Source organism: Cnephaeus nilssonii (genome assembly GCF_951640355.1).
Source record: "Cnephaeus nilssonii genome assembly, chromosome: 14".
Lineage (NCBI taxonomy): Eukaryota > Metazoa > Chordata > Mammalia > Chiroptera > Vespertilionidae > Cnephaeus > Cnephaeus nilssonii.
In genome coordinates, this window is record NC_137085.1 from 18,349,705 (window position 1) to 18,493,883 (window position 144,179).

The 144,179-nt window shown below is 39.4% G+C and overlaps 1 protein-coding gene across 1 annotated transcript; it reads right to left on the minus strand.

The window, feature by feature from the left end:
• Nucleotides 1-25,459: 25,459 nt before the first annotated feature.
• MUSK (muscle associated receptor tyrosine kinase) lies at nt 25,460-103,603 on the minus strand. The gene is made up of 14 exons (XM_079790747.1): nt 103,168-103,603; nt 90,600-90,726; nt 89,697-89,848; nt 84,631-84,758; nt 83,238-83,379; nt 63,539-63,663; nt 53,919-54,078; nt 43,129-43,135; nt 37,505-37,768; nt 35,974-36,149; nt 30,261-30,462; nt 29,557-29,748; nt 28,282-28,430; nt 25,460-27,155 (listed from the first exon to the last, which is right to left on the minus strand). Exons 1-14 carry the CDS (start codon nt 103,244-103,246, stop codon nt 26,473-26,475), a joined length of 2,586 nt encoding a protein of 861 aa, XP_079646873.1. The 5' UTR covers nt 103,247-103,603; the 3' UTR covers nt 25,460-26,472.
• Nucleotides 103,604-144,179: the final 40,576 nt, after the last annotated feature.

A 144,179-nucleotide genomic window follows, 5' to 3' on the forward strand; every position in this document is an offset into this window, starting at 1 on the left:
TAGGGTAATAAAAATACTCCAAAACTAATTGTGGCAATGGATGCACACTTCCATGAATATACTAATATCCATCGAATTTTACACTTTAAATGGCTGAATTGCGTTGTATGTTGATGCCCGGGAAATGTTAGCTAACAATATTAATATGGATAACACTATTTAGTGTTGTAATTGAGAGCTTGGGTTCTGTAATTGGATTGCCTAGCTCAGTTCCACCCTTTCCTGGTTGTGTCACCTCTGGCAATTTACTTAGCAGTGTAAAATGAAAATAATAATAGTATGTACATCTTGGGTTGTTATAAAGAATAAATATGTTAGTACATTTAAAGCACTAAGAATAGCCTGGCCTGTATGGCTCAGTGGTTGAGTGTTGACCTATGAACCAGGAGGTCACGGTTTGATTCTCTCTCATCATTGATGTTTCTCTCTCTCTCTTCTTCTCCCTTCCTTTCTGAAAGCAATAAAAATATATTTAAAGCACTAAGAATAGTGTCTGCCAAATAGTAAATTCCCAGTAAATATTAACTTTATATAAAATTATTAGCTAATATTTTACTTAGGATTTAAAGATCTTTATTCTAAATTATATTGATTCATTACCTCCCTCCCCCTTTTTAGAACAACTTTCTCTGGTAATAAAGGAGATATTTTATTATATATCCATTTAAGAAATTATAAGTAAGAAAAGAGAAAGGAAATGAATCCACAAACCTATTGTTCTGAGATAGTCATTCTTATCATTTTGGCATGTAGCCTTCTCATTCTCATTCTTTCTCTTTCCAGATAGATATGTGTGCACATGTGTTTTATTATATACTAGAGGCCCGGTGCACGAAGTTCATACACGAGGGGAGGAGGGGGGGGTCCTTTCAGCCCAGCCTGCACCCTGTCCAATCTGGGACCCCTTGGGGGATGTCCGACTGCCGGTTTAGGCCCGATCCTGAGGATCGGGCCTAAACCGGCAGTCGGACATCCCTCTCACAATTCTGGACCATTGTCTCCTAACCGCTCACCTGCCTGCCTGCCTGATTGCCCCTAACTGCCCCTCTGCCGGCCTGATCACCCCTAACTGCCTCTGCCTGCCAGCCTGATCACTTCCAACTGCCTCCCCCCGCCAGCCTGGTTGCCCCCAACTGCCCCCCCTGCCGGCCTGGTCGCCCACGAAGCCTGCTGCTCAGTTGTTTGGTTGCCTGTCACTAATCCCCCTGCTAGCCTGGTCGCCCACACAGCCTGTTCGGTCATCTGGTTGCGATGGTCGCTTAGGCTTTTATATAGATAGATTATAAATTGAACATGTATATTACTTGTAATATATTTAATACATCTAATGCAAATAACATCATTAATAGGAATAATTCACAAAATGAGGTTATACTCTTACTGTTTTATTACCTAACTAGAGGCCCAGTGCACGAAATTCGTGCACTCGGGGTTGGGAGTTCCTCAGCCCGGCCTGCGCCCTTTTGCAGTCCGGGAGCCCTTGGGGGATTTCCGACTGCTGCGGAGGTGGGAGAGGCTTCTGCCACCGCCACTGCACTCGCCAGCCGTGAGCCCTGCTTCTGGCTGAGTGGCTCTCTCCCTGTGGAAGCACACTGATCACCAAGGGGCAGCTCTTGCATTGAGCATCTTCCCCGTGGTGGTCAGTGCGTATCATAGCAACCGGTCATTCTGCTGTTCGGTCGATTTGCATATTAGCCTTTTATTATATAGGATTTTAAAATTCAGTGATACATTATAAACATCTTTTCATATTATAAAGTATCTTCTAATTCTTTTAATAGATGCATGACAGTCCATATAATGTACCACAGTTTATTTAAGCAATTTCATACTGATAATTTTAGGATGTTTCCAATTTATATAATTGTATAACACATTGTAATATATAGCATATTCCTACTTAGATTATTAAAAATTAGTTTAACTACTTAAAATTAATATCTCTACATTTTGTTCTACTCTGTAATTTGGTTCTTCATATGTAAATCATCTGAGAGTTATTTTGGTTTGTGTGAATTAGTCTAAAGCACCTCCTTGCATTGCACATGTTGGAAAGCTAAAACCAGCCGTTCTCGTGCATCTGTGCAAGTATGTTTCTGATGTGATTTAGGTTTTGTGAATTGAACATACTTGTGTGAGACTTGATTTGCAAATGAGTTGAATGGGAATAAAGGGGGTGAACAGGACACCTATTTCAACGATACAGAAACTAGCAAAGGCAGCATGGTTTCAGATCCCACAGCTGTAGAAGCAACTTAGCAATTTGGCAACAACTCTCTGAACCCAGATTTGCTATGTGGCTTTGGGAGTCATTCCTGGAAGTATAACCTATAGTCTGGTTTTGTTTTCTTTTACATTCCTTTAAATGATCTTGTAAGCCACTTAGAACCATGTAATAAATTCCTTTCTGCTTAAATGACTTAGAGAAGATACGGGGTTTTTGCAACTGAATGTGATAGAGGTATTAGGGTTTGAACTTTATTTTTCTCAAATATAATTTATTAACACATCCATTCTCTTTCCACTGATTTGAAATGTAATCTTTATTATATGTCAAATACTTACATATATTTTTGTCTGTGTTCCCACCCACTTTCCCTCTTTATTGATCTCTGGCTATAGCAGGGTTCTAGGAGACCAAGGGCTGGGGCAAGCCACATGAGTCTTTGCCCTCCATTGTTCTTTCAATTGAATTGAATTTTTGGTATTGTTTATTCTACTGTCAATACCATACTTTTTTAATTATGGCTTTACAGTAATCTTTAATATGTATTTGGATAAGTGCCCCCTATTAGTTCAAAGTTTTATAAACCTCATGGGCTTTTCTTCCAGATGAATATTTCATCAAGTTCTAAATATATCTTCATTGAATTTTAATTGGTGAAAGGAGGAGATAACTTACATCTGATAACATTAAATAGTTCCATCTCAAAACGCATCTCTCAATTTAAGCAGTCTTTTATTTTCTCCACATACCGTTTAGTTTCTTGTTGTTGCTGTTTCAGATCTTACAGATTTATTTTCATGCCAGTTCCAGGATATTTTATATTTTTGTGATTGAGAGTGAAAGAATCTGTATTGCATATTTTAACCAGTTTTATCTAAAATATGTTTATTTGTGCATGTTTATTTTTAGCTATCAACCTCCTTGAACTCTTTCATAAATTCTTACACTTTTCAGTCTTCAGTTTTATCTGTAAAATCACAGTGTTTTCTCCTTTCTAATACTTACACCTCCTCTTACCTTATTGTGTAAAGCTAGAATTAATGCAGTATGTTGAAGTAGGTATCCTTTTGATGAATTAGCTTTGAACTTAAGTGGTATCTGAGAATAAAAAATCCTTATGGGTTGGGCAGTTTCCTTGAGACTCAAGAGGTGTCTACTGTGTCCCATTCTTCTAGGTTATGATGTATTACACACTCATCCTGTGTCCATTCATTCCAAGATTCCCTCACTTAGCTTGATCTTACTATCCTGTATTTAGCCACAAATGATGTCATCGTTTTCCCAATGGAAGATAACACACATTTATATCAATAGGAGTGTTTGTTCTCTGTGTCCAGAACCTCTTCCTGATATTCATTCCTTCTGTGTTTCTGTGGCAAAGCCATAGTGTGCAAAAGCTATTTCTGAGTATGCCAGCCATTAGAATATAAAGGAGAATTTGTAAAGATGTGAATGAATGGAGATATCCAGAATTAATAAGAGTGGAGAAAAACAGGACCCTGTTGTTGGGCAAATGAATCCCTATGAACTTTCTGGAGAACATCTTGGTAATATGCTTCAAGATCTTTATAATGTGCACATGCTATGTTAATTAAAATTCTTTGGTTGCAAGTAACAGGAAGCAACTTGTCTTGATATAAAGAAAAGGGGTCAGGGATTTATAAAAATTCAGAAGTATCACAGGCAATTCAAAGGCAGAGTTGCAGTTGGGCCTTAAAACAAGTGTTAGAACAAGGATCTGAGAGGTGTTAAGAGCTCAGCTCTGGAGTCTCATGATCTGTGCATCTGTTTCTTTTATCTGTACTTGTCTGTTATTCATGCTTGTTCTTGCTATGGAGTTTGGTTTTCAGACGCACTGTGGCTTGGGGCATACATCCCTCTTTGAGTTCTGTGTCCTTGACCTTTAATGTGCCCCTTTGACCATAATATTTAGGCTTTCCTATATGACCACTTGGTGTTCTGAGCTCTTAATTTTTTACTTCAGCCTGTCCTCAGTTTTTGCTCACTATTTATATTTTGCTATCCTACCTTCTTCCAGTTGTCTGACCTTGATTTCAAGCTTTGTTCCAACTGGCTTAGCATTAAGCCAAATCTGGCACTTTATCACTAAAGTAGCTAAAACTACTACTTCAACGTGGAGATAGTGATTTTTATAACTTTTTTTTCTATTGCACATTGATTCTCAAAATAAACTACTGACCCTCTCTGTAATTAGGGTAAGTGTCAGAACAGACATTTTATACCGGTTTTGATGTGGGGTCTACTTGAAAGAGAAACAGGACCTATTCAGGCATCATTCTGGTTTGGGAATGCTAGTCTCTGCCCTAGGATAGTAAGGACACAAGCCAGCTGGGTCTCTCATTTCATCTTTCTTGGCTTATAATAAAGTGACTCAGCTTGGGATTTTATAAAACGATGAGTCATCCCAAACTATGGGATAAAGTATAGCGCTCTTGTTTAGCAACAGCCTACACCCATCCTCCTTTCTCTGCATATGCTTATGTATATCTACAATATGTCTCTACTGTTAGCCTCTAATTTTTATTAGGTTACTGGTTAAACTCTGAGCCTGGAGTGATCACTACTAGACTGGTCTTCCTTGGACACCAGGTCACATGGATATACCACATTAGTGACTTCTTGATTTTAGATGAGGAAAATATGATTTCACAGACCAAAGTTTGTAGCAGATCAACAGACCAAGTTTAGTCTTTAAGGTAATTTCTGCTGTGACTATGTGATTTCTTCCATTTTTGGTTTCATTACTTTGGCTCTTTCTACTTCTTTTTGCTATCTATGACATGTAGGAATGCTTGAATTGTGTCTGTTGTACGATGTTAATGGTTGGGGGCGGGGGGAGGGGGGATAACATCTAAAAATTCCTGAAGCTATTGTGGAAGAGCATCTAGAAACTTCTCTGGCTTTATCTTTCAAATTGGGTGTTTCCTGAAAGGCTTGCTCCATTAATCAGACAGCCTTCCTTCTGTGGTTGATTTCTATTTACAAATATTTATCAGCCCCTTGGCAGCAGGAGGAAGGGTTAAGAGCTGCGTACTTGCAGCCTTTCTGGGATAATGCTGCTATTTTTCTAAAAGTGGAAAAAATAATTTATTAACGTCCAACCTATTTATGGCTTTACTCATTGTATCACTGCACGGACTACTGTCTTACATGCTAACACGTATAAGGAAATAAAATTCTAAGAAACAAGACAGGATACTTAATACAGTGATAATAATATATTTTATGCCTCAAGAAGCAACTGGATGTAACAATTTGAAGTCATTAAAATGTTTCTCATTCATTCTTGATAGGTTTTCCAAAGAGCTGTTAGTAGCTCCTCTTGTTTGTTCACTAAAAGGGCATTTAGAGAAATAAATCATCCCTCTCTCTAAAAATTGGCTCAAATTACCAGGCATTCTTCTTTTTTTAACCAAACAAGTGAAGTTTTATAATGTTGATTATTTTGGTTAGCAGTTAACTTGCCATTTGCAGTTAACAGATATTTTGTATGGAAAATTAATTGCTTTATTCTTTCAACTAGCATTATTCTTCGCAGCCTAAAAATTGTTATGTTTCATTTTTTGGTATTGTTGAACTATTCAATACACACTCTCTCCTAATCTTCTCATATGTGTGTCAGCTGCTGGTTGCTATCCAAATGTGGGATTCATTTAAGGAAGCACTGCCAGGGCCTTTTCTGTGGGATTCCCCCCACCTCCCTCCAATTTCTGGAGACTTCTCTTTCTCCTGAACGCCCCTGTCTGGGAAAGATTATCTTGGCAAAGAAGAGGGGCATGGGGAAATGAGAGAGGGCAGCTTTTGGTTGCCAAGCAGAAGCAGTGCCTCACTGACTTAAGAGAAATGTGAGTGGGAGAAGTGGGAAGCTCAGAGAGTCCCGCAGTTTTTGAGAAGTGTAAGTGATCTCATTCTTTTTTTCAAAAATGACTTCAATCCCATAAAGCGAGAGGGGGCCCTGAGAGCTTGATGTTCAAGCTCATCAGTCATGTTTTTTACGTAGCCATGGAAACACTGATAAGGGATCCAACAATAGCGATATATGACTTGGGGATGCTAAGATGATACCCCTGAGCACTTAAAAATGAGTCATTGGATGCATTTGTCAAGATATGGGACGTTATTACTATCACACATCATGTAACCACCAGAGTGGTCTTCACCTGGTATACGCTGGCAACCTAGTAGTTAACATTTTGAAATACTTAGGGATCCTCTGCACCTTCCCTAGATCCTAAAACGGAAGTGTTATTCATCTGGCAGGAGGGACCTTCAGGCCTCCCATGGCTGGTGACCTTTCATATCTGTCCATGTCTGGGTCATGTTAGTTGGTAAATATGACTGTCACTCCTAATAACCAATCTTCTTTTCAGTTATTCCCTCTGCCAACCCATTTGTTCATTTTTTGTTTATTCAACAAATAGTTACTGATGATCTGCTCAATGCAAGGCATTGTTGTTGATGCTAAAGAAACACTGGTGAATAAGATGGACAAGGTCCCTAATCCCGTGGAATTTTTATTTGAGTAGAGAGAACAAACAATAAACATGAATATAAAGATATGAGAAGGTCATTTCCGTAGTGATGGGTGGTATGAGGTGGTATAAAGCTAATGAGACAGTTGCCAAGGAGGTGTTTGTTAGGCGGAGAGACCATTGAAAGCCTTCCTGAGGGCTAGTGTTAGCTGAGATTGAGTGGGCAGTTAGCTGAGACTTGCTGGCTCCACAGCTGCCTGCTGGAGCTCCACTCCACAGGTCTCTCGCATATGTCCAGAAGCCTTGCTTAGGCATTTCTATGGCAACGGCAGAAATGAAAGAGAGGGAGCACATTTTCCTGGATTCTACCTTTAGCACATTTGCTAGCTTCATTGGCTAAAAGAAGTCACCTGGACAAACCCAGCAACATATAGGGAGGGGACCACAACGTTAAATCGAGAGGGGTGTGGATAAAGTGAGGGGGGAAGAAATGGATCGTTAATGAAATCAAGTTGACTACTCTTTCAGCTAAAATATTAAAAATTGTAAAACCTTATGGTTTTTCTCTTTTTCTGTAACCAATGGTTGTTATAGTTTTGGATGCAGTATCTCAATATCTTCTCAAATTTCTCTGAGAATACTAATTAGAATATTTTTCTTTTTTAGCGCTTCTCCATCTGTGAGAAATTGCCTTTTCCTCAGGCATCATCATCACTTTTTGTAATTGCTCCTCTTGGTCCCTGCCACTGGTCCTGTGCTTTGTCTCAGATATCTGCGGGTGCTTGCGACTCTGTTCCCTTTTGTGGAAGGCTGGGTTGATCAACATAAGGACTGAATTTTTCTGTAGATCTTTTCTCCAGGTCAAGACTTTCCTGAATGAGAGGGCTGGCTGCAAGGGTGATATACTTAGGCTTTAATTTGGAGAGTAAAAGTCACGAGCAAGCAGGCAAATGACCAAAATGAGGATCATTTTACTCTGAGGCACCAGTATCCACATGGGCAACCTTGCTTCCATCTATATTTTGATATGGATATTTTAGAGAATAGCCTGTAGTTTTTCTTGATTAAATGCTGGTATCACCCATCACTCTGCATGGTCAGGGGCTGGGGAAGGAGCGAATGGCCGAGCGGGCAGCTGTCCCATTGGCAGAAAGGGGTTTCTAAATCCCTCCCTGTTCCCTCTCTGTACCTGCCTCTGCCAATCGAGAGCTTCTCAAGGGCTTAGCAGAGAAGAATGGCTTCTACCTTCACTGAACTGTTCTCTTGTTTCCTGTGTTCTGTTATGTGTCAGTATGACCTCATCTGCTTTCCAGCTTCCAGACATTTATCAAATCTGTAGTCTACTGAGGCCCCAGATGGTGAGACAAACCCATGTGTTTCCTCTTCCATCTTGAACTGGAAGCTCATCTGAAGATTTAAAACCCCCCAATAAACACCTCTCAAATTAAGATAGTCAAACCTTAAATCCTCAAATTAAGGAATATAAAATAAATTGATTTATATTAACATTGTCCATTTTATATCATGTATAGAATATTTTCATTCAATTTTTGGTAACAAAAAAGGATATTAATTTTAAAGATTTCCTGTCAAAAGGCACACACCCATAAAATCCAGTCTTGGTTGCCTTTTGGTGCTAGTTATTTCAGGAGCAAATTGCCCATAGCAATTACAAGTGTAGCCTAACAGTCTTTTCCTTTAAAACTGTTGTGACACCTCCTAGAAGCTTCTTTAATCTATCTGGAAAGACACGTTTAGACATGAATAAGGATTGTTTTGAAATATCTCTGCTGGGGAAAAAGAATCAAGTAAAGTAGATTTTTCTGCCCACCCACCCCCAGCCTGACCCCAGCAAAGACATTTCCTGGAGATAAACTGTTCTCAAACCAATGATTCTGCCCAAGAGATTCCAGCCTCACAAGTGCTTTGGGCAAATTGCCCACCCTGCTCTGCTGGTCAGCAGCCAGGGGCTGTCCAACAGCACAAAGCCCTGGCTTACTTGCCCCAGCTTTGAGGTTTTAAGTTTTAGGGAGGGTGAGCAATTCTTTCATCCCTTGGCCTTGAAGTTTCAGTGGGAGGCTTCTCCCTTTAGCCTGATTTGGAGAAATAAAAAGAAAATCTTGACTATATATATACAATGTCATCATAAATGGTTCTAAGCATGCTCATAATAGCATGCCCTTTTTTTCAGAACACTGGAAAACTTATCTCTGACTGGAATTTTCTGTGACCATTGAATCATGAAAGGCGTGTAATTATAATCCCTAGATCTTAAACAGAAAATGTCTTGGCTTGTTTTGGAATGAGGAAGACAAGAACCTATATATTAAACCAATTTGACCCTTATATGCAATGTTGTTGTGGATACTTTTGTACCCTAAATATCTCCCAACATTTGAACTATTTCCAATTAAAGAATTTTAGTTTTTACTTTTATTTATTTATTTTTGGTCTATGATAGGTATGAGGTAGAAACTTTGGGATGGGGCCAAATGACTTGGGAAGCTGCCCCCTCCCCCCCTTGAGAGTGTCTTGCTGTGATTTGCTCATAGGTAGAAAGCCCTATTTTCTACCTTTGCTTATTCTTCAATGGGTGGCCAGAAGAGATTATCCTGCTCTCATCTCATTTGCTTGCCTATCTTGGACCTATCCTTTAATTGTTTCAGGAATCATCTTCCTCAGGAAACCCTCCCTAACCCTGATATTATCATTAAGCAAGTTATATTCAGTAAAATCTGATTTTTTAAAATTCCACAGAAGATTCTGATACATGTCAAATTTACTCAGGCTGGAAACTCACAGAAGGATAAAACACTGTGCTGGAATGGTGAAATGATTAGGAGAATAGATTATGGAAACAAGTTGCATGGGTTCAGATCTTGGGCCCACTGCTTACTGTGTGACCTGCTACAGGTTATTGAATCTCCCTGTAAGCATGTATCCCATAGGGTCAGTGTGAGGGTTAAGTGAATAAATATGTATTAATATATATCTATATATATAAAAGCCTAAGTGATCAGCCGATTGGCCGACCATTCGACCGGCCAACCGACAGCTATGACGCACACTGACCACCAGGGGGCAGATGCTTAACACAGGAGTGGAAACCACAGGCATGGAAACATGGAACAGACTGATGAATCTCAGAGGGAAGGCGGGGGGGGGGGGGGGGGGGGGGAGGAAGGAGGGTGGGAAGAGAGTAACCAAAGATCTTATATGCATACTAGAGGCCCAGTGCATGGATTTGTGCATCGGTGGGGTTCCTTGGCCTGGCCTGTGCCCTCTCGCAATCTGTGACCCCTCGAGGGATGTCGCAGAGCCAGTTTCGGCCCGATCCCCACAGGCCAGGCAGTGCCTGCCACATAGTAGCTCTCCTATTGTCTGAGTTAAATACTATTATATATAGTTTTCAGAGCCTTCAGCTGGAATGTGCTGGCATGGGAAGAGCTGGGCCCTGGACTGTCGTCCTTGTTCTATTCCTGGGTCTGCCCAGTACATGAAGAATCTTTTATTAACATTTGTGTTAATTCTTCTCATAACAACTTTCCTCGGCTAGCCCCCCAGCAAGGAGGTGTGCACACCAGAAGAACTGTCCACTCTGAGGTGGAGGGACTCAGGAAAGGGCCTGTGCCATCACTGGAATTCTGGGGTTCTGATACCTAGAAAATAGTGTGAAATGAGGGATATAGGCTCGAGGTAAGTATGTCTCCTTGGTTCCTTTTACCCCATGAGGAAGGTCACGGCTGGAGAAGGACCAGAGTGATGCCCTCTAAATTGTGGGACCCAAGTCAGGGCCCCCTCTTGCTTAAATCTGAGGTTGGTACTGGGCTGTGCTGTGGATTATTCATTCTGAGTGAGGCTCACTGGTGCCGAGGGATGGATTACATTGTTTGGTGCCAAACTTGGAATTTTCCTTGCTGAGCATGTCCTTTTGTGGTCTTTGTGAAACATTGTCAAGTCTGCTTTGAGAGCTTTCTCAAGGGTGAGAAAAGATGTGAAATCCTTGACAACAGGAAGAGTTATGGTTTACCAAACTTTAACTGGGACACATCCCCTTTTGCATTTTTGTCACGTAGAGGCATAGACCTCCAGGAATATTCTTCATCAAATCAATAGAAAAACCTCCATTTCTTCTAAAATACGGAGAGCCAAGATTGCATCCATGACAGAAGGCAGGGATGTGCTATAGTTTGTAAATAATAAAGAGGATAGAAGTTGTTTCTCTGCTTCTTCTCCTTCTTCTCTCCTTGCTTCTTCCTGGCATCTGTGACACTGTGAGGACTCCAGAAGCCTGGGAGAAGGCACATTTCCCATGACTGGTCATCAGTAGTAGCTTTCCTGTAGAGAAGAAGACAACTAATGGGCTGAAAGTGTGTTGTTCGTACTGTGTAGAGAAATGGTGGATGAGGCCATTTCCGTCTCATTCTTTTTGTAGCCAGTGACGGTTGAATTTGGAGAATTTACCCTCAACACCCCTCCTCCCCCCCAAAAAAAATTAAAAAGTTCAGCTGCTGCTTCAATAAGAACAGAAGACAGGATATCCTGGACCAACGTAAAAGATTGATTTTGTTACCATGATTTATTCCATATTTGCTAGCAGTATGAAGGGAGGCATTCAACATAAAACACTGTGTCATGACTCTTTAACAAGATGATTGTATACATAAAAATAAACTTGGTAATAAGGAATAGTTCCAAATTGACAATTCAGAAAGTCAAGAAAAATAGACGTTGAATTTCAGATAGTGATTTTAATGCCTTCCTCATTCTAAATTTTGATTGAGTCAAACAAAAAATATCCACGTGATAGACTATTGTACTAGCATTAGCAATGGAAACTAGGGAAGGACCCAGCCTGTGTGGCTCAGTGGTTGAACATTGACCTATGAACCAGGAGGTCACAGTTTGATTCCCTGTCCAGGCACATGCCCGGTTTGCGGGCTCGGCCCCCAGTAGGGGGCGTGCAGGAGGCAGCCAATCAGTGATGCTCTCTCATTATTGATGTTTCTATCTCTCCCTCTCCCTTCCTCTCTGAAATCAATAAAATATATATGTAAACAAACAAACAAAAAAAGAAACTAGGGAAGGGTGTTATCTATAAGTCAGAAACTTTAAAATAATTTTTTTTGCAAGTAGGTGAATATGGTTGACGATCCATGAAGGAAGACTGTCTAGGAAGTACATGGAAAAGACCTTCCTCCAGCAGAATTTTCTTTAATTCTGTAACCTAGAATGGCAGTGCTGAAAACAACAGTGGTATAGCTGGTGCTTTAGTGCCCCACCCAGATCCCCTTCCCCTGGAAACTCATCCCCAGTTACTATACCAACTTCTTTCTCTAGAGAATTGCCCTCCAATGACAGGAGCTGTCTCATGTGGCAATGCCTGAGTGGTTGGTTACCTGCCACCATCACCACCCACTCTCCAGGGATAGTTGCTAGCACAAAGGTGACCAAAGTACAGGCATAACAGTTCAGTCTCCCTTACCTCCGGTAGGACAACCTCTGTGGTACAATTTATGCTCCAGAGCTCCCTGTGAGGTCAAGATGAGCCATACTTCAGCTGAAATCACCCCTTTGCACATCTTGTTTGCTGCTCAATTCTGCTTCCCTCCCTCCCTAAGGATTTTCCCTGAGAACACTCCCTCAGTAAGTCACTGGCACAGGAATCATCATTTTAGGCTTCACTTCTAGGGAACCTGGCCTAAAACAGTGACTCAGGAGTGGTTCCAGGAAGCATGCTGTAAGGACAGATTCTGGATTCACATAAATCAGACAATAGTAGAGCTACTATGTGGCAGGCACTATCACATGGGGTAGGTAGAATATTGATAGCCCTTGGCATGCTGTAGCAAAGCAGTTGCTGATACATTTATTTGTGGTGAGCGTGAGGAAGGAAATAAACTAGTTTGTGCAATGTCTCTGCCTTTATAGTGCTCACTGTATATGTAATTATCTTGCTTATATCCTTGTTTTCACATTTATTGTTTGTTCTCTACTAGAATGGAAACACCACACCCAAGACCCTTTCCATCTTATTCAGTCATGTTTCCCCAGTACCTACAACAGTGCCTAGCACTTAACAGCTATTCAGTAATGATTTGTAAAATGAATGTATAAAAAAAATAATGGATGGTTTGGAGGAAGGAATGACTAAAGAGATTTGTTATTAGGTGTGATAATCAAAATATTTACTAATATGGCCCAGGCACTGAAAACAGAAAGATCACCACCCGTGGGCCCGAGTTTCCCCTTTTACCAGGGATAAGACTTTAGTTAGTAAAACTAGTCTCTAGTTAGCCTCTCTAAGGTTTAGGCAAGAAGAATGATTTCTGCCTCTCATCTTTTTGTTTTCTGTGCTCTGTCTTCTGCCAGCATGGCTTCATCTGCTTTCTATCTTCTAGAAATGTATCAAAATCTATAGCCCACTGAGACCCCAGGTGATCAGACAAACACATGTGCATCCTCTCCCATCTGGAACTGGAAGCCCATCCAAACATTACAATCCCACAACTAATGTAATGATTAATTTGCTAGAGCTTACTTAAGTCTGCTATTTTATTTGTTGCTTTCTGTTTGGTTTCCCTATTTTCTTTTTCCTGACTTCCTATGGGTTACTTAAACATTTTTTAAAAATACGTTTTTTTCTTTTTTTCTTTATTAAGGTATTACATATGTATCCTTATCCCCCCATTGCCCGCCTATCACCCCCCACTCAGGCCCTCACCCTCCTGGTGACTGTGTCCATTGGTTAGGCTTAAAAACATATTTTTATTGATTTCAGAGAGGAAGGGAGAGGGAGAGATGGAAACATCAATGATGAGAGAGAATCATTGATTGGCTGCCTCCTGCATGCCCCCTACTGGGGGCCGAGCCTGCAACCCTGGCATGTGCCCTTGACCAGGACCCTTCAGTCCACAGGCTGACATTCTATCCACTGAGCCAAACCAGCTAGGGCTACTTAAACATTTTTTTTTATAATTTCATTTTATCAAGTGTTTTTAAGTATATCTCTTGGTATAATTTTGTTATGCTTACTGTAGGTATTATCTTATATATGTGTAATTTATGGTCTATTGGCGTCAACATCCTAGGAGTTCAAATGAAGTGTAGAAACTTTTATATAATTGCTTTAAATTCTCCCTCTACACACATTTAGAACCCAGTGGGCGTGAAAGTCTTAGCTCCTGACTCAACTTGGTCTTTTCTGATACACTCCTGAAGGAGTTTGAACACCTTTTATAAATGGGTGTGGGTGGAAATCTAGGCCCCCATTTGGCCATTGCTGGCCTGGGTGGGGTGGAGGTCAGTTTTTTTCTGTGGTGTTTGGCTAGAGAAAGTAATTATTGTCTAAAAGTTTTCTGTGTTGCTAAGCTGCCCTTTTCCTAGTCCTTTGGCTAAAGAGAGCAGGCTTTAGTTAGAGCTTTTTTTGGGCATATATCCATTGGTGTTTCTGAATTGCCAGCTCCTTCAGTGCCAAGTCTGAGATATTTGAGGCAAAAGGAAAATCCAGGGAATTCACCACTGTGTCATTCCTTGGGTATGTCTTCTTCCTAGCTGATCTCCCTCTTCTCTCCACCCTTCACAGTCTCCTTATATTGGATTTATATGTGGTGTTCAGGGGGTTTGATTGTATTTAGTGGTAGAATAGGGAAAAGTGCTTCATCTTCATGGAAAGAGAAGTCTGCAGTATAGATTTCTATTACCTTTAGGTGTTAACTCAAGTGAATATATTACCTATTAAAAATAATTAAATAAAAATTAAAATAAAACAATGCAATAGAAACAGTAAAACTTGGATTGGAGCCTTTAGATAAAAGATGTAATGAATTAGAAAATCAGATTAAGACATATACCCTATCACAGAGAAAAATGATCTGAAGTTGATACAATGAAAGTACAGATAATGATTATTAAAGGGAGTCTAGCTCCAAAAAACTAGAAATAAACAGATGAAGGACAATCAGTAGGAAAGAAGTAGAACACACTTGACAATTCAAGAAAAGAACAGTCCTAGCCGGTTTGACTCAGTGGATAGAGCATCGGCCTGAGGACCGAAGAGTCCCAGGTTCAAGGGCACATACCTGGGTTGCAGGTTTTCCCCCGGCCCGGGGCCCTGGTCGGGGCTCGTGCAGGAGGCAACCAATCAATATGTTTCTCTTACATCAATATTTCTCTCTGTCTTTCCCTCTCTCCACTCTGTCTAAAAATCAATGGGAAAATATCCTCGGATGAGGATTTAAAAACAAAAACAGAACAAAATAAGTTGATAAAAATATGTGAAGAAAATCCACAATGTCTCCAGGAATAAAAATCAATTAAAACAAGAGATAAAGTTCCTCCCTTATCAAACCAGCTAAAAATAAAAATTTGATGGCATTCTAAGTTAACCAGAATATGAGAAACATGTACTTTCATAAATTGCTATTGGTTGTGTAAAGTGTTGCAAGATTTCTGGAATGTAATTTTGCAACATACATTAAAAGTCCTAAAATTTTTTATTGAGTCTGACCCAATTATTTTAGTTCTGTTACTACTAGTATATTCTTGCATGTATCTTTTTACTATTTTCTAAGGATAGAGGTGGCATCTTTCTGTATCATAGCAAAAATTAGATGCAATTATATTAGCAAAGTCCTTTGTAGTATTTACTGTATATCAGGCAGTTTCCTAAACATTGTCCACATATTAACCTATTTAATCCTTCCAACAACCTATGAACTAGGTGTTATTACTATCTATAATAATAAAAGCATAATATGCTAATTAGACTGGACAGCCAGATGACCTTCCGGACGAAGCAGGGGCTGCGAGGGCCGAGCCCCTTGCATGAATTTCATGCATTGGGCCTCTAGTTATTTTATAAATGAGGAAAATTGAGGCATAGAGGCATTAAGTAAATTACTGGGACTCATCCTGAGTCCATGCCTTTCACCACTCTACCTGCTGAGTGTCTAGATAACACTTATGCAACATATAATGGTTTAGTATAGAACCATTAAAATAATGTTGTAAGTGTTTATATTTAAAATATAAAAACTATCTTCCAAATTTATTGTTAATGCAAAACTGGCAGATTACTAAGTAATACAAGGCAATCTTGGGGGCGGGTGGCGGGGGGGAAATCCAAGTGTAGATTTTTAAAGTATAGGATCTAACTATAAAAGGTTCATATCAAAAGATTAATGGTTTTTCCTTTAGAGCTATGATATCTTAGAAACATCTTGCTGATTGTGCTGTAGATATAATGATTTACCCTGGAATGGTAAATTCTAGGCAAGTGCCAGAAAAATCCACATTTACTGCAATAAGGAAAGAAATCTTTCATTAAAAAAAAACCCCTGAATTTTCTCCAAATTTCTCTAAAATTGGATGAGTAGATGCATATTTCCTCCCAAAATTTTCATGTTTAAAAATTAAAAACTGTTCTCATAAAAACCTTGCAAAACTGATCTCATAATTGGAAACTGGGTTTGTCCGCAAAAAAACAAACAAACCCCACAACGGTGATTAATATGTTTTTTCGAAAAAAACCAAATCCAAAACAAAGGAAAGAGGCTTATTATTAAAAGTTATGTTAAAAATTATGACTCCTCAAACATTTCCTGGTCTTCTTTTCTGCCTTCCTAGAAATTAAATTTACCTGTGTTTTTTTTTTTTTTTCCTCGCTCTCAGTAACACTATTCTGTAAGTTTTTCTCTTGCTCATTGTATTGCTCATTGCCTGTCACTTCTGAGAGTACTTTGGGGAATGACTGAAATCAGAGTGGCTCTTTGTTCAGACTGCCATAAATAATGTGGCCTGAGCAGAGTGATGTGGGCCAAGGTGGTTTTGACAGTTTCCTGAGAAGGTGAACTCTGAGTGGGAAGGTGACTTAAATGAGTGAAGATAAAATGAGTGAAGCCCTGGCACTCAATGGGCTTTCCTTAATTCCTTAAATAGAATACGTTCCAATAAGTAAAAGAACAAGATAGCAAAACTGGAGTTGACATAAAATCATATGTTTAGTCCATGCTGAGTAAAGCATCAATTGAAATAACAAGGAACATTATACTAACGACCATGGTGCAGTGTCAGGCCAACACTTCTAATTTTAATCACAGCTCTAAATAGTTAAGCGCACACCCAGCAAATGATAGTGTATATCTAAGTCTGGTGTTTTTTGTGGTTACCATCTTTCTGACATAACCTTAGTGCAGGTGGTTTCTCCTCTTATGGGCAAAATTCTAAATATGGTGTATACTTTCCAGAGGCTGTGGTTTGAAAAGAGAGTCATGATGGCTACTTGTGTAATTACAGGTATGATGACAAAGCTTATAAGAAAAAAAACATCCCTTTTGAATCTCTTAAAAGTTTTTAATTAAGAGGGACCAGGAAGGAAGACACGGCTTACAAGTCGTGTAATTATTTTCCTTCACCTTTATTATGCTTTATGCGCAGATGACATGATCTTTTAGAAGGCAAAGCAAATATCTAGTCACGTGTAGCTTTGTTTGTAATTATAAAAACTGCACTGGCCAAGACTTCTGTTGTTTAATCAGACCCTCATGCCTGTGACTCTTTGCTGCTGATGTAGTTTCTGACCCTTCAGCATATGGAATGACCCACAGCACTGAAAGTCACTGGGAGAATGAGAGGTGCCATTGTTTTTATGGCGATCTGGACCACAATACAGACTTATAAGTGTTTGTATCTCGGTGACTGTGCTACTTAAATAGACATGAAGCAAGTAAGAGTGGTGACCTGAAACAGGTCTGTTGTAAAGATTTGAATCCACAAGGACAGGGCAACATCCTCCCCACAATAAGGAATGAGCACAGCACTGATTCTCCCCTCCCAGATTCTCCTGGAGTAACACATAGGTCATGTTAAAGAGGAAACATCCATATCAGTACCACCAATCAGGAATGGATAGAAGGCACATGAGAAAAGCTGGTGAATATCGGCCAGCTGTAATCAGAACGGGAGAGGCTATAGCTGTTAAAATGGACACAAAATGCACGCTTGAGAATCATATCTGAGCCATCAGCACTAGTGCACGAAGTGGGCACTCATCCTGGTGAGGCTCTGGGACTCCTCCCTGACATGAAAGGCAACACAATGCTGTAAGGCATCTTTTCAGCTTTGCTCCTAGATCACACATAGAAATACGTAGAGCAGAGAACCAGGCTCTGGGGAGGAGAATTTGAAGCTTTGTCTATAATAGGTAGTTTGAAATGTGAGTATGAAGCTGGGAAGAGAGGTTTGATCTAAAAATAAACACATAGGTAGTACTTACAGCCCTACAACCGGATGAGATGACTAAAGGCGTGTATAGATAAAAGAGAGATGCTGCCCAAGGACTAAGTTGTGTGTGGTATGTTCCAATATTAAGAGGCTGGCAGGAAGAGGGAGGAAACAAAGAACGAAGAAGATTAAGGATGAATGAGCAGATAATTCCCAAGCTATCTCAGCTATTCTTGATCAAAATGGTAGACCGAACCCTTTCCTTTTATTTAAGAATTCTCTGATGTGACAGGACTGTATATGAACAAGGAAGAATAAATCTATGTACCTGCTGGAGCCAATCTAAGTGCCAGGAGTTTGACAAATATTTGGAAAGCAGAAAGTCTCTTAGTGTTCTTATTCATGAACTAGAGGCCTGGTGCACAAAATCCGTGCATAGGTAAGGTCCCTAGGCCTGGCCGGCAATCAGAGCCAATTGGGGCCTTCCGGCTGCAGGCTGGGGCCTCCCTTCCCCGGCTGCCTGCTGCCAGCTGGGGCCTTCCTTCGTTCTGCGCCACCCCTGGTGGTCAGCACATGCCATAGCGAGCGGTCGGTCTCCCGGTCAAACTCATGTGGGGACAATTTGCATATTAGGCTTTTATATAGAGAGATAATGCAGGGCACAGAAAATGTAAACTGCTTCCTGCAGTACACATGAGCCAGCTGTCAGAGGAGGTAAGAAGTGGTTTCACATGAATAAAGACACCAGGCTGTGAATCAACAGAGAGCAGGGATGGCCTGTGAGTGGTCAGTCAGAGTGGCCAGTGAGACATTTGTATATAGAACACGTGGACCACAAGGTTTCACCACCAGCTGTGGCACCCAAATGCTTTCTGAGTAGATTGGAAGATTTGCCTGGGAAGGGCCCTTGAGGTGAGCCATGAACCTAAGTAGGGAGGTCAAGTAGAATATGGGGAGAATGTTAAGACTCTCACAGGGGATGAAAAGGATGAAGGAATAACAGTTCTCTCCAGGAGTGAAATATATTGAAGTACTGTGTCCTTAGAGTCTTTCATTATCTTGGCAATTTGGGGGGTTCTAAGTCAGTCTTGCCTGTACCCTTCCTACAAACCACATGTGCAAAGCTCCCAGGGAGCCATCCCACTGAAGAGAAAAGCCCTGATGCATAAACATGCAAAAAAACTGCGAAGGAACCCCACTCCTGCCACCAATATGAATCCATACAACTCTAATTTGTAATCACATATGGTAAATCAAAGATCAACAAGTATTTATGCAAAACAAAAGCAGGAAAGAGGAGAGGCAGAAAGAGGAGAGAGAAAAAAATGTAAAAATCAGAACAGAGCATTAAAATATCTCTGATATTTTAAGTGATACTTCATCCATGAAATAAGGGAAATAAAGAATTAAGGGAGATTCAACAATATTACCATATTAAGATAACTGAAGTTCATTATTTACTTGGCAATATATAAATATTTACATAATTACACAATTGTAGCTATTCTGCATCCTTTTTTCATAATTAGGATCAACCTATAGTTAATACCCAAGTCTTAAATTTTTGAATAACAAAATGCAAATGTTGTAGATACTGACAGCACTGAAATAGGTATATTGCTGACTGATGTAGAGTGTAGGGAAAGGGAAAAAGTGGTGAAAGGAAGTGTGAGAGCTCTAACTGTATCTTACCTAGTCAGAATAAATGTGTAACCTTTAAGTAAAATCTTTTAAAGTTATGACAAACAATATAAGTGATAATAAGAATTTAACAAATCTCAGGAAGTAGAGAGGGGGGTTGAGTAAAAGTGTTGTAAAATGCCCACCTGTTAGGAAGGGAGATATTACATACCCTTTTAAATTGATCAGTTAAGAAGAAGACTCAAGCCTGTTCATTAGAATTGCAGTAATAATCATCAAAGAACTGAAACCAGAAATGGATGAAGTAGGACCAGAAATGAATAGGAAGAGAACTTTTATTTTTTATTTGTACCCTTCTTCCAAATTTGTTTTTTATAAACGATATGTATGTATTGCTTTTACAAATAAATAACAATTATTTAAAAACTAGCGACCCAGTGCATGAATCTGTGCACATTGAAAGGAAATTAATTAGAAGGTGGCTGGCAGGGCAGGACTGTGTGAGATAGGCCAGACATGCCCTGGAGCCAACCGCCCGCAGTCCTTCCCCATCCAGCTGCACCTGGAGCAGCACCGGGGCTCAAAGGGCATCTGCAGAGTGAGTGGGTTCCCTCTGGCAGGTGGGGTCCCTCGGCCTGGCCTGTGGGGATTAGGCCGAAACTGGCAGTCCGACATCCCCCGAGGGGTCCCGGAGTTCGAGAGGGCACCCTGCAAAGTTGCTGTCGCTCGGCAGCTCCTGCGTTGAGTGTCTGCTCCCTGGTGGTCAGTGTGCATCATACCTACTGGCCAGTCAGCCGGTCAGCCGGTCTCTTAGCCTTTTATATATATATATAGATAAAGTAATCAAGTATAGAGAAACTCCTAAGTTTTGAAACTATCATAATGCCGACACCAAACTCTAATAGAGAAGAAATAATAAACTTTTAATTTTATAAATTCATAAATATTGGTGCAAATAAATTTTAACAAATCAGATTTGGTATCAAATTAAAATATTGATACGACACACCCAAAAAGAGATTATTCCCACAAAGCTATTTCTTAGGAAATCAATTCATACATTTCTGCATATTAACAGATTAATTAAGGAAAAAGCCACAATCATCTCAACAGACTGAAAATTTAGCATTCTTTCCTGATTAACAAAATCATATAATGAAAGACAAGTAGAAGTATATATTTTTAACATGATAAAAGTAGGTGAAACATATATGACAAAATTTTGCTCCTTAATATATAAAGTGCTTTCCTAAGGCAACAAGAAAAAAATACATCTAATAGAAAGAAAAACATCAGTAGGAGGCAAATCAAAAAGTAAATAAATTGTCTCCAAAACATTGAAAAAATATGCAACCTTATCTTATTTAAAGAAATAAAGCATATACCACAAAATAAAAATTTTAAGCTACATTGGCAATGATTAAAATGCTAATGCTCAATTTTGGTGACTTTGAAAGACTTACTAGTATTTGACTGAAAGATGTATAATATTGATAAAATAATGCAAGGTAATTTCTCAGTATGTTAAAAAGCTTTAACATTGTATAGACCTTTTGGTCTAGAAATTCCATTTCTAGGAATTACATATAAAAAAATCACAATTTAAGATAGATGCTCACAAAATTTAGCAACAGGATTAATTACCAAAACATTATATTTTATAATGAAAGATAGAAATAAAACAAATGTCCAACAATAAAATAATAGTTATATTAAGTCCATATAATAGAATACTCATTAGCCATTTAATACTTGTTGACATGGAAGATATTAATGATATATTTAGTGATTAAAACAAAGCTTGAAATAATACAATGTTGTGATCTCGCTTTTGTTTAAAAATTATCATCTATCTACCTACCGATCTATTTACCTATCTGAAAAAGGCTGAAAGAATACTTGTCTTGATATTAATGTTAGTTACCACTGATTGCTATTTTTCTCTATTATTATACATTGTGTATATTATTATTATATATTATTGCTTATTATTTTTTCTTTTAAAAAGTAAACAATTACCGCTTTTATATTAAAAATGTACAGTTGAACCTTGAACAATGAGCAGGTTAGGGGCATTGACACCTCCCTTCCCTTATACACGCACCAGTTAAAAATCTATGTATAACTTCTGACTTCCCCAATACCTAAGTTGTTCCTCAGTATCCATGAGGCTACTGGGTGTGGGACCCCCTGCAGAACCTAAACTCTGTGGATGCTCAGATACCTATAGGAAACTGTATAGATCAATGCATACAGCCGGCCATCTACATAGAAAACAGTATAGGTACTTTTTGAAAAAAATACGTGTATAAGTGGACTTGTGCAGCTCAATCCCGTGTTGTTCAAAGGTCTTCTATAAACATTATTTTAAGGTGAAAGTATAAATACTTTTTTCTCCTTGTTAGAAAATGAGTAACACAATAGAAAAATGGGGAATCATAGATGATTCCCCAAATAAAAACTATAAATGACCTAGGAACAAAAAAAAATTCAACCTCACTAGTAATTAAAACAAAATTAAAATGAGATATCCTATATAATAAAGAGGCAATATGCAAATTGACCATCACTTCAACACACAAGATGGCCGCTCCCATGTGGACACAAGATGGCCGCCACAAGATGGCCAGCAGGGGAGGGCAGTTGTGGGTGATCAGGCCAGCAGGGGAGGGCAGTTGGGAGGGACCAGGCCTGCAAGGGAGGGCAGTTGGGGGGGGGGGGACCAGGCCTGCAGGGGAGGGCAGTTGGGGGCAACCAGGCTGGCAATGGAGGGCAGTTAGGGGTGACCGGGCCAGCAGGGGAGGCAGTTGGGGGCACCAGGCCTGCAGGGGAGGACAGTTAGGGACGACCAGGCTGGTAGGAGAGGATAGTTAGGGGCAACCAAGCCTGCAGGGGAGGGCAGTTAGGGGCAATCGGGCTGGCAGGGGAGCAGTTAGGTGCCGATCAGGCTGGCAGGGGAGCGGTTAGGGGGTGATCAGGCTGGCAGGCAGAAGTGGTTATGGGCAATCAGGCAGGCAGGCAGGTGAGCAGTTGGGAGCCAGCAGTCCTGGATTGTGAGAGGGATCCCAGATTGGAGAGGGTGCAGGCTGGGCTGAGGGATCCCTCCTCCCCCCGCACTGGGGCCTCTAGTTTTTCTATAACCAGATAGACTAAATATTTCTTAAAAATAGAGAATTAATTCTCTGAAAGCAAGTGATTAGGGCTATGAGATCTCTTGTGCAGTGCAGAGATGAGAATCCTATTTCTAGGGAATGTGACAATACATAACAAAATTATGTATTGTGCATGCCATTAGCCCAAACATTATCTTTCTCAGAATTACATAAAGAGGTAATTATGGCCATGTCCAAATAAGGATGGTTATTACAATTTATAATAGTGAAAATTAGAAAAACTCAAATGTTAAAGAATAAGAAAAAAATGAATTATGGTATAGCCATAAAATGGAATATCAGAAATCAAATTGGACATTTTAAAGATTATTTTGTGACATGGAATAAGTTCATAATACACTACAACGTGAGAAAAAGTGTTCTTTTTCTGCTCCATCACAATCCCAAAAATATTGTCTTTTTTTTTGTGTGTGTGTGTGTATGTGTGTTACGTGGTATACTCTGGTACTCTTGCCATGCTTGATAGTTGACCACTTAAGATGACTTGGTGTCTCACACTGTTCTGACACTTGTTAACAATGGCATGAAGCGTGTCTCTCTCTCTCTCTCATCTCTCTTTTTGAGTTTATACAATGATTTTACAATGGGAAATTTATTTAAAAGAGAAAACAATACTGGTAAGTAATGGATCCATGTTCCTCAATACAGAACCTTGGGATAAGCATTAAGGAAGTAACAGTGATCTTAACCTAAATTGGAAATAGATTTAGAAGTAACAAAAAGAAATGTGCCATCTACTTGACTTTCTGGTTAAATTGACAATGCAACAATATACTTTTTTGCTATTCAATAAAAAGACTTGGATATGAAGTTAATAATAAAAGGGGTAGAGTATGTGCTCTGAAACCACATGCAAATTACAAATCACCTCTTTATAGTCACAGAGGTTCCCTCTCTAGTAAACTGAAGCACCACAGTATGGCGGTTGAGAGCTCAGCCTCTTTTGGTCAGACACTAGGCTCTGTTGCTCTGTGTGCTTGGGCCAGTTACACAGGCTCTCTGTGCCTGTTTGCTCACCTAAAATGTGGGCATGATGATAGTACCAATGACACAGGGATGCTGTGCGGTTTAAATTAATATATTTAGAGTCCTTAGAATATACATGGTAAGCATTCAATAAATGCTGTCAGTGCTATTTTCATTATAACTGTTACTATAGTGGGAGTTGTACTTGTTATTTTTAGATGTTAATCATTTTAAATTTTTAATGAAGCTGAATGGTTACATAATATTTACTTGCTTGCCCCCTCACTGTATTTACCTATATTTCTATAACATTTTTGGCTTTGGTTTCTTGAATATCAGAGCCTAAAACACACACAGACCGAGAACCTGGGAGGCTGTGGAAGCCAGGAGAAAGAGACCGGGAAGTCGGGGCACTCATTGAGCAGTGGGGAGGGCAGCAGAGACTAGCTCAAAGTGGCAGACAGTAGAACCAAGGCTGTGGAAACCTGGCTCTGAGGGCCAACATGACACCCACAGTACAGGCCACATGGTGGGTACTCTGGGAACTGTGCTAACCTGCTTTTCTGTGGGTAGCTTTTCTGATTGGCTTGACTTCCATGTCTTTCTTTTATGATAAAACTTTCTCAGCTGATGAAACCAGAAGACACCTTTGAAGTTTGCAGAGCATATGTGACATACATATGTGAACCATTTAAAATATGACTTGGGTATCTACATGAAAGCTCTCGACTTGTAGTGGCCCTCTCCAGTTTCTCTGCTTTGTTGGCCTCTTGGCTTTCTGTTTTGAACTCATGCTGTAACCTTATTCTTTATCGAGCCCTTTGGGTATCTAACTCAATTTGAACTTATAATCAGGACTTTTATGTAAAGCACCTCCCTACTTAGGTCTCCATCCTAACTTCCTACTTCTCTATTTATGAATCAGAACTAGGAATAGGCAGGTCCTTACATTGTTATAGCCCATGGAATCTGCTCTGGCCTAAAATGGGAGGAAGATTAGATAATAGGCTGGTAGGCAGTGATAGAGCTTGAGTATCGTGCAGTCAAATTGAAGAGGAGGGAATGTGAGCAGGAGGATTTTAGAAAGTAATACTGGTAGAATCTCAGGGGTGAAGGATAGGACAAAGTCTCAGGTAATTTCTATGTGTTTGTCTTGGTTGCCTGGAGTGACTATGAATAAGAAATGGGAAGTTTTCCAGCAAAGATGACAAGTTGTTGCATGAAGGTGGATTTGGAGATTGCAGGTGGAGCCTTCCGGCCTACGTGGAAAATCTGCTTTCAAGAATTCAGACCATTTCTCCATTGCCTAACTACCAATTAGTTTAAATGAAAGTAAGCAGGTTTAGTGTAGACTGCTATTTCCTCTTCTCTGTTTATTTGCTTCTTAGGAGAATATGGGTTCATGCTCAGATCATTCATGTTGGTCTTAAATAAAGATATATTGTGTGGCGCTCCACTGAAAAATCTAGCGCCACAGGAATCTGAGTCCCAGAGTATTTTTAAAAGAATCATAAAATGTAAAAAGATAGGTTATCATGCAGAAAGTTGGTAAGCAACACTATATTAATTCTACTGCCTATTAAGTTGGTTTCTAAAAGGAAAAAATGTCAAAAGGCACAAAAACATCAGGTCTAAAATAACTCAAAGCCATAAGATCATTTTTGTGAAATCCCATATTATTTAAGAGCTTTAATAGACTGTGGCAATAAAATTAATGAATGACAGATTTGAAATATGTGGCTTCAAAAGTAAACACAAAGTCAAATGGTAATATTTTGCAAAAGGTATATAATATCAGTCCACAATGTTATTTAGAAAGTTATTTCGGCCAGAGTGCTTATCTTTATATAAGAAATAAAAGGAAAAAAATAGCTAAATAACTGAAAAGGACAGAAAGTCCTCGAAAGAGGAAGAAATAAAGATGAAAGCAAATGAAAAGATACCAATAAAAATTTCAAAGAAAAAGATAAACTTATAAAACTCAAAAACATTTTTTTTTCCAGAAAAATGTTAGGAACAAAATAAGTAGATTAAATTCATGACAAGTGCATACAAAGGAAAAACATCTGAAGGAGGAGAAGCACAAAGACAGAAAAAGGAACTAAAAGTTACAGTAAGAATGAAGACTTGCCGACTGCTCATTTTATTCCTTACAAACCCCCTATTGATAAAGTAAACCATAGCCCTGTAGATCACAGACAAATATAAAAGTATGCATAAAATGCAAGAAGGAAATTCAATAAAAAACCAAACATCCATCTTTGAGGGGGAGACAATGAATGTGTTTTTCTTCTTTTAGTTTTCTGTGTTTTATTTAAATATCGTACATGAAGCTACACCACTCCCAGAAAGGATAGGAATTAGTTCTACTGAAAATGAAGCTCTCTACCGCATTTCATATTAAAATGTAATACAGCAGAGTGTTCCTCTGCTGCCAGCTAATTCAGGAACAGAGCAGATGACATTCTTTCCTGTACAATATGTAATGCAGACTTCCCCCATGAGGAAGAGTAGTTATCTCTGGTTATCTGACCTGTTCCTAGCCTGTGTTTCCAATCATTAACTTTCAATAGATTGATCTCCTATCTGAGTTCTGTGCGGTCTTTGTTTTCCCCCAGAAACAAATGGCATGCTACTCATGTCTACTATTGTTCTTTCTACTTAGGTTTTGTTGGGCCTCGGCACTGTGTTCCTCTGGCTCCCAGAGTCTGAGAGGAAATGGTAGTGTTTTATTTGCACATCTTCCACCTTAGACACTCACAGTTCCTTCTGCCCTCTCACACATGCGTTCCAGAATTCGGTGAATACTGGCGAAGCTGGGTCTGTCGGCAGGCAGCTTGCTCCAACACAGACGCATTAGATTGTACAGCTCCAGAGGGCAATTCTCAGGGCAGGAGAGGATGTTGCCATCTCGCACGTAGTAAATGACCTCCTCGTGGGCCATCCCATAGTAGGGCTGCAGGCCATAGGAGAAGATCTCCCACAGGACCACACCGTAGGCCCACACGTCAGACTCTGTGGTGTAGCGGTTGTAGAAAATGGACTCAGGTGGCATCCAACGGATAGGGATTGCATCGTTCTCATTAGCTTTGTAGTAGTCTGCTGAATAGATGTTTCTGGAGAGGCCAAAATCGGCAATTTTCACCACCATGTTCTCACCCACCAGGCAGTTTCTGGTGGCTAAATCCCGGTGGACAAACTTGCGCTCTGAGAGGTAAGCCATGCCAGCTGCTACCTGCCTGGCTATGCAAAGCTGCTCAGCACAGGAGAGGGGCGGGGGCCCAGGGCTGGAGACCTGAGCCCTCGGGGACAGGTCACTGTGACTGAGGCTGTGCGCTGTGTGAGGCGACATGCTGCGGAGGAACTCGTTGAGGTCGCCATAGGCCATGTATTCAAAGAGCAGGCACATGGGTTTCCCCACGGCACACACACCTGGAACAAATAGCATCCTTTGTTAGGTTGGGTTTCCAAAGCGACACACTTGGAAGAGCACTAAAAGCAAGCGACCAGATCAGAAATATGGGGCCCTGGCTTTTTGTTGACAGCTTCATAGTTGAATACGGACCCCATCTCTTTGTGTAAATATCTATTTACCTAATAAGATGCAGGTATCTATCATTCCCCCTAGGGTGCCTTCGTTCCTGACCCTTCCAGTGTCAGGTTTTTCTTCTATCATCCTTTAACATAGTACTTACTATCCTATGTCATAAACATCCATTTATTTGAAAATTTCCTCCCCAACATTTTAAAATTAGAGATTACGTCTTCTTTAAATTCTGCAAACCAACCACATGTCTGGTAGACCAGGTACTCAGGGTTTGGTGAAGGAGTTTATGAATGGGTGTTTGAATATGTAAGTAATCCCTCTGTGTTTCTGCTTCTCTGAAGAAGGATAGTAAGGAAGGTGTCGCATGAAATTTGGAAAGAATAGCAAAAACAATCCCAAGATCTTAGATGAAGTTTTCAGGTTGCTGCCATACAACATTCTGAAATTTAGGTTTTACAATATTCACGCTAGAAAGGAAAAATGTTAACATGAAGAGTCTTAGAATTAGTATCAGGAGGACATTTTCATATCTTAAAATATTGCTACATTTGAGAGGGAAAACTGGGCAACTTGGAATATTAGATCATTTGGGCACAATTTTACATCACCATAAAAATAGATTATTAGATCTATTTATTTTAGGCAATAATCAGAAGTCTCCATTCAATAAGGAAGAGAAATAAAAACACTATTATCTTGGCTTATTTATTGTAGGGTTGCTTTTTAATTCCAGGGACATTAGCAAACAGTATATTTCTATGTACTAGAAAGAAAATAAAAGAAATGACAACATTGTACTCTGTGAAATATTAAAAAGCCAATTTTTAAAAACTGAGGTGAATTAATGAGATGTTCCACTCGTTGATACAGAATCTAGTATATGGGAAGGAACAGAGACATTTCTCTGGTCAAGGCATGAAGCAAAAAAGCACAAATGAGGTATGAAGGAGGAAAAACTGGCAAAGCCTCTGTTTTCTGATACAATAAATTTCTTCACTTATATACTCATACCTAACAGTTTCACAATGTTAGGATTGTCAAATTCTGCCATGAGGGCCGCCTCCCGCTGAAAGTCGGCTTGCATGTCAGCTGAAGCCTCTTCTTTTAGCATCTTCACTGCCACCATAGTGGACGGTTCATGGGGGAGTAAGCCTGGAGCCCTGGGAGGTTCATTTATTTAGAAAGAAATCAAAGTTCATTTATTTAGAAAGAAATCAAAGATAGTCGCATATTTATTTACATCCCCCCATTTATACAGCCTTTTCCAGAGCCTCAGAATCAAAGAGGATGTCAATAAGTAGATTGTATTTAAAATTCCTTGACTTCAATTGATAAAAATTACTGGGGCTATTTTTAATATAGATTAAGTTTGAAAAGTGCAGTATTCATAAATTATAGGAATTTTTACAACACCACAGACCCAATGGGATTATCATTACCATCGTAACCCCTTAATCTCTGGTTAGAACCTATATTCTGGGAAGGTAGGGACCATGACTTATTCATCTTTATGTCCCCAAAGCCCCTACAATGATACATTGCATATTTTTGTTTTTTAGTAAGTATTTGTGTGAGATTTTCATTAAACGTGTAAACTTCCCCCCAAGGCCACCTTGAGTGGATGTAAAGTTGTGCCCCGCCCAAGAGCACCAGGTCAAAGTGATAATTGGTGTCCCCATTCTCTGGCCCAGCAGTTTTGTGGAGCTGCATCATGCAGAGAGGATATTTTATTCCAGTTCACACAAAGGGCTGGCATTGAGCCTAATGCATACTTGTTTCTCAAGCTTGTTGTTTTCTGACATTTTTGCATTATGTTTTTTTTTCCTTTTCTGTTTTGCTATTCTAAGAACATCTATTTAATGCCTATACAGGTCAGGCCCTGAGTGCTTAAACAGAAAAACTAGTTCAAAGTAAACTTTAAACAAAGTGGAGACTATAGCAATAGAAAATGGAAGAGAAGTATATTTGAGAATTATTTACTAAGAACATTACAAGAAATTATTTAAAATGTATTTAAAATTATTTTCTAAAAAGGAAAGATAATTAAACTTGGCTGATTACTTGTAATTTGAACACTATACAAATGAAGATTCTCCCTATATATTCACACCCTTCTTTCCAGTAGAGAGGGAAATTACTTAGATTAAAAGTACAGTTCTCAATTCAAGTAAGGTTGATGGCATGAAGAATTAACTCCTTTGGTAATAACTATTATACATACTGGCCTGGTAACTTTTCAGACACAACATATTTCAGTGAAGAGATTTTTTTAACATTTTTTTTTACCTTGCTTGAAAGACCCTTCCAAATGCTCCTTCTCCAATATCCCTCACATATTCAATATTATTCCTTGGATACTCCAGGCTGAGCAATTTGGGATTCAGAAGGAGTGGCATCCTCTGGTACATGGGGTTAGGATGCAGTCTGTCCAGCAGGAGCTCAGACGGAAGAGTAGTAAGGGTCACTGCTGCTGATTCTCTGCAGGTTAAGACAGGTAAGATCAGTAAGGAGCTCAGGCTCAGGTGAGATCTTTATACACAGACTTATGTTCTAAAGAGATTTGGCATTTAGTAGGAAACAAAAGAAATTATACTAAGACAGCCAAAGATTGTTCAGTTTTAGAGCAATGAAGTATTTTGTTTGGTCTAGAGTCAAATGTCACATTTTTCAGGAGTTTTGTTACTGTCCAGTCTAGCAGTGGCAATGGAGATGAGGGGGAAGATGGGAGCAGGAATAGCCATATTCTTCCAAATTATTGTTTAGCTTCTATGTGCTGAAACTGTCAACCTGAGGACATGTGATCCTATGCAAAAAGTTACTGATATTTTTAAAGATCATGGTGGGGTGCTTAATTTTAAAGCAATGCCATGGATGTCATCAAAAGATTGGCATGGCAGTAATATGTATTCCATCTCCCACCCCTATTCCAATATTAAATATCTGGGTTTTAAAGCATTACTACATGTGGTTAGATTAAACTAGAACCTCACCTTTTCTTATTTTTCCATTGTTTTCGCCTTCGGCAGCAATAAAGAGTAGTTATGGTAAGAAGCGCAAATACTGCAAAGCTGGACATGATAGAGATGATTACAGTCATGGAGTATGCAGGTGAGACAGAGAAGGTGGAGGAGGAGGAGGAAGGCAAATTTGGAATGTCCACACTCGGCTTTGAGGACGTCATTGATGGGAATGCTGAAAGTAAATAATAATGCTTGTCATTCAACCTTAAACTTTTAAGATGCAATTTTTGTATTTAAGTAATCAGTAAACTAAATTTAATTTTAAGAATGAGTTTTTATGTATCAGATTCTCCCAGGTTATCCTACATAATAAAAGGGTACTATGCAAATTGACCGCACCTTCGCTACGCCAAGCCACGCCCACCAGCCAATCAGGGCGAGTATGCAAATTACCCAACAAAGATGGCGGTTAATTTGCATATGCTGAGGGAGGGAGGAGTGAAGACTGAAGACAACTTAGAAGGAAGAGGGAGGAAAAGCGGAAAGCAAGGTGGCTGCCAGAGGGAAAGTGCGGGCGGGGCGGGGTGGGGTGGGGCGCAAGGGTGCAGGCGCTACAGCCGCAACGGTGGTGGCGATGGTGGTGGTGGCAATGCGTGTGGCAGCGGCAGCGCGCACGGCCGCAGCGGCCGCTTGCAGGATTCTTCTTGCAAATGGGCTCCTAGTATATCTATAAAGTCTAATTGTAAGTATCCAGTGAGGTCCAGTTGAAAGTAAATCCAGCTTATAAGAGCGTAGAATTTAAAAAATGAGACTTAGAGAAAAAACTTTTTGGTCACGACCAAAAAATACAGACCTGGGGAAATAGGTAGGAGCTAGGATGAGGGGAGTGAAGGGGGTAGGGAGTTATCTGTAATACTATCAATAATATGAAAAATAATAACAAATAAAAGCAAAACAAATTGTTGTTCATAAAAAAAAAAAAAACTACAACAGATCCTGGCCTAGTGCTCTTTCCAATGCATCATATTGTTTGTGACCTGACAGCAATTGTGGAATTTGTTATTAAATAAAATCTTTTAATGAAATTATACTTGAAGTCAGGGTTGTCGAAAGGTGAGCTTTTATACTGTTGTTTTACAAACAGAATAAAATTAATGGAAGAAGATGAAAACTTGGGACACAAATGAGCAAAAGTTAGTTCATCTAAAAATTGACCACTGTCAAACTCCCATTAAAAAGGTCTATGCAATATAAAAACGAGGCGAAATCTGCATTACTGCTGGAAACCAAAAGATGCCATATGCATATCACTCAGTAGAGTGCAAAGTCCATTAGATATCTATAAAACAATCATATTAATTATACTTTAAATCCTTTTAATTGATTAAGTAAAGACAAGAATGTGGATACAGAGTATTTTAATGATATAATCAACAGGAAAGTTTTACTAGTAAAGAATGAAGTTTGTAACCTAAAAAGAGAGAATAAACCTTATTTTGAAATATTTGTGGAAAAGTGACAGATATGATCTTTTTGTCAGGCCACCAAGGAAAATCTCAATAAAATTAAAAAGCAGAAATTATACAGTTCTATTATTTGACCAAAATGCAATTAAATAAATAAAATCCAATAGGACATCTAAGAAAAGAAAATATATTCAGTATCTTTTCCATCAGAGAGTAAAAAGTAGCCATAGATACAGATTAGAAAATGACTTCCTAATAGGGGGTATGGAATTTGGCCAAAACTGTGCTAAATGATAAACTCATAGCATTATCTCTTTCCATTAGATTAAAAAAAGAAAGAACGAAACATTTATCCCCAGACTTTGGAAAGGAAACAAAAACTACAGAAAACAAAGGAAAATAGAAGATAAAGTAACAGTCATATACAAGCAGAAATTAATAAGTTAGAATACATATACCACAAATGATAGAATTTAAAATAGGTGAATAGTTGGCCTTATAAATATTATTTAGTAGCCTAATCAATGGAATTTTAATTTAAAAACATAGGAAAGGCACAAACATACAAATTAGGAATGATGAAGGAATTAGACAATAGATTCAAAGGTCAATGAAAATAAAATAATTACATTTTTTAAATCTTAAGGAAAATGATATTAATTATTAAATTTGAAGAATTAGAAAATCTGAAAATAGCTATAACTAGGAAATGTAACCAGTTAACTACCACGATATTTTGAATTTAATTGAAAAAAGAGGGGGTCCTAAACTGGAGAGTGAAACCTGCTGCTAATAATAAAGAAGGGGCAATCATTAAAAGACAGGGAGAAGTGACTATTTTTATATCTGTATTTTACTGAGCAGTTCAAACTATATTTAACAGGCAAGGGAATGTAATGTAATTCATAAAATTTGTAGTGTAATTTCATTAGTAAATATAAGGGTAGCTTTTCCTAAAAAATATCAGAAAATAGAATTCAGTGGCATATTAAGAGGATAATCCATGATAATTTAGGATGACTTATTTTTAAATGCAAGAATTGACATAGTTTAAACAATAGTTTTGTTTTATGCATTTAATTACTTCTTCCTTTAGGGATAGTTTTGTTTTGCTTTTCCTTGATTATTGTTTCTGATCTATTTGCTCTGGTCTTCCCTAGAGTGACATTAATTATATCTTTGGATTGAAATAATCAATTTGGAACTCCAGTTTCTTTCCTTTTAAAGTTTCTTTCCTCAACATGACTTTAAAAAATGTTTTTAATTATTTCAGAGAGAGTGAGAGAAGGATAGTAGCATCAATGATGAGAGAGAATCATTGATCAGCTGTCTCCTGCATTCTTCTCCTGGGGATCGAGCCCACAACCTGGGCATGTACCCTGACTGGGAATTGAACTATGACCCCTTCAGAGTCGACGCGCAACCACAGAACCACACTATCGGGCATCTTCTCATCATCATTTTATCTCTTTATCCTTTTCCTCTGGACATCAGGGGTATTTTATTAACTCATTCATCCAAACATTAATGTATCCTCTAAATTAATATTGATTGTTAGGTATCAAGAATACTGTAGTGAACATGACACATCTTGGTGTTATTTTAACTTGGCCCTAGCTGGTTTGGCTCAGTGGATAGAGCGTTGGCCTGTGGACTAGCAGCGGTCACCAACCAGTGGTCCGTGGTTCGAAAGGTTGGCAACCGCTGGACTAAAGGGTCCCAGTTCTATTCCGGTCAAGGGCACATGCCCATGTTGTGGGCTCAATCCCCAGTAGGGGGCATGCAGGAGGCATCCGATCAATGATTCTCTTATGATTGATGTTTCTATCTCTCCCTTCTCTGAAATCAATAAAAAAATATTTTAAAAGTATTTAACTTGGAAAAATTAGTAAACAGGTAATTATAATAAAGTGTAAAAAGTGTTTTAAGAATGTTAAGAACAGGATGCTTGTGAACATCCAGGGGCAGCCCATTCCTGGCCTAGGCATACAGGATACATTTTCTAGGTAAGTAACAAAGTTAAATATAAAGGGTGAACAGGCAATACCAGTTGAAGGTGTATGTGTGTGTATGGCGATGGAGAGATAGTATTCTCTAAAAAAAGAATAACATGTACAGGGCCCAAACCAAACAGTTGTGATGCCTTTCTAAAAGTACATCTACTAATAAAAGTTTCATTATTGAGTTGGGGAGTGTCTATAGGTAAGGTTAGATATAGGTTTCAAATGTAAAATTCTATAGTAAATCACCTGTATATTGCATTGTGTTTTTACCACCCAAAGGCAAATCTCTCTGTCCCCATATATTGGACCCCCTTTACCCTTTATGACCTCACCCCAACCCCCTTTTCTTCCAGTAGCCACCACTGTTGTCTGTTTTTGTGTGTGTGTTTTTTGTCTTGTTCATTTGTAAAATTGATTTTTTAAGAATAGAAAATGAGTTTTTGTAGGTAATTCATACTTATATCTTTATAATTGACTTAAAAGGCAGAAATATGGGTGCTTTTTGTGCATGTTATTCCTATCTAATCTAGGATTAAAGGTCAGCCCCTTCCACACAGTAAACCCTCAGTGAACTACTGGAATGGATAAATGAGTAAACAGTTGAAGGATAACATAGACCTCAGTCAACAATTAAAAGTCCAATCAAAGTAAACATTGACTACTTAGGACAAAGACTAGAAACATTTCTTTTTCATCCTTCAATTTGGGAATAACAATTTGACAGGCTTTCAGAATAGATTTTTTTGTTTTTGGTTTTCCCTAACTGCTCTTGTTTAAAAACTCTGAGGCATTCGGTTGCAGCTAGTAGCATTCTTTTTTCTTTCTTTCTTTTTTTAAAAAATACTTTAAGTCTTAGTCCTTTAAGTAAGCCAATAAAATCAAGTGCTGGCTCTTAGCCAAGTGCAGAGGTGATTAGGTTTGGAATATGTATCACAGGAACTAAATATGATTTAAGTCTCAAACCACTCAAATCAGAGGAAGCTGACTGACATGAAAAACTTTTCTAGTATCATTCTGAAGATTTCTGCATTTTTGTAGGTTAAAGCACTCTGATATAAGTTAGTTTCTAGGACATCCCTTTTCAAGCAAACTTTTTGAATTCTTTTCCAGGAATTTTGAGACAACCATTTTAAAATAATTTGATTTGTCCCTGTAAACCTTTTATTGGAAATTAGCTGTCTTAAAAAAACACACCTATCTTCCAAAAGAGGGATCTGTTGTCACAAGTAAAGATTGTGAATTGGCTCAATGAATAAAAAGATATTTGTTTTCACTCTAGATAATTAGCTGATACAAAAATCATGAATGCAAAGTCAAAAGTGACATTTTCAATTTGGTGTATTTTATAGCCATATAAGGGATCAAGCAAGCTAATAATCTTGAGGTAGGAGATATCATTTGTATCATTCACTAAATATGCTGCTCTCCATGGCCTAATTAGAAGCTACAAGCTGAGACCAATGATTTTTCTTCACGCTTTACCCTGGGTGGCTGCCTTCGGGAGGATCTGTATATTCTGTTCTGGACATTATGAAGTATGAGTGTAAATACACATGCACAACTCCACTTACGTACACAGAAGGTTTCAATGGCACAACAAAATTACTTACTTGTTAGGTTTTCTTTTTTAAAATCTGAGGGGGAAAGGATAAAAATCTGTTTTAAGTGAGCATCCAGATATTTCATATAGTCTGTGAGAGTGCTAAGAACAGCAAGTTCTCTTTCAGCTCTTTGATATGCAACTAGAAAACATTCTTTGTGTTAAATGTGAAAAGATTGCGTCTTGAAAATTAAGCCAGCTGTTAGAGTTCCTTACAAAGTTCATTAAAGCAGCATGCAGGGATCCAGCTTTGTTTTGGGAGGTCAGCATTTTCAAACATGTGGCTTATTTTTGCATGCTTAAAAATTTGCTTCACTGGCTAAGAAAGAAAACTTTATTCCTTTATCCCATTCCTCTAGAAAGTCTGAGAAGTTTCTTAGCCATTTCTCTGCACATTCCAGAAAATATTACAAGCTCTCCTAAGATCCCCTTCTGAAATAAGGTAAGCTCTCAAGCAGCAGTTAGAAGTGCTCTTTAATTTCTCTGAGAACAAATGAAGTAAATCCTTATACTAGCCTGTGCAATTAGGATTCTGTTATTGGGTATCCACGGGAGGCAGAACTCAAAAAAAATTGAAATGTCTAGAAATATTAGGAGATTGAAGTGCACACCTTAGTTTCTACAAAACCAGTAACTGTCTCTTAACCTCCAAAGTCTTGCGAGGACTCTGTTACCTAAATATGGCAGTCTGGTGCAGGCCCGCGGGTCCCAGTGCATGCTGGGGAGCTTGCTGCAGTCGAGCACCGAGAGCAGATACAGCCCAGGTCTGTGGAGTCCCCTGTGGGTCTTCTCTTCCAGCGCCAGCCATTCTTTTGCACAGAAGAGCTCCTTCACCGCCAGGCAGTATTCTCTAAAACAGTTGATGAAGAGCAACACTTGATGAGTCATGGCATGTTAGCGCCAAATTTGTGGCAGTGCCTAAATTCTTTATTTTCAAAACATCATCCTAGCACATTGTTCTCACAAGAGAGTTTTTGAAAGGACTGTTTTATTGTAAATAATGTGAGGCTTTATGGAATATATTATCCTGTCAGATGAAATGGTGTCTCGTTTTGTTTGTAAGACATAATTAATGCTACTTTTAAAAGTAAGATGACATGTGAAGTACGTTTTTCTTGGAAAAAATACAAACTTTCAATTTCAAAAGGTATTAGATTAGGAATCTGTAATCTGTCTCCTCTCAACTTTATAGTATAATAACTACAAAGGTGCCGAAACAAGGTACACAGAGTTTCAAAAACACATTGTTAGTCAACTTCCATCCTGGGAGATTTTCCTCTAATCTTGGGGCTAATGGGCAGGGCCTGAGAAACACAGTCCTCACCTCTACATGCTTGTCTTTCAAAACAGAACCACACAACTTTCCTGGCAGGCTACAGGAGGGCATGGGAGTCCTTACCCAGCCCCCGCTCTGGAGAAGCTGAGGCCTGTCCCATGGCTATGTGCTTCCCTGCTTCTCCCCCTCCCCCCCCCAACCCCCCATGAGACAAGAGTGTCAGTACTGAAATTAAAATAGTGGGTGGAATGTATTTTAAAATATATACAGCCGGCCAGTGTGGCTCAGTGGTTGAGCATCAATCTATGAAACAGGAGGTCAAGGTTCAATTTCCATTCAGGGCACATGCCTGGGTTGTGGGCTCGAACCGCAGTGTGGGGCATGCAGGAGGCAGCCTATCAATGATCCTCTTCTCTCATCATTGAAGTTTCTATCTTTCTCTCCCTTCCTCTTTAAAATCATTAAAAATATATTTTAAAATATATATATATATTTACACATAATATAAAGTAATATTCTGAAATGCTCATCTTGATCTCATATTTATTAGCAAATAATGCTGAAACACTTGAAATGTAGTTTTATTTTCCTTTCTCTCTCTTGGCTTACTAATATGATCCATATTAGTTTAGGATTTTTTTTTATTTCATAGAAAGCAGGATATTTAAGAATATGATAATGTGAACAATAACAAGGGCAACAGAATATTATACCTTTACGACATTTTCTAGAAGCTCAGAACCCTTGTATTTAAGGTATCATCAGTGATTTACATGATAGGAGTTTTGTCCAATTAATTGCCTTCTATTTTGGACAAAAGCCAGTTTTTGCCTTTACTAATGCACAAGACAACAACTTCCACTTTTGAAAACTCTTCCTGTTTGGAGACAGCCAAATACATTCACCCACTTATTTACTTTTAATTTTACCTGCAAATGGGTATAGGAGTAGGTACCACCCCAGTGTTGCATTCTTGAAAAATGTGGTTACACAGCAAAGCCTCCGCTGCTGGCCGGCAGAACGGGCTCACTGCTTTCAGTTCACTCCAGGCGGTGTGCACGAGTAGTTCTTGGGCCTCCTCAGGGTCCGCGTAGGAGTTGTTGAAGAAAACAAAAGCACTGTTTGCCAGGACAGCGTTACACACCTCCCCTCTGTACTGGGCGCAGTAGCCTTTGTTATCTTTCTGTGGTTTACTGAAAGAAGCAGTGAACAGTGTTCCCAATCACATGCTATTTCTTAGCATTCAGTCTGTTTTTTTTTTCTCCAGTTTCCACATCTACATTACAGAAATAGGAGAAAATTGCACTAGCAAATTGGTTGAAGTGCTCCATGTGAATACTGTGTTCACATTTCTACCTGCAATTATATCACCTCTGGCTTACTCCTGAGGGCTATAATGAGGATCAGATGTGATAATGGATGTGAGAAGCTTTGGAAACTATGGGTATCTTTATACATAGAATTTGAATGCTCTTAGTTAAGCAGTCTGAGATTCTTCTTACAAATAAGCTGACATAGGTAAACAAATACATAAAAATCATAGTCATCATGATGATTAAAATATAATCTAGCATAATAAATACTCTGATCCAAAGCTTTACAGTTTATCTATGTGTTAGGATAGTTAAATACTTGGATTTTGTAGCATACATATATCTTTGAGACACTGTCCATACTTAGATTCTCTCACTCACCCATCCTCCCAGCATTCCATCTACATATCCTATATAATAAAGAGTTAATATGCAAATTGACCATCACACCCTCACACAAGATGGCCACCCCCATGTGGTCACAAGATGGCCGCCCCCATATGGTCACAAGATAGCTGCCACAAGATGGCCGGCAGGGGAGGGCAGTTGGGGGCGACCGGGCCTGCAGGGGAAGGAGGGCAGTTGGGGGTGACCAGACCTGCAGGGGAGGGCAGTTGGGGGCGACCAGGCCTGCAGGGTAGGGAGGGCAGTTGCGGGCGACTGGGCCTGCAGGGGAGGGCAGTTAGGGGCGACCAAGCCAGCAGGGGAGGGCAGTTGGGGGTGACCGGGCCGGCAGGGGAGGGCATTTGGGGGTGATTGGCCAGCAGGGGAGCAGTTAGGCGTCGATCAGGTTGGCAGGGGAGTGGTTAGGGAATGATCAGGCTGGCAGGCAGAAGCGGTTAGGGGCAATCAGCAGGCAGGCAGGCGAGCAGTTGGGAGCCAGCAGTCCCAGATTGTGAGAGGGATCGGGCCTAAACCGGCAGTCAGACATCCCCTGAGGAGTCCCAAACTGGAGAGGGTGCAGGCTTGGCTAAGGGACACCCCCCCCCAGTGCACGAATTTCGTGCACCAGGCCTCTAGTACTAGTATAAAACCCTAAACTACCGGAATGATGGAATGACTGGTCACTATGATATGCACTGCGGGGGGCGAGGCCAGCCAGCCAACCTCCTGTGGCCCCTTCCCCCCCGGCCAGCCCTGGCCCCAATTGGCACCCCCCCACACCCCTATCGGGGGTAGGGCCGACCAGCCAACCTCCCGTGGCCCCTCACCCCTGGCTGGCCTGAATTTGTGCACCAGGCCTCTAGTTAAAGAATATAAAGAAAGCCACGTAAGTGGAGAGAAAGCATAGGATATGGCTCTCAGAGGAGTGAAGAGCATCTTTAGCTTTGCTACTTTCTCATCATCTGTCTTGGGAAGTCATACAATCACTCAGAGTCCCAATGCCCTAATCCAGTGGTTGGCAAACCGCGGCTCACGAGCCACATGCGGCTTGCGAGCCGTGGTTTGCCACTCTGTTGACTAATGAGTTTGCCGACCACTGCCCTAATCTGTAGAGTGATGTAAGTAATTATTCTGAACTTAGATTATTGTGCATTAATGGATAATGTATGTGAAGAAAAACTAAATTCTATAGTGCTAGCACAAAAATAAGATTAAAAGCTTATCCGCTATAGCAATTTAAGAGAATAATAGGGCAGATAGACAATGCTGCTGGTATTTCCTTCACATATTCACTGCTGCCTTAATGGAATGTTGGGAATTATATTAATTCCTATACACACCTGACAAATATTTATTGAGCACTTATGTGTAGGCACTGTGTTGATTTCAATACATCCTTATGCCTTTCATCAGATTTCTATCTACATTATAAAACACCAGGGGCCATCATGACCTAAATGACCAGATGGACGACCGGTCACCAGGAAGTGCATGAAGCACCTCTCAGTCCCTCCCCCATGGACCACAAGCTCCTATCACAGCAAGGCTGGTGGCCAGTGGGTAGGAGGGGCAGTGGGGGGTGGGCAGGGCAAGGCAGGTGCGGTGAGGTCCTTAGCCTCCGGCCTGGGGCCGAGCTGGAGGCTTACCGACCTTGCCACTGCGGCTGCGGCTGCGGATCAGGCCTGGAGAGAGGCCCAGAGAGAGAGGCAGGGCCTGATCCACAGTCGCCGAGGCTGCTGGCGAAGCCTAGAGAGAGAGAGAGGCGGGGCCTGATCAGCAGCTGCCGCAGCTGCTGGCAAGGCCCAGAGAGAGACAGGTGGGGCCTGATCAGCAGCTGCCGAAGCTGCTGGCAAGGCCCAGAGAGAGAGAGAGGCAAGGCCTGATCAGCAGCTGCTGTAGAGGCTGTGGATCAGGCCCGGAGATAGGCCTGGAGACACTGACTGGCATAGAAACTGACCAATCAGAACCAAATCTGGGTGAACTGCGAGAAGCCAATGGCTGCCTAGGAGGCAGAGCTTCTGACGCTGACTGGCATAGAAACCGATCAGTCAGAACCTAAACTGGATGAACTGCGAAGGCAGAACCTAAGGTGGGGGCTGAGGAGGGGTTTTAAGGGCAACAGCTGTTTGGTGTAAGGTGTAAGAAAGTGGTTCAATTTTTTAATGACCGGTTTGGCACTATAGTACATATGGTTGGCTATCAGTCCAGATATAGGGATTATGTATTTTTGTCTGCCAAGAGCATCTCCTCCTGCTAAAAAAGGCTCCCCCTCCCCGCATTTAAGCAATAATATCCTATATAATCTATCCATACTAATAAAAGGGTAATATGCTAATTAGACCGTGTTGACTGGCCATCTTCCGGATGTCCGACTTACTTCTGGACAAAGCCATGGTGGTGGGGGCCGAGGCACAGGCAGTTAGGGGTGATCAGGCCGGCAGGGGAGGGCAGTTGGAGGTGATCAGGCCAGCAGGGGAGGGCATTTGGGGGCGATTGGGCCAGCAGGCAGGTGAGCGGTTAGGAGCCAGCAGTCCTGGATTGTGAGAGGGATGTCCGACTGCCGGCAGTCAGACATCCTCCGAGGGGTCCCAGATTGGAGAGGGTGCAGGCCGGGCTGAGGGACACTCTTCCCCCCTCCCTTCCCCCCCCCACGTGCATGAATTTTGTGCACCAGGCCACTAGTCTTTATATAAAGGATTCTAAGACCAGAAAATTAAGCAAATTAGAATTTGTGCCAAATTTTTAAAGTGTTAAGAAAACCCGTTTGAAAAATTGATACTTTAATTAGAAACCAACCATTGGCTTTTTTAAAGCAAATCTATTAAATGAAACACAACTCAATCAGGTAAAACAATGAACTTCCAAGAAACAATATACTTATGTTTTGTAATATAAAATTTTCCTCTAATCCATACTTGCCTTTTCCTAATTAGTATACCTGAATTTGACTGTGTTACTTCTAGCATGTTACAGGTTTTTAGAACAAAGGCCTTGAATAAGAAAACACAAAACTCCCATGAAAACTTGGGCCAGGTAAGGTTGGGAAGACACCCAAAGAAACAGCGATGACCCCACTTCTTAGGGAAGGAACTGGGTCTAAGATAACACTAAGAAAGTTTAAGAGAAGCACAATGTGGTGCTTTAAGAAACTGAATAATAATACCTAATAACCAGAAGTTGCTCAAACTGGTTTACAAAATGGTCTCACATATTAATATAATATCTTGGTAAAAGGGAGGATGGATACGTGAAGATGTGATTCTTCACTTAACAGGAAAAAATTGTCATGTAAAAGTCAATGTTTCCCCCACTGTCTCTGAGCTGAGAAAGGTTCATGCAGGCTTTGCTGTCACATGTTAACTATTGAATAACAGTTCTTTATTTTTCTGTATTTTTTTTTAATAAAAGCACGCATAATTTTTTCTTTAATTACACAAACAAAAAACATTTTTTAGAAAACATTGGAAACTAAAAAAAAAAAAAGAAAGAAAGAAAGAAAAGAAAAATAAGTGAAAATAGCCTCAGAGATAAGGATTATTAAGCCAGTTACCAAACAGTCTCTCACTCTGAATTTCTGCTGTGTCTCCTAAAAAGCCCTACATTTTTTTTTAACAACTTCAGTTGACTTGATAGTATTGAGTCTTCATTTCTTTTTGAATATTAGCTACATAATGCAAAAAAGCAAATAAAAATCAAAAGAAAAAACAGGCTACGTTTTTAATAGAAATGAAACTTTTGTTGCAGTTTTGGCTTTTCTATCAGCTTGAAGTTAACTAGCCTGTGCAAACCCTTTGCATGCTGGGGAAAACCGTAAAATACAAAGTATATGGTTCATATTAATTTTCTTTGTCTCTAATAGTTCTGGAAGCTTTAAAGACTTACTAGGATTAGCTCTACAATGTAAGAAATAATATACAGGACCAAATATACACATTTTATACATGTGATATATATACATATATAAGTGGAGAGAGTCAGAGACTGCCCATAGTTTCAGAGTTGAAACAACTTCCTTTTCTTTTTTCTCTCTTCTTTTACAGACTTTATAAACCTCAAATTTTATGTATTTATTAAATTTTAGAGGCAAAACACAAAGGCAAATTGGGCCATTTTGTTCCTCAACCTCCTAACCCTATCACTTAAACAAAATTTGAAAGGAGCTCACAGCAACACTTAAGGGGACAAAATAAATGCAAATAACTTCCATTGTTGTCTCCTGTTGTCTTTTGCAAGTGAGGAGACCCCTCCCTGTCCGCAAGCAGTTCTTGGGAAGGCCCTTGGAGCAACACCAGAAGCAGCTGGTCCTGTTGGTCATTTGAACAGTGGGGCAGAGGTCACAGGGATCTGTTCGCAGAATGTTAGTTATTTTGGAATGATCTGTCGGACTGTCTCCAAAAATGCTAGTTAATATTGCTCATGGAGCCAGTCCCCCTCTCTCTCCTGACAAACTAAACCTGGCTCATCTTCCTTTCTGTAAAGTTTCTCTCTTTGGATGATCCCAAGTCCCCCTTTTAAACACAATTTTCCTTGGTCAAATGGAGTACTTAAAGGAGTCTCATTACACCATTTACTCTTACTCTCTCTGCTTTAAAATGTATGTCACCTTTTTAAAAGTGATTGTAGAGTTTCTATGAGGAAGACCTCTATTCCCTTTGAATACAATGCCTTGTCCATGCAGAGGACTAGCTGTGGTTTGAGATAAGGCAACCCCACTACTCCAGTGAAAAATCTACACCTTCTACTGGCCTCCTTAGGGGTGGCCCACATGTACCTCCTTTGATGTGGAAAAATCTCCTTTCCCTATATCCCAACTGTCTGGTCTACTGTTGCACTTTCCTGACAGGGTTCTATGCCACTTCCAATCTACAAAGCAAACTGGAATTTTTTATTCTTTCATGCCTTTGTACATGATTCATTCTCTAAGGCAGTCAACAAATACAACCCACAGGTCACATTCATCCTGCTGCCCATTTTTATACTTCCTGTGACCTAAGAATAGTGTTTATATTTTTAAATGGTTGAAAAACACACACCAAAAGAAGTCAAAATTATATGAAACTCCATTGCCAGTTCCGTAAGTTAGGTTTGATTGGAGCAGAGCTACGTTCAATCATTTATGAATGGTCATACTGTTTTTACCCTGAAACAGCAGAATTGAGCAGTGACAACAGAGACCGTAGGCCCCACAAAGCCAAATATATTTAATATCCAGCCCTTTGCAAAAGTTTGCCAACCCCTGCTCTAAGACATAGATCAAATGTCATTTTTCTGAAATGCCAGACCCAGTGTCCTCAAGTAGAAGCACATGGCCTCCCCTGAAAAACACCTCTTGTGTTTCTTCTAAAATTACTATCTATTTATTGTGTAGAAAAGAGAGTGATGTAAAGACAAAATTTAAATTAAATTTTGAAAATTTATTATATTAGCCAAATATATACACTTTAAATAGTTGTACATATATCAGTTATAATCTGTATATACATAAGAGTAATATATAGAGTTTTATATATACTATAGATAGTATACATGGTGTACATAATTACAATTAGAATTATTTTATACATGTTTTTATATCATGGGTTTTTACTTAGCATGATATAAACATTTGCCTATGCCATTATGTTATTAAAAACATCCTAAAATCACATCAATTTATCTTATTGGTAGATATTGAAATTGCTCATACATTTCACCAATAAAAAAAGGAAAGGTTGTTTTGGATTTTATTGTTCATACACTTATTATTTCCCTAACATAAATTATTAAAAGTGAATTTATCCAATGAATAGATACAACCATTGTAAGTTGCTTAATAAAAATTATGCTCTCTAGAAAGGTTATTGCAATTTTCTTCCTACCAACAGTCTGAGAGTGCTTGTGTTATCACAAGTGAAAAATGGTATGGAATTTTATTTAATGAGCATTACTAGGTATTTGACTACTAATGAGTGTAAAATTTTTCATTTGCACTTATGTGCACGTGAATGATCTACTTCTGTCCTTGAGACCTTGGAATTTGCATGTGCTTCCATTAATATGTTGAATTGTTTTGATTCATTACTTTCCTATATAGTGCCAGGAACAGAGTGAGTGGTTTAAAAATACATAGAGAGAACAGGTGTGCTACCAATAAAGGGTCTGTTGGTGGCCTGCATTTTAATTTAACTTTCACCATGTTTATGTTGTATGTCCCCTCAGTAGCTTATTCAGCTTCACTGTAGAATTCTTAAGGATCAGAACTCTGTCTCTTAGAACTGTGATAAATGAGTAGGTCAAATCTATATGAATTGGGACAAGATAAAGAACTAACCAAATTTTCGAATGCAATGTGTTCTTTCATTCCATGAAATTAGGAAGAGTGGTTGGTGGTTTAGATCCTGATCAGTTACTGTGCTAACTGGGTTAGTATAGTCGTTACCAATCTAAGTTCTTGCATCTGTCTACCTGAGATCAGATTGAGGCTTTGTAGTTTGCTATGCAGTCCTGGCAATTCTTGGTGCAACAGGTTCCGCATATAAAAATATAGTGATAATAATAGTGCTTGCCCCATAAAATTGCTGAAATGTTGACATGAGAAAGGTGTCGACCACAAAACTTAGCTGCTATTATCACTATTACTATTATTAATTATTCTTCATATCAGTTTCATCATTTGTAAATTTAGAGTTTTTATAAAAGCCAACTTTACTGCAAATAAAACACTGTAAATTGCCAAATATTATATTATGAGGTGATACTTTCTTATCTACAGGATAAAGCAATGAGGGAGAGTTTGGGAATCAGTTCTGGGTTCTCTTTCCAAGCCTATAATTTACTAGCTCTGTAAGTCACTGGAACTCTCCAGTTCAAAGAAACTCTCTTAGTTTCTTTTTCGTACAATTGGGATAATAATAGTACGTATTTCATAGGGATTTCCTGAGGATAACTTTAAATAATGCATATAAAGCCAAAACAGTGCTTGATACACCATAGATGTTATTCAATAGATGTTACCCATCTCCATTTTCATAATCACCTTGTAAGAGTATTAAAAGGATTTGAAATTAGAAAGTTTTTGAAAGATTACAGTGCTCAGCAAATAGACAATAGATGGCATGTCAAACAAAAATTAAAACTCAACAAAACATTGATATAATAACAATATCTTACCTCCATTCTTATAACAGGAAAGGAAGTTCCCACAGGAAATCAAATTAAAGGAGAAAAGAAGCAAAAATTAGTGCATTTCCATTTTATGGTTGCAAGAGATAGCTTTGATAACTCTAATCTCTTAAATTTCTGGAAAGTTCTCTGCTTCTGCTAGGAGGCCAGATACCACATTAACAGGCAGATTTGGGGAAGATTAAGAAAATATTGAGTGTCTCCAGGAACTGAATTCAAGTCAAAGCAACCATAGGAGCCATCAGCACAGTCAGTGTTGTAGCTCCGAATATACCTCCATTAGCCACCCAGGGACTTTTCATCCAGAAAGCAAGATATGGAGGTTAAGTGGGAAGAGGCGAGAGGGAGGAGTAGAGGAGAGAAGGAGAGATAAGAGAGCTGTTATTTCCATAGACCCACTAGCCTCACAGCCGTGTGACCTGTGCAGCCACACAGCGCCCTGCGCTCAGAAGGATTATATGCTTAGTTTACCGCACTGCTGTCACCTTCTTGAAATACTTCATTTATTAACAAGAGACCCTGCATTTTCATTTCACACAGGGACCCATAACTTATGCCCTCAGCGTGAAAGCTCAGGGCACTGAGAAAAAGGCCCCTCTCCTCAAGTGAGTTAATGGGGCTAGTGGCAGAAATGGCCCCAACTTGGACTTTCCCAAGGCAGGAAAACCCTTTCAAGGGTGTAATTGACCAGCATCTCTGAATGATTTCATCTCTTTTTGTATAGGAAATCTAAAACTTCACACTCTTTACCAAATACTTGATCTATGTCCTTTCTGTGCCCCAATTCCCATCATAAAAATAAGAAGTAAAACATATGCTTTGACTAAATCCAATTTGCCTTAATAGAATTTCTCCTAATGTCAATGTCCAACTCCTTTTTAAAGTTTCAGGTCCATTTGGGTGTTCTTCTTTTGCTGAGTTTTAAGGATTCTAAAAGGAATTCCTGCCCAGTTGGTGTGGCTTAGTGGTTGAGCATCGACCTATGAACCAAGAGGTCACGGTTGGATTTTCTGTCAGGGCACATTCTGGGGATGTGGGCTCAATCCCCAATAGGGGGCATGCAGGAGTCAGCTGATCAATGAATCTCTCTTATCATTGATGTTTCTCTCTCCCTCTCTCTTCCTCTCTGAAGTCAATAAAAATATATTTAAAAAAAAAATAAATGAATTCCTCTGAGAAGTCTATCTTCTTGAAAAACCTTGTAAACTCAGAAGTTTGTCTGTCTAATCATCTTTTTGGCATTTGTGAGGGTTGGTGAGTATGAGGTTTTTGTAACCTTGAGTGTGTAAGTCTTGTATTTATGGGCTTTTTATTAAGTGAGTCTGATGATAAGGCTCAGAAATCAACCTACATGAGGCACCACTATGACCCAAACCTCATTCCAATTCTGCCACTGTACAGATAGAACAGGTGGAAGGAGACATCAGGAAATTCTTCCAGAGAAATGGTATGTAATTTAGAGAGGTAAAGGCAGATTCTGAGGGCAGCTGAGCAGGGAAACCTGTTGAAACTTGAGGAGGCCAAGGTTATGTATATGAAAGAGCCCTTAATATAAGATGTAAAAGGAGGACTCAACACCATGGGTATGTGCCAATGCCAAGGAGAATCCAGGCATAGTACTCGGGAGGAGATAATAAGCTTAGATATGCTTCTATCTCAAGGGCAAGGAAGGAAGGAAAAATATAATTAATTAAGGGTGCATTGTTGTCTCAAGAATATTAAGAAAATTGTAGGATGCTCTCATATTCTCGGCTTCCATGCATTTCTTATTGAAATTTCTCCAGTCATATTTTCTTTGGAGGGAGGATGGGGAGTAGGGAAGGGGTCCAAGAACCTTGCAATCATAAACAAGTGCTTTTATCTCAAAACAAGATATTTTAAAATTCCAAAATTTTCCAACAGTCATCAATATTTGTAGTATTTTTTAAATTATCTGGGGAAGTCAGTAAAAGTTTGGCTCTCTTCTAAAACATACAGCGACTCTAATATAAGCAAGCTGCCTGATAATAAAGAGTCCTTAGCTCTTATGCCTAACTGCAGAACAGCTGGTAGCAATCATTGCGGCTACTGGCTGTTACTCCTTCTTTCTTTCCCCCTTTATTAAAGACAAAAACAAAACACCTTTAATCAATATGAAACCATATAGCCAGGTGGGTACTGAAAATATTGGGGGAAACACTTAGTAAAGTATGATTGTCTAATCACTCTGCTGTATACCTGAAACTAGTACAAAATAATATTGAATGCAAACTGTAATTGAAAAGTAAAATTTAAGAAAAAAATGAAAACTTATAAAGCCACCATGAAATGCCAGGGAATAATATTCCATTGTGTATATTCACCACGTCTTCTTTATGCCTTTGTTTGTTGATAGACACTTAGGTTGTTTTCATATCTTGGCTATTGTGAATAATGCTGCAAAGAACATGAGAGTGCAAGTATCTCTTCAATATCCTGTTTTCATTTTCTTTTGTTTCCTTAGGTATAAATATAGAAGTGGGATTGCTGGGTTATATAGCAGTTTATTTTTAATTTCTTTATTTTTCGTAGTGGTGAATCAATTTGCATTCTACCAACAGTGCTCAAGAAGTCCCCGTTTTTTCCACATCCTTGCCAACACTTTTTAATGCTTGTCTTTTTGATGATAGCATTCTAATGGGTATGAGGTGATATTTCATTGTCTCTTTTGAAAATACGTCTATTCAGATCCTCTGTCCATTTTTAAATCGTGTTGTTTGTATTTTTACCCTTTTAAAGTTGAATGAGGGTTTTTTAAAACAAATTTTGGATATTAACTCCTTACCAGATACATGATTTGCAAGTATTTTCTCCCATTCCATATGTTGCCTTTTCATTTTGTTGATGGTTTCTTTTGCTGTGCAAAAGCTTGTTAGTTGAAAATAGTGCCACTTATTTATTTTGCTTTTGTTGCTTGTGCTTTTGGTGTCATATTTTTAAAAATTGTTGAAAAAAAAAAACAATGTCAATGAGGTTGCCACCTATATTGTCTTTTTTGTCCTGATCTTAGAGGAAAATCTTTCAATCTTTCATTGTTGAGTATAATGTTGGTTGTGGGTTTGTCATAATGGCCCATATTGTGTTGAGGTATGATCCTTCTATGCCCAATTTGTTGAGAATTTTTATCATGAGAACATATTGTATTTTGTTGAATGCATTTTCTGCATCTATTGAGATAATCATATAATTTTTATCTCTCATTCTATTAATGTGGCATATCATATTTATTGATTTGCATCCCTGGGATAAATCTCACTTGATCATGGTGTATGCTCCTTTTAATGTGCTATTCAGTTTACTGATGTTTTGTTTAGAAGTTTTGCATCTGTATTTATCGGGGGTAGTGGTTTGAAGTTTTCTTTCCTTGTAGTGTCCTTATCTGGCTTTGATATCAGAATAATGCTGGCCTATTAAAATGAGTTTGGGTCTCTGCCACAGGGCCCAGGATTCTGATGACAAAGAGAAGGCATCTTGCCAACTATCCTGTGATTTGAACCTTTTGGAGTTGTGACTGGAGGGGAAATGCAACTTCCTGGTTCATAGGGAGAGGTTCCAAAAGTTTTTCTGACTCTTTTTGATGACTAATAACAAATGTAAATGAGTCAGAAAGAAGTATATCATATTTCTTAAACAATGCATAAGGATTTGGGCAAACACATGGAAGAGTTTGGGGAAAATAAATGCTGATTTTTTTTTTCTTTTCTTGTCCTTAAACAGTAGAAGTATCATTAAACTTAATCCTAAGCACTAGACCAGATTTTTCCATTTCCAGTTTTCCCCGCCAGGATGAGGAAATAAACAGATGGAGAAAAAACTTCTAAGTGAGACACAAAGAATGTGACAAAGGGGCTGTTGACTACAGGACACTAAGGGAGGATGGGGTTGACTGAAATAAGAGAAAGAAGTTTGAGGTAAGGAAGCATTGCCAGAATGTCAAAGGGAGGCACCATATCTGACTCCAAGCTCTGGTCCTCTGGCCAGCCCCATCAGAAGCCAAAAGGCGAAAGTGACCTGAAGCAGAAATAGAGAAAGCAGGTGCCACAGCCAAGCTCTGGAAGATCTGGGGAGCATAAGACCAAGCTTCTTTGAAATGGTTCTGAATTAGAGTGACTCAACAGATTCCTTTCACCAAAGTGGCCTCACTTCTGTAGAACATTGGTCCAGGGAGCACTGCAGAGTTAGAAGGTAATTTCCTCAATGATGGCAGAGGGACTTCATGAAACATCTAGCAGGTTTAACTAAAAAGAAAATGTCAAAGTGATGGAGAGAAAATGGCAGATGTCTCATGGTGTTCAGAGGTCTTATTCCATTGTACCATTGAGACATCCTCACTGGATTTTCCTGGGGAAATATTAGGAAAAGTAGAGGAGCTTAAAATCTCCTCATAATCAGTGAGATCCACAGGGAAAACAGATTAGAGGCTGAACAAAGGGCCTTATATATTTTTATGAGTTAGCAACTGGAGGGAGTTCCTCTTTCCTCGTTCTTGGTAACTTTTTTCCCCATGTGCAGGATTAAAATTTATTGAATCAAGTATAGTACCTAACACTTGCTCAACATGCATTTTCAGGCTCATTGACTAAAGTCAAGGCATTGCTGGTTCCATTGCCCCTACTGAGGTCACTGCTCCTCACCTGCATTCAACTTTGCTGCTGCAGCATATCTCAAGCCCTCTCGCTGCTATGTGCCAACCCATGAGTTGTTCCCACCATTCCTTTACTCACACATATTCTAGTGCTATTTTTCCAAGGCTGCTGTTGCTAATTGCCCCCATCTTCTCTCTGGTCTAGTCTCAACATTGACTACTCTTCCCTGCACCCTGGGACATTGCCTTTCTATGCTGCCTGTCCACACCTTAGGGCTCTTTCTACCGTCAGAAAATACTGTAATATATATATATACACACACACACACACACACACATTTAGTGTGGGGGATATAGGGGGTAGGGAGAGGGAGATTATAGCTTCGTCTGCTGGTATATTCTATTTATTAATGGAGTTGAATCAGGTTCTCATTTGGGCTGGGATAGGGATGAAGGGGAAATGTTCCTGTAGATGATATGATGACAACCATGCTCTGTAGTCCTTTCATCATCAAGAAATCATGTCCATGTGATGAATCTGCCTTTTCAGGGCAAATATACCCATTTTAGTAGGTTCTTCTTATTGGTCATGCCACTACCTTTTGTGTACTTATTATGGGTAGGCTCTGAAGGTTGCTACACTAAAGGGGGAGTTTGTGACAAGTCCCTCCAGCTTGGTATGTTGTGAAAAGGAGGGAAATAAGGAAATTAATAATTCAGATACACATTTTATAGATTTCTTTTTTTGGACCAATATCCTAGAAGAGATGTATATATTGATAAATTAATGAAAAAGCCAAAAGCATAGGGAATTTTTCCTACATTTGATTTGGCAAGCTAGAAACAGAAAATCTTATAAGGGTCTCTTACCCTGACATGGGATGGTCACATTAGTTTAAAAATGGTAACATGACATGGTTGGATAGAGAGCACGGCTAAGTTGGTAGGTCTGAATCGCTCTTGGATTTTGTGTTACTTGCAAGTGATTCAGAAGTTGCATCGGGCCCCATGAGGGATAAGAAGGGCTGGGTTGGAATTCAGCAGGCCTTCCATAGTAGGGAGAGACAGGGTGACCTACTTGCAGAGCCTCTAGAGAGGGCCTTAAAGAATTTGACTGAGATGCAGAGGGCTGTGCTGCTACAGGAGGAACCTCAAAGGGGCTGAGCCAGTCAGGGAGGTCCTCTGGATTCTAACCAAGCCCAGAAATGAGATCATAAGTGCTCCGGCTGTAGATTTCACTGGAGACCAGGGGGGCCCAGAGGATACCACTGCATAAATTTAAGTCTCCTTCTCCCATGCTATCTAGGGAAGGGATGGAAAGAGGAAAGGCAGGAAGAATCCTGGCAGTGAATCGACCTTTGAATGACTTAATAACTTCCTGAAATGAGACTCTCTTAAGATTAACAATATTATTTCTTCTTTTCTGCCCAGAGGAGGTATAAATTTAATAGATTAGATCAGTTCATTCTCTCTCTCTCTCTTTCCACACACAAACACACACACACACACACACACACACACACACACACACACACACACACAAAGAGAGAGATTTTTTAACATTGGATCTTGATCAAATATAAAATAAAATGTAACATAATGAAACTAGAATAATATCAAGTAATTAAAAGGCATCAAAATTTTAATTATTTTATCTCACGTTCTTGTTTTGTTTTTATCTATCATTATTTTTCTAGACACCTTCCTCAAAATCTCAGACACATCTTAACTCATTCCTCTACCACATTGTCACATTCAAACACTTTTAAATCTCATCATTTCTATCCTGCTAGGTCCTATACATCTCTTCCCTTATCTCTGTACCAATTGCTACTGTTGTTGTTCAGACATTTATGAGTTTTCTAGACTCCTAGAATATACTCCTTACTTCTTGCCATGCCTGCCAAACTTCTGACAACCAACATTTATTTTTTTAAATATTTTTATTGATTTCAGAGAGGAAGAGTGAGAGAAAGAGAGATAGAAACATCAATGATGAGAGAGAATCATTGATTGGCTGCCTCCTGCATACCCCCTCCCCGCCCCCCCTTACTGGGGATCAGGCCTGCAACCAAGCATGTGCCTTTGTCCAGAATTGAACCCTGGACCATTCAGTCTGCTGGCCTATGCTCTTCCACTGAGCCAAACCAGCTAGGGCCCAACATTTGTTAATTTGATAAAGGATGTATATGACCATAACGCTTGTCCCCTCTGAAATAATTAAATGACTTCCATTGATTGAAGAATACATTCAACCTACTTAGGCTCTTCATAACCCGGCTGGAGCCCACATTTCAAACTTTTCTTTCCACTCTCCCTATCACTCCCAGTTCCCATCATGCTATAGACTTTCTGTTTTCTGAATACACTTCCACTTTTTCATCTCATACTCATTTCTCCTGCTCCATTCCTTTAAGCACAACCTTTCTTTTTCTGCTGTACACTGTTTATGCATCTGCCATAGAACATAGTCTTTGCCATCCGATATATGACTGATTGACTTCCTTTCTAGATTTAAAGTCCCTGAAAGTCAGAGACTCCCTTGTTAATTATCCCATTTGTTAAGTAAGCTTGTATCCTTTACATAACACAATGGGCTGAATACAGTGTATGTAATAAATGCATGTAAAAGTACTTTATAAACAACAAAGTGCTGTGTAACCAGTAATCCTTTTATTATTTGTTGAGTTGAATTTACTTTTAGGATTCTCACACGTTTTCTCTGGGAGAAATGTTTTCCCTTCAGTGGAAATTTTAGAATAACTGATACGATGTCTCAAGACAACATAGGCATATATATTCCTGGTGAAGACCTTAGTTTTAGAATCTTACTTTCATGGGCATGCCTCAGAGGTCCAGCTTTGCCCAATGCTCCCTATATATTTTTCCGTGGTCTCTCTTTGCCTCATATTAAACATTACAAACATTATTAGAAATTTCCCCATCATGGCAGATCAAAGAAGTGGCACTGTAGTAAGCAATTCCAGGCTCTGGAAACCTGGCACTGGGCACAGGTTCTACCGATGCTTGAATTACATGTGTGCACAAGCATCTTTCTGCTGACCCTTGTGTAGTGGACATGCTATGAATATAACATGCTGGGAATTTCCTGGTACAGGGATTATTTTCATCTCTAGGGATTCCACAAATGTTCTCAGAAGCCTTTGGGACATTTAAACTTTAAAAATAAACCTTCAAAACCCAACACAAGTATCCCAGAACTCTATGTATCAGCCCTTTTCCTTGGAACACCTGTAAGTCCTGCTATCACTTGCAAGAAACCGGAAAGGGAAAGACCATAAGGTAGGCCACATACTCCTAAGCAAAAATGCCCTCAAGAAATAGCCATGAAGAAATTGTTACCACCATGGTAAATACCTCCAACTTACTCTTTGAGAGTCTTGGAAAGTTTGATAAACCCAAAAGAAAAAAAGAGGAGGAAGGGAAAAGAGAGGGAGAGAAGGGGAAGGAGAGAAAAGATGGAAAAGGAAAGATAAAAAAAATGAAAGGGGAAAAAGAAAAGGAGGAAAGAAGGGAAGAAGGGAGGAAGAAAGGGACAAAAAGAGGAAAAAGAAGAGAAGGAAGGAAGGAAGGAAGGAAGGAAGGAAGGAAGGAAGGAAAGAAGGAAGGAAGGAAGGAAATGAAGGAAGGAAGCTTTTGAAAGCTGTTACCCATCACTTGAGTAGGTATCGGAGGATAAAGTTTTTGAGGCAATATATCAGCAAAATCAATAATTATGGAGTGTCCATATGGAGGATAAATAAGCCAAAGGTGACTGGAGTAAAATATATAAAAAAAGATTTTTCCCAATATGAGATATTTGTGGAATAGAGCCAACTCTTCTCCCCTCCTGGAGCAAGCAAATGCAAAAACCCACCTTACCTCCTATACTGACAGTGGCTGCAGCCTTTGAAGTAGTGAATTTCTCTCCATGCTTATTAGTAGCTATGCATGTGTAGAGTCCAGGCTTGGTGATAAACAGCTGCAGTCTTGAGTCAATCACTCGGTCTTTCACACTTTCTTGAATGGACCCAGAAGAAACCTGATGGAGTAGGGAGAAAAAAACACACATAGAATTAGGTAAAAGATTTCCTAACTTCCTGTATCAGTAGACTTGAAAGAAAATGGATTAGGATTATGATCAAAAGGCAGGTAGTAGATTGCAAAAATACAGTCTTTTCTGTCTGTATGTCCATGACCTCGTAATGTGACTTTGTAGCTTTTCCCTCAAAAGGAAGCATCTTCGAGTATAGATTGGCCTTGTGACATGATTTAAAAAGACAGAGATTTGTAAAGTTCTTGCACACTGTGGCTCGCTATCTTGTTGCTCTTGGAACCTGTGATATTCTGTGAACAAGCCAGAGCTAGCCTGCTAGAGGATGAGGTACATATGACCCAGTTATTCCCACTGTTCCAGCTTGGAGCCAACAATAACCACCTAATACTAGTATATGATAAAGCCATTCTAGACCAAGATCAAGCAGTCCTGATCCAAATGAACAAAACTACCCAGTTGACTCACAGACTCCTGAGCATTAATGAATGGTTATTGTTTTAAGCCACTGAGCTTTGGATGGTTGTGATACAGCAATAGATAACTAATGTAATGAAGGAAAGATATGTGGTGTGGATTTCCCAAGATACACTCTCTATCTTTTGAAGATAAGAGATAATTAAGAATGAGAGGTTGTATACTTTTGGTTTTATTTTCCCATAACTCCTGTTCAGTTCCCCACATATATACATTGGATAGTTGGATGGTTACCCAGAAGAATGTTTGTGCAGCTGATTCTGTTTCTGAGGCATGACATACATCATGCCATACTACTTAAATCAGAAAATCAAATATCCTGGAAGAGGCAGGCTATCAATGCAGTATTAGCACATAATTGACAGGTTAATATACATACGTGCTTATTTATTAGTCATCATCATTCCAACTCTGTGGTTGTCCCTGCCCAGTGCTTTCTATTATGTTGCAGAGTTAGAATTTGTACCTAGTCTGAACCCAAATCCTGTGCTTTTCCTCACTTTTATAGTGCCTTCCCTAGTCCTCCAAGTGAGAAGAAATGAAGTCATTAGAAAACAAGAACAGTAACAGCAATGATCTCCACAGATCAACCAACCATGAACAAAACAAATATCTGACTTGAATGTCATTGTTTAGGTGGTGGCATTAAACAAAAAAAAATGGTGGGAGGGAGAAACCAAGATGCCAGCATAGCATAGGTAAACACCTATACTGATGCCTCGCACAACAATTTCAAAACTGCAACTGGAAGACAGAGCGGACATTGTCCAGAACCACCGGAAAGCTGCCTGAGTGGAAATTCTACAACTAGAAGGAAAGAGAAAAGGACACTGAGACTCAGAGGAGCTGTGGAGGTGCGGAGACCCGTGCGCGGAAAGGGCGGGTGGCTGAATACGTGGCTGGCTTACTCGCAGCACGTGGAGAGGGCGGGCAGCAAGCGCGCAGCTAGCTTTCTCGTTTGGGAGGGAAACAAAACCTCCCGACTGCACTGAAATCCAGCTCTGGGTGAGACTTTGGGTACCAGACTCATTCGGAGAGAAACTGGACTGTCTGGCAGCAGGCGAAACTCGAGAGCAGCCTTCTCTCAGAGATGCATGCAGCTACTGCCGCGGGACACAGAGACACAGGGGCCTCTTAGGGTGGGGCTGATGGGAAACCAAAGCTGTCTGCTCAGCCCTGAGACTCCGCCCCATCCAAGCTGAACACAGAAGCCCTCCCAGTGGAGACACTGCTTATCCTCACAGCCAATTGGCCTGGAGGTCAACTCCCCCCAGTGATACCAACAACAATCAAGGCTTAACTACAACAAGACTCCACACACAGCCCACAAAGGGGTGCACCAAGAGTGTCCACCTCAGGTAACTGGGGAGGCTGAGCTACAGGGCCCTGCTAGGACATTTAGCACACAAAGCTACTCCATCAACTCAGGGAAGCAGCTAAAATGCGGAGACAAAGAGGCAGGCCACAAATGAAGGAAATGGAGGAAAGCAGAAGACTGGATATAGAGTTCAAAACCACGGTTATAAGGTTTTTCAAGAATTTCCTAGAAAAGGCCGATAAATTTAACAAGACCCTCGAGGATATGAAAAAGGATCAACTAGAAATTAAACATACACTGACTGAAATAAAAAATATTATACAGTGACCTAAAAGCAGACTAGAGGATTGCAAGAATCAAGTCAAAGATTTGGAATACAAAGAAGCAAAAAACACTCCTCCGGAAAAGCAAAAAGCAAAAAGAATCCAAAAAGTTGAAGATAGTATAAGAAGCCTCTGGGACAACTTCAAGCATACCAACATCAGAATTATGGGGGTCCCAGAAGAAGAAAGAGAGCAAGATACTGAAAACCTATTTGAAGAAATGGTGACAGAAAACTTCCCCCACCTGGTGAAAGAAATAGACCTACAAATCCAGGAAGCGCACAGAACCCCAAACAAAAGGAATCCAAAGAGGACCACACCAAGACACATCATAATTAAAATGCCAAGAGCAAAAGATAAAGAGAGAATATTAAAAGCAGCAAGAAAAAAAGTTAGTTACCTACAAGGGAGCACCAATATGATTGTCAGCTGATTTCTCAATAGAAACTATGCAGGCCAGATGGGAATGGCAAGAAATATTCAAAGTGATGAATAGCAAGAAACTACAACCACGATTAGTCTACCCAGCAAAGCTATCATTCAGAATTGAAGGTCAGATAAAGAGCTTCACTGATAAGAAAAAGCTAAAGGAGTTCATCACCACCAAACCAGAATTATATGAAATGCTGAAAGGTATTCTTTAAGAAGAGGAAGAAGAAGAAAAAGATAAAGATAAAAATTATGAACAACAAATACGTATCTATCAACAAGTGAATCTAAAAACCAAGGGAATAAAAAATCTGATGAACAGTATTAACTGGTGAATATAATAGAATCAGGGGCATAGAAAGGGAGTGGCCTGACAATTCTCAGGGGAAAAGGGGAGTGGGGGGTGCGGGAAGAGACTGAACAAAAATCGTACACCTATGGATGAGGACGGGGAGGGGGGTAAGGGCAGAGGGTGGGGTAGGAACCTGGTGGAGGGGAGCTATGGGGGAAAAAAGAGGAACAATTGTAATAATCTGAACAATAAAGATTTATTAAATTTAAAAAGGTGATTTACCTTTTTTTTTCAGCTCTATGCCATCTTTTTAATAATTTTTTTTTTTTAGTCATCACTGCTTGTGTGAGGGGGAATGCCAGTTTGAGGGAAATTTGAATGGAATGACAGCTAAGGCTTTGGTTTGCCTTGACATTATCTTGGAGGGTGGAGATGGGTTCCAAGGGCTTCTCTGCCCAGTAGAAGGGAATGAGGCCAGAAATGAGAAATTTGGAGCCAGTGATTTTGCTGTTTTGCCTGAGGGAGGGTTGTAGACTATAGCAAGGGGGATGGAAGCCCTGGGTGGAAGCCAGCTTTCTTCCTTCTGCAGCTGGGTGGCTGGCTGGCCCTGGAACCACTCACTCTCTCTAGCAATCAGGCAGTGAAGTTTGCCCTGTTAGCTTCTTTGTCTTTTTTATTCTCTGCTTGCATTACTAGAGTTCATCCTTAGGATAAAAACTATTGATGTGAACACCAATTTACCTTAACTGGGGAAACTTCCCAGGTCAGATCAAGTATTGTGGCATTTTCCCCAGATAAGCAGACTGGACTCTATGAGAAATTAACAAGGTAGAGAGAAAAATATCTTTAAGAGACATATACTCAATTGGGACTTCAAATAAAATTCATTGTTGTACTTATCAGAAGTGTAACTTCTTATGAATATGAGTGTCCAAGTTAGATCAAAAGGACTGAACAATTTGAATTACATTTTTGGTCTCTCCATAAATTTTTGTTTTGTTTTCAATTATAAAAGTGGGGGGTAGACTCCCTATATTTTAATACAAAGCAACAATGAGAGAAAAGCTGAAGACCTCTGTGCTCAATCACCATGCTGTATGCTACAAGGATGTCTTGTCTGTAAATATAATCCCTTTATAGTTTGTAGAAGGGAAATCTGTAGAAAGTTACCTTCCTCTGCAAAACTAGTCTCTTCTTTCAAGAAGTACAATGCCTTGGAAACAACTCTGAAATGAGTAATCTCCCCCCCCCCCCCGCACTCCCCCCTTCCCCCCCCCCCCCCCCCCCCCCCGCTTGCTGGCTAAAGTCCAACTATTTTCATGTTCACACCTAAGAAAGTCATTTCTAACATCTCCTCAAGGTCACTGAAAACATTCTTGGTAGGGAAAATAAGTGATTTTTAAACTGCCTGACCTCTCTTCTCCTGGATTTCATCCAGGTATTGAAATAGTTCAGCGAATAAATCGAGTTACGGGGCTCCTTGCTTGATCATGTCGTGGCTCCTAAATGCTTTGCCTCCTGTTTGCAGAGGCCCAGTTGATCCAGTTTGTGACTCATGCACAGCGGGCCTTGTTAGTCATAGTTTGAATTTGTTTTTCTTCCTTCATGGATCATCCTGACCAACAGTTTAGTGTTTTTGATGACCTAAAAATATAAACAACCCTCTGCCCTCCATTTTGATCTTTCTGCCCTTCAGGTTTAAAAGATCAAAGGGATGAGTTCAGATTTTTACTGTGAGTGTTGACCAAGGTTTGCCTGGGCAAAACCAAGACCTTCATTGAGGCGACTATATCTGGTGTTTACAGTAAATACATTATTTTCTCCAAGTCACCCAGGCATGCCGACCTGAAGGAGCTGGATAAACAGCTCTCTGCTCAGTGTGTGGTGTTCACTTTCTCAAAAGAAGGCAAACAGAAAGCTTTATTAAGTAGGCATAGTGGTTCACACCTGAGAAAATGGATGGGAAACCTTTTAGAACGGGTGGGGAACCTTTTTTTCTGCCAAGGTCCATTTGGATATTTACAACATCATTTTGGGGCCATACAAAATTATCAACTGAAAAATTAGCCTGCTTATTTGTTCAAACATTTCATTAACTCGCCCCTAATGCCTTAGCAAGGCCAGACGAAATGATTTCGCAGGCCTTGTCTGGCCCACAGGCTGGATGATCCCCACCCGTTTTGGAAGGTGGCAAGGTGGAATAGAAGACCTGTGGGATATTTTAAATATGTCATTATGCTGTTTTGAGATCATCTATCCACAGTGCTGGATACTCTCTTAACTTCATCATGCTTTGAATTTAGCATAGGAAGACCTTTGTAAAGTATTCTGGTCTCACTGGCCTTGTCCTGAAAATAGTTCCAGCTATCTGGGTTTAACTCACTGAGCTGTTAGGTGTGATCCAGGGGATACAGGTTCAGGGTCTTTAATAAATGCCTTATCTATGCATCATAGAAAAAGGAGTAATAGACTGAGAAAATGTCCATATTGCTTCTGATCAGCATAGCCATAAACATTGGCCTCTTTTAATCTGGCTTCTAAAATATTCCACACACAAAAAATGACATATGTAGTTATTTTTATTTACACAGCTAATAGGATAAGATGACTTCAAAGCTCAAGTACATTGAACCTAACATTCTGCCTCTTAAAAAATATGTGTAAAATGTAGGTGAGCCTCCCTTTAAGAAAATTTACAAACACAATTCAATGCAGATGATTTGGCTATTTGTTTGATAACATTCTTCTAATAAATTAAAATGGTTCAACTTTTAAAATAATTTAGGAACTATATTTATTGAACAAAGCAAGGCAGCATGCAATTTTTCTACATTTTTTATTGAATGACAAAATAATAGATATTACTATAGGTATAACTTGAAATAAATCTGGTTATCACAATACAAGGATATTTTATTTTAGAAAAGCTCTGCTCCTCCACATCAAACTACTATTTCTAATGTTGTAAAACAAGAGGAATATTACAGCTCACTCTGAAGTTCATCTAAGACTACAAGTTTTCATGAAAAATAAATGCCGTATCCACAGGAAGAAAGCGAAATAATTCATGAACACTTTGGGGTATGTTGCTGCCTTTTTCTTGTTCTTTGGCTATAACTGTTCAGAGTGTTAGTTTATTGGTGTGTTCACTGAGGGGGAGAAAAGGAGCATCCACATCTTTTAGAGGACCTGTTGTACTTAGTAGTGTGTTAGTGAAGTTAGTTCACTGACTTGTAGTTAGGAAAGAGCCACAGTTCAAACTCTGTTTTATTTATTCCGTGCCTAATAGCTCCCAGGTCTGCATTCATCATCATTCAGTCCACCCAAAATAATATCAGGGCTGTGAGCTCTTTCCTGTGAGCTCTATCCTTAATAGACTTTCTGGTTTGCTACTTGTACCACATTTAATGCCTGAAATTGTCTCGGTTTCCTGTGATTTGCATCAGCACAGGCAAAGTCATCTCCATTTCCATTTGAATTTGGAGCATATCACTAAGAACAAAGCTTGGCTATAAGAGCAACACTTCTCTCTGACCCTGAGAACTACAGATTTACTTTGCTTTCTTCCTGGGAGAGAGTCACTGTTAGTTTGTTTTATTTCTGTTTTAGAATCTGGGGCAATGGGTCTATTTAGCCTTTTGCTTTTTGTGAATCACATCTTAAAGGGTTAAGTTGGGGTCTCAATAAGACCAAAACTAACTCAAACCACCTGACTTTTTTATTACTCTCAACTCCAACAGATAGAATCATACATTGCCCAGTTCTAAACTAATAGAGCCTTTTGAAAACTCTGGATTATTTTAAAAGCATATAGCTTTTCTTTATTACTGTTTCCAGGGAGTAAGATAAATTAGTAAAGTCATATTGTCAGACCCCCAGTTTTCTTTCACCATGTCTTTAGCGACTTGAGACACTTAAGACAACTGTAACAGATTCCATGGAAAAGCCACAAAACGTATTGCCAAATAAGATTCAAATTTTAAATGACACAAGATTTAATTGGAGAGCTAAAGAAGAACAGGATTATGAATTACTTTATTATAATTTAGAAAAATTAGAGACTGTTAGCTTCGATGTCATATTGGAGATCACCTTCTCTGTCATTATAGACATGGGCAAATTGATGTCTGAGAGCTAAATGGACTCCCCTAAAATTTCATTAACTGGAGAGGAGCATTTACAACTTAGGTCTTCTAACTCCCCACCTCATTCTTATTCCAGCATACTTCAAGTTACAAGCTTATAAAATGACATCCATTTATTCACTTAATTTATTGTGAAGAAGGTGCATGGTAGACAATTAGATAAGATGAACCAATTTTAATAACAAATTATAAGAAAGGTGGGTTTTCTCAAGTATCAGAAAAGGAAAAAAAAAGGCCCTTCAGCAGAAACAATAGTGAAAATAAAAATAGTAAATGAATTATAAGCTTTAGAGGGTGCTATAGGCAAGATGGCATTCTTCTGGGGAGGCCTTAGAATGTGGTATCTTTTTCCTGATTTACAACATCCACCCAAATTTCATTCACCGACAGTTTTCCACACACGTCTCTCCCCTTCTCATCTTCTTCTTCTTTTTTTTTTTTATATCCAGTGGCCTACTTCTTCCCTTTTCTTTCCTCTCCTTTTTCTCCATCCCCCCTCATTTGGAACATTCCTTTGGCTTTAAAATGCTATCATTAATATATTGTAATATGATAATATATGGACACTGTGGCCAAGATACCAAAAAGTTGGACAGAAACTATGCCTCAGAACATGAACATGAAAATAGCTGAGAACCCCTTAGATGAGCGATCAAGGTTTGAGTTGTTCAGCTATATTGAGAGCCATCCCCACTCCATCTCCTTGAGGCATGAAAGAGGGCCCTCAATAGGACCACCTAGAGAGTTGATATATGTCCCCTGCTGTGTAGTAAAGGATTAATCAATGGGCTTGATATGCTCAAACCCTGCACCATAGAAAGAAAAAACTGGCCTTTGACTGGCTCCTGAGAGATAACCTTATCCCTTGGAATATCCTGTCTGATAAGCATGTTTTTGTATACCTGAGACCTGGGACCAAGCCAGATAGTTCATATTAACAATGTAAATTGTTCACCAAGGACCTTAGGTCATGCTTTATCAGTTCAACCTTTGGAGGGGCTGGAGATTAGTTAAAATCAGTTGTGTTAGCCCTCCATGCCTCCATAACTAAGCCTCAGTAAAAACTCTGCACACCAAGGTTTGAGTGAGCTTCCCTGGTATGATAATTTGTACATGTTGTCATACATCATTGCTTGGACCATTAAGCACTCTCCATGCAACTCCACTGGGAGAGGACAACGGATTAATTTACTGATTTTAGCCTGATTCCTTTCATTGTAATAAACTAGAACCATAAGTATAACAGCTTATCTGGGTTCTGTCTTTTTAGTGAATCATCACACTTGAAGGTGATATTGGGGACCCTGACACACGTGCAGTTTCTTGACACAGCAGACAGGGGTCTAATTCTCATCTATAAAATCTAAGAAGCAGAGTCAGGCTACCTAGCAGCTTCAATGGAGGGAGCAAAGAGGTAGTAGCTCTGTTCAATGGTCTGGACCCAAAGGTTTGTACATGCAAAGGTTTGTAGAAGATCTGAGTTGGAGTTATTTTCAAATCTTCCAAAAGGACCTTCAGAGAGACTCCCCATCAACTAACAAATTGGGGGATGAGAGGGAGATAGTGATCCTGAGGAAAATGCATCACTGGCATCATCTTGAGTATTCCCTGATTTCTGAAGAGTCAGTTTTAAACATTTGTCAGGCACAGAGTTGTAAAGCAGACTTGAAAGTCAGTTAAATTAGACAGTTTCCATTCTAATGACTGCTCCTCTCTTCTTCCTACCCCAAATGTGTTCGAGTCATAAATAGCAGTTAGGAAATGGGGGAAGAATGAATGAGTAGATTCTAGCAATGAACTGATTCTAAGTGATAAATTTTTTAAAATATGTTTTTATTGATTTCAGAGAGGAAGGGAGAGGGAGAAATAGATGGAAACATCAAAGATTCGAAGGAATCATGGATCAACTGCTTCCTGCACGCCCCCTACTGGGGTTCGAGCCCACAACCCTGGCATGTGCCCTGACCAGGAATTGAGCTGCGACCTCCAGATCTCTAGGTTGATGCTCAACAATCTGAGCCACACCAGCCAGGCTTAAATGATGTTTTGTGAAAATTATTTTACTTGTGTGGGAAGAAATTGCTAACACTTCCCTTTTACACAAAGGCATAAAGAATTTGATTTTCTACTATACCCCATGATACAAAGAAAGTAAACCCATGGTGTTCAATTTCTATGGCAGTGACTTCTAGCATGAAAATATTGGAAAGCTTTGAAAAGAGAGGTGCAGGTGAGACCAATGACAGAGATCAGAGTCACTACAAATAGAGGGATGGATAAAAGTAGCTCTACACTTTTGTGTATAGAAAATAATATGATAATTAATAAATAATAATACAAGAATAAACCATGTTTCAGGTACTCAACTGGAAACCTACTTTTGCCAACCCCTATATGTGGTATATACTGAAATTCACCACCAGTGAGTCTTCCCCAGACAAGTCCCCACACAGATAGTACTCACGGCATTTCCGTTCTCAATCCAGGTGATGGTGGGGACAGGGATGCCTGTTGCCATACAACGCAGGGTCACAAAGGAGCCAAAGGTGACATTGTGGGATTCAGGAGCCCGCAGGATTCTGGCAAAAACTGTTAGGAAAACAGGAAGTGGTGAGTGTTTCTTCCCTCTGAAGTGGTCAAGCTGGAGTGGTCTTTACAGAATGCAGGAGGCAGCCAATCAAAGATTCTTTCTCATCATTGATGCTTCTATCCCTTTCTCCCTCTCCCTTCCTATCTCTGAAATCAATAAAACACATTAAAAAAAAGAGGGAGTGAAGGTGGCACCTCCATTGAAGTTTCCGAACAACAAGGCTCAAAGGTGAAATGGTAAAAGTTTCAATTGTGCTGCATGGGTCCAAAGAAGTATCAATCAGGACTATATGACAGAGGCTGTCCCCCTTGGACATTCTAAGTTTCTCAAGAACACAAGCCAGCCAGAAGGCAGGGTATATTTCCTCCAGAGTGACTAACATGATACCTCATCTGAGCCCCTAATAGGAGATTTCTCCCAATTTAGCTCAAGTTGTGAGCACTTGACAACTACCATAGGCTGGCTGGCATCCTAGCAAGGGTGAACCCAGGTAATCTTGTTTTTTTCTAATGTTTTCTGGCAACAATAATGGAGACCTAGATTATATAACACTAGAGGCCCAGTGCACGAAATTCGTGCATGGGGGGTGTGTCCCTCAGCCCAGCCTGCACCCTCTCCAATCTGGGACCCCTCGAGGGATGTCCAACTGCCTGTTTAGGCCTGAACCTACCAGGACTGCTGGCTCCCACCTGCTCGCCTGCCTGCCTTCCTGATTGCCCCTAACCACTTCTGCCTGCCAGCCTGATCACCCCCTAACCATTCCCCTGCCAGCCTGATTGATGATGCCTAACTGCTCCCCTGCTAGCCTGATTGCCCTTAACTGCCCTCCCCTGCAGTCTTGGTCACCCCTAACTGCCCTCTCCTGCAGTCCTGGTCACCCCTAACTGCCCTCCCCTGCAGGCCTGGTCACCCCTAACTGCCCTCCCCTGCAGGCCTGGTCCCCCCAACTGCTCTCCCCTGCAGGCCTGGTCACCCCTAACTGCCCTCCCCTGCAGGCCTGGTCCCCCCAACTGCTCTCCCCTGCAGGCCTGGGTCCCCCCAACTGCCCTTCCTTGCAGGCCCAGTCGCCCCCAACTTCCCTCTTCTGCCGGCCTGGTCACCCCTAACTGCCCTCCCCTGCAGGCTTGATCGCCCCCAACTGCCCTTCCTTGCAGGCCTGGTCCCTTCCAACTGCCCTCCCCTGCTGGCCATCTTGTGGTGGCCATCTTGTGTCCACATGGGGGAAGCCATCTTTGACCACATGGGGGCAGCCATCTTGTGTGTTGGAGTGATGGTCAATTTGCATATTACTCTTTTATTATTAGATAGAATACTTGAATCCACATTCATCATTTGGCTGAAATAACTCTTGTAGGTGTTGGGGCTATCCTTATGTGTCATACATTTTTTGAGTGCGAGACTATTGAAATGATCATTTTGTGGGTCCCATTGCCTCTGAGAATCTGATAAAACCGCTTCTGCCTGCCAGCCTGATCACCCCCTGATAAAACTTGATTGAAAATATCACCCTGATAAAAGAAGGATCTTTGAATAGCTTGTAATGGGATTACTTCAGTCCCATAGGTGCTGTAAAAGTGTGACAGCAGCAGCAAATATCGCGACCCACAGGTTGAGAACTGCTGCTGTAGAGCCTAAGACCATCGGAAAACACAGATATTTACATTACGATTCATTAACAGTAGCAAAATTACAGTTATGAAGTAGCAACGAAAATAGTTTTATGGTTGGGGTTCACCACAACATGAGGAACTGTATTAAAGGGTCGCGGCATTAGAAAGGTTGAGAACCACTGATCTATTGGGTTTCAACTCAAATGTCTCCTAACCATAATGCTTTCTGGATCCATTGCCTTACCCTTGTTTATGTTTTGTCATGGCATTTATCATCATGTCTTAACTATTGATTTGTTTGTTTTTTGACTCTTTCCCTGGAATGTAGGCATCACAAAGGGCAGAGCATGCTTTGTTCATTTATACAGGCCGATTGATAGACATATGATAGGTAGATAGAAAGATAGATTGATAGATGATCCAGAATCCTGTATGGTATATGATGGGCATTCATAAATATCTGTTAAATGAATAAATAACTGAATGAATGAGTTACGCCTCTGATTGGTGAGACTGGGGAAAGGGACTTGTATATACTATGAGTGTCTCAGCCCTCGCTGGGCCATCATTCTCCCAGCTACCCTGCAAACAAGAAGGTATGGGGTTAGCATGCAGCAGGTAAGTTCCCCAGGTCAGGGGTTCTCCATCCTACAACTCAGGGTGAAGGGTGGGAGAGTGGAGCAGAGCTGAGGAGAATGAAGCAACAGAAGTTATATTAGTCTAATTCTTGGGTGAAGGAATAGAAAGCTTTATTTTCAATCAAGTTTTATCAGCAATAACACTGATATTGTTATTACCCATCTGTCCTAAGCACAAAAGATGAAAGTTGGGTAAAAGGAATTCCATCACATTTATAAAACACTGAAAGTAAAGCCAGTTGCAATTAAAAATAAATGCCAGCCTAACCTTCTTGGATAATAATACACCTGTAATAATAAACACAGACATAGTTCAATAATAAACTCCCATTATTTTAGTGGTAGCCACAAATTGAAATTACATTTGAGGTCATTCATTTTAAAAGTAATGTGATATGTTTCATATCAAGTAAAATAATCATTGACTATTCCTACTTGTATTTTATTTGCATGAAAGATAATATAAAAATGTTTTTGTTACATAAATAAGATGCTTAATAGAAGGGGTATGACAATACTTAGTAATTTGGAACATGTCTACAACTGTTTTGATACGGATTTTTAAAGAAAAATATGATCCATTCTTCTTTCAATAGAGTTATCCATCATTCTTTAATTCACTATGAGCTCTTGCCGATTTCCTTTCCTATTGTTCATCGGCAACATAGAAAATAGACACGGGCAATATTTATCCCTGCATTTTCTCTCATGATATCTAGTCATAAGTTTGGGCCTTTAATTTCTCTTGGCTAAGTTTACGGTGCTAACTGAAGGTTGAGAATCTCATATTCAAAATTGTGCTTAAGTAGCCAGTGATTCCAAAGTTCTTTATAATAGAACCGTATCATTTTCCTCTCGCTTTCTCTGTCTGTCTCTCCATTTTTCAAAGCACTTTCAAATACATGAGTTTTATTATTGATTATCACTGTTACAATCTGGACTTGTAATCAGGAGATACAGCCATTATTCACTTTGAAACTGCACTGTGGTGCGATGGAAGCCCAATGGGCAGGGGATCCAAATGAAGTCTGAAATTAATGAGCGGTTTGGCTTGAGATGAATTACCTCACTTTTTTTCTGGTAAGGGAATAAGACCACAGGAATGCAGTCCCATATAAATGTTGTTTGAGCAATTATTTCAGAGGACACAATGCGCTCTCATGTATTTTATTTCCTCTTGTTCTTTTCTTTATAATTTTCTAGTTTCCCTTACAGAAATTTTTAAGGCTACTTGATTTAAATAAAAAGTGGCTGATAGGAGTAAATTGCAAGCAAACACAAATAAAACTAAACTAAAAAAAAAAAAATTACACAGGAGCAGGTGAAATTATTTTATCTAAATTTAGTTGTAAGTAGCCTGATGTTTAGAAATAGGGACACAGCTCAAATACCATATTTGAATTACTATGATACGGAGGTGCCATTTCAAATAATACCAGCCTAATGTTGGTCATAGGAAAACTTGTTCTAGGATAGGTTTTTTGCCCCTAAACAAAGTATTTTCAGCTATTTTGCACTATATACAATTGAAAATTAATTTGTTTAATTGGTTTGGTTTGGTTTGGAGCAATTGCATAATACTTGTCTTCTTATGATAATAACAATAAAAACGCAAGCTGGCACCTTGACACTTCTACATTTCTTAAAAAATTTTAACACCCTCCGCCTCCCCAAAGACTTTCAGTCAAAAGGTTACTTTCCATTCCAGCCTGTGTGAGACTGATAGTCTCCTGCTGATTTATCTCATTTCACTTTGTCTGCATTTTCAGAATTTGGAATACCAAGTTTAAAATTTCTGTTGACTCAATCTTTTCTTAATAAAATAGTTACCAAGTACATTATATAATAGATTAGCCCATCTAATAACACTCTGTTAAATGCTGACTTAATGTTCCCCATACACCGTTTGTTATTTCCTTACAAAATGAGGCACTTAGAGTTGTTTATGAGGTCAGCAGAAATAAACAATTGAATGGAGCCATACATTTTAAAAGAAGCAGTGCAGAAAGAAAAAAAATACCTTTATTATCTTGCTCAGGTTCAGTTTCTTCTATTAATAGAAATAAGACAAAACAAACAAAAACGACACATCATGAAAAGGGAATATCAGTTGTGCAATGAGTAATTAAAATCTGCTTGTTTCTTATTTCAATAAAAAACAAATGCAATCAAGGGAAAGGCTGACCTTTTCAAAGCTAACTACTACATGATGTAAAATTTCAAATGATTGCTGTTAGCCAGGCAGTACTACACAGAAAGTAAACCACAGCACACCAACAACATAGCTCACTCATGCATTTTTATTTATGTTGACAATTACCTTTTTTTTCAAGGTAACAGACTCCCTACTCTGCTCTTACAAAATACGTTTCTTCCTGTTAGCGTGGCTTCTCCTCTTACAAGGCCCTGCTGTGAAGTCAGTGATGTTGAATCTGGGATCTCAGCTATCATTTCTATGGCAATAGACTCATGTTGTGGTAAACAGAGGATTAGGGGGTTTCTGCAGAACAGAGCCTGTGTCACCAGCTGAGATTCCCTCTGTTTCAGCTCTCAGAGGCTGCTCAGAGCACAGAGGATGAATTCAGCATCTGCTAGGAAACTACGGGTGAAGCAAGTTACAAAGAACATGTAAAAATGTCTAACAGGTATACAGAATTGAGAATTCATTACATTAAAAAAATTATAGAAAAGAGACAAGGTTTAATATAACCGTATCAGATACAGATCCCTTCTTTCTGGGAAGGTTTATTTGTTCATGTCAATTTAGACCTTTCTTCAAATTAGTGATAAGTTAACGGCAACATATGTTTATAATTATAAATAATGCTATTGTTAACTACTTTTAATACTGAAAATACATTGCATAGTTCTTCACAGTTTATGGATATTTGCACACATTATATATTATCTCATTTAACCCTGACCATATCCTTCTGATTGTACATAATGGATATTACTCAGCCGATTTTCCAGGCAAGGAATCTGAGATAGATTTGCTGCAGGTGCAGAGCCAGAAATTTTTTGCATTGTATGTAGCATTATAGTGAGAAGGCCTCATTTCTACACTTAACACCAATCCTCTTAAATGTAAATGAACTCATAATTTCCCACTTATAGTTTTCTCTGTCTGAACTTTTCCTGCCTCCACCAATCAAATCAGTGGCATGTTCTTATTTATTTCTTAAGTAGCAAGATCAAAGACTACTTAAAACTTCTGTGAACAAAAAAACTTGTGTAATAAACCTGACATGCTCAGGGGGTTCACATGGCAGCCCTGACAAGCTCAGTGACCGGGAGTAACCACGCAGGATGGTCTGATCAGAAATTCCCAACTGGGCAGGCCATGGTGGGGAGTCACGTCCCAGGCCTGTAGCTTCCTTAGCAAAGGCCAGTCTTCACCGTAAGTGAGCCTGTCCACTGTTCTTAAGCATCTAGGATAATATACCTTTGAAATGTCAGAGTAACTCTCTTTTCTAAACCTCTTAAAGGCACCACTGCAGGCACCGAACACAAGACCACCAGAGCACGAGACCACAGAATTCCTCGTTGTTTTCTTATTCCCTCTATACCAGATCTATGTGCCGTAGAAAGAGAAATCCATTCCTCAGGCCCTGTTATTAAAACATGGATGCCAATCAATACTGTAGTCTTTGAATCAGTTCGTAAAAGGCTACCTTTGTCTCATCTAGCATCCTCTTTTAGACATTGGAGATTTCTGTTAGAAGACAAGCATCACAAAAAACAAAAAGGGTCATTTGAATTGTTTTTATTTTTTTTACTTAAAAAAAAATCGGCCCAGGAGTGGTTGAAAAGTGTCACATTGAGGCTCTGTGGTACATGGTTTCTGAACTGAATCTTGTTTTATTTTCTGGTCATTAAAAGAAAATCTGATATACATAACAATAAACCTAAGTCAATACCTGGTCTTTCTTTCCTGACTTCTTGGATGCTAAAGCAAACAAATCCGATCTTGGTGTGCCCTGCTGTTTACATTTCTGCTCCCATTGAAGCAGAGCTATGCTTGGGGAGGTTTATTCACGTGGCTCCATCTCTGAAGGAGTCCCAGTGCAAGGCCCTTAGAAAACATACACAGCACCCTCACAGACAGCGACTCTCTTCTCAAAGGAAGGCTCGCCTGTCTCTGTGACATCACGATCCTCTAAAGTGGCTTGGGTTGGAAACATCTCTGTGGCCTTTGACATAATAACATTTTCCGAGCTTGTAAATACGGGTGATGAATAATGACTACAGGCACGAAGTGTTTACCAGCTAATTCAGAGACGAGCCACATGAAGTTAACTTGTTTTTTTGTTTTTTTATTTCAGTCTCAGACATAAGATAGACCAACTATTAAGAGTATTTTTGTTAAAATAATTTTTTTCCTGGTTTTAATGGGAGAACTAACCTGTGTAATTACCAGGACAGAAACCTTTCTTATTTTACCCTTTTGAAAGGTTTTTATTTTGAAATAACTTTAGATTTACAGAAGAGAAGCAAAGACAGTTATAGAGAGTTCCCAGGTATCCTTCATTCAACTTCCTCAAATATTAACATCTTATATAATCATGGTACATCTGGTATCAAAATCATAGTTTATTTTCTGCCATGGCTGGTGTTTCTCAGTGGTTAGAGCAGCTTCCTGCACACCTATGGGTCATGGGTTCGAATTCCAGACATATACCTGGGTTGCCGGTTCTATCCCCAACCCTGGCCGGGGTGTTTGTGGGAGGCAACCAATCGATGTGTCTCTCTTATACCAGTGTTTCTCTCTCCCTCTCTCTCTCTCTCCCTCTCTCTCTCTCTCTCCCTCTCCCTCTCTCTCTCCCTCTCCCTCTCCCTCTCCCTCTCCCTCTCCCTCCCTCCTTCCTTCCCTTTCTTTCTAAAAACCAGTGGACAAAATGCAAAATGTCCTCAGGTGAGGCTTGACAAACAAACAAACAAACAAACAAACAAACAAAAAATCATAGTTTATATTCAAATAACATTTTGTACTTGCTCTCATGAAATGGAAGATACTTGAGCTGTGATAGCAGTCAAAGAAGCTAACATTTATTAAAAACCAAAATGTATTCTTTATATACCGTACATATTATTATTACTATTACTATAGCTAACCAGAAGTTTCAGCTGGGGAAAGAAGTAGGAGCCATAACCTTAATCTTAAGTGACACCATAGCATCCTATTTATCAAAGTGTCTTGAATTGGGAACATTTCTGTGACCTTGGAGAAGGGATTCTAGATGCCTAAACTGTAGGTTCCCATGCTGACGAGATAGTAGTTATACACCCATTTAAAAACGACAGTATATCCAAAAGAGGATACCATAGAGTATATTATCAGTGTTAGTCTGTGAGTCAAATTGCAGCTCACTCTGGTTTTTGTAATACCACTAATAGATCTTCTCCCAAACTCTGTAGTCCTTTTACTCCCTGGTTATGAGTCAGTGTCAGCCTGTGCTTGCATGATAAACCTGCATTTTGCCTCCCTCATTGTGATATGATCTGTATCATGAGCTGGTTGCGATTCATCAATCAAAGCCCCGTTGGACCTCACATCTCTGAAGCTTCCCCTGACCTCTCACTATCTCCCTTGTCCTGTGTGTGTATCCTGTACAAACTTCTATAATTGCAAATATGTTAAAGTTTAATTATTGTAATTACTTCCTTGCATGTCTATCTTCCTTACTAAATAAACCATTATTTATCTCTATATCCTTAGGAATTAATTCATTACATGGAATATACTAAGTACTCAACAAATGAATAAATTTGAAGCTATCCTAACATTTATCTTACTAATTATGGAAAGCTAATTTTCTCCTTAAATTTTTAAGCTTCAACTGGAATAAAGACATTTCAAGTAGAAATCCTTAAATTAGTGTTTCTCAAAATGTGGTTCATAGGCTATCTGCATAAGGATCTTAGGAAATTGTTAAAAGGATTTAACACAAACCTATCAGATCCGAAGCTCTGGGGAATGCATCCTGGAGCTATGCCTTCTAATAAGATCTGCACTTATGTTTCAGAAGTACTACCTTGAAGGAAAAGTTCCATTAACCCATCAACTTAGTTAATTCCACCTCTTCCCATAGAAGTTTTGAAGTGAGTATACCAAAAAGAAATTAAATAACACATTAGCATCAGGGAAAAGGAGACTTCTGGTTGGTTTTCTGTAACATACTATGACTAAGCTTCAAATTGGATTCTGAGATACATGCCAGCCAAGGCAAAAAATGACGCAAAGGAAAATAAACAGTTCTCATTACAGGAAGTAAAGTAAAATGCCAGTTTCTCAAAAGAGACCACTTTCTCCCCTCAAGGCACTAAATTTTTAAAATCAAATTCTCAGTAGAGCAATGAGTGATGGAATGATCAATATTTTCAACAAGATTTTTGCCAAATAGCTATTTATGTGGTGAGTAACATATGATGTAATTCAGGATGTACACTAAGGTCACCTTCGCTTTCATGTTGTTATACTATTGGTTTGTTTGCTTGTTTGTTTATAGGACAACTTAGCTCTAAACAGCCGCTTTGCAGTTTTCCAGCAAAGGCTCATCTTCACACAGCTTCTTAGATCGCTTGTCACAGTGGGTCCAAGGCAAAGTTATAATCTCTAACAAGTACCGAGTATGCAGGTACAAAGCATTGCTGCTTGAGGGAAGATTTATGTTCTTTGGAAGCAAGAGAAGCAGTTGGTAATGTTGACATTCTATTTGTGAAATTTGAGAAGCCAAACCAGCAATATTCTCTGGGTAGAAGTCCTCCAGCTCTCAAGCAATGTAAACAACCGACAACAGCCAGTGTGTATCAAAGAGCTACCAGGTAGGCAGTGGATAGTTTAAGAACTCCATACTCTAAGTGATATGCCTCCATTTTACAAATGAGGAAATAGACTTGCAGAGGTTAAGTAAATTATCCAACCTCGAATAACTAGTAAGTGGCAGAAACAGGATTAACACCCAGGTTTATCCAATGCTAAAGCATGCGAATGCTCCAGAATACTGATCTACACAGCATAAATATAGAGAAAGGAAAGATGGGGATGGGTTAATGGAAGATGTATTGGCATCGGAATCAGGACATCCAAGCTCCTTGCTAACTTGAGCAAAGTAATTAAATTTCTGGTCTTAAATTTCCTTATCTGTAAAGTAAAGGATTGAGTTATGTGACGTCTGAGGCCCATTCCAGATTTGAAGTCTACTGCTGTTCTTCTGACAGGACCAAAGTTAATAAAAACCAACTCTACTTTTTTTTTTTTTTTTTTTTAGTATATTTTTATTGATTTCAGAGAGGAAAGGAGAGGGAAAGAGAGAAAAACATCAATGATGAAAGAGAATCATTGATCGGCTGCCTCCTGCACACTCCCCTCTGGGGATCAAGCTCGCAACCTGGGCATGTGCGCTGACCAAGAATCAAACCATGACCTCCTGGTTCATAGGTCAATGCTCAACCACTCAGCCACTCCAGCTGGGCTTAACTCTACTTTAAATGAAATTTTTGTCTTTGCCATTGAACTTTATAATACTTCTGTCTCAAAGATAAAGATGACACACAGAATAAAGAACTATAATTGTCTTCACAAGTGTTTAAATATTTCTTTTGTTGCACAGAAGTTATATTAGCCATAGAACTAACATTGATAATAACTATTATTTGAATCATAATTCTCTGCCAAGAATTCTTATGAGAGCTTTAAATATATTATGTAAGTTTATCCTTCCATAACTTTGAGTTAGAGTATTATTAACCTCATTTTTACATGTGGGGAAACTGAGGCACAGAGACGGAGTAACCTACCTGAAGTTACACAGGTTGTAAGTAGTGGAGCCAGGATTTGAACTTAGACAGTTTACTCTAGATTCTGGAACCAAGGTAATGTTCTCAAGAGTTTAGAGTCCATGTTATTATCCAGTACATTAAACTTCCTCCAAAAATTATACCTTATATATTCCTGAAAACTTGTATTCATGGAAATGAATATACTAATTAAAATTTAAAAGTTATTTCTGAAGGAAATAACTGAATGCAATATTATTCAAATTCCATTTTGCCATAGAGTTCTAATAGCTTTCTCGGATATCTTTGCATGATTGAAATAGTTAGTTACATTTTGAAATGAAGCCTGGAGAAGGCCTGGCCTTCTCTGTCTTGCACACTGCCTGCAAAATCACTCCATGAATCTTTGTTGGATGAATTAATGCATGAAAAGACAAAGAACACTTCCTCTTTGGTATATGTTTGCACTTGTGCATCTTATTTTAATACCTAAAAAGTGGAAATAAAAAGCTTGCCTAATTAGGATATGCATATTTCAGATAGTTTCTCATTTCAATTAATATAATGCAAACATTATATTAAACATTTCAATTATCTTAAACAATTTAAGACAAATTTTTGAAACACTTTTTTTTAAACCTGCCATTAAAGAGGGCCTAACTCTTCCTTAATTTGAACTATTGTCTTTTCAGTCCTAAAATAATAATATAACTTTTTTTTTCCTTAGAGGCCTTTACTGACAACTCTTCAACCAAAGGACCAGTTTGCCACTGTTTCTTAAAAGCACTAGAGAACTATTCAGATGAGAATGCAACATAATACCCCCTAAAATCAGAATGCATGGGTCAAACTCTTCTTTTAGAGCATGCACCCTATTAATCATGCAGATTTAATTTTCCCCTTGATAACTCCCAGGGATATCAAAGGTTTGTGCCTCTTTTTTTTTTTTTGGTTTGGCTTTTAAATACACAGGTACTCATTACAACAAATCAAACCTGTTAGTGGCATCAAAAAGTAGAATCGATGCCGGGAACAGGACCACTGCAAATTTTATTAAAATTGCAATCACCGAGAGCACAGCACACACTGGGGTTTTAAATACCTCTCTCTGTGGCATTTGTCATATTAAGAGCTGCAGCATAAACAAAGAAAAAAGCAAATCAAATGTGTAAACATTACATGATTGCTTCCACTTTTCTAGATGCAATAAGGAAATCTCATCTCTAGGAAAGAAGACAGCCGAAGTCTAATATTTCTGAAATTAGTCCTGATCTCTGATAGTTATATGTATAGACATTTTCTCTCCCTCTCTCTCTCTCTCTCTCTCTCTCTCTCTCTCTCTCTCACACACACACACACACACACACACACACACACACACACATAATTTATTTTGGTCTTCTGCAACTCTACTTATTGTCTTATGCTCTGCATATGTTTCAAAAATTCTTTTAAAAAATGCCTTCAATAGAACTGGTCAGCCCTAAGAGTATGTAATGAAGCCTTTCAGACTGCTGAGCAATAGACTGACAGACTCAAGTGCCCAGATAAGTGATGGGCACTCATGCTTTGAGGCCACTTAAATTTGCCAAATGGCTGTCCTATCCTCATTCCCCATTAATGCCTCCCCCAAGTGTTGACACGGGGTTCTGCTTTGGGAACCCCCTGCAAATGAGAAGTTGTTTAAGCCACAGGAAAGCCTACAATAACCTTCTACCTAGAAGGGCTCTGTTCTTGTTCTTGGTCTGCTTCTGGGGCTCTCAGCTTTGTCCTGATCTTAAGCCACCCCTTCCCACTAGTATTGCTGACTGAGAACCCTCCCTTGGTTCCAACTTCAACTTTGCCCAATTTTTTTGTCTTAATGGCTTAAAGCTCCGAGGGCAAACAAGGTTGTAATAGAAAATGCAATCCACAGGAACCCAAGACATCCAACATCCATCTATTTTAATTTGTATCCACACGTACTCTACACTTCACCAGTTTTTGTACCCAAAACAGGATTTGTCTGAATGCAGTAAGATCTACACTCAGCTCTGATAAATAAGCAATTTCTTAATAAGTCAAAGAAGATAAGGGAACTATAAGAAAATTATATATTTGAAAATCTTTAAATGGATCTTTTCTAATGATGAAAATACTCATAACAATGACCTCTCTGGGTAAAAAATAAATAAGTAAAAAGAATTACATTATCATTTCAAAAGCACTTAATTTATGTGATGTAGTGTTTATTAAACACATTTTTAAAAGTGATAATATCCCTCTGGTCAAAAAACAAAAAGGTAAAGTCAGAATCTTGCACTTCAGAGGTTGTCTCCAATCCAGGACTACTGGCTCCCAACTGCTTGCCTGCCTGCCTTCCTGATTGCCCCTAACCGCTTCTGCCTGCCAGCCTGATCACCCTCTAACCACTCCCCTGCCAGCCTGATTGATGCCTAACTGCTCCCCTGCCAGCCTGATTGCCCCTAACTTCCCTCCTCTGCCAGCCTGGTCCCCCCAACTGCCCTCCCCTGACAACCCGGTCACCCCTCACTGCCCTCCCCTGCCAGCCTCATTGCCCCTAACTGCTTTCCCCTGCTAGTCTGATCCCCTCACCCTAACTCCCCTCCCCTGCATGCCTGGGTCCCCCCAAACTGCCCTCCCCTGCAGGCCTGGTCACCCCTAACTGCCCTGTCCTGCCGGCCTGGTCTCCCCCCCAACTGCCCTCCCCTGCAGGCCTGGTCCCCCCCAACTGCTCTCCCCTGCAGGCCTGGGTCCCCCCCAACTGCCATTCCCTGCAGGCTTGATCGCCCCCAACTGCCCTCCCTTGAAGGCCTGGTCCCTCCCAACTGCCCTCCCCTGCTGGCCTGATCACCTACAACTGCCCTCCCTTGCAGGCCTGGTCCCTCCCAATGGCCCTCCCCTGCTGGCCATCTTGTGTCCACATGGGGGTAGCCATCTTTGACCACATGGGGGCAGCCATCTTGTGTGTTGAAGTGACAGTCAATTTGCATATTACTCTTTTATTAGATAGGATGTCTTTTCTTTGCTGATGTAACATCACCTCTTTGCCTTTTGTATTCATTATGATGCATCTGGGTGTGAAACTATTCATATATCTGCTCTTTATTTTTACTGATTGGGATTTAGTGTGCTTCTCATGCTTGAAGATAACTTTTTCATTTATTTTGGCAAGTTTGCAATCATTATGCTCTTGAGTATAGCCTAATATATTTTCTCTGTTCTCTTGTTATGTAATTTATATCCCTAATTATTTCTTAAATTCAATTTCATATTTTCCTGCACTGAATTCTAAATTTTGAAGAACTGACTTCTAATATATGAGTTGTCTCTTTATCTCTAATATACCATTACTTATCTTTGAATTTTAATTATTTTCCATTTAAAATTATATTTTATTCTTCATCAAAACTGCCTTTCTCCCTAATATATTTTTCTTTGTTTCTTGTTCCTCTTTTTATGTCTTTAATTCATTTATTTTATTGTATAGTCTCTATTATATTGTGTATTAACTGAATTTCCTGGGTTTTAACCCCTTTGTACATTGTGTCAGCTAACTCTCACTCAAGGCAGGTTGTTTGCTGTGGATGCTATGATTTTGCATTGTGAACTCATCCTTAGTTGGCTTTATTATGAAAATACTATCTAACCTGGGTAAGACATATATTTTTAGAATGTTATTGATATTTTTAGAAATAAAGGAAGAGAGAGAGAGAGAAACATTGATGTGAGAGAGATACATTGATCAGTTGCCTTCCATATGCGCCCTGACCGGAGATTGAACTTGCAACCTACTGCAACCTTCTGGGGCACAGGACAGTGCTCCAACCAACTGAGACCAACTGGCCAGGGCAAGATATTTCTTTTTAGAGCTTTTTTGTTGTAAAGTTTTTTGCTTGGGACCAATTTTAATGTTTATTCCTCTAACGGGGAATTTTCCATCTGTGCTGGCAATATGAATTTGATATCAAACCTATGTGGGATATAGTCCTGAGTGTTGAATATTCATTCTTAAGCAGACCTGTTTTTTCCTCCCGCACACCTAGAGTCGAGGTAGAGACAGACAAGCCTCTGTGTTGTCTTTCTGAGCCTATGGATGGAATTTTTTTGGCCCATCTTTTCACGTCAGTAATTCTCAGCTTTATGCAAGGGTCTCATGCTAACCTCCACTTCACAGGGTCCCAGGACCTTGTCTACTGTCCCTTAAGAGTCTTAAAATCAATATTCTAGGTTGTAGAGATGGACACGTCATCTCTCATTACCTCCAGGACAATGCAGAACCAGCTCACGAGCATGTGGCTCTGTTTTAAAAATTCCTATTCATTCCTGACCTCTGAAGATTTACATTTTATTCTTGTGAGTTGTACAACCAATCCAGAATTTCTGGGTATTTATAGTCATACTAGAGGCCTGGTGCACGAAATTCGTGCACGGGGTGGGGTGTCCCTCAGCTCAGCCTCTCCAATCTGGGACCCCTCGAGGGGTGTCCGACTGCCCATTTAGGCCCGGACACGAGATCAGGCCTAAACAGGCAGTCGGACATCCCTCTCACAATCCAGGACTGCTGGCTCCCAATTGCTCACCTGCCTGCCTTCAAGATCAGATGCACGTTGGTCTTCAGACATTTTCTGTTGATAACGCCAGCTTCTTTCGGCTGCAGAGCTACCTTGTATCAATAGTAGATGTTTAGACATAGTCCCACCTATAGGCTGTCAGGTGAATGAGAGTCCTGGCTGTCAGGTGGCAGAGAGCTGTCTGACCAACTGCTGATTCTCTAGGGGTGGGACTTCCTCCTCCCTGCTGTCAGAGTCTGGGCCAGCACAAACTGGGACACAGCATCAAGTCCCCCTGCGCCAAAAGACCCAGAGTCAACTCCCCGCCCACTTGCGTGTGCCCCTTGGACACAGCATCCACCCTCATGGAGGGGCTGACAGGCCCAGACACTTCCAGAGCCGGGGAGCAGTGAGGCTGGATCTGCCGCTGGAGTGGGCAGATCCCGCCTCTCCCCATGGTCCCCGTGACCCATGTCCGGGCTCACAGGCCCAAACACTCCAGCCTTGCTGCTCAGCCCCAGACACTCCGGAGGCGGCAGAGCAGCGAGGCGAGATCCTCTACCAGAGTGGGCGAATCCTGCACACCCCTGGCTGGGCCCACAGGCCCAAACACTCCAGCAGCAGCAGCCGGAGGGGCCGGATCCAGTCTCGCTGCTCAGCCTCAGACACTCCAGAGGCGGCAGAGCAGCGAGGCGTGATCCAATACCGGAGTGGGCAGATCCCGTGGGACCCTGGCCGGGCTGACAGGCCCAAACACTCCAGCAGCAGCAGCTGGAGCGGGCAGATCCAGTCTCGCTGCTCAGCCCCAGACACTCCAGAGGCTGCAGAGCAGCAAGGCTTGATCTGCTACCAGAGTGGGCAGATCCCACCTCTCTGCTTGGTCTCTGGGACCCCTGGCTGGGCCGACAGGCCCAAACACTCCAGCGGCGGGGCTGAGGGGACTGGGCGCCGCCATCTTGTAGCTATGTGCGCTGCCATTTTGTCGCAGAGTGACGGTTAATTTGCATATTACTCTTTTATTAGATAGGAAGATTTTCATATTATCTTGTCTGTCAAATTGCTGGAGCTGTAAGTGTTTAATCGAGGTTTGTGTTATTTGGTACATAAAGACTGCATGATTCATTGCTTTGATTATTCTCTTGTAATATTCTCTCAAATCCTTTGCCCTATTTTCTTTCCTTCCTGGCAAAACTCAGATGCTTGATTCTTGCCCCTGGATTTGGCTTTCTACTTTTTCTGAATTTATACCTGTAATGTTGAGCAAAGCTGAGGAAATAACCTGCAACTAGGCCAAAAAACACCCCAACCAACAATAAAAACCCCCACTCTATATTCATGTCCCATTCTCCACTTAATGTCACCCAGGAATCCTGGTTTCCCTTGTGAGTCATCTCTCCCATTCTCCACAGCTATTTTAAACCCTTCTACTCTCCTCATCCCTCTGCCCCCCCCCCCTTTATAGAAGTATTTTCAGAAGATAAACTTACTTTCTACTTCCTACAGGAAATAGAGACCATTAGAACAGAGCGTTCTCAAATTCTATCCACCAAACACATTAACTCATTTATACTGGTATACACCGCTTTTTCCTTCCTATTACAAGGAAGGAACTTTTCTCTTCCTGTCTAAGCACGGCGATCATATAATTTATCGTTGAAGCCTGGATACTTTTGAAAGTAATAGAGAGACTCTATTAATAATTATTCCAGGACAACAGGTGTAAGCCAGAATGTCCTGGGAAAACTGGGACATGTGGTCACCCTCTGTGTAAAGTTCATCGCATCACTTGTCCCCTGAATACACCCCTTTTGCCTTCTCAAGCACCACCAATATTCCTTTGAATCCTCCCCCTCTCTCGCATGTTCAAAATTTCCTTCTCTCCAGACTCCTTCTCATTAATAGTTTAACATGTTTTATCTTTTAAAAAGAGAAATTTTGCAAACCAACACTACGTATATGCCTCCAGCTACTGCTCATTTTTTTGACTCTACCCTTTTCACTGCTAAATTTATTGGAAACGTTATACCCACTGTCTCTCTTTTTAAAAAATTTCTAGTCTCCATTATTTACAGAATTCCAGCTTCTTCCCTAATCCCCCCTCTGACACTATTCTGGACAATCTCACACATGACTATGCTGTTCTTTAATGGAACAGACAGCATTCAATATTACTTAGTTTCTTAGACACTTCTATCTGTGCAGCCTAGTTATCCTCTCTGTTCCTCAGTTTCCTAAAATAGCACCATGATAAACCTTTGTCACAGACCATTAGTGTGGATTAAATAAAATAATCCACATAAGGCATTTCGTATTTTTAAGTGCTAGACATCCCATTGCTCACCCTTTTAGAAAAACATCCATGTTTGACCATACTTGAGGTGGAGTTCCATCAGTAATTTTGCATGTCACAGTCTGAACCTTGTAAGATAAGATGGGAGGGTAGACTATCTTTGTATTGTTGTTCCAGAGACACACCGACTGAGGATGGCAATCCAGAAAGGGAGCTTTGCTTCTGTGTTGAAGGGTGTTTCTCTGTTTGTTATGGCACCTAGGTTTTAGTGAACACACTACCAAATCCACGGCCTGGCCTGCACATCCTCATTAGAAGCTAACAGTGATGAACAAAGCCCTATCTTTTCCTACTCACTTGCAGTAAGTGTAGCTCAGAATCCAATGGCACTGTCGAGTTCTCCTTCTCACTTGCTCAAACTAATTTTCAGAGTTAATGACACAACATGTAGCAAATGCTCATCTGCCCTGACTGACCATGGCCCAGATTCATCTTCGGCCCTCACCATTGCCAACCTAGGAGGTATTTGCAGGCTCTTTTGGGATTCTTCCAGTCACTTCTCAGTTGCATTTCACCTGTTCTTAGTAGTTGGCTGAACTGGCCCTTCCTTTAAATAGGTCATGTTGCATTATATCTTGTGGAAATGCCTCAACTATTTCTTTAAGTGGAAGCCAACTTTTCAGATCTTTAAGAACCAAAACAGATTTGCTGTAATTTTTGTGTTCTAATAGTAATAATTATAGTTAATGCCATTAATAAATGCTTATTATGTACCAGCAACTTTGCTAAGCATGTCACAAATTTTCATGTATATCAGCTATTTGGATAGGGCCTAGGATTGGGTAGAAATTAGACATGTGTGATAAAAAGATCATCTTGCCTACTGTTAGAGTAACTTTAAATACTGTGATCAACTCTCAATACTAGCAAGTTTAAGAAAACCTCCAGCATATATTAACTGTTAAAGCAATGAGCATGACCATTTAAATGTTAGGAAGAAAGAAAAAAGTATTAAGTTTTACTGATAAGCATGATACAAAATTAAATGGCAAGGTAGGACTAAATGGTGTAATTGAACTCCAATAATTGAAGATTTTTTATAATTTTCTCTAGCCAAAGTCAAAGTGAATCATTTCAATATCTATGAAGACAGTGACCTAAAAAATAGTATCATATATTATAATGTAGAAGCTAATATATTGAAGAGGAAAATCTTTATGATAGTGTAAACAAATGGATAACATTAATCTGCATCATTACACATATAGTTCAAGCAAACAATGAATCCAGGCAGATATTCAATGTGTCAAAGTGTGCAACTGAATGTGTTTGTATGCTTATTTTTCGCTGTAAAATTAACATCAACTGATTGTTGCATACTGAGCTTTATTAGCATTGATAATTTAGAAGATATTAAATTATAGCAACTAGGCTGAAAATACATCCTGTTTTACATCTGACAGTCACTATTCTCACCAACTGCATTCGTTTTCATGAGGAATTCATAAAAATTTTACGAGCAGTTGATGCAATAACATAATAAACATGTTATCTCAAGTAGAAGTAAACGTGGGAAGTGAGATCACTAGAGCTGTGAGAGGAAGATCTAACTGGGAAATAAAAATAATTTTAAAGGAGCAAATAATAGTAAATTATATGATTGAGAAGGAGGAGATGTAGGAAAGATTAAATTTTGGCTTAAGAGTAGGATGAAATCAAAGTAAGCTGTGGGGAATCCTAAACATCTTCCCCAATTGAACTAGGATATAATTGTACCAAGTATATGATAGTCCAATTACTCTTATCAATCAGATAAGAGAAAAGCAGAAAAATAGGTGATGATTCTTAGTCAATATTTACTGAGTGTTTACAAAAGGCCATACATGCTAAATACTGTCAACACTTCACTGAATACTCACAACAAACTCCACTGTACAGATGAGAAAACTGGGGACCAGAGAGGTCAATTCAATAACTTGTAATAGGAAGAGCTGGGAAAGATTTTGTATTCACTTCGCTCACCTAGCATAGGTGTGCTGGCGGCTTCTATTTTTAAGCAAAATGTGCTGTAATTTTAGGTCAAGAAGGATCCGACGACCAAATGGGTAAAACAACTAGTCCTATGTGGATTCTGATTTCTCAGTGAAGAACTTTCACAGAGAATTGTTGAATTAGTTGATTTTAAATATGAAAAATATATTTTAACAATGTATCTCATAGAAGTAGGACCGTTTTTGATTATATATTCTGAGTATTTTATTTTTTTCAATGCTTTGTAACAATGCAGTTTGAAAAAAAACCACATTATTTTCTTTTGGTAACATTTTCAAAGTCATGTCTACATACTGCAAAAGATCAAATGTCTTCAAATTTATTAACCAGGGACACTTGTCCATACCAGTCAGAAATTCTAAAGTAGTATCCTTTAGTTTTAGTATCATAGTGAATTTAATTTGTTTTGGTCAAAATTACCTGTGATTGTAGGCAATAGATGGAATATGACTTACTATTCCAATGAAATTTTCTTTCTTTTTTTTTTAGTTATTCCTTTCACAGTCTTGATCTTAGAGTCTAATATCTGGAACAGTTGAGGGAACTGAACTACCTACACCTCTACTTTTGCCAGCTACATACAGTAGAGCCTTCACAGCAGAACTCGAAGCCCTCTTGATAACACTCAGGGGAAGGAATGCAGCTCCTTACCCTCAACTTCCAGCTTCACCAATTTGGAATATGCTGTCCCGAGGCTGTTTTTTGCCACACATCGATAATGTCCTGCATCTTCCTTTTGCACATTATGAATCCTTAAACTCCCAGATTCAAGAACTGCAATGCGGGAATTTTCCTGCCAGGGATAGGGACATGAATTTTAAAAGGTCCATGGCTCTATCAAGGACACATTTCATCATGTTATTGTCATCACTGTTATCATCAAGAATATAATTTTGAACATTTATATTTGGCACTTACAATGTATAATATTTGATAGTAAGTGAGATAGTACAAGATTACCTAAATAATTTTAATAATCATCCCATAAGATTAGTTTATTTTCTCTCATCACCTGATTACACCAAGGCTTATTTGATTTCCTAAAAACCATATCCAAGTATGTTTGATTAAAAGCATTGCTACCTTATTACTGCATACTCTATGTAGTATCCTTAAGGGAATACAGGTCCTTTGAAAAAAATGGTAAGTTCTACAAATAATGCAAAAATTGGTTTTTGAAGTTAAAAAATTATCTTCTCTTCTAGGACTCTAAATTCAGTAACATTTATAGAGCCACCCCTTGTTTTTATTGTTGGAAATGCACCAATATTTATAGGAAAAGGAAAGCCAGAGAAGCATATAGATTACCACAAAATATTTAATATGTGTTTTATTTTAAATTCTAAAAAAGCTAATTGATTTGATACTGAATTATTTGACATATATATGTATATATATGTATATGTGTGTGTGTGTATATATATATATATGTATGTATACACACACACACACACACACACACATATATATGTATATGAATCCCCTATGGGATATTCTATTATGTAGGTATAAGATAAGATACAAAAGCAGTACAAAGTAAGCATGCAAATAATGACTTTTGACTACTCTTTGTGATTGGGGTACTTGTCAAGATGTTTGCTTGTTCACCAGACTTAAGTCTTCATGCTCTAACTCCACTCCAGAGTGTTCTCATTCCTTTTCTTCCAAACCTCATTTCTCTCTCTCCTCCCAGAAACTGTTCGTCAGGTCTAAAGTGTGGCTTTTAGTTCTATCTTTTTTATTTTGTAAGTCTTTATGATCCAGTGTTGAAAAATAAATGTTCAACCAACCAACAAAAAAGCCTCTAGCTTTGCTTTTGCTTTGCCTCTTTTTTCCTCCCTGACACTACCAGTACCCATCTCGTTTTTCCCTAGCCAGCCCCAGCTGGTTTGCCTTAAAATTTGTAAGTGTATAATGGAGTTTGCTATGGATTCTTGTATTTGAAAATACGTTGTGTGTGTGTGTGTGTGTGTGTGTGTGTGTGTGTGTGTATGTATGTGTGTATATATATATATATATGTATTTTAACATAATAATCACTTACCCTGAGAGCACTATCTCCTTTAATCCATGACACCGATGGTTTGGGATTGCCCATTGTAGTACATGGTAGAACTGCCTTTAATCCTTCTATTATTTTTACATTTATGGGAGGACGAGTTATTTTAGGTTCTAAAGGAAAACAAACATTCAAAATTAACAAGGCAATATGACTTTATTAAACTTAGAGCTTCTTAAAATGGATATTTAGAACTAAACTTTCTATTTAATTCTAAATATCCATTTTAAGAACAATTTTAGGCATAGTAGAGTATAAAATTTACTAAGTGCTAGAGCAGGCTTTTAGTGGATAACAAACAGAAGTCATTTCTAAAGTTTAGTTTATCTCTGTTTTATTAAAAACTTGAAAAACACAAATTTATGAACCATTAGCTTGAAGTTATCATAATATTAACTTTAAAAGATAGTTAATAAAACGTTTATTAAAATTACCTGTCACCATAACAATTCAACATAATTTAATTCATAGACACAGACATGAAAACATTTGAAAAAATATTTAAGCTTATATTTTTTATATAATTCTGAGTTATGACCTACTTTCCCTTTAGTTTCCATCTTCATTGGACTATTAAACTTGATGACTAAAAAAATTAGGTACATTTATCCTCTAGAAAGTAAACCAGATATTATTATATTAGTAATCAGATTCTGTCATGCAATTTATGGTTAATCTACTCTGCAAAGCAAACAAGGGTAATTTATCATTTTATGAAATATTCTTAAACTAATTCTTTCAGAAGAAATAGTTTATGTCAGCTAATTTTTATTCTCCAAGCTTTCAGAGGAAGAAGTTATTAAATCTAATATATAGAAGAATTGATAAGTTCAGGACACCAGCTATTTTACTACTTAAAATATTCATAAAATAATGAAAACTAAATTTATTTCTTTAATAACCTTATGTTACAGATATACAACAGAAGATTGAGAAATAGATGCACTTTATTTCTTTTAGGTCATGTGCCATAATCAGTTTGTTCCTTTGACAGAGGAGAGCATGACATAAAGATGTTTTCCCTTCTATTTCAATTGTGTGTTTGCATGTATGTGTTGTTGTTGTTGTTGATGGGGGGGAGTGTTGTGGTGGTTGTGAGTGATATTTGCAAAGACTTCATGGTCTACTCATTTTCAATCTAGATATTTATTGCCATTCAGAATTGAGATGATCCTGCATTGTGGCAATAATACAAGACAGGCTCTAAAACATGTTATAGGAAACTATCAACTCTGTCACTTTCCCTATGATATAGCCAAAGGTTCCCTAAACTGATTCCTAGGGCAAACCTGAGTCCCAGATAATATTTTAGGCATACAGTCTTGGATTAAAGCAAATAAATGCTATCTGCTAAGGGAAATAGATCTGTTGGGTGAGAGGAGAGGAGAATCCTTGTGGGAAATTGAATATAAAGTACACTAACAATGAATTGAGTATTAATGTGGAGTCATGGATTCCCCACGCGAAAGGAACATAATTCAGGTGGAGCCATGAGCATTGATGAATCAGAACTTGTCATCTTGTTGAAGCAGGATCCATAAGGAAGTTAGGAGAGGGAACTCCTGGGGGAGGCCCTTGAGTAGTTGGAGTAGTGATGGGGGCAGGGACTTTGTGTGGGTGGGGCAGGGGGAGAGGAAAGGGTCTCTCAGGAAGCAGCTCTTTACCCAGCAGTGTGAAAGCATTCCAAAATTTTAGCAATTGGGATGGTCACACCAGTGTATACTCTCATGAGGGATGAGCTTTCCTAAGGAGAGGACAGAGAAAAGAAGAGAAGAGTATTTAGGATAGGACCAATATAAAGAACATTTAGTGCCAGAGAGATTGTAAGAAACAGTGAAAGGAAAGGTAGTACCACAAAGTAGTAAAATACTTAAATGTGTTCTGTCTTCAAAGTTGAGCCTTTATTATTCAGCAAATGAGAAAATACCAACTTCCTTACTTAATTTTTCTGCTTGGGGTTCATCCCTACCCTCTTACTCACAGAACCCCCCAAATCAGCTTCTCCACAATGTTCCCCTAGCCCCACTAGGTACCTATTTTAATTAGTCTAGGACCGTGGTCGGCAAACCGCGGCTCGAGAGCCACATGCAGCTCTTTGGCCGCTTCAGTGTGGCTCTTCCACAAAATACCATGGCCTGGGCGAGTCTATTTTGAAGAAGTGGCGTTAGAAGAAGTTTAAGTTTGAAAAATGTGGCTCTCAAAAGAAATTTCAATCGTTGTACTGTTGATATTTGGCTCTGTTGACTAATAAGTTTGCTGACCACTGGTCTAGGACTTCATTTATAAGTATAACTAAACATAAAAGATTAATAGGCATTTGAGAATAGACATGAATGCAAAAGATAAGAACCAAAATAAAATCAAAACTTATCCTGAAGAAAACAGAAATAAAACAGGAAAAAGAAAGTATTTTTTTAGAAATGTTTTAGTAATATCCTTACAGAGAGACTTGAGTTTATATTGTATCTTGTAACATGCAGAGTTGCTATCCAAAAAAGGAGCAATTAGAGAAGTAATTCTTAGAAATTAAAAATATGCATTTTTAAGATCAAAGTAATCAATGTATGGGCAGAATAACAGAATAGTCATATTGAAGACCAAGTTTATGATATGGATCTTGAAGAAGGTAGAATATCAAGATAAAGACGTAGAAAATATAAGGAGAAAACGGAAAAAAGGACATTTAATATTTAAGAATGTGATAGAATGAAGAGAATGAGAAGTAAAAATAGTGTACCTCATTTTGAAAAAAATAAAAAACCTACCTTTGGTCTTTAGATAAAAAAGGTCCACCTAAAACTAAATTGGAACAATAAAAGAAAACACACACCTAACATATTCTTGTGAATATGAGAAAAATCTAGAAATAAAGAGAAAAATCCTAAAATTTTAAAGAAAGATTAACATCAGATTTACCTGTAAAAAAATAAGAAAAAGATTTCTCATCTGTGAGAATATCATATGAAAAATGAATAATTGTCTACAAAAAAAAAACAAAAAACTAGGGAAAAGCCTTTTTAAACTCTCATTCTGTCCTGAAATTATTATCTAAGAATAAGGACAAAGTAAAGACTTCAGCCATGCAAAGATTCAGAACATATATCTCACATGCTCACTCTGAAAAGAAGCAGCTAATGATTCCCTCCAACAAAACAGTAACAACAAAATAGAAAGATATAAGGTAAAAATAAATAACGATGAAAATCAGCAATAATAACAAAAAGGTCTCTGGTGGTACTTATGGTGCCAATATGCCTTTTTATGTGGTTCCCCGGGCCCCTCTCCTCCCATCAGTAGCATGGTGTCAGATAGGAGAAAACAAAGGTTGTATTATTACAAGGTTAACAGTTTACAAGCAATAGCACAGGAGGTCATGAGATTTGAGGATTCTGGTATGTAAGGGAGTACTTGATACAACACCAGGTTGGAGAGAGAACTAAGTATGGAAGGCATAAAGTCCCATTTGGGGGTAAGTGGAGGGGGAACAGAGAGGAGTCAAGGGCAAAAGAACATGACCATGTTGGTGACAGTGTGTAATGGGGCTAAGGGAGTGAGAGAGGTAGAGTCTGTTCTTAGCTGAGAAAGAGGTGGAGTTTGTGCTTTCTATTTGGAAACATATCATAAGTCTGGGAAACTGCTTCCCTCAGCAAGCAGAGCTGGAAATGGAAGTGTTCATGTGCAGGATGTGACATACTAGGGTCTAAGATTTTAAATACAGTTCATTTCCTGGGGGGGTGACAGGTCATTGATTGGGTAGGGTGATAAAGAGTTAAGGCAAACTCCACTGGATTTGTGGAAGCCAAGGAATTATAAGGATGAAGTGGCTAGTGGTTCTGTTTCATGACCGTTAAAATTCCCTAGGATGACAGCAAGAGTAGAGGTGGATAGAAAGGTAATAAGTATGGAATCAGTCTTTTATGAATGCAGGGAGTGCCTAGAAGTGAGTAGATGACTTGATGAGTAGAGCTGGTCAGATGGCACAGATCCTCAAGAGAGGAAAGATTTTGCACAGGAATACACAATATGATTACTTAAATGATGGCTAGGAGATTAGCCATGAATACTTGCTAGCCTTGTGGCCATAAAGTGTGTGTGTGTGTGGGGGGGGGGGGGGGGGAACAACAGCTTCCATTTAAGCAGAAAAGTCACTCAAGTTTGAAAAGTCACTTAAGAGAGTCAAACTTGAAATAAGACAAAAGGGTAGAAGGACTGTTAAGAGATTAGAGATAAAAAAAAAAAGCAAAGGTGGGGGTAGATGTTTGTAATGAAACTGTTCTAAAGGCACAGAGTATAAAAGAAAGAGTGGTTCCTTGGTGAAAGAAGTCCGGGTGGAACAAATAAAGAGCTGTGTGAAGGCAAGAAAATGGAGAGGACAGGGACTGAGACTTGCCTTCAGGGTGGTGGTTGAAAGCAGGAATAAGAGGTGTAGAATTGCCCTACCCAGTTTGGCTCAGTGGATAGAGCATCGGCCTGCGGACTGAAGGGTCCCAGATTCGATTCCAGTCAGTTGCAGGCTTGATCCCCAGTTGAGGGCGTGCAGAAGGCAGCCAGTCAATGATTCCCTCTCATCATTGGTGTTTCTATCTCTCTCTCTCTCCTCTTCCTCTCTGAAATCAATAAAAATATATTTAACCCTTTGCACTCGCTTGCTTTTTTTCTCGATTCCTGCTACCGATGCTAACCGTGTCGAGTCACACTCGACATCCGAGTGCAAAAGGTTAAAAAAGAAGAGGTGTGGAATTAACTGCCTCAAGGTTGTGTTTTGAACTTGAACTTGTCTAACTTCTGAACCTCTAGGTATGTGGGAGGCTCTATTTACCACCTGTTCCAAAATGTACCAAGTCAATTTTAAAATCAGTGGATGAAACCAAAGACCTTGTATGCATATATGCATAACCCATGGACACAGACAATAGGAAGCTGAAGGCCTGGGCAGAGGGTGTGGACAGGCTATGAGGGGTCAATGGGAGAAAAAAGGGGACATCTGTAATACTTTCAACATTAAAGATTTCAAAAAATTAAATCAATAGATGATTGTCTTTCTCACTCACTCATCTTCACTTGCAGAGCCCCGCAGCTCTCCGCAGCTCCTCCCACGCCATTGTCAGCGATGCAGCAGTAAATGCCGTCGTCGCTATCTTCCACACTCAGGATGGTGAGGAGCTGCCCGTTCTCCCGAATGCTGTACCGGGTGTCGAAGAGCCTGCAGGTCACAGAGGAAGATGCCAGGTTAGAGCCTCACTTGTGATTTTTGGGCTACGGTGAACTGATCAGAAAGATGAGTTGTCAATGAGGAAGTAGATTGAAGGTCAAAGGAAACTTGAGTGAATTCTGAATAATAAAATAATCTTATTTAGTGATATAAAGCTAACATTATATTCTAATCTTTGCTGGGCTCCAATAATCAAAGCACTATTGATTTTTTCAGAAATGGGGGTGTCTACTGATAAGATGAAAGGTAAAGTTTACTTTATTCAGGAAAGTATATTATTACCAAGTTATAGAGTCATATTCCCACAACTACTGGGAAATAGCAGCTGGATAATGAAAACACACACACACACACACACACACACACACACACACACACACACACAAATGTAACTAGCAGAAAGGGTAAAATATTTACATAAGTAAATTAACTGAATATTTATGCATTCGTTAAGCGAATATTTGGTGACTGCCCAGCATGTGCCAGGCATAGTTCTAGTTCTTTGGGATACAAGGAAGCAAATAGTCCTGACTTCCCCATGTCAATTAAATCACTGTTTTGCTTTCAGCAATTCCCTTAACCTCACTGAAGTTCAGATCTTATATTTATAAAATGAGGACATTTGCATTTTACATGTCATAGAAGGTGAACTTTAATACTGCCAAGAGCTGTGGTTGCATTCATGTCAAGATATATTGCAAGGCGGTATTGGCATTCTTACCAGAAAAGGCAGAATACTTACTTGATGAGAATTTTATTCCTAGTCCAGGAAATTTCAGGCTGGGGATAAGATTCCACTGCACACATGAAAGTAGCCACTTCTTCAACTAAGGCATCCACTGTTTCAAGAGGAGTGGTGATGACAGGAGCTAACAGGAGAGGAGAAATAACATGAGAGCTGTTTACTAACTCTGTAAGCAGTCAGAGACCATCACATACCCGAATAAGAATTATATTTCAGCATAGCAGAAATTTGCCAAAAGGAAGGAAAATTTTATATAGAGAATTTTGTTTCTGCTTCCAAACTAGGTATTGGAGAATCAAAAAAAGAAGGCTCTTAAGAGAATAGGGACAGGTCCAGGTTTTATAAGCCCAAAGATATATAATTTGGTTGCCCTCTTTAAGGAAGAATATATCAAATCCTACATAATAAAATGGTAATATGTAAATTACCATCACTCCGCTACGACCACGATTGGGCCAGCAGGAGGCGCAGGGGGCGGGACTCAGGGTGGCCAGGGTAGCTGATTGGGCCAGCAGGACGCTGAGCTCGCGGCGCCACTGGTGCCGCGAGCTCAGCGTCTGTGTCATGGCTGCTCCGGAGGCTTTCGGAAGGCCTGGTGCACCGGCGGACAGCCGGCCAGCTCCCCCGCGATCAAAAGCCAAAGCGGGGGAGCTGGCCGGCTGTCTGCTCCGGCACAAGGCCTTTCGAAAGCCTCTGCCGCGCCGGAGGCTTTCGGAAGGCCTGGTGCACCGGCGGACAGCCAGCCCGCTGGTGCACCAGGTGCATGATTAAATCATGCACTGGGCCTCTAGTTATGAATATAAAATGTCTGTGGCCACTTCAACACCAGTCAATTTTAACAGAAGTATGACTCAAGGGAAGTCAGAGTGGAAAGAGATGGCAATGTTAACAATTGCTTAAAAATAATTTTCTCCACATTTTATAAAAAATATGTTTATCTGAACACATTCCTCGAGTCCAATGAGGGTCTTAGAAGGGGCTCCTAAGAATGAGAGACTCTGAAGTTTAAGCTTCATCTGATTTATAGGGAATTCACATCTGCATATGACTAGATTAGAAAAAGTCCATTATACAAGATATATAACCCAAATTTTAAAAAATGGGCAAAGGGTCTTAATAGACATTTTCTCAAAGAATGTGTACAAATGGACAATAATAGCATGAAAAGGTGCTCATCATCATTAGCTATTAAGGAAATGCAAATCAAACCACAATAAGATACCACTTCACACCCTATAGAATGGCTATACTAAAAAAGAAATAAACAACAAATGTTGGTGAGGACATGGAGAAATTAGAATATTTGTGTATTGTTGGTTGGAATGTAAAATGGTACAACCACTGTGAAAAACAGTATGGTGGTTCCTCACACAGTAAACCTGTAATTATCCTATGATCCAGCAATTCCACTTCTGGGTATTTAACTAAGAAAATTGAAAGCAGGGACTCAAATAGATTTTTGTACACTCATTTTAATTACAGCATTACACATAATAACCAAAAGGTGGAAGCAACCCAAGTATGTGCCAGCAAATTAACAGGTAAACAAAATGTAATTTATTCAATACCATCCTACCTGATAATAGACAAATATGCAAATTGACCGCACCTTCGCTATGCCAAGCCACGCCCACCAACCAATCAGGACGAGTATGCAAATTACCCCAACAAAGATGGCGGCTAATTTGCATATCAAGACAGCGTAGAAAGAAGCCAAGAGATGCTGAAGGGAGCAAAGCTGCGGAGAAGCAAGCAAGCCGGGGGGGCGGGGGGAGGAGAAGGGAGGAGCGGAGGCGGGGCCAGGGGAGAAGAAGGAAGGAGAGCGGGGCGGGCTGGCGGAGAAGGCGGGCCGGGGGACAAGGGAGGAGTGGAGGCGGGGCCGGGTAGAGTGCAGCAGGAAACCCTATTGCAGGATTTTTCCTGCAACAGGAACGCTAGTTTAACAATAAAAAGAAATGAGGTATGATACATGTTACAGCATAGACAGACCTTGGAAACAATACTAGTAAGCTAAGTGGAAAAAAAAAGCCAGCCACAAGGACAGCATATTATACAATTCCATTTCTATGAAATGTCCAGAGTAGACAAATCTATAGAGACAGAAAATATATTAGTGATTGCTTAGGACTGAGGGGGAGAGTGGAGGGACTAGGGGGAATGACTAGAAGCAAAAAGATGTGTCTTGTATCTAGATGACAAGGTAGATACAAGATGATCAGCTATAATCATCAGTTATACCTGGTCTCCTGATGTAATTATCAATAGTGCCCCCTTTACTCCCAAATTACCTGAGTTAGGACAATAAATTATATGGTCATTTTAGTTGAAACACAAGGTGCCTATGAAAACCCAGTGAACATGTGGGGTAGTTGGTGACAGCTTCAGGAAACACCAAGAACTGGTATATTGGCCATAAGACACACCTACTCTATCTAAATAACCTTATTTTTTCAAACTCAAAGGCAAACTCATGGGCTGAGAGTGAAGGAAAATAGAAAATGTTGGTTGGGAGTATCTCACTTAGCTCATATTTCCCTTGTTAATATTACTCTTTTCTTAAAATCCTGTTTGAGTATCATGTTCTCCCAATTTCCCTGATTTGTTAGCGCCAGATGCCCTTTTCTTTAACCTTAGTTCATCCTGTATATGTCACTCTTATAGGACTTGTCACATGGACACTATTAAAGTAATCTGTTTATGACTTAGTTCCACTCAATTATAAAAACCTTGAGCTTTAGGTCAGGGACCATGTCTTAGAGCTCTTTCTCTCCTCAGGGTTAGCACATTTACTGATGTATTATTTAAATGAACCAGACTATATTTCTGAGGCCTTTATAAAAGGCATATATTTGTAGAAGGTTGAAAGAGTAGCTCAAACGAGAGAGCAAAAATTTTAGGTAAAATGACATATATAGGCATCAAGGCCACTATTTTCCATTGAAATACCATTAAAATATACAGAATGCAGTACAAAGAAATGAAAGTTATTAAAGACTAGTTAAGAAACATAAAATATAGATTGGCAGGCACTTCTAGTGGAAGTTCCAAGAAAATAAAACAGAGGGAATGGTCGAGAAACAATTTGTAAAGGGATACATACCTGATCATTTTTCAAAATTGAAAAGAAAGCATGAGTATTCAGATGGAAAGTTATATCAAGTGCCAAGCCAGATAAAGAATAATAAATTCACCCCTAGATATGTTGGATTCAATCTATAAAAAGTTAAAGATAGAAAATCTTAAACCCTACTAGAAAGAAAAGATCAATCACCTTATTAGAAATGCCACTTAGGCTGACATGAGGTTATTCAGCAACAATTGATACGAAAATGCAATGGATTAATACCTTTAAAGGGATGAGATAAAATAACGATTAGCCTGGAACTATAGTCAACTTAGATAATTATTTTAAAATGAAGACAAAATAAAGACAGGCAAATACTGAAATTGTTTACCCCTCACAGACCTTCTGTGAAACAGTTGGTGAAGTATATAAACTTAGTAAGAAATAACTTGTACCCAAAAGAAAGGGATGAGAGATGACAATAGTAAGCAAGGATGGTGGTAAAATATGATTCCAATTTTAATTTACTATGGAATATTTGAAAAGTAAACCACTAATTTTTGTGTTTAAAATATGAAACTAGCCAAAACCGGTTTGGCTCAGTGGATAGAGCGTCGGCCTGCGGACTGAAGGGTCCCAGGTTCGATTCCGGTCAAGGGCATGTACCTTGGTTGTGGGCCCATCCCCAGTAGGGGGTGTGCAAGAGGCAGCTGATAGATGTTTCTCTCTCATCGATGTTTCTAACTCTCTATCCCTCTCTCTTCCTCTCTGTAAAAAATCAGTAAAATATATTTTAAAAAAATGAAACTAAAATTATAGATAAACAATTATAAGATGAAAGTTCAGGGAAGATTTTCAGTGGATAGTTAAAATATGTTAAACTCATTACCATAAAGAGGAAGATGGCAGCAATACTGAGTAACTACAAACATGGGGAGAAAAATGTATGGTTGAATACATGTGTTAAAATTTTATCATTGTTTTGTTTGTTTATTTTGTTCCTTCGATTTCACATGTAAGTGTAATCATATGGTACCCATATCTAAAAAACAAAATAAATGAAGCAACAAACTCCTAGATCCAGAGAAGGTACAGATGGACGCCACATGACAGGGGCAAGATGGTGAAAGGGATGAAGAAGTACAGATTACCAGTTATAAAAATAGCACAGGGGTGTGAGTACAGCACAGGAAATATAGTACAAAAATTATTAATGGTTACCACTAAAAGAATAGATGTAAAACCAAACTTCCAAAGCATCAAGAGAAAAGGAGGGACTGAAGTGTTTTAATTAAAAGAAAAAGGAGGAGGAGGGAAGGAAAGAAGGAGGGAAGGAAGGAAGGAAGGAAGGAAGGAAGGAAGGAAGGAAGGAAGGAAGGAAGGAAGGAAAGAAAGAAGGAAGGGAGGAAGAGAGAGAGAGGAAGGAGGGAGGGAGGGAGGAAACCAGGATAAGTAAGCCAAGAAAAGGCATGGTTAACAGAAGACACAGCATGAAGTAGAAGAGACATGCCTGAATATATCAGAAACCATAGTAAATGCCAATGGTACAGTGACCTATGAAAAGGTAGATATTGTCATACAGGATTTAAAAATACAAAAAGCACACTCAAATAAATTAAAACAGAAATGTTGAAAACAAAGAGAAGAAAAAATATGCAAAGTAAATACTACTTAAAACAAAGTGATAAAACAGTACTAGTATAAAATAGACTATAAAGTGATAAACATTTATCAAATGAAGAGAAATACTACTTACTCATAAAGAAACAATTCAGCAGGAAGATACAACAATCATGAAGCTTAATTATTTAAAAACTAGAGGCCCAGTGCATGAAATTCGTGCACGGGGTGGGGGTGGGGTGGGTCCCTCAGCCCTGCCTGCACCCTCTCCAATCTAGGACCCCTTGGGGGATGTCCAACTGCCGGTTTAGGCCCGGTTGGAGATGATGATAAAACCACCACATGGGCTGGTCATGAGGATTAAATAAATGAATATACATAAAGCACTTAAAATCATCCTTGGCCCTCATGAAACCTGGTTGGGCCTAAACCGGCAGTCGGACATCCCTCTCACAATCCGGGACCACTAGCTCTTAACCGTTCACATGCGTGCCTGCCTGCCTGATTGCCTCTAACCGCCTCTGCCTGCCTACCTGATCACCTCTAACTGCTTCTGCCTGCCTGCCTGATGCCCCTAACTGCTCCCCTACTGGCCTGATTGCCCCTAACTACTCTCCCCTGCCAGCCTGATCGCCCCTAACTACCTCTGCCTTGGCCCCTGCCACCATGGCTTTGTCCAGAAGGGCATCCGGAAGGACATCCAGAAGACGCCCGGTCTATTCAGTCTAATTAACATATTACCCTTTTATTAGTATAGATAAAGACTTAAAATAAATCCAAAGCCAAACATTAAAATGAATTTACAGGCTCCTAAAATTTTAAAGAAAATTACACACACACACACACACACACACACACACACACACACACACACGTATATATGAGAGAGAATGGAAGAATGAATACCAAAATGTTAACCCTTTGCACTCGCTTGCTTTTTTCTCGATTCCTTTATTCTAATGCTAACCGTGTCGAGTCACACTTGACATCCGAGTGCAATTAAAAGCATTTTCTTCTAGGTGTGAGCACTATGTATAATTTTATATTTTTTGTTTGCTGTATCTTACAGTGTTACAAATGAATACATATTATCTTTGTAGCAAAAAGTTATAACAAATCCGAATGCTGCAGAAATGTTCATTTCCCAATGCAATAGCAAACTTGTGATTGATAAATTTTGAAAAAGTCAATCTCTTAAGAAAAAGTATATATTTTCTAAACAGACAACAAATGAAATAATCAATTGATTGTATAATATAGATATTAAGAGATAAAAACAAAAAAATATTAAGTTTGTGGAAGGCAAGTAATGATGGGCCCAAAGGTTAATTGATAATATTGAATGCTTTCATTGTTTAAAGAGAAAGGGTACTGAGCAACCAGGCTAGCACAGGGTTTGAGTTCAAAACCCCACTGCATCCTTCCCTGCCCCACCAAGTCACCTAACTAGTGCCTCTTCAGCTGCAGATGGAGATGATGATAAAACCACCACATGGGCTTGTCATGAGGATTAAATAAATGAATATACATAAAGCACTTAAAATCGTCCTTGGCCCTCATGAAACCCTGTGCATTATTTGACTCTGTAATTTAAAAACAGAAACCTGAAAACCTGAACTGTTCAATTGTTCTCCTGGTCTCTGGGTTATATGCAGATTTACCATTAATACTTACTTATGGGAATCTATCCCAAGAAAATAATCTCAAAACAGGAAGGTATGTAGATGACTTTCACTGCACAAAACAGATTAATTGTACTAAATCATACTAACTGTACAAAAGTGGGAGAAGAGTTAAGCACACGGTTTTGTCTCCTAACTGTGGTCTGATGGAGCTGGCTTGAATTTTATGAGACAATTGTTAAATACAAACATTATTAAATACTAAGTCATATAAATTTATAATTGAATTATGTTAAAAACAAAGTAATAATACTGAAAATGTATCACTTCCTAATTATTTTACTATTATCTATGTTCTTGAGGTTATTTACATCTAACGTTCTGTATGGTAGAAGTAGTATATAAAGGCATGCTTTTGCACATCACTTACCAATTCAGTGTTGGTAGCTTGAAATTAACTGTGGTTGGAGTATCTACACTACAGAAATCAACAAATGCAGCAAATCAGGGCTTTTATTTTAGAGAAGCAGATATCTAACAGATACCAGTAACTCTTATCTAACCAGAATGCTACTTATGGTCACTGCAAATGGCATTTTGAGGAGTATTGATAATATAGAATGTGTTTAGTAAAAGTGGCAGGAAGCAGAATTGTATAAACAATTTTATCATGATACATATTTTAAAGGATATGTAGAAAAAATGGAATATTATATAAATATAAATATAAAAACAGCATTATCATTCTCACTTGCAGATGAGAAATAATGGAGGCTATGAATGGTTATATAACTTGTCTAAATATAACAAAAGTACAAATGGATAGAGCTGAATTTCAAGGTTAAAATTGGTATAATGTTCCCATCTTTTAACTCTAAACCATACCATGTCTTCATGTCTTCAGCATATTACTAGTTAGAGATTGGGAAGGGGTCGTAAGATTTACATCGGTATCAATTTCTTTCAGCAGAACATAGTTGGTTAAGTCCATTTTGTCCATATTCCAAAATTATCTAAACAAATCTGCTTTCAAAATTTTACTGACACTATCACATAGTTGTATTTAATGGTACTTGTTGACTCAGCAGACTCTCTTGTTTACTTTCATTCTACTATTCAGTTTTCATCTCAGCCAGAGCCTGTTTATAATAGAGCACTATTTCTTCCCTCAATACAAGGACCACATGAATAACAAATACATGACAATGAATACAACCCTTTCCCGGACCCAAAGAGTAACTTAACTTGAATACTAGTTGCTAGATGAGAAGGGCATAATGTTACCCTTTCGTGGGCTCTAGCACGTTCGTCACTGACATACCAACTTTTGCCAGAATAGTTGCTGATTAACGTGACCGAGTGATTGAGTAAACAAAGAAGTCAGGTGTATTTGCTCCCTTCTGTTTTAGTAAAATTTGGGCTCAGACTTGGAAAATATTCAGGTTTATCTAACATCATGAATACAGTATTGTATTATCACTATGAGAAAACGCTTTGGGATTGGAAATTTTTCAAAGCCCCCAAAGAAAGAGAGTATGCAGTATTGCTCATCACTTGGCATATCTTGGAAACTAACACACTTATTCTACTGGTGATGTAATAACATAAGTTATTTTTTTATTATGATGCTTTGGAATTTCTGAAGTTTATGGATAATCTCAATCGCTTATTAATACTGTATCATTAATTCTTTGTCTCAGAATACACTCTTGGTCCTTCAGGAATGACATTGGACACAGGCAGGTAAGAGTCCTGGCTCAGCCCGTTAGAATTTCTCAAGTTGCTTCCCTGAGGGCTTTCGTTTGGGTGAAGACGTGATCTCATAGGGATCCATCAAAAATGTGCATGTACTCAGGAGTGACCCTTTTAATAGTCACTGACAATCCTTAGCATAGTACCTAACATTATATGTTGAGCACTGGTAAACATTTCTCCAGGCCTTAAATGTCTTTATTTCACTTTCATCATTATTCAACCTATATTCCATGGTGTGTTGCCATAGAATTGCAACTCTCTTACTCTATAGTTCTTTGGCTGCGTTGACCCTGGAGCACCAACCATGTACTAATCCATCCAGCTGTCCTTGCAGCTCCTATGTTCCTATCTGATTGTCAGATAAAGTGAAACCATGGTGCAGGTCAGAGCCACATAAAGGTGCTGTCCCCAGCCCCAGCTAGATTCTCAGCATGGTCCAAGTAGTCCTACATTCTCTGGTCAACTCCACTCATCTTCCTGAGTGGAACCACTTCCTCTGAGTCCTCTACTCCCTTGTCACTTTCCCCCAATGACCACCAAGTCCTATTTCATTGCTAAGTTGCCTGCTTCACCTTTGGAAATATGGTAGAAATCTTGACATTTCTGCTTTTTTTCCTGTTCTTTGAGGTAAGTAATATCTAAAGCAACTTGTGTTTCCCCAAACGTGCAATGAGTTACTCTTACAATGCACGTCACTGTTAATCATTCATCCAGGACTTAGTGTCCTGGATTTTAATGACAGCTGTACCCGCTCTGAATTAGTCATATGTCGGATCTGTGAATCCTATCCCTGTATACATATGATTTAGAAGAGGAGGTTACTCAAATATCTCTAAAGCAAACCACTCAGACTCAAAAATTTCTAGGTATGTTAGTCAATGGGGTAATATTAAGAATGGAGTATAGACAGGAGCTCTTTGTGCATGTTACAGAAATTCAGTGCTGCTTATGTGAATTCCTGTACTCCCACCCTTTAAATTCTGCTATGCGCTTAATACTTCATGATAAAGCATTAAATATTTTTGAAGTATGTGTTTAAGGTAAGCAATTCAGTGAAACATTGGCTACTTTCATACATGATGGTTTGTAAAGTTCTCCTACTTGTGGGTTATGATATTGAGATCATCGTCAAAAGTATCACTAGTCAACATGATTCAGAAAGGTATTGACTTTTTTTCTTGTCTTTGAATGTTAGGAATCTTGGTTAAACTGAAACCAAACAATAAGCTATTAATTCTACAAAGTTGGTTATTACTTTTATTGAGAAAATGGCATGCTGACAGAAAAGAATCCACTGAATATCCTTGCACTATTTTAACTCTATCAGTCTGTTTTGTAAAATACTATTAGGCAGAGTCCCTGATTCATTCATGATAAAGGACTTGGGGAAAATGGATTCAGTCTAAAAACCTTTCTTAAAAGTTGCCTTCTGCCAAGAATAAAAGTATCAGCTATGAAATAGTTTATGTAGAATATTTTTATTATGTTAAATAATATTAAAATAACTAGAGGCCCGGTGCACGAAATTCGTGCACGGAGGGGGGTTGTCCCTCAGCGCAGCCTGTACCCTCTCCAATCTGTGACCCCTTGAGGGATGTCCGACTGCCTGTTTAGGCCCGATCCCGGGATCGGGCCTAAACAGGCAGTCGGACATCCCTCTCACAATCCAGGACTGCTGGCTCCCAACTGCTTGCCTGCCTGCCTTCCTGATTGCCCCTAACCGCTTCTGCCTGCCAGCCTGATCACCCCCTAACCACTCCGCTGCCAGCCTGTTTGCCCCCAACTTCCCTCCTCTGCCGGCCTGGTCACCCCTAACTGCCCTCTCCTGCAGGGTTGATCACCTCCAACTGCCCTCCCTTGCAGGCCTGGTCCCTCTCAACTGCCCTCCCTTGCAGGCCTGGTCCTTCTCAACTGCCCTCACTTGAAGGCCGGGTGCCTCCCAACTGCCCTCTCCTGCTGGCCATCTTGTGGTGGCCATCTGTGTCCACATGGGGTCAGGATCTTTGACCACATGGGGGCAGCTATATTGTGTGTTGCAGTGATGATCAATCTGCATATTACTCTTTTATTAGATAGGATAGAGGCCTGGTACAGGGGTGGGGGCCAGCTGGTTTGCCCTGAAGGGTGTCCCTGATCAGGGTGGGGTTCCCTTGGGGTGTGGGGCGGGCTGAGCGAGGGGCCTGTGGTGGTTTGCAGGCCGGCCACGCCCCCTGGCAACCCAAGGGAGGCCCTGGTATCTGGAATTTATTTTCCTTCTACAATTGAAACTTTGTAGCCTGGAGCGGAGCCAAGCCTGGAGCTCCCTCCGCGGCTGGCAGCCATTTCTGTTGGGGTTATAATTGAAACTTTGTAGCTTAAGCAGGTGGGCCCGGCCAGGGTGTTCGGAAAGCTTTGCTTCCCCTGTTGCCGCCGGCAACCCTGGCCTGCTCTCTCAAGCTCCATTCTGCCGCCATTTCTGTTTGAATTTGTTTGCTTTCTATAATTGAAACTTTGTAGCTTAAGTGGAGGCTTAGGCCTGGCAAGGGCAGGCGGAAAGCTTGGCTTCCTCTGTTACCTAGGAAACCTTGCTCTCTGTGGCTGTAGCCATCTTGGTTGGGTTAATTTGCATACTCGCTCTGGATGATGGGCGTGGCTTGTGGGTGTGTCGGAGGTATGGTCAATTTGCATATTTGTCTATTGTTAGGTAGGATAGCACATTATTGTGTTTTGTTTGTACCAACATATTCTATGCATTTCATCATTTATAATTTTAAGGGCTGTGTTTTCATGATAATATTTATTCTCAGAACTGGGGTATGTAGTTAATATATCTTTGCTCTGCTAGGCTTGGTGTTTTTGACTAAGGTTGATATTTTGAAGTTTTCAAAATAGAGATAAGTGTGAACTAAGGGCTTTATCTGTAAAATTTGGAAACTGAAAATCATTTATTTCTAAAATATAAATTAGGTGTTGCTCATATAAAGAGGTTGGGGATTTTTTTGTGTGCACCTAATTCTAATTTGAACCATCAAAATCAATGATCCTGCTTCTTATAAGAATGAATTTTACTAAATTTTAGCATTTCACCATGTCATTCTATATAACTTTGGGGTTTAGAATAGCACCGATAAGACATAATCCATAAGTCCTAACATCCAGGTGCTATCTTACCGAACATCCGTTGTATGAAAGGAAGTATTAAAATAATCTGAAGCCGATGTTAAATCTTTCTGGCTATTATTAGCTATTTGAAAAGATTGAGGTTATCTTTTTTGTGGAGATACCTCAGCGTATTAATTGGCAATTAAATGTTTAAATGCATTTGAAGATACCATTCTGCTTATGTAAACTAGAAAACAAAACAAAATACGTATATGAAATCAGGCTATGAAAAAAGCTGTATCGTATTGGCATGTGAATCTTAACATTGTGGCTCCAGAAATTTTAGTGAACCACAAAATCTAAAGCTACATTTCCCGTCTACATACAGATACTACCTTCAGTTATCTATACAATGCAAGCATGTCCAGTTCTTTGATAAAGTGGAATATAAAGGGAAAATAATTCATGTGAGAGTGTCATAAATCACAGAAGTCTTTTTATGCTACTGTAATACATTTAATTTGAAAAATCTTTAATTGATACCATTCAATCTGCTTTCTCATGAAAAAAAGATTTCAGTGCAGCCCTTAGTCCCTTTGCAAATCACAAAATTTTCCAGTCTTTCTTCCTGATTTGAAATTCACTAGTCTCAGTTTCATAATACACTGGCCAGAACCCATATCACTGTGGACATTCTTGCTACTGCAACAGGTGTTTGTCAGTTTCTTAAGTTGCTTTCCTTTCCCCTGAGGTGGTGTTATTTCCGGTACATTCCAAAGGCTCTGAAAAAAACGTTCACAGTCTCTTGCCAAGCCAAATCATTACTGGGCCTCAAAGTTATTGAGAATCCATTGTCTTTAGGCTTTTATTAAGTAGGCAAATTGTGTGTATCTTTCTCTAATTCTGATTTTTTTAGTAACTAAAATATTGAGGAAGTGTTTTGTAAAATTAAAAGTGAAAATGGAAATGATTTTTTCATTCAGGAGTGAACACTCTGGATGTCTGGGAGTAGGGTTGATTATATTCCCGAGTTAAAAGGTTTTCATCATCCATTTAGACCACCCTGAAGTTTAGCATAAACATAAACAAAACGGATCTTGATAACTTGCAGTCTAAGGTTTCTACCTGCTAATGTTTCCTCTACGAGTGAGGGCTCTGCAGGCTAAAGTTTTTACTGCAGACCTTAAGGCAGGGAAGGAAACGGGTAGAAAGGAGACCATCAATCAATTGCTTATTTATATAGCTTTCTCCTTCTCCACACACTCCACCCCTACTTTACCAACTAAAACCTAGGTCCACCATTATGAGAATCAGTCGTGAGCAGAGCGCGCGCATACACACACACACACACACACACACACACACACACACACAGTTTAGAACTATGACAAGGCAACAAGAAGATAAGAGTTTTCACACCAACCTTTTGGAAGTTTCTCAGTCCCGCTGAAGGCAACCAGGGTAAGAATATGTACCAGTGGAATGTTGACGAGCTCTCTCATGATTAATCCAGGCTCAGGCAGGAGAAAGTTTCTTCTGGACAATGCAAGCAGAATGCCCCACAGTTTACATTTTAAAGCATAGTTTGTTACAAAAGGGTCATCTGCTAATGACCGTTTGTGTCAGCAGCTCCACAGGCTCTAAGTATAATCAGGAATTCTCAGACTTGGCTGTAATGATGGACACGGCCAGCTGGTGAGTATCCACTTAGGCCAGTAATGCAAGTGTAGGGCTGGAAGAACAAGGGAAAGAAAATCCCTTTAGAATCCCTTTTAAGACAGTGGCAGAAGGACAATACCAGATGCCATTTTCAACCATCACTGTATTCTCTGAGGTATAGTTTGCCTGATCTTCTGATTCATCTCTCCACCTCTCCTGCACTCACACCAGAGCCCTGGGTATATCTAATTGTGACTCCTCCCCCTCTCTCATGCCACCTCCCACACCAACCCATTACCAATACCTACAGATTGTACCAACTCAGTATTCCTTGATTTCTTCCCCTTCTAGGATTTCAACTAGTGTCATGCTATTCCAGCCTCTTTTTTTTTTGACATTTATCTTCTCTGAACAACAGTGAGAGCCTCCTGCTTATTCTCTCTGCCTTGTGTCTTACCATCCTCTAAAATCTTTTCAGATAGCTTCTCCTGTTCAAAAGCCTTTAGTATTTCCTCATCTCATAAAAACATATTCAAACCTCCCTAATATTATGTAGGAGGCTTTGCTAGACTCCCTATCTTGTTAGTCTCCTCATCTTTTACAACCCATCCCTACCTCTTATTTTAATACTTAGTAACCCACTGGTGGTTCCCTGTATATACAGTTTTCTTGCCTCTATAAATTTCTCATTCAGTTTCAGTCTCTGGAATGCTTTTTCTTTCCTCTCCACCCAGTTAACACCTACCTCAGCTTGATCATCATCTCCTTCTGGGAGCCATCCCAGACCCCAAATTATGTATCTTCCCAAAGTTGGGTTAGGTAGCCTCCTCTGGGCCTCCATAATATATTGTACACATCTCTATCATTGCACTTACTGTGTTGCTTTAAGATTTGTTTCCTCTTGCCTTAGTGGCATCTTCATTCTTTGGCCTCATGAATCCACTGAGTTGGCAGCTGTGGGCTGTCAGCAAATTGCACTCTTTCCTGCAGGTTCTCCTAAGGCAGTGATGGGCAACCTTTTGAGCTTGGTGTTTTAAACTTCGCCAAAAAACTGCGCATAACTCGGGTAGTGTGCCCCTTTGAGGAAAAAAACATTATTTCGCGGTATTTATAGTTTAAATAACATAAATGTTTCATCCTCAGCATGCGGCCGCCTCAGCGGCCGCGTGTCATCAGAAATGGCACTGACACGCGTGTCAGAGGTTCGCCATCACCTAAGGCATACCTCCAATGGCTTTTAAAATTGCCACTTGAGCATTACCTTTTCCTATTGAACAAGTCTTGGAGACTTTCCTATGTTAATATATACAGCACTACCTCATTATTTTTATTGGCTACGTTGTCTTCTAAATCATGGATGTATAATGCTATATTTATTTTTTTAAATATATTTTATTGATTATTTACAGAGAAGAAGGGGGAGGGATAGAGAGTTAGAAACATCAATGAGAGAGAAAAATCGATCAGCTGCCTCCTGCACACCCCCCACTGGGGATGTGCCCGCAACCAAGGTACGTGCCCTGGACTGGAATCGAGCCTGGGACCCTTCAGTCCACAGGCCGACGCTCAACCACTGAGCCAAACCAGCTAGGGCTATAATGCTATATTTAACTACTTCCCAGCAGTGAGAGACCTAATTTCCCCACACGCTCATCAACACTTACTTTTGAATAAAATAAAATTGGTATTTCATTGTTTTAATTTATGTTTATTATACTGAATACTGTTGGTAATGAGAATTTTTCATATACTTATTGTTATTAATTTTTCTCTTCTATGGCTTTTGTCTAGTTTCCTCTTAGGTCATTTTTCTTTTTATTATTAATTTATAGGAGATTCTTTAATACTCTGGATATAAATAACTTATATCATTTGTCTACATAGAATACCTCTACTACTTAGCTATAATGATTGGTTCAGAAATGGGTTTATGGCTCAGGCTGGTCAGTTCAAGGTCTCCCTGGTATATTATTGGACCTATTGCAAAATACACTCTTCCTTCTTAGATCATCACCTGATGGCCAGGTAATCCTGGCCTGTTGGAGGCATTCATGCTCCATTAACAAGATTCAATGTGCAAATCCAGAGCTATCAATTGGCATCCTTGTTGTTTAAATTAATGAATCCTCTCCCTTTTTTGGCTCAGCTAATATTAGTTTGATTTCTTAAATTGCAATCAAAATAATCCCAACGTAATTTTAATAGAAGAGATATCGATTTAATCAAATTTCTGCTCTGGGAATATTCAACAAATGCCTCATACTTCATGGCAAATTTAGACATTAGCAGGATGAGCTCATTTTTTAAATGTGAAATTCAGGAATCAGAATGAACAGTGTGGCTAGCTCTCATTCCCATAAGTAGCACCAGATAAAGCAGAGGGTTCTGGAAATTGGGTTTAGACTTGTGAGCTAAAGTTCAGCTCAGGATCATGAGCAGCCAGCAATAAAGGGAAATCCAAGGCAAGCCAATCAAGGGGCCTCCTCATTCAAATGTCCAGGAGGAGGATGAGTGAGGGAACACTCTCCATCTTCTCATTCCCCCTAAAACATCAAACAAGCTATGGATGGTGCCCATTTTTAATCCAATAGAAACTATAGCCCCACCTGCATGGCTCAGTGTTGAGCATTGATCTATGAATCAGTAAGTCATATTGGTTCAATTTCTGGTCAGGGCACATGCCCAGGTTGCGGGCTCGATCCCCAGTGTAGGGCATGCAGAAGGCAGCTGATCAATTATTCTGTTTCATCATTGATGTTTCTCTCTCTCCCTCTCCCTTCCTCTCCAAAATAAATAAAAACATATTTAATAATAAAAAAGGAACTGGACCCTATAGACCCAGTGACCCCAGAAAATTATTCCCTACTTCAAATTTCACCATGACCTGAGACTAAAGTGATCACAGTCCTCTTCAAAGCTAAGGGAGACAAAACTCTGTTGGGGGGAAATGAATCCAAAATTTGAGGGAAAGTACTGGTTCAAAATGAATCCCTCCCTGGCCAAGAGAAACTCATGGAGAGTGTGGCTTAGGCATGATCCCAAAATGTGGCAGCTGGAGGCTGTCAGCCAATTATGTTCCTTGCTGCAGTTTCTTGGAATTTGGCTATAAAATGGCCTTCTATCCTATAATATAAGCAAATCTATTTCTTACAATAGTAGGCTCATTTAGCCACAGAGAGTGGAGACTGGGTGCTAGCCAGTTATTTGACTTCTTTCTGGGCATATGGAAAGTATATGGGTTGATGGCAGGTCTTCTCTTTAATAAAATACAGTCAGCCATCCATTAAGCTTATCTTGCTACCTCTAGTCTCTGCTTATTTATCTCAGAAGCTGGGCAAGACTCTTAGGAAGTAGGCTCAGAGCAAGCAGCACCATTCTGAGCCACATCTTGAACTAGACACCAGAATTCAGCTGCACAGCAGCTGATGAGACCAGTCCCACTTCTGCTGGAGTCAGCATATCACTAAGTAAGCTGTCCTGGTCTGCACCAGGCTTTCATACATCTGGTGAAGCTTGGCAAAGAGCCCCTTCTAATGATCACAAAGGGCAATGACCTAATTCTCTGCCTCACCGGTCAGCAGACAGTGGATCAGAAATGCCACATGGTTTGCCCTTTCCAGAAAACTCCTGGGCAGTCAGAAAAATATTGTGGGAATGTATTTTGAAAAAGGGATAGAATCTCCCACTAAATATTAGGATAGTGATTAGAGATATATCAGTAATTTGGAGGTCTACAAATTATAAAATTAAAGGGGCTCTTAAAAAATGTTTGTCCAATGAATGAATAAATTGTATTGAGTACCTCTATAAGCAATGTATCCTAATATCTGGTTATGGGGCAGATATTATACAATTACATAAATAATTAAATTATAACCTGTAGAGATATACTGTACTGTACTGTAAAATTATATAAAATTGAACCTGGTCTAGTCTGAGGGCTCAAAAAATCCTTCTCTGAGAAAATGTCACTGAAGTTATGTCCTGCAGGATAAATAAAAGTCAGACAGCCAAACTAGGGAGGTCTTGGGGTGGACTGTAACAGGTAATGGGGGGAGAATGTGGAAATGACCAGGAGGTGAAGGCACACAATGATGTGATGAAATGAAAGAAGGTCAGTGTGTTTGGAATACAGAAAGTGAGGGCAAACACTGCGAGGCAGGTAGGAAGGGTGGTTCAGGATCTTGTATATCTCAGGAAGAACTTCATTCTAACAGCAGTGAAAAGCCACGGGAGTGGAGATTGCAGTTAAAGCTATGAAAATGAATCACATGAGATATGCTAAAGAGAGAGTTTAAAAGAAGAGGAAGCCCTAGAAATGAGCCATAAAACATTCCAAGCTTTAAAAGTCAGTAATAGACAAAGAGTTAGAAAAAGAGATTGCCAAGAAGCAGCTAGTGAGATCGAAAAAAATAAGATCATTTCACAAAAATGCAGGGTGGGAAGAGAGCATTGCCAGGAGAGTGTGCTTCCCAGGAGCATGTTGAATGCTACTGAGAGGTTCGCTAAGAAAGAACTGAAAGGCTGCTATTGAATTTAGCCACTTAGATGTAATTGATGACCTTGCGAAAGGGCAGTCTCAGGAAACAGAAGGGCATAAGGTGAGAAAACAGAGGGGTATATATAGATTGAGGAGTGAATGAGAAGTGAGGAAAAGGAGACAGTATGTGAATATTATTCTCTCAAGAAGAGTAATTATGAATAGAAGAAGAAAGTAAGTAGTAGCTGAAGGGAGAGGTTTGATGGAGACAGAAATTACTTATTTTTTATTTATTTCGAAGGTGTGCTGCAAAGGATCCTATAGAGAAAAAGAGGTTAAATACACAGGAGGGAAAAGAAACAATAGATAGTTCAAGGTCTCAAGGAAGGTGGGAGGAACTGAAGTCCTGAGCATAGGATTTTGTAAGATGTATAGAAGAGGATAAGGAAGGGTTGAGTAGGGAAATTTTACAAAGTAGAAGGTGAGGTCAAAGAGAATTGAATAGTTATTTTGAAGAATAAGAGAGCACATAGTTGAGGTTGTTCACTCTGAAGTTAATACTGATACTTATACACTTGGTGTAATTTTTTTTTTCTCTCCAGCACTTCTCAGATTCTCAAATGACAGATGTTGAATGGCTAGGGTTATTTGTGATATATTAGTCCAAGGAAGCAGCATTCCTGAAGAGAGAGTGAAACATGATGCTAGGAAACAAAATGGATGTGTCGAAAACAGAGATGGTCAATAAACAGATGATGTTACTGGTAGGACAAAGGTAGGAAAATGGCCAATGGCAGCAAGGACTGTAAAGGAAGGGATTCAGTGATGTGGTAAGGTTTAAGCCAGTTTAGGAGTTCACTTTAGGAGCATAGCTCAGGACCTAAGAGCCATTTGGCTTTTGTGTAGCCGAGCTCATTTCTCAGAGTAGAGATCAGCTCTGAGGCTAGTGTTATTGCACATGAAAAACAGTGAAGTTGTAATAGTGTGGATGGAGAGGAAAGAATATATAGCGTTGAGACAATATGGAAAAGATTTGGTCATAAAGTCAAGATGAATACCAGATTTCCAACATGAAAAATTAAGTAGAGCCCAGCTGGTATGGCCTAGTGGTTGAGTGTCGACCCATGAAACAAAGAGGTCACCTGTTCGATTCCCAGTCAGGGCACATACCCAAGTAATGGGCTCTATCCCCAGTAGGGGGTATGCAGGAGGCAGCCAATCAATGTTTCTCTCTCATCGATGTTTCTCTCTCCCTCTCCCTCTTCCTTCTTCTCTTTCTAAAAAAATCAATAAAAACATATTTTTTAAAAGTAGAGTAGGGCTGCTGGAGTGTGGCACCACCATGGGGCCTGGGAGAGTCCAGGAGTGGGAAAACTGGAGAGGGTGGAGGTGGAGGGAAGAAAAATTGAGTGAATGTATAAAGTGGAGTTTTTAATTATATGCTAGCAGGAACTTCCAAAAGGAAAAATTATCTCCTGAAATGGTCAATGTTGTATCCTACATATCTTGAGCTCTGGCTGGGTTTCAAAGGGAAATAGCTGGCTCACTCAAATAGATTAAAGGGAGATATACAAAGGGATAAATTGTGGGGAAATCACAAGAATTAGTGCAGAAGCTATGAACCACAAACAGTTGATCTTTGCCATCTCTAGGCCTGAGGGCCAAAGCAGTTACTGGAATCTATACTAGTAGACAGAGATGACTATATGGAGAGAAAGCTTAGATCTTTAGGTGAGGGACTCTACCAGCTCATGAATATGCCTTTGATTTCCGGCAAATTCTCACCATTAGCCAAACCCAACAGGACACTGGAGGGCAAGAAAGCCCAGTGGTAGAGTTCATAGAAGCCATTTCCACAGACATAAAGCAAGAGAGAAGTGAACAAATGGAAGGACACCCTGCTGGCTTCTTTAAGGAGTTCTAGCTTTTCCCAGAGAACAAAGGAGATAACAGTCAAGAGAGGCATGCAAGTACTTCCATTCATTGGATCAATTACTTTTTGAATCATTCAGTCAACATGTCACACTTTCACCCACTTCTCTGCTTGTCCCAAAAGATGACTACACTGCTTCTGCATCATACCACCCCCTTGGCGAAATTCATCTTCGATACTCCACCATGTTACAGGGGCTTTTCCAGACCATGGAACAAAACTATTCTGAGACCTCTAACCTGTTGGTCATATCCCTGAATTCAGCATTTATTCCTGGTTCATCCAGTCCCACTGGCAGCATCAAGATATCAGTCCAAAAACCCTATGGAAAATTCTAATTTGGCTACAGTTTAAAGACCCTGAAGTTCTCATATCTGGTTTAAATAGTATTGAGGCAAGAAGCTTTCCACATTGTCTACTGGAGGTGCCAATTTCACCAGCCACCTGCTAGATAAAGCTATGGAATGGTAGATATTCTTGTAGGCTTTGTCAACTTTGTCTCAATCTCCTGCTACAGGCTGTTTATACCCTTAATGATGCCAGAAGGATGTTCAAGTAATTTTAAAAATTATCCACTACACATCCATTAGAATGGCCATGTCTGGAATATCAAATGCTGGTGAGGATGTGGAGCAACAGGAACTTGCACACATTGCTGGTGGGAATGCAAAATGGTACAGCTATTTTGGAAGACAGTTTGTGGTTTCTTACAAAACTAAACATACTCTTACCATACAATCTGGCAATTGTACTCCTTGGTATTTACCCAAAGGAGTTGAAAACTTAAGAAAACAAAAGCCTGCACACAGATGTTTATAGCAGCTTTCTTTATAATTGCCAAAATTTGGAAGCAACCAAGGTAAATGGATAAATAAATATAATATTCAGTGTTAAAAATAAATGAGCTATCAAACTATTAAAAGACATTAAGGAACCTTAAATGCATGGTATTAAGTGAAAGAAGCCAATATGAAAAGGCTTCATACTGTATGATTCCAACTATATGATATTCTGGAAAAGGGAAAAAAACAAAATAATGGAGACAGTGAAAAGATCAGTGCTTGCCAGGGTCTTGGGGTGTTGGGGAGAAGAGATGAATAGGCAGAGCAAAGAGGGTTTTCAGAGTAATGAAAATATTCAGCATGATATAGTAATAATAGATATATATCATTGTACATTTGTCCAAACCCATAGAATGTACAACACCAAGAGTGAACCCTAAGGTAAACTACAAATTTAGGTGATTGTGATCTGTCAATGTATGTTCATCCTTACTAAAAATGTACCATTCTGGTGAGTGATGTTGATAATGGGAGAGGTATAGTTTTATAGGGATGGGAGGTACAAGGGAAATCTCTCTACTTCTTTCTCAATTTAAAACTAAAAATGCTCTAAAAAAATAAACTCTTAAAAATTGATGTAAAAGGTCAAGTATAATGATGTTATTCAATTCATATTTTGATTAAAGTCTTTATAAATATTTTAAAAATTGTGACAACTACAGATGTCATTTTATGACCAAATACTAATTATAAGAAACTTGTTTGCAAGAAAGGCATTATCCTGTAGAGTGAAGATTTTTAAAAATTCAGTATTTGAACCTCTTTCTGTGTTTGAGTGAGTTTGGTAGGAGGCAGGTCCCTGCTCTCCCTACAAAAGCCAAGAGGGGTAATTACATACTCTTGTGAACCCTGGTTGCTGGATATGGATAAGTGACCTAAGCTCAGGTAATCAGACGCCTTTGCTGGGCCTCTGAATCTGGAACAAGTGACGCAAAGAAGACAGTAGTTAGGATTCATTCCAGTAGTAGTGGCATCAAATGTTCATGGCATTGGTGCCAAGAGCAGTGTGCAACCATGGCAGTGCCTCAGCAATATCCAGTATCCAGTGATGGCACTGCCAAGTGGCTGTGCCCCGTGCCCTGCAGCAAAGCTGTGTCACCCTGACAGTGCTGTTCCTCTGCTGAGATCTTGGCCATCGTGCTTGTCATCTGACTACCTTTGGTTCCTGCCTGGATCTCCAGCATTCCCCAGGATTCCATAAGCTTCCTAATATTCTTCCAGTAAATTCCCTTTCTCCTAGCTTAAGCAGGGTCATTCTCTGTTGATTGAAACAAAAATTTCTCTATTTTTTAGACAAGAAAATTAAAGCTCTAAAAGGTTAGGAAAGGTGCCCAACATTTTATAACTAGTAAATGATGGATGCAAAATTCTAATGCAGGTCTGTCTGACTTCTGAGTATGATTTCCCCCCAAATCATTTGCATCTACATTGCAGACATACACTTCATTTATAGGTTTTTTTTAATGTCCAATCAAGCTTAGAGGTTGAACTGGTCAAGATAAGTAGTAATCTTACCTTCTTTTTCAATGAGTACAACTGAGAAATCAGGGAAATAGCAAACATGGTTATCCAGTGACTCTGGAAGAAGAATGGGAATGGAAAATGGGAGACATCTATAATACTGTCAACAATAAAAGAAAAGAAAATGCTATCTCAAGATCACATGGGACATAGACTGCCATATATGGATGAGTCATCCAGGATTTTTTACAGATTGGTGTGAACAATCTTGGCAAGCAGCCTAGCTTAGATGGTGACCCAATATGTATGCATATCCACTAATGAGATCAGTCCGGGTTCTGGTGGTACTTAGCCTAAGGAACTTGGGAAGTATAAGCCTTCTTCTCTCTGGCACCAAAATTAACTTCCTCAGCAGGCACAGCTGAGGTATTCCTGAACTTCTAGGAGATCAGACAATTCATGCAGGGTTTTCATCTAAGTCACTGCCCCCCACACCCTTCTACTTCCTGGTGCCTAGTAAAAGAGAAACCTCAGGACTTACTACCTTCAAACTCAACCGTGTTCCCCCAAATATTTCAGTTGTTGATGGAGATGTGGAAGGTAATGATTTCTCTGCAAGAATAGGAGATGATAGCATCAGAAACTATTGGCCCTAGAAACCGGAGAGTTTCTCCATTGAATTACTATCAGCCACTGCTTTTGCCACTCATTGGATTATGAATGGCACAGTTGATTACTGGATTTATCTACTCATCTTACTGTCATCAAGTTAATTATGAACTTCTTTGGTACTACCTGTCTTGGTGTATTAGTACCTAAATGTTGCAAGTGATGGATAGATTTTGGGTTTTGTTTTCTTCTTAACATAAAGAAGAGTATGCTTCCCCTTCTGTTGAGACCTTAATTTCACATCAATCCTGTGCATGTAACCTTCCTTAGAGCTAGAGATCTAGGCACTAAAGGAAAGCTACTTGTACTAGGGTTTTATTTATACTTTAGCTTCTTCAAGCAAAGTCCTAGTGCAGTTTGTGAAGAAGAAAAATTTCAAGCCACAGTTTTAGCAGAACCATTGCTTCCTGAGATAGTGTAGTCTATACACTTAAGGTAAACCTAATAAAATTCCAATAGTATTTCTGGAATTAGAATAACTGACTTAAAATAATAATTTATTTAATAATTATTCAATAATTATTCAATAAGAAACTAAACAAAAATTATTGAAAAATACAGTAACAAGGGGGAATTTGCCTACCAAATGCTAAAATGTATTATAAAGCTATAATAGTTAAAATAGTGTTATACTGGACTACAAATAGGTAGATCAATAGAAATTGAATAAATTATAAAGATGACATTTTAAATTGGTGGGAAAAGGTGACTATTAGTTCAACTGTGTAGCCATCTAAAAATTATTTATATCTGTACCTCATATTACACCAAAGTAAAATTCCAGATCAATTAAAAGTACAAATATTAATTAGTACTTTCCCACAAAACAATATTCTTGTGGGGAAAGCCTTTCATATGAAAGAAAACATGGAAGTCATATAAAGATGAATACATTTGACTATGTAAAGTTTTTAAATCTGCCTGGGGAAACATGTTGACAAAAATAAAATATCAATATGAAAGCATTGCTAAGCTAATAGATATCTTAGTATGTATCTTATTTGAATTTTCCTCAACATATGATAATATTGGCCAGTTATTTTTACTTGAAGTTCTTTTACATTTTTATAGGGCTCTTTCCTGTTTTCCTGTTATTTTTATTGTCTTCTTCATAAAATCCTTTTTTTTCTATGTAGAATTTAAAATTTATTTTTCCCAAATTTAAGTTCTTGGCACTCCTCTTTTAACTGCACACACTCTGAGTGGTTTTGGCCATTTTACAGTATGAGATGCCATCTATGAATGTATGACTCCTACTGTAGCTCTGATTTAAATCCTTCTTTTGAAAACACCTGTATATCTGGTCACCTATATGGCTGTCCCACAAGCAACTGAAACTAAACAGTTGAGACAAAATATTGTTAATCTTAAAAATGTTTACTACATACCTAGAGTTAATGAGATCAGAAAGGACAGAAAACATTCAAGTTTTGCTTTCTCTCCCCATCACTGTAAGGGGCTCTTTAGGACAACATGCCCTTCACAGGCCATCTACACTAATAAAAGAGAAACATGCAAATTGACCTTACCTCCGCTACGCCCACAAGCCATGCCCACAAGCCAATCAGGAACGAGTATGCAAATTAACCCAACCAAGATGGCTGCGGCCATGGAGAGAGCAGGAGGCTTGGGTTTCCCTGGCAATGGAGGAAGCCAAGCTTCCTGGCTGGCCCTGGCCTCCGCTCAAGGCTACAAAGTTTCAATTATAGAAGATAAATAAATCCCAGATACCAGGGCCTCCGCTTGGGTCACCGGGGGGCGTGGCCGGCCTGCAAACCACCACAGGCCCCTCGCCCAGGTCACCCCATGCCCCAGGGGAACCCCCACCCTGATCCAGGACACCCTTCAGGGAAAACCAGCTGGCCCCCACCCGTGCACCAGGCCTCTATCCTATCTAATAAAAGAGTAATATGCAAATTGACCATCACTCCAACACACAAGATGGCTGCCCCCATGTGGACACAAGATGGCTGCCACAAGATGGCCATCAGGGGAGGGAAGTTGGGAGGGACCAGGCCTGCAGGAGAGGGCAGTTGGGGGTGACCAGACCTGCAGGGGAGGGCAGTTAGGGGCAATCAGGCTGGCAGGGGAGTGGTTAGGGGGTGATCAGGCTGGCAGGCAGCAGCGGTTAGGGGCAGGCAGGCAGGTAGGCAGGCAGGCGAGTAGTTGGGAGCCAGCAGTACTGGATTGTGAGAGGGATGTCTGCCCAAATGGGCAGTCAGACATCCCTCGAGGGGTCCCAGATTGGAGAGGGTGCAGGCTAGGCTGAGGGACACACACCCCCGTGCATGAATTTTGTGCACTGGGTCTCTAGTAGCTCCATAATGGCTTTCCATTGTTCTCCTTGAGATAAAATATTTCTGGAAATCAAAATGCTTTCCAGAAACTAATCCTAGTTCCAAACTCCTGGGGAAGTTGGAGAATATCTCTTTCCGCTTATTGGTGAGTTCTATGAAAACAAGTACTTTAGAACAGTGCAGTGATGGCGAACCTCTGACATGCGTGTCAGTGCCATTTCTGATGACACATGGCCGCTGAGGCAGCCGCATGCCGAGGATGAAACATTTATGTTATTTAAACTATAAATATCACGAAATAATGTTTTTTCCTCAAAGTGACACACTACCCGAGTTATGCTCAGTTTTTTGGCGAAGTTTGACACACCAAGCTCAAAAGATTGCCCATCACTGGAATAGTGACTGGCATATGGAATGTGTTTAATAAATAAAAGTTTAATATAAATTCAAATTTTTTTTCAAGAAAACATGGCTCTAAGTTGACCTGTACATGATTTTCAATGTTAAAGTGCCCTTAGGGATAAGAGTGTCAGACAAAGAGCTAATCCTATGCAGCTAGTTAAACAAGGAATCCTCCATTGTTTGTTCCCCCATCTGCCTCATTCCCTATATGGTTGTGGGACGTTATTATGAGGAGCTGTGGGAGAAAGCTTAGGAAGGTATTATGATTTCAGAGTTAATAAAATCTGATTCAAAACCTTTCCCTAAGGCTCTCAAGACCTAGAGTTTAAATTTCTACTGCCAAAGAGTCTGTCTTAATTTAAATAAATCTAAAATCCTAGCAACCGGGAAAATTGGTCTTAAGTCCCTTTAACATTAATATGTGCAATACTACACTCATCTTCCCTGAAACCTGGGGATTCCTTCATCTCTTGTTTCAGCGACTGTCCCATCTTCTACTCAGTTTCCCAAGCCATTAAGCTGTGAATCATCCCTGACAGCCTTCTTTTTTCTTAACGCTAAACTAATCTGAGTCTTATCAGATACACATTCTGAAAGCCTTTCTAATTTGCCCCTTTCTCACTACCCTCACTGCCTTACTTTAAGCTCCCTCTTTAATTCATTATCTACTTACTACAGCAGCTCCCTAGTGAGTCCCCTGCCAATCATTTCTCTACACTGATGTCAGAGAGCTCCTTTTAGGATATAAATTTGGCCACATCATTCTTCTGCTTGGAATGTTTTATGGCTTTCCACTTAAAAAAAACACAAAAAAAACTCTATACCCCCAATCATGGCACCCTCTGTCCACCTCTCCTCCCACTTCTCCCATCTTCCCTTCCTCACACTCTTTGTTCAAGGCATAACTCTAGTGTCTTGAAATCACCATGCTCTTTCTGGCCTCCAGGCTTTCCTTTTTCCGGGAATGCTACTCCCCTGTGGCTTGTCCTTCAAAATTTCCCCTGGCTCTTACTTCTCTGAGAAGTTCATTTGCTGCCCCAGACCAAGTAGGATATCTTCTCTGCTCTCATTGGGAGCCCCTCTATGTTTGCCTCTCTCTTAACTCACAACCCACTGTACAACAGAATTATTCTCTGCTCATGAGTCTCTCTCTCCACAGGAATGTGAGTTTATGGGTGGCTGGTTTTTATGTCTCTGCTCTCTGTGATTCCTGCACCTGGCAGAGTTCCTGATGTAGCACCTGGTACCTATTTAATGATGAACGTGTGAATAAATGAAGCCATATCCTCCTTTCTCCCTAGGAATTTTAGGCTGTGGTGGTGGATTCTTTTTTGTTTAAATTTTTATTTTTCAATTACAGTTGACATACAACATTATATTAGTTTCAGGTGTATAACCCAGTGATTGGACTTACTAAGTGGTCACCCTAATAAATCTAGTACCCATCTGATACCATACATAGTTATTACAATATTATTGACTATATTTTCCTGTGACTATTCCATAACTACCAATTTGTACTTCTTAATCCCGTCACATTTTTCACCCATGCCCCCCAGCCCACCTCCCATCTTTCACCCAGTCCCCCAAATCCTCTCCCTTCTAGCAACCGCCAGTTCTTTCTGTGTGTCTATAAGTCTGGTTTTTGTTTGTTTGAATATATTTTTTAAATTTATCTTTATTGTTGAGGGAAATAAGCCAGTCAGAGAAAGAGATGTATCATATGATCTCACTTATGTGTGGAATCTAATGAACAAAATTAACAGATGAGCAAAAAAGATCCAGAGATAAGCATGCAACAGACTGACGTATTTCAGCGTCTGTTTTAATTTATCATTTCTTTTGGCCTTTAGATGCCACATATCAGTGAAATTATATAGCATTTGCCTTTTTCAGACTGACTTATTTCACTTAATTTAATACTCCGTAGGTCCATCCATGCTGTTGCAAATGATAAGATTTCCTTTTGTTTTATGGTTGAGTAATATTGCATTGTATATATGTTGGTTTTGGATTCCTTTGATAGGGGAATGAAGCATTGAAAGGGATTTCCCTGGCTTGATGTCTTATGTCTTTCCCCCCTTTCCCTTTAGAGTAGCAGGTGGAGTGTAAAGTCATGCAGAATTGTGTTTTGCATCTTAGGGAAGAGATTGGAAGCACACTCGGTGTTGGAGAAAACCAGGACTGGAATTGCATAGTACTGGATACGTAAAGCCTAAGCCTTGGGCAGAACAGAAAGGTTATGTTATTTATCCAGCTCAGTAGGGGGATCTGGTGGGTAGGAATTCTGGGCATATTCTGTGTACAGGAAAAGAGTGAATTTTATTTGGGCATTCCCTGGCTGTTGTCATTTGGGAACCTGAAGGTGGTGGTGAGCAAATGTCTTACCTTGGTTTCCTTATAATAAATCTGGTACTTGAGTGCCCTGCAAACCTCCCTCCTGTATCCTCGTATCATCTGCTTCCCTCAGTTGTAAATCTCATCCAGATTCTCCTGAGGCATGAAGAGACACAGAGAAAACTAAAGTCATCATCTGAGCCTCTTCCAGGATGACAGATTCATTCCAATTCCTCACTGCCTGTCTCCTTCCTCCTCCTTTATTATAATACCCGGAGTGTTCCAGATTTCTACCATATGCTCCTCAAAAATATTGTGGAAAGGATAGGAAAACACTAAACTAAATAATCTCCAAAGGAAACATTCCGTCTTATGAGCTGTATTTCTCAGTGTAGTCCCAACCATCAGCACTGTTTATATGTTCTGCCCATGGCTTAGAAACATACAATTCAATTGAGTTCAGTAGGTCATTGCAGGCCCTATGCCAAGGCCTGGAATCCAAAAGAAACATTGACAACTGCTTCCACCAGGCCATTTGGCAGGGTAAGGAGAGAGGCTCTTGGCGGGGCTGGGAGCACTGCAGAAGGTCAGAGCAGTCCTTGCCAACCTGCCCTAACAGTGGTGGGGTGATTAGGCAGCCTCTAAGGTGGCCCTCAAATGTGGAATGCTTTGGTGTTGCATCCTTTCCTTGAGTGTGGTCTGGATTTAATGACTCACTTTAATTAATAAAATACTGCAGAAGTGATGGTGTGTCACTTCCAATATTGGGGTATAGAAAGACTGCTGCTTCATCTGGGGTATTAGAACAATAGGACTTGAGGAGGCAGATGGAGGTAAAAATACTGAAGATTGGATTAAAAAACAGTTTAAGGAGGAAAATGTTCTTAATCATGATTTTGGATTTGGATGTGAAGTTTAAGACTATATGATAATCAACTAAAACTGTCTGCTAAGGAGGTTGGATTTAGGTCGAGCTCAGAAAAGAACTTTGGACTTGAGTATCAATGTGGGAGTTTACAGCTCATTACAGTTAATGATGATTCATGAATCACGAGACAGCAGAGATGGTCATACGCTAGTATAGACGGAGCTAAATTGAGATCCAGGATTGAGCTCTTAGTAATGCCAATGTTTGGAGGCTGTATTGAGGAAGAAGAGGAAGTTAGCAAGTTAATAGGGCAGAAGAGAGTGAGAAACATTTGTCAGAGAAGTTGGAGGAAATCAAAGCATGTGCATTCCTGTGGGAAGGAGAGGAAGTTCCTCCAGCAGGAAGAAGTGGTCAGCTTGGTCAAAGGCTGCTGAGAGGGGGAGGGAATTTAGGAATGGGAATAGCCATCTAATTTAGCCACTGGTGGTTACTGGTGACCTTGACAGGAACAGTTCCAACTTGCAGATTTAAGGGATAACGTGAGCACAAAAACACAAGATTACAGACAACATTTCACCTGATGAATGTTTAGGAGATCTTTGCATCTACTAAATTTCAGTTTGATTTAATATGATTTATGGAATCCTCATTTCAGAAAACTAAAGCCATTTTAAAAGTAGTTTTGCAAATTGCTTCCTTTAATTACTTGCCCTCATTTTTGCCATGTGATTGAAAGATCAGAAAATGAATACTATCAGCTCTTTCTTCCCCTTACCTAGAAATAATTGCTATTTGCACACATGGATTATGAAAATGCTTCTTTATATTGAATTCAACCATCTTGAATAACTCTAGATGATGCTAGATGCTTCTGTAAGTAGCACAGTACACTTATATGACTATGCTGGATAAATAAGGGCTCAGGCAGTATGTACTAATGTGAAGGCTGCCTGGAAAAGAATTTCCCAGTTTTGAAAATATACCACATCAGGGAAAGAGAATCCTTAATTTAGTCCCTCAGCAGCTCAGCAGCTCAACAGTATAAAATAACACTAGGAAAATTAGACTACACACTGAGTCAGTATGACGTGGTCCATTTATTCATAGTCTATTTTTGCAGTGATGTCGTTGAGTTATGCAAAGATTAATAAATATGGTTTATGCATAACTCTGACACTCTTAGGAGACTTAATTTAATAAAAATATAAACCCACAGATAAGTGTTATTTTTGTAATGTTCTGGTAATCACCAGGATTAGGATAGGCAAAACAACTGTGGTTCTGGCCCTTTCTCAAAGTTTGGGTGTGTGGCCCAGGGCAAGGCCTAGACTGAACTGTGCTGACTCAGGAAAGTAGTAGAGATTTTGAGTTGAGATTTACACAGGCCTTTATATATTACTAGAGGCCCAGCGTGCAATATCGGGCCAGACCCAGACCCACCGCACTGGCGGGACCCAGACTGACTCCCACCCCGCTGGGCAGGAAGCAGGACCCAGAGTCAAGTCCCCACCCACCCACACGTGCCTCACCATGCACGCAAACCCCTGATGACCAGTCTTTGGTTGTTCCATCGTTACGGCATCACGACCACAGGCCTTTTATGATATAGACTAGTAGCCCATTTGCAAGAAAAATCCTGCAAGTGGCCGCTGCGGCCGCATCCGCTGCCGCTGTTGCAGCCGCTGCGCCTGCACCCGCGCCGCTGCCAACCACCCCGCTCCGCCCCGCCCCGCCCCGCCCGGGCTTTCCCTCTGGCAGCCATCTTGCTTTCCGCTTTTCCTCCGTCTTCCTTCTAAGTTGTCTTCAGTCTTCACTCCTCCCTCCCTCAGCGTATGCAAATTAACCGCCATCTTTGTTGGGTAATTTGCATACTCACCCTGATTGGCTGGTGGGCGTGGCTTTTGATGGTGGGCGTGGCTTGGGCGTAGCGAAGGTGCGGTAAATTTGCATATTACTATTTTATTAGGTAGGATTATAATATGTACTCCAGGAGTCATTTTCTGTGGTTTTCTGTCTTCATGAGTGAAGTACAATTTTTGAGACGTTTCTTTGGCAATAATCTGATAAAAGTTATTGGTTGCATCTCTCTGGATTAGGAAATATTTGAGGATTGCAATAACAGGTATGATTTTTAAGCACTCTTTGTTCTCTGATACTTTCTTTTTAAAAATCTTTTTCTGATTTTAGCCATTCATTGTAAAAAATAAGAACAAGACAATCATAAAATATTGAGAACAATAAAAACAAATCAACCATTTAACAATACTACCCAAACTTAGAAAGCAAACATTATCACCATGTTTGTACATTTCTCAACTTCCTTCATATTAAATGTATAGAAAAAGATATGTTGAGCAAACTTTGAATTACACTGTAAATGGTTTTGTGTGCATTTCTACCATCATTGACCATTATAAATTTTATTTTAATATACAGATATACTATTATCTGTGTAATCATTCACCTGTTTTAGTTATTTCTGATTTCTGACCATTAGGAATAAACTGTCAGGTTCTCAATTCTATTTCATATAATATTTTAATTATGGCTTTCAGAGAAATATGTATGGAATTGCTGAGTCAAAGTATGAATATTTATGAGGCTCCTGGTGTGTCTTTCCAAATTTCCTTTCATATACTTTCAACAAAATGTACTCTATCATGGCATTACCATTTTTTAACTATCTATGATAATTTGATGGATTAAAAAGTATCTTGTGTTATTTTGTTGTTAGTGTGAAATGTAACCTTTTGCAATATGTGTATTTGCCATTAATACTTATCAATTTTATGAATTTGTTCTCAATCTATTTTTCCTCTATTATGTTTGTCTTTTTCTTACTTATAGTATACTAGAGGCCCGGTGCACGAAATTCGTGCATGGAGGGGGGTTGTCCCTCAGCCCAGCCTGTACCCTCTCCAATATGGGACCCCTTGAGGGATGTCCAACTGCCCAGTGGGATCGGGCCTAAACGGGCAGTTGGACATCCCTCTCACAATCCAGGACTGCTGGCTCCCAACTGCTTGCCTGCCTCCGCCTGATTGCCCCTAACTGCTTCTGCCTGCCAGCCTGATCACCCCCTAACCACTCCGCTCCCAGCCTGTTTTCCCCCAACTTCCCTCCTCTGCCGGCCTGGTTACCCCTAACTGCCCTCTCTTGCAGGGTTGATCACCTCCAACTGCCCTCCCTTGCAGGCCTGGTCCTTCTCAACTGCCCTCCCTTGCAGGCCGGGTTCCTCCCAACTGCCCTCTCCTGCTGGCCATTTTGTGGTGGCCATCTTGTGTCCACATGGGGTCAGGATCTTTGACCACATGGGGGCAGCTATATTGTGTGTTGCAGTGATGATCAATCTGTATATTACTCTTTTATTAGATAGGATAGAGGCCTGGTGCACGGGTGGGGGCCAGCTGGTTTGCCCTGAAGGGTGTCCCTGATCAGGATGGGGTTCCCTTGGGGCGTGGGGCAGCCTGAGCGAGGGGCCTGTGGTGGTTTGCAGGCCGGCCACGCCCCCTGGCAACCCAAGCGGAGGCCCTGGTATCTGGAATTTATTTTCCTTCTACAATTGAAACTTTGTAGCCTGAAGTGGAGCCAAGCCTGGGGCTCCCTCCGAGGCTGGCAGCCATTTCTGTTGGGGTTATAATTGAAACTTTGTAGCTTAAGCGGGTGGGCCCGGCCAGGGTGTTCGGAAAGCTTTGCTTCCCCTGTTGCCGGGGGCAACCCTGGCCTGCTCTCAAGTTCCATTCTGCCGCCATTTCTATTTGAATTTGTTTACCTTCTATAATTGAAACTTTGTAGCTTGAGTGGAGGCTTAGGCCTGGCAAGGGCAGGTGGAAAGCTTGGCTTCCTCTGTTACCTAGGAAACCTTGCTCTCTGTGGCTGTAGCCATCTTGGTTGGGTTAATTTGCATACTCGCTCTGATTGGATGGTGGGTGTGCCTTGTGGGTGTGTTGGAGGTGTGGTCAATTTGCATATTTGTCTATTATTAGGTAGGATTATCTTTGTATTTTAAGAACTTGAAGTGTCATATACATTGCTAACCTTTTTCTTGTTCAATTGGTCTTTTATGACTAAAAAACATATAATTTTTATATCACCTAATCTTTCAGGCTTTTTTCTTATGTACTCTCCCTATCCCCAGCTTTTATAATAGATTGTGAGAAAAGACAATATTTACCTCTTGTAGACCATCTAGGAATTTGTCATTTTTACATTTAAAGCTTTCAATCAATTCATAATTATTCTTAGCATATGATGAGAAGTAGAAATACAACATTTAAAATCTTAATAAGCATGGGAATATGGACATCTCTTATGGACATCACAATATCTCAAATATAGTGATTTTGTTTCCTTTGGCTATATGACTAGAGGTGGGATTGCTGGATCATATGATAGTTCAATTAATTTCTCAAGGAAGAGCCATACTGTTGTGAATAGTATGCATCAATTTACATTCCCACCAGCAGTGCACAAGGGTTCCCTTTTGTTCACATTCTTACCAATAGCTGTCATTTTTATGATAGCCATTCTAACAGGTGTGACATTATATCTCATTGTGGTTTTGATTTGCATTTCCCTGGTGATTAATGATGTTGAGTACCTTTTCATGTACCTATTGGCCATTTGTATGTTTTCTTTGGGAAAATGTCTATTCAGATCCTCTGCCCATTTTTTAATTGGAATTTGGGGTTTTTTTCAGGGGCTATTGAATTGTATGTGTTCTCTATATATTTTTGATATTAATTCCTTATAATATATATGATTTGCTAATATTTTCTTATATCTCATAGGCCTTTTTATTTTTATGATTGTTTTCTCTGCTGTGTAAAGACTTATTAATTTGATGTAGTCTCATTTGTTTATTTTTTTTTGTTGTTGCCTTTGCTTTGTTGTCAAATCCCCCCCCCAAAAAAAAAATCATTGGCAAACTAATGTCAAGAACCACTTCTCTTATGCTTTATTCTAGGAGTTTTATAGTTTCAGGGTCTTAAAGCCATTTTCAGTGGATTTTTTAGTATGGGTCCAGTTTCATTCTTTTGCATATGTCTATCCAGTTTCCCTAAAACCATTTGTTAAAAAGACTATCTTTGCCCTCTTGTATATTCTTAAAGCCTTTGTGGAAAATTAGTTGACTGTATATGCATAGATTATTTTGTCCCATTGATCTGTGTGTCTCTTTTTATGCCAATACCATACTTTTTATTACTACTACTTTGTAATATAGTTTGAAATCAAGAAATGTGATATCTCCAGCTTTGCTGTTCTTGCTCAACTTTGCTTTAAATATTGAGGGTCTTTTGTGGTTCTATACAAATGTTAGGATTGTTTCTTCTATTTCTGTGAAAAATGCCATTGGAATTTTGACAGAGATTACATTGAATCTGTAGATTGCTTTGGGTGGTATGGACATTTTAATATATTGATTCTTCCAATCCATAAACATGAGATTTTTCCCCCATTTATTTGTGTTTTCAGTTTCTTTCACTAATGGTTTTGTTTGTTCGTTTGTTTTTATAAGGACAAATTCAGCAACAGATTAGTAATTGTACAAGATCTTTTAGTTTGGTCCAATTCTGAGATTCAGTGCATTGGTTTGTTCTATGGGATATTCATATGGAAACAGGCTAAAATCTAGTTTTATGGACTGAAAATGGCAGAGCTCTTACATGAGAGAATAAGTTGGGGATTCCAAACAGAAAGAAGATAGGCAAGTTAAGCCTCAACATAGCAAGACACATTACAAAGGCCTAATTTGGGGTTTAATATCACAATGTCCTTACAGGTAGGGAAGAGGTAGGTTTTGACATAAATGGTTTTTAATTTCAAGTAAAAGTGCTCAATTGTGCATGAAAATGGACTCTTTGAATAGCAGCTACAATTAATGATTGAAGGACACACTTTATGTGCATATAGTGAGGAAAAATCACTGTTTTGGTGATTGCTTACTTTGTCCCAGTAACTGTTCCAAGTATTTTACACCCATTAACTATTTCATCCTCATTAGAATGTTATGAGGCATGCGCTATCACTGTCCTCATTTTACAGATAAGGAGTCTTCCTTTGTTTTTTGCTTAAGTTCACATAATTATTATGGGGCACAGCCAGGATTTTCATTGAGGAAGCCTGAATCCAGGACCTGTGTTCTCAGCCTCTACCTCATGCAGCTCCTGGATGAGCATTCATTTATTCATTTAACAAATATGTACTGGATGCTTGCAGGTGTGCCAGGCACTGTGTTTGGTACTGAGAACCTAGTGGAACTCAAAACAAACATGGTGCCTTCTCTCCTGGAACTTACAGTCTAAAGGTAGACAGAACTTAAGAGTAACAGATAAATATGTAAGTATAAATTGAAGTAAGTGCTATAAAGGGAAATTGCAGCATTCTCTGGAGTGTACAGTCAGGGCCCTTTCTTAGATCAGAAGACCAGAAGAGGTCTCTCTTAAGAAAGTGATAATTAAACTAAGATTAGATGGATTAGTGAAAGTTAGTGAAGAATGGGAAAAGAATGTACCAGTCTTTGGGAAGAGCATGGCCAAGTGTTCCTAATCCCTTTGACAAGACCTCATAGGAAGATGGACATATCAGGCTGCCAGTGCCATGAAAAATAAATTCCTCTGTGTCCCCTTGTTCTGACTTCCTGTTCACTAAACAGTCTTACTATAATCTGGCTTCACGTGCAGTTTAATAATGTGAAGAGAATATGCTGGTTGTGCAGACTTCTAGCATTATGGTCATGATGAGAGTCCTTTCTCCTTGTCAATTAATAAATTCACATTTATATCAATCTCCAGTACATTCTCTACTTGCTACCAAATTTGTCAACCTCAGACTCTGAGCCTTCAAAGCAGAAGACCAAATCCTCAAATGGCATGACCTGGATTCCAAGTTGAGTTCCCACCCAGCTCCAACCTGCTTTTCTTTTGACACTGTAAATGGTTATGTGTGATACCGCTTGTTCGTGAAGTTGTATTAATATGCAGTACTTGGTAAAGTAAAAGAAAGATGAGTGCTTTGAGAAAAAGTTGAAAAACAGATTTAGTGAGCTCATGATCCATGATTATTCTGGTAAATTTTACTGAAAAGAAAGTCCATCTGGAAGAGAGTCTGAATGAAATCCTGTTTTGAATATTTAGGGAATAAGACACCATCTTGTCTTAGTAGTCATGTGCTGAGTGAGTAATGCTGGTATTCTTTTACTAGATTGTTTTAGTATAAAACTGTAGTAAATTGTGCTAGTTAGTGTTTCCCCACTACAAGCATGGAAACGAGACTTACTCATAATATTTATTTCTTCTCCAGAGTGCCTTTGCAGACCTGAAACATCTGACCCAACAAAAGGCCTCCAACTTTTAATATAACACAGCTGCTCTGAGGATAGCGTGCATGCATATGTGTGTGTGCAATGGGAGGGGATTTCCTAATATTTATTCATTTATGTGCCCTCTGGAGAAGGGGCAAGTTTAGTCCAACAGGAATTCTAAGTGCCTTTTACTGGGCATTTGTTAGATGTAAAAAGCTGGCTCATGTCAAAAGTATCTTCCAGGCAGTTTGCAGCTGGGAGCCATAAAAGACAAGATTGTACATTGTTTAGGATCAGTAATGCTAATGGGTTGCATTTCACAGTGAACAATTAGTTTTTCTACCAATGCAGAATAGTGCATTGATTATGAAGAAATGGGAATTATATAGAAACTCTTATCAAAGATGTCTTAATTTAGTTATTTGCTATTAATAATCATTTATAATGAATTAGTTAACTTCCAACACATGCACTATGTGTTTTTTTCATCACCAATTATCCCCTCTATACCCGCTTCCACCTCCACCCACCCCAACCCCCACACAATAACCACACTGTTGTCTGGTTCCATGAGTTCTTTCTCTTTTTGTTCTTTTTTTTCTCAATCCCTCCACACACACACACCCAGTACCTCACCGCACCCACACCAGAGCTGTCTGCCTGCTCTCTAACTATGAGTCTGTCTCTATTTTGCTTGCTCATAAATTCCACATATGAGTGAAATCATATGGTATTTCTCTTTCTCTTACTGGCTTATTTCACTTAGCATAATGTTTTCTATGTCACTTCATGCTGTCGAAAAGGGTAAAATTTTCTTACTTTTTATGGCAGAGTAGTATTCCAGTGTAAATGTACCATAGCTGTTTTATCCACTCACCTCACACCTGTCAGAATGGTATCATCAGTAAATCAACAAACAACAAGTGTTGATGAAGATGGTGAGAAAAGGGAACCCTTGTGTACTGTTGGTGGGAATGCTGATTTGTGCAGCCACTGTGGAAAGAAATATGGAGTTACCTCAAAAAAATTAAAAATGTAATTGCTTTATGACCCAGCAATTCCACATCTGGAAATATATCCAAAGAACCCTGAAACACTAATTTGAAAGGATATATGCACCCCTATGTTCATTTCAGCATTATTTACAATAACCAAGATTTGGAAGCAGCCCAAATGTCCATGCATTGTGCTTTCAACAGAGCATAAACAACAATGGTTATCAGCTCAATAATCCAGCTTTTTCTTTATTCTTCATATTTGTCCTCCCAAATTGGTGGAACAAAGCATGAGACATCTTAAATGTTATTAATTTAGGAACAATCTAGAAGTTCTAAGGAAACTTTCCTTCTTGTCTTTTGTATCTCTTTTTCAAACCTGTTGATTCATTTAACTAACTGAACTTGACCCGAAGGAAACAGTGATGAGTAAATCTCCATCAGAGAACTCAGAGTCTGGCTAGGAATATGGATGAGTACATCAACAATTATGATGAGTGCAGTAAGTGATAGAGAGACATGTTTAGAGCACTCTGGGGGAATAGAGTATGGGCCCTTAAAGGGGTCAGGCTAATGGTGAGGGCAGTCTGAGATGACTCCCCAGAGAGAGTGCATTTGAGCTGAGCAGTTGTTAACTATGTAAATGTTAGAGCAGGGAGAAGAATAGAGCTCACAGGAAACAGTCTATTGAAGATGTGGGGAGATGAAAATGTGCTGTTTATTTTCTTGCCTGTTTCATTTTTGCCTCATACCTTTCTATGAATGCCAAGAGAAAGTAATGAGACAAGAATTCAGAGGAAGAGGTGAAATAAAACATGAAAAGAACAATTGCAGATCATGTTGCCTTGTGGGAAGGTGGTTACTTGACAACAGATGTCTAGCATTTCCCTTCCTAGTAACTAGTGATATCAACCAAAAAAATGGAAGAACAATAGCATTCATATAGAAAACTAGGGAAGGGTACTATCCAAATGCTAGAATTTCTGTTAGTCACAGGGCACAAGGGATCTATTTAAGAAGGTTAATCAGAATTGACTTGCAAATCATTTGCCTTAGAAATTAGAGCCTTTCAAAAATGTAGAAGAAATTATAAATGCTGTAAACATACATCAGTTTATATGGTCTAGGGCTTGAGTTGGAAATGGATCATCAGGTCATAGGAAAGCCCTCCTCCTGAAGGGCCTTTGGCAGCTGCTGCTCATGAGACTTTCATAGTATAGGTGCCTTGGGGGAGTCCAACAGGATTCAAGAGTAGCTATCCTGAGAGGTCTGAGCCACGGATGACTTTATCAAGTCACTGGTTGCTGGCAATGAGGACATTGTAAAGCTTTTGTCAGGCCTAGGCTGTTAACTGTTCAGAGTATTAAATGGGGGTGGGAGGCAGAGATGGGGAATGGACTCCTGAAGGTGGCACATTTATATCAGATTTCTGTGGCTTATGTCACACCAGGAATGGGATCCAGCCATACAAGATGTGGCACCTGATATATATATATATAGATATAGATATAGATATAGATATAGATATAGATATAGATATAGATATAGATATAGATATAGATATAGATATAGATATAGATAGATATAGATATAGATATATATCTATCTATATCTATATATATATGCAAGTTTTGAGAGATACAGATGTAAAACTCTCCAGAAAAGAGATTTACTTGTTAGGACTGCCCACTCTTCCAGATCCTTCTTCACTCTATTTGGGCTATTAGGTCACGGAGCCAGAGATCAGTCTTCCTTAGGGAAATCCAAGGGGATCCAAGCGCCTTATGTCTATGGAGATATACCAGGCCCTTATTCAAAAGAATGAATAAGCAGAAGATATCTCCTTCACCAAAAGTGGAAAAAATACTTTAATAAATATCCTTTTAAAAACCAATCACACATGAAATGAAAACAGATTTTTATTATATAAAAAAACAGATATTAAAAATGTTAAATTTTCAGGTATAGAAATCCATTGTTGATATATTTATGTGTGTGCGTTTTCTTTTATCTTCTTTTTCATTTTCTCTGCTACCCAACACCCAGAATCTCTCCCCTCTCACTCTCAGAGTCTTGCTAAGAAGTCAAGGCCCTGCCTTACTTAAAGAAACCCTAGTCTGGCCAGCGTGGGGTTGCCGGCTCGATCCCCAGTAGGGGATGTGCAGGAGGCACCCGATCAATGATTCTCTCTCCTCATTGATATTTCCTTCTCCCTCTCCCTCTCCCTCTCCCTCTCCCTCTCCCTCTCCCTCTCCCTCTCCCTCTCCCTCTCCCCCACCCTCTCCCTCTCCCCCTCCCTCTCCCTCTCCCCTCCCCCTCCCCCTCCCCCTCTCCCTCTCCCTCCCTTCCTCTCTGAAATCAATAAAAATATTTTTTAAAAGAAGAAACCCAAGTTTCCAGATTCTTCCCAAATGCCTTCATACCCAGGACTAGCCAATTAGATGCTTCTGACTAAGTCTCTGCATCTTGAGTGAGTCGGGAAAAACCAAAGTTACTTCAGAATTCATTCACTGTCAAGGTGTTCGGCAGCAGCAGAGTCCAGGACTGAATTGCTGGTGCCAAGATGGTTCAGAGCCCAGCTGCTCCTGGAGCATGAATTTCCTTGGTTTTTATCCATTTTTAAGTTTGAGTCTCTAGTCTTCCTATTGATTCTGTGAACTCCATGATATTCTTCCAATAATTACTTTTCAGCCTAAAGTAGGCAGAGCTGGTATCAATTTGCCATCTAATATAACAGATCAAGATTTTTTTTTTTAAAGCTTTGCCCTCTCTTATGGTCATTTAGAGTTTTCACAGATATAATAATGTGAAAATTTATTGTCATCACCCATGAAGGTTCAGTGCTGGGATCTCCCCACAAGATAATGAATGTCCTAACAATTGGTGTTCAGTTACCCTGCATTGTCCCTGCCTATCCAAAAACAGATCTCCTAGATCAAACATGTCAAACTCAAGGCTAACATGGGCCAAATAAACAAGGCTTAAGTTTATGTGGGCCGCAAAATCAATTTTCATAGAAACATAGGTTTATTTTGATAGAGACATGCTGAATACAAAGGGCTGAAATAAGTGAGTAATTGTTAACATAAAATAATAGAACATTTTAATTAAAATCAATATATTTTTTCTTGAACATTAACATTTTCTTGAACATCAGACACTGAATAACTGCACAAATTAATAAGCATAACGCAGATAAACCTATTTTTCTTGTTCTTCAAAAGCGAAATATTTCTTGTTGCGCACACCAAACAAGTCAGTACAAGACTAATGACGTGCCAACCGGCTGCTAAAATATTCGCTGCTAGTATTGGTGGAGAGAAATGGTGCGCCTGTGTGTAAGGCACATGAGGGAAATGAATGCAACACGATTATAGTAATCATTAGCAAACGTTGTAGTTCGTTATTAATAACTAGAGGCCTGGTGCACGAAATTCGTGCACGGGGGTGTGTGTCCCTCAGCCCAGCCTGCACCCTCTTTAATCTGGGACCCCTCGAGGGATGTCTGACTGCCTGTTTAGGCCCAATCCCGGTAGGATAGGGCCTAAACGGGTAGTCGGACATCCCTCTCACAATCCAGGACTGCTGGCTCCCAACTGCTCGCCTGCCTGCCTTCCTGATTGCCCCTAACCGCTTTTGCCTGCCAGCCTGATCACCCCCTAACCACTCCCCTGCCAGCCTGATTGATGTCTAACTGCTCCCTGCCAGCCTGATTGCCCCTAACTGCCTTCCCCTGCAGGCCTAGTCACCCCTAACTGCCCTCCCCTGAAGGCCTGGTCACCCCTAATTGCCCTCCCCTGCAGGCCTGGTCCCCCCCAACTGCTCTCCCCTGCAGGCCTGGGTGCCCCCAACTGCCCTTCCCTGCAGGCCTGGTTGCCCCCAATTTCCCTCCTCTGCTGGCCTGGTCACCCCTAACTGCCCTCTCCTGTAGGCTTGATCGCCCTCAACTGCCCTCCCTTGCAGGCCTGGTCCCTCCCAACTGCCCTCCCCTGCTGGCCATCTTGTGGTGGCCATCTTGTGGTGGCCATCTTGTGTCCACATGGGGGCAGCCATCTTGTGTGTTGGAGTGATGGTCAATTTGCATATTACTCTTTTATTAGATAGGATTATGTATAACAGGATATTGTAAAAATTAAGTTACAAAATTTTTATTAAAACATGACTTACATACCGTTATATTGGTTGGGCCACAAAAATATTCATTGTGGGCCACATGTAGCCCGTGGGCCGTGAGTTTGACATGCTTATCCTAGATGGTATCTGCTCTCTCAACATGCTCCTTGGTGTCAACCACTTCTGCATTCTTAGTTGATGCTGTATTCCTCTTATGTGATTAAAAACCCTAGTTGCAGCAGTTTTCATCATCATGACTTAAATACTAGGCCCTCGGCTACACCTCACAGTTCAACCAGATTAAAAGTGTGACCTCATTAATTGTGTGGAACAAGCAAGTCTAAATTCTCTTCTTGAATACAAGCCAACTGTGTCTCTCCCAAATGCATGTCATAAAAGCTTGAGCAAGACGTGCTCATGGCTCAAAGAGAGACATGCCTGATTTATGATTTCTTGATAGCACTTAACATTTTATTTGGATTTAGAGATAACTCTAGATACATCAATCAAGCAAGCTGTTTTCAAATCTTTCTTCTCAGCTGTTCCTGGTGCCAGATTGTCTAACAAATAGAAGCTTAAACACATGTAATTTGTGATTGGTGGAGCCCATTCTCAGTCATGCAACAGGCCAGCTGGTAGCACAATCCACAGTTTAGTCCATGGCCTCACTCACAGGCAATAGGTTACCTCTCCTCACACACATGAACATGTTGGAATATCACACTTATAAAATAATGAGAGTGTACAGTAGGAAATTAATTTAAATATTTGCTTACAAATTTGATAGCTGAAAATTGTGTCTTTTATTATACATATATTCACATAATCAGATTGCTCAGAGTAGAACTTTCCTTACCCAATTAAAAAAATATATACCGTATTTTCTGGCGTATAAGACGACTGGGCGTATAGAAGATTTTCCTGGGTTAAAAAGTCATCTTATACACCGGAAAATACGGTATTTGTAATTGAAAAATAGAACTTTGGCAAAAGAAGCAATAGAATGTATAATTGACAATCCATAGACATGACATATATTAATATGTATGTAAACATACACATGTATACATACATATCATGTATGTATATATAGTATATGTATGTGTATATATGTACATACACATATATACACAAATATACATATTTGGTATATGATAAAGTGATTGTAATTTTGTAAAAAAGTATTTGAAAAAGTTGTGCCAGAGTTTTTTCTTAATTATTTGTAAAAAGATATCTTTAGTTCACATCATGTACATAACCTAATTTCAAATGGATTTAAGTAACATATGAAAAGCTGGATAAAACATGTAATAGCGGGATAAAAATATAGATAACTCTGAGTGACCTTAGCATGGGAAAAGATTTTCTAAGAATAAAAACAATGTAAGAAATAAAGTAAAGCATAATAATTTGACTTTACAAAAATTTTGAAGTATTTCACTAAAAATTAAACACCAAATTATTGGAACTCAAAGGTCTATTCTATTCAACTTCTGAACCAATTGAAAGATAAAGGAAATGAAGGAAGACAAAACATAGAAGGAAGACAAAACATCATCTTCATTATTATTAAGTGAATGTTGGAGATTGTTGTTGGACAATGATAGACGGTGAATTTCCTAACATAGAACCTTGAATTACGCAGATGTGCCCACATACCCACATGGAGCCTGCCGCATGAAAGAGCCAAACAGAACTTGTCTCTCTTGTCTTAGTGAGAAGTTCCTCCCAAACTAAAAGATACTTAAAGTGAGTGCTGGGCTATGTCCTAATTCTCCTCCCCAAACTCAACAGTTGGATCATGATGCTTCTTCTTCTTCAGAAAGAAGTGATAATAATGTTTAGAAAATGCAATCTTATGCAAATGAATTTTACACATAAACATTAAGGACTAGAGGCCCAGTGCAGGAAATTCATGCACAGGAGGGGGTGTCCCTCAGCCCAGCCTGCACCCTCTCCAATCTGGGACCCCTCGAGGGATGTCCGACTGCCGTTTAAATGGGCAGTCGGACATCCCTTTCACAATCCAGGACTGCTGGCTCCCAACTGCTTGCCTGCCTCTGCCTGATTGCCCCTAACCACTGCTGCCTGCCAGCCTGATCACCCCCTAACCACTCCTCTGCCAGCCTGATCAATGCCTAACTGCTCCCCAGCCAGCCCCATTACCCCTAACTGCCCTCCCCTGCTGGCCTGGTCACCCTTAACTGTCCTCCCCTGCAGACCTGGTTGCCCCCAACTGCCCTCCCCTGCTGGCCCGGTCACCCCTAACTGCCCTCCCCTGCAGGCCTGGTCCCCTGCAACTGCTCTCCCCTGCAGGCCTGCCCCCCCTAACTGCCCTCCCCTGCAGTTCTGGTCCCCCCCAACTTCCTTACCCTGCTGACCTGGTCCCCCCCAACTGCCGTCCTCTGCTGGCCTGGTCACCCCTAACTGCCCACAACTGCCCTCCCCTGCAGGCCATCTTGTGGTGGCCATCTTGTGTCCACATGGGGGCAGCCATCTTTGACCACATGGGAGCAGCCATCTTGTGTCTTGGAGTGATGGTCAATTTGCATATTACTCTTTTATTAGATAGGGTAAGGTAGGACCATTCTCTGCATAACAAAAATTAAGAGTAGGCATTTGTTACAGAGATTGCAATTGATTACTAACTATAGTGCAAAAAGAGCTCATATAAACTAATAAGAAAAAATTCCAACAAAAAATGCAACAAAGGACATAAAAAATTAAAGCATTACACATACCTAATGAAATTACATAAAAACTTTCAAAATCATCAGTTTTCAAAGAAATACAAATAATTAATGTAAATATGAATATAAAGTTTCTTAGAGTTATTCTATCTTGAGAAATGAGGAGAGAAAAGCAGGTCTAGTAGCTTGTGTGCAGCTGGTATTGTCACAATAAAGTACAAGCAACAACTTTGTACCATTCAGCCACTGGTAACTATAAGAACACATTAATTCCTAATGTTATCAAGCTTTATCTAATCAAGGAGTTCATCAAATGCACCAGAAAGAATTGGTTCCCTGTTTCAAATTTGCAAATTGTAGAAGAATGTTAGTGATCAGCATTACTATACCATGCTCCTAACTCAAACCCTAACTGGCTTTGCTCCAATCTATATGGTGAGTAGTGTGATGATGTGACATGTGCTTAAGGCCAGAAAGAAAAACAAATTCAAGGGAGAGTGGTGGATGAGATGGTAGAAAACAGGGCTGGTTTGGTGGAGGGGTATGTGCAGTTAGGATGTAGACAGTTTATTTAGATACTAGAGGCCCTATGCACTGGGGGGGGGGGGGAGGGGGCGGTCCCGCAGCCCGGCCTGCGCTCTCTCACAGTCCAGGAGCCCTTGCTCCTTAATGCCCGCCTTCTCACTGCTCCTTACTGCTCAATTCACTCTCCTTAGTGCTGCCATAAAGGCGGGAGAGGCTCCCGCAACCACTGCTGCGCTTGCCAGCCATGAGCCTGGCTTATGGCTGAGCAGCACTTCCCCTGTGGGAGCACACTGATCACCAGGAGGCAGCTCCTGCATTGAGCATCTGCCCCCTGTTGGTCAGTATGCATCATAGTGACTGGTTGTTCCACTGTTGGGTCGATTTCCATATTAGACTTTTATTATATAGGATTGTATTAACATAGAACCTCTTTGTCTCCTTAATCAGCTACCTTTATTCCCGGGAGAATGCCACAATCTTAATTTCTGTAGATGATACAGGGCCTAAATAGAATAAAATATGATGTCATCATTTGCCTTTAAAATTGGAAAATTATATTTTCTAAGGATAATTATTGCTACTGATGGCAGAGATAGACACTCATACACAAATGATGGTTGTGTAAATTAACTGGAAATTTTTGTCAAAGGCTTCAAAAAGACAATATCTTTTGACCCACTAATCCCACATTCAGGACTCTATCCAAGGGAGAGATATAAAATATATTTACATCTATGTCTTATATATAATATCCCCCAAAGTAGAAATGACCTAAAAGCCTCCAAAGGAAAATATTTTGAAATTTTAGGATATCTATAGAATATAATGTTATGTAGGTAGATTTAAAAAAATAACACTTTTAGAAATTAAGTCTATATTGAGTTTTTTAAATATAAGAATAACACATTAAGTGCCCAGTCAGTCACCGGTGACTGACACTACACTTTTGTCCAGAAGACAAAACAGGCTGGGCACTTAACGTGTTAAAACTTGCCTATATAACATGGATTGCAACATGCATATATGTAACAGGAGGAAATACATGAAAATAAGATTTTTTTTCCCATAGGTAGAATTACAAATAATTTTTTTCTTTATAGCTTTTTTACTTCTAAAATTATCTGCTATGATTCTGTATTCATATATATGCATACCTAATTTTATAAACATATTTATGTTTGGTTTTATAGCTATGTTTACAAAATTCTTTTGACAACTGTATACATTACTCATGTGCTCATCAGTTCTATTGTAACTGAAACCAAGGTTCAGCTGCCTGCCACAAGGAAAGCCAAACCTGTGAGACAGGTGCTTGTGAAAAGGAAAGAGGTTTATTTCCGTTTCAGCAACCTGAGAAGATGGGGGACTTTTTTTTTTTAATTGACTTCAGAGAGAAGGGAGAGGGAGAGAGAGATAGAAACATCAATGATGAGAGAGAATCATTGATTGGCTGCCTCCTGCACATCCCATACTGGGGATTGTGCCAGCAACCCAGGCATGTGCCCTGACTGGGAATCAAACCATGACCTCCTGGTTCATAGGTCAATGATCAAGATCAACCAATGAGCCACACCAGCTGAGCAGGATCGGGAGGGGGGGGTGCTTTTGTGACAAAACCAATCTCCACATCTCAGTGCAGGCAGAGATTTTTATAAGGAGAGAGAAGGAAAGCAGAATAAAGAGATCAAGGGGAGTGGATTGCAAAGTTCTCTATGTGCAGACCAACACAGTCCATTCTGATAGGGACCTTGAAACAAGTCAGGTGATGGTCTGACATGTGTCATCCTGGTTTTCATCATCCTGATTTTATGATTGAAGTTCAGCAATTCTCCTAGAGCTTGGATGACTGAAGGTCAGGGTCTGTATCTTCTGAATTTAGTTCCTAGAATTCTTATTAAAAGATGCTGTGTGTCTACAAGCTACATATTAGTCAGAGTCAGCATTTTCAGAAACAATGTCAAAAGAATGGTGGGTTGGGTTACAATTCCCCTGTTACACTATGTCTCAAAATCACTTTAACTTGTGAATGTTGATTCATTTCTCTACTGAGTAAAATATTTTTCTTCCTTCTCAAGAAGGGTAAATAATAAGTATGTTTTCTGAGGCTTTGTATAATCAAGGATTACCTACTGAAGGCTCAATGTGTAAAAGACAATGGATTGAGTGTAGACTATCCTTCATTGTTGTCTGATATTCAGTATTAAATGGAAGTTTCAGACGAATCTAATTTTTGTGCCATTGAAAGTTATCCATTTTATTTTGTTTTGCTTTGCCTAGTTACTCTAACAGAATTTTATTATCATTAAAATTCAAAAACCTCTGGGTCCATTTGTCACTAATTTTACTCATAAGACAAACCATCATAAAGCATTGCAGACCAGGTATGAACTATGGCTGTGCAAACCAATTCTTTGATTTTGTAATCTCACCAAGTGGGTTACATTGCCTTTGCCTGCTCAGTTCAGCTTCCCCTTCATGGTAGAAGAATTCTTTATTTTTTCCAGCCCATATTAGCAGACAGGTAAAAGTAGGGTTATTTTTCAAGAAATAAGCAAACACTTTTGCTTTAAACTCTACCCTGTCATGTGGCATCTATTATATTCATTGAATGTCCCCATGGTGTGTATGTGTGTATGTGTGGGGTGGGTTTACATTGAATTCACAGCTGAGTCTAGTTGATTACCCCCACATTTGCTATTATCTTTTGTACTTGCACCAGCCCCTTCAATAAGGCATCTTGCCAAACCTCAGTTGTAAGAGCTGCTCATCACTCACTGCTTCTATTGCTAGCTATGATAATGTCAGCGGGCCTGCCAAACGAACTGTCTCTAATACTCCCTAAGCTGTCAAAACAATCTCTACTGTGGTTGCCTAGGTGCTGCACTGGGCACCACAGCTACAGGGCACCAAGCAATACTGTGTCACTCACAATCATCGTACAGAGTTTTAAATAAAACCAGCACTTTCAGTTCTTATTTGCAGGCCTCATTTTCTCTGGCTTGGTAGTGGAAATAAAACCACGAGCTCTGCCCTACCTAGCTGGTTTGGCTCAGTGGATGGAGTGTCAGCCTGCAGACTGAAGGGGCTTCCTGGGTTCGATTCCAGTCAAGGGCACATGCCCGGGGTGTGCAAGAGACAACCAATCAACATCTCTCATCATTGATATTTCTGACTCTCTCTCCTTCTCCTTTCCTCTCTGAAATCAATAAAAATATATGTTTATAAATAAATAAGTAAATAAACAAACAAACTCAGATGTTTTTGTTGTGTGAGATTGAATCCTGGGTGTCTTACCTTGAGCAAGTAACTTAATCTCTCTGTTTCCTCATTTCTAAAATGTTGTAATAATAACAATGATAATAATAATAATAGTAATAATAATACCTACTTCATTTAAGTTTTTATGGGTAAACAGACTTATTCTTTGCTCAAAAATTTTAAATTATTTCTGAAAACGCTGTCATTAAGTGAATGAACATTATATATATATATTAATTCATTAATTTAAATGGGAAATATTCTATTCCAACTAGGCAGCTCCTTAAACATTAAGCACATAAAAGACACTCAACATCTTTTATAGCAGTTATATATGGCACTGAAACCCTATTAATCCACAATATGTGATGACATGGACTTGTACTCGGCTACAATTTGACGGAAGCCATTGAAGAAATATAGGAAATATATATTTACTCACAGTGTAAATATAACCATTTACACTGTGAGTAAAATGTTTAAAGCTACTGAAAAATCAAACATTTCAATCATTTAAGAGCATCTAATAATTGATATATTAATAATGTACTAATTGAAACATTAATTAGGAAGTATACTAAATATAATTTGATTTTTAAAAAGGAATAAACAACTGAAATAGTGTTAAGAATTTTTTTAAAACAAAATGCAAAATCCACAATGAATATATGAGCCATAAGCTTTTATGCATCAAATCTACACAAATAAAAGAGAAATACGCAAATTGACCGTACCTCCATGATGCCCACCAGCCAAAGAGGAGTAAGTATGCAAATTAACACAACAAAGATTATGGGCTAATTTGCATACACAGGCATGGAGCGAAGACTGAAGGCTCCAGCCTGAGTGAAGACTGAAGACTGAAGATGACTGAAGACTGAAGAGGCTTGGCTTCTCTGCTGCGGCCGGAGTGAAGGCCTGGGTCCCAGGTGCCAGAGGAAAACCAGTGCTGGCAGCCAGGGGAAGGAAGGCCTATTGTACGAATCTTCATGCAGCGGGCCTCTAGTAATATAATAATGAAATATATAAATAAGAAACAAGTATAAATGAAAAGAAACAATTGTAAGAAATTCAGCATCTCTTCAAGAAAAAATCAAGTGGTCAAAAATAAGTAACATTATATAGAAAATTTGAGAAATATAATAGGATTGTAAAATTCTATGTCATAGGCCTGGCCGGCATGGCTCAGTGGTTGGGTGTAGACCTATGAACCAGGAGGTCATGGTTCCATTCCTGGTCAGGGCACATGCCCAGTTTGCAGGCTTGATCCCCAGTGTGGGGTATGCACGAGGCAGCCAATCAATGATTCTCATCATTAATATTTCTATCTCTTCCTCTCCCTCCTCCCTGAAATCAATAAAAATTTATATCAAAAAAACTCTATGTCATACAAATATAGACTACCCTTTTCCTAGCCTCTTTGAGACATTCATGAAAATCATAAGTACTCAAAGGAAAAGTTCAAAAAACGTATAAAGAAGAAATAAAATATATTCTTTCTAAAGTAATGTAATGTTCTCCTAAATAGTTATTGGGTTAATGGCATTGGGATATATAAGATAACATTAATGGTGATGACAACCTTAATTTATAAAGAGTGCTTACAAAATAAGTAGAAGAGTCAAAAATTATTTTGTTTTTAAAACGGAGTAAAAGAAACTCACAAAAATCAAGCTTATAACCTATAAAAATGTTTGAAAGTATTTAATCATTTTTAAAAATATTTTGTACCTATTTTGAAGCAAATTATTTTTTGATACAATATCCAATGTATATAAATAAAATGAAAAAGGAGAGTGGCAAATAGTATATCCTTTCTTGGGAACAATTTTAAAATAAAACTTTAAAAATATAGATATATTTTAAAACAAAAGTTCTACTTCTAGGAATTTATCCTGTGTAGACAATTAAGTATATGACCCCATAACTAAGGAATTAAGTATATGACCCCATAATTAAGGATGTTTGTGACAGTATTATTTATGAGAATAAGAAATTGGAAATAACCTAAATTTCAGACAGTGTTACTAGTTAACTAAATTATGGTATACTTTTAGAGTCATAAAAAATAATGTTGCTGAGAAAGAGTTAATTACACGACATTTTGTTTATATGTTTTTTATTTTAAAAGCCGTGTTACTAAGTTCTTATAAAATACTAGAGATTCGTGAATTTGGGGGGATCCCTTAGCCTGGCCTGTGCCCACTTGCAGTCCGGGAGCCCTTGGGGGTTGTCTCCCCCTCTCCTCCCGCCCCCGGGGATTGGGCCAAAGCTGGCAGTCAGACATCACTCTCACAGTCCAGGGCTTTCACAGTCCGGGGCTCTCGCCTTCCGGGACCCCTTTCTCCTTACTGCCTGCAAGCCTGCACCAGAGGTGGGGGAGGCTCCTGCCACCGCCACTGAGCTCACCAGCCGTGAGCCAGCTCAGGGCTTCTGGCTGAGTGGTGCTCCCCCTGAGGGAGTGCACTGACCACCAGGGGGCAGCTCCTGCATTAAGCATCTGCCCCCTGGTGGTCAGTGCGTGTTGTTCCACTGTTCAGTTGATTTGCATATTGGCCTTTTATTATATAGGATATCTCGTTTTTGTTAAATGTGAATATAAAATTTGGCTATGCACTGAATGTTAATAGTAATTTTATCTGCAATTATAGGTCATTTTAAATTCCATCTGCTTAATTTTCTCTTTATTTGCAATATACATGTGCAATGAAAAAACAGTGACTGTTAATAGTTTTTAAAAGTTATGTCTCCATTTCCTTCTTTTTTAATACATCTAGGAACTGGTTCTTCAAGTTAGCAGTGCCATCTGCTGATTGTTTGGGAGTGTTTCTTCAGAACCAAAAAAACCCAACACCAAAAACAATTCAGATATTAGGGATGTCAATAATTACCAAAATTAAACATTATAAAATAGTTAAGAAAAAAGAGAGATAAGAAGAAATCATGTGAAATTTACTTAATTTAACTCTTATGTATAGTGCCATTAAAATGGTTATCCAAATCTGAATATGAATTTAACCTTTCTTTTACCGTTCCATTTTATAGTTTTATCATCTTCAATTTATAAGCATCTTTTCCTAGAAACAATAAAAAAAAAGAATATGAATTCTAGCCAAGTGTATCCAGCAAATGGTAATGAGTAATAGTTCTAAGTTTCAAGATAAAGGCATAAATGGAAAAATAAATCAGGTCAGAAGTTGGGATGAAAATAACCATGAAAGAAAGAAGAAAAAATTGTTTAGGATATGGTCGTGAAAAATAATGCTCTGATGGCCCTCTCTCACATGGAGGGGTGAATATCTGACACAGAGATAGGTTTAATAGCTTGGAGGAAACAATAATAAATGGACGATTTTATAATACAGCCTATATTTTCCCATTTTGTTCTAAAGGATATAAAGATTTGCCAAATGTCTTCTCAATCCTGATACATTATATCTACAATAATTTCCAAGTTTATCTACCCTGTCTACAAAAATAGTCTAGATAAACCTGATAGGATTTCTTCACAATGAATGTGTGTTCAACTAGTAGTTTATCTTAGCAGTTGCAAACTACTTTTTAAATAACCATTCCACAATCCTATTTAGGCTCAAAATCAAATTTTCTGTAATTATCTTACATAATCCATCTTGCACTTTGCGAAAATTTCAATATTATTTACCTACTTGCAGTATCTTTTTTTTTTCTTACTTGTAGTATCTTTACAACTGTCTAATGTCTCCTGAATATCTCAAAGACCATTGGTGATTAATAGTGGGACTGGTATCTCAATTGAAATTTCTCTTTGAGCACAGGCCTGATCTACCAAGGTAGTTAAGTCCAAGAAAAATACCAAGACTGAACCTTCAGAGTCCCTTAAAGCCGTGGTCGGCAAACTCATTAGTCAACAGAGCGGCAAACTGCGGCTTGCGAGTTGTAAAGATACCTAAAGTAAGGATCTGTGAATGGAGGAGGCACTTGATTTTTCTCATTTGAGGAGTTTCAGAGTTAAGCATGTGAGCCACTGGAGGGCAGCAGAGACGGGATTTTAACACACAAACATTATTTAACATTCATTGACTAATTAGTGAATTTATTCGTTTAACACATAATGAGAACCTACTATGTGCCAGACATTCACCCTTTCCTCTGACCAAAGTTATATGTAAACTTCTTTATTAATTATTTATATTAGGAAAGAAAACTTGGCCTATATTTCAACTTGAATACTTACTATATACCATATAGAATGAAATCAACATATTTTTGCGTAGTACAATTAAGAAGTCATAAAATTATAGCAATAAATTTATAGATCATTCATATCTATTGATCTGTCTCTTGAACAATGTCATTATCTCTTCTGTGTGCAAAAAATGTTTATTAGTTTTCTTTTTGACCTGCTCATTGTCAAAATTTAGGAAAATAGAGGTATGCAAAAAATGAAAATAAAATACAACCAGAGATAACTATTATTAGGTTTTTGATGCAATTCTTTACAGTAAAATATGCCTGGATGTGTGTGTATTTAGTTTACAAGTTTGATCTTGGAATCTATAAACATAGTTAAAAATTGTTCCATAATACTAGAATGTCATATCGGTATCAATGAATATTTAAAGACACCAATGAAATAAAACTTGTTTAGTAGTTCAGTACTTTTTTTGTTATACTCTCCTAACCAAAACAAGTTATCCACAAAGTTCTCATCTTTCTACTAAGAGCATACTTATTTCTCTAGATTATTAGTTAATTTTTCAAAAATTTACCCTACTTTTTAAAAAAAGATTTTAGTTGATTTTAGAGATACCTTCTATTTTGATTCATCATAATACATCAAAGCAGAAGTGAGCTTTGCTTAATTTTCTCCAAAGGACAGATTGGGACATTACTGATTTCAGCACAAAACATTTTAATAATGAATTGGAATTAAAATGTGTGAAAAAAGAGAATATGCTTATGTGTGTGCATTTACCATCAAATACTTTAATCCATGTCATCAAATAGCGAGGCTAAGGATAATTTCCTTTTCCTCACACACTTGCTGCTATAGAATGACCTCTCCATACTTAACCTGGCAAGGGAGATACTGTGATCATAAAATGACTTCTCCAAAATAAATGGGAGGAATGCATGGTTCAGTTTTCCACTTATTCAACAAATTATCACCAAGATGTGCCTGGGCACAGTCCACATAATGAGATTTCCAGAGCAACCTAGGCATATTTCCTGTCCTCGAGGTGTATATAGTTTAGTAGGAGAGGCAGAAAAGTAAGTTACTTTCTATAATAGGCACTACATAGAAAGATCAAGTGTTATTTGGTTCCTCAGAGGCTCACCTGGAAGGTGGGGTGGGGGTGGGGGGCGGGAGGGGCGTAGTTTAGGGGTAGAAGGTAGAACAATGCGAAAGAGGCTCACACCTGACCAGGCCTTACAGAAGTCTTAGCTGAGTTGGTGCTTAGGCCAGAAACTAAAGGGCAAGTTGAACGAATCAGACCAGGAGAGGAGGACAAGGATTTGGGCAGTGGAAGCAGCATGCAAAGGCCGGCCTTCTTTGGTGAACACTTAGTAGCATAGCCAGAGAGTGAGGTGTACCATCAGGCCAGAGAAGTGAGCAAGAGTGAAATGCAAAGATCTTTGTAAGCTAGGTTAGTCTGAACTTTAACATGATATAATTGTAACTTTACAAAGTTAATTTTGGTTAGTATAAGGGAAATAAAATAGAATAGAAAATATTGGAGGGAGGGAGTCCAGTTATATCTGTAAGATGATGGCTAGATTTTAATTTATTAAGAAAATTATTGATTCATTACAGAATCTAATATGGAATCCATATGCTTGATGTATTTTGAATAATGACTGAAAGGATGAATATATAGGTAAACAATTCAACATCTATATTTGGACTTCCCTAAGGAGACTATCGGCCTATGGTTCACAATTTCAGCATCATTATCTTTTTTGTTAATCCTCACCCAAGGATATTGTTTCCATTGATTTTTAGAGAGAGTAGAAGAAAGGGAGGGAGGAAGGGAAAGAGAGAGAGTAAAAAACATCTATGTGAGAGAGATACATGGATTGGTTGCCTCATATATGTGCCCTGACCTGGGTTAGGGATCCAACCTGCAACCCAGGTACGTGCCCTTGACCAGAATCAAACCCGTGGCCCTTCAGTGCACAGGCCAATGCTCTAACCATTGAGAATACTGGCCAGAGCATCATCACTATCTTAATACCACTTATTTATATTTTCTAATCAATAGCAAACTGGGAGTATATAAATTGAAAAAGTGAGCCACTTAATCCTCAATTACTGATGTCAAAACTTGGAAAAAGGCTGATATATCTCTGGGTGTATGCTTTAATCTTATAGAGGAAGAATCTATTTACTTTATTGGATTTCTTTTACTGGTATTGCTAGTCTATCAACTTCCCTTGAAGAAATTATTTTGGCAGCCTAATCATTTGTTTCATGATTATCCATAAAATGGATGAGACAACATGAAAATTCATCATTTCATAATTCAAATTATAAACTGGATCTGTCTATTTCAAAGGAAAATTATTGCACAAATTATTTCAGATTATGCACATAGAACATACAATATTGTTTCCTTAGGC

Excerpts from the sequence above, each read along its gene's own strand:
- MUSK (XM_079790747.1), bottom strand. The coding sequence starts at position 103,246 with ATGAGAGAGCTCGTCAACATTCCACTGGTACATATTCTTACCCTGGTT. Across the intron at positions 28,431-29,556 it reads GGAAGGGTCTTTCAAGCAAG|GGCTCCAGGCTTACTCCCCC; the intron begins GTAAAAAAAAAT and ends TGAACCTCCCAG. Across the intron at positions 27,156-28,281 it reads TAACATTGTGAAACTGTTAG|GTGTGTGTGCCGTGGGGAAA; the intron begins GTATGAGTATAT and ends TATTTGTTCCAG.